A 144,179-nucleotide genomic window follows, 5' to 3' on the forward strand; every position below is an offset into this window, starting at 1 on the left:
TATCATGCATAACCTGAATTCAATTTATTGTGTGTCACTGAATATGCTCAATGCAAATATAAAGCCATCAGCTATTTAAATGATTGCTTTTATTTCAGTGTGGTCATAAAATAATGGCTTCACCAATTGTTTGATAATAAGCAAGTAAACATATAAACCTAAAAATTATGAGTCAGGATGAATGTTATAAGCTCGATGTGACTGAGAATAACAAATGGACTATGGTTACTTAGGGGATTGGGAGAGTTTAGTGATAAAATGGCATGTGAATTGCAACCTACCCTCAAGGAACACGTAGCTGGGTGTGGAACACAGACCAGGGATTAATGACATATGATTCAGTTTGATAAGTAGTACCACAAATCTATGAGTGCAGTGATGAGAGAACAAAGAGGAGGGAACAACTCTCTGCTCTGGAAAATCTGCACAGACCTCATAAATATCTGGGCTGGGACACAAAGTAGGAGCATGCTAGATACAAATAATGTGTTCTCTATAATTTGCTAATGCCAGAGGGCTCATGGGATAGATTCATAATATGCTTTTTAGTACATGCTGTACTCTGTCACCCAGACTATCAATACCACTCAAACGAATCACTGTTTTAGAAATTCCTTCCATAATGATTTCCCTGGTGGCTTAGATAGTAAAGAATCTGCCTGCAATGCAAGAGACCTGAGTTTGATCTCTGGGTCGGGAAGATCCGCTGGAGAAGGGCATGGCAAACCACTCCAGTATTCTTGCCTGGAGAATCCCAAGGACTGAGAAGCCTGGCGGGTTACAGTCCTTGGGGTTGCAAAGAATCTGACATGACTGAGCTAACACTTTCACTTTCCATAATGAGAGAGAGCCTGTATTCAATAACTGGTCAATCTGGGGCAAGGGAGGTGCCAAAGGGCCAGTTCTCTCACCCACATTTGAAGACTTCTCTAAGCTCTGAAGGTCTATCCAGGTGCAGAGCTACCTTAGAATCTATAGTTAGCTGAGGCCTTGGCTGTGACTTCATGGCAATTCAGCTTCTCCCTCCGCTCAGTCCCATGGCCTATACTCCCCTGCAAGTGTTGATCTTCAATAAACTCCTGCAGGCAATTATCCATCACAGTTTGCTTCCAGGGAAACTGACTTACAATGAATCCTCAATAAATACTTATTGATTGTCTGCTTGACTGAAATTTATTTAGGAACAAAAAGGGCATTAAAACATATATTAATTATTATTACTGACAGCTACAGATATGAGGGGTAACTTTTTCAAGACTGAGATCCATATGTTTCAGTAGCATTCATTTGTAAAGTGTGCTCAGTTTCACTTTTCTTTGTGCTTTGAATAAACTTCCTTGGTGTTTCAGATGGTAAAGAATCTGCCTGCAATGCAGGAGACCTGAGTTTGATCCCTAGGTCAGGAAGAACTCCTGGAAAAAGGGAGGGGTACCAACTCCAGCATTCCTGCTTGGAGCATTCCATGAACAGATAAGCCTGGTGGGCTACAGTTCATGGGGTCACAAAGAGTTGGACATGACTTTGTGATGATCACTTTCACTTTTTCTGCAGGCTCCTCTATTACTTGTAATGTTGATGTTTAAAGATAAAGTAAATGACTCTCATCCTGTATAGCTCCCACACTAAACTCTTGAGGAGAGTTTCAGAAATGACAAACTTTTCTTTGATGGGTAATTTGGTTTTATGCATTATGAATTGTGTCCATGATGCTGCAGAGGTGTAAATGGAATTTATACTAAAGACATCATCGGGACCTCCAGGTGAACTCTGAACTTTCAAAATTCAAGGAGGAAGAATCGAGATGCAGGTACAGAAAAACGTTAGTCATTGGTCACAATTCTAATGTCTATACTTTTCTGGAGTCTTTTTTGGTCATGGTTTGGTGCTGTCAAATGTTTGAGTCCATGATAAACTCCAGCTTTCAAATTATTATTACCCCATGTAACTTCTGATTTCAGAATACTTCCACAGCCTGGAAATGTTGGTACAGATAGTTTTGATTGTATAATTAGAGATGCCTCCCCAAAGCATTGTTATTTGACTTTCCTTTCCAGCTTTCTGTAGATTTTGAGAGAAGATGTCTAGCCTCCCCTAGGTGTGTCTATCAAATCCTGTTGATTATTATTCAGTGTAAGACTGAGATGGCTGATGAAATAAATGAGGAGAATAAACAGCAGAATTAGTTTTTAATTTTCTTTTTCCCTTGATTGCTCACAGTGTGTGTTTGCAAAGGCATGAAATTATGGCACCTCTTTTGTATGAGAAATGCCAAGAGCTTGTTCAGTTTGTAGTGCTGAAAATGATGATTTTTCAAAGACCCACTTCAATAAAGGTAAAACGAAAGAGAAGCATTTAAAAACAAAAAATGAAAACAAAATAGTTTCAGTTTTGCTTTCCTTAAGCTCTTTTCTGTACAGTTATCTTACATTTCTAATGAGCAGCTTTACAGTGATAGGTGGGATATGAATCTGACAAAGTCACGGCTGCTTTCTTTTTCCTCCTCTTGTTTTCTTCCCTTCCTCCTTATGTCTTCTCTTGCTTCTTATTTTCTCCTCTTTTTTCTTCTCCTCTTCCTCCTCCTCTTCCTTCTTGTTGGGTGATATTTTAGAATTATGAATTATTGGAGAAGGAAATGGCAATCCACTCCAGTATTCTTGCCTGGAGAATCCCAGGGACGGGGGAGCCTGATGGGCTGCCGTCTACGGGGTTGCACAGAGTCGGACACGACTGAAGTGACTTAGCAGCAGCAGCAGGGTTAATTATATTAATGATCAAAGGGACTGCGGGCACGCGTCTTACTGAAAAGATACCATTCATCTCCTATGCTTTTTCCTGACCCATACTCAACTCAATTTATCCCTAATATGTTAATGATGAGACGAGTCTAGACTCTTCTAGAACATCTTTTTGGGTTTTTACTCTGGACTTTTTTTTTGATCATACTAATAGCTTTGTTCAAGTCACTTGACTAATTAATTGCTTCAGTTCAGTTCAGTTTAGTTCAGTTCATTCGCCCAGTCTGTCCAACTCTTTGCAACCCCATGGACTGCAGAATGCCAGGCCTCCCTGTCCATCACCAACTCCCGGAGTTTACTCAAATGCACGTCCATTGAGTCGGTGATGCCATCCAACCAGCTCATCCTCTTCTTCTTCTTCTCTCACCTTCAATCTTTCCCAGCATCAGGGTCTTTTTAAATGAGTCAGCTCTTTGGATCAAGTGCGAAAGTATTGGAGTTTCAGCATCAGTCATTTCAATGAATATTGAGGACTGATTTCCTTTAGGATGGACAGGCTGGATCTCCTTGCCATCCAGGGGACTCTCAAGAGTCTTTTCCAACACCACAGTTCAAAAGCATCAGTTCTTCGGTGGTCAGCTTTCATTATAGTCTAACTCTCACATCCATACATGAGTATTGGAAAAACCATAGCTTTGACTAGATGGACCTTTGTTGGCAAAGTAATGTCTCTGCTTTTTAATATGCTGTCTATGTTGGTCATAGCTGTTCTTCCAAGGAGCAAGTGTCTTTTAATTTCATGGCCACAGTCACCATCTGCAGTGGTTTTGGAGTTTCCCCCCCCCCCCCCGACCCCCAAAAAAATGAAGTCTGTCACTGTTTCCATTGTTTCCCCATCTATTTGCCATGAAGTGATGGGACCAGATGCCATGAGGCTAGAAGGATAAGCAGTGACCTTATCTATGGTTCAGGATAGGTTCCAGAACTTTTCTTTATTCTAACAGGGTTATGAAAACATGGAAAGATTTTAAACATAAGAGTAACATGCTCAGATTTATTTTTTAAGTAAAGTTGGAGTCTGGGCTCGATAGAGAGCAATGAGGAGGCATATGACCTGTAAAGAGTTATAGCGAGAGAAGACATCAGTCTAGACAGGAGTTGGCAGCAGCAGTGGTGATTAAAGATGGAGGAGAAATAAATGGATTTTAGAGATTTGAGCTAACATACTTGTTGGAGGAGGAGGGAAATGAGAGAATAATTTATAGATTCCTGACTTAGGCACTGGGATGGTTAGATGGTCTTATCATTTGTGGAAATGGAAAATAACATTAATAGGTTTGAAGGGGAAGGTGGATTGAGTCCTCAGCATGTTGAAATGCTACTGAGGGGTGCAAGTGGAGATGGCAAGGAGTCAAGATGACATATAGATTTGGAACTCAAAAAAAGGTCTGAACTGGATATAAATTAGGCAGTCCATGATATATGAATAGTATCTGATGCTTTGGGCATAGATGCCTGGAAAATCCCATGGACAGAGCTGCCTGGTGGGCTGCAGTCCATGAGGTCGCTACGAATAGGACACGACTGAGCGACTTCACTTTCACGTTCCACTTTCGTGCATTGGAGAAGGAAATGGCAACCCACTCCAGTGTTCTTGCCTGGAGAATCCCAGGGATGGGGGAACCTGGTGGGCTGCCGTCTGTGGGGTCGCACAGAGTTGGACACGACTGAAGCGATTTATCTGCAGCAGCAGCAGAGGCCATCTTGGGAAAACCCACTGCGTGGTGTTTAGAATGAGGGAAATGTAGGGAAGGAAAATAAGGGCCAAAGCCTAAAGATTGTGAGCATTTCAAAAGATGTGTCTTTGTATATGTGTGTGTCTTTCTCTGTGCATATCTGTGTATGTGTGTGCATGTGTATATTCACACATGTGTGCCCTCACATAAGAGACTGAAATAGAGAGAGGAGCAATTATGTGATCTGAGAAATGGGGCTTGAATGAGTGGTTTGGGGGCACAGAGATTTGGATACTGGAAATGAACAACCATGCCTGTGTGAGCTGGTAGCTGAGTTAAGTGGAGGAGAAGGCTTTGAGTATGAACAGGTCAACAAACAGAGATGTGAGTGGATATTACAATCACCCAAGATAACTGCAGAAATTGGTTAGTGCAGACTCTGAGCCACATGCCAGGAACTATGAATAAGGGGGGAAAGCATAAAGGTAATACTTCTGTAGTAATAATAATTCAAGAATTATATGGAAAAGCAGTAATATTAATAATGAAGATCTACTGATCACTTTTCTCTGCCAGGAGTTAATTGCTTTACTTGAATTATCTCCATTAATATTTACAATAAAACTAAGGACATTATTATCCCAACTTTAGAGCAGAGGAAACTAAAATCATACCAAATGCTTGATTAAAACAAGGGGCTGTCTGACTAGGGAACTCATAATTTTATCCATTATTTTATACTACCTATTTTATAAACTATAGCAAGGGTTAATTATAACTTGTAAACATGAAGAATGTATGTGGCTGTTGAACTCTAGAGTGAATACAGATGTGAAAATGTGAGATGTTAAAATGATTGCATTTTTGCTTTTCTTTCCTCCATGTTCAAGTAATTAAACCCATGCTTAAGTGATAAAAATCATGGCCTATTAGTCTACAGACAGAACAGGGATTTTGGTCAAAATAAATAGAATGCCTGGATTCATAAAGAATCAATGAAGATGTCCATTGTACTCATCCCAGTGCTGAGCTCATAGGTTTAATTCATATGCTGGCCCTTTTCCTGTAATGTCATAGAAAGTGAAGTTGCTCAGTCGTGTCCAACTCTGTGACTCCATGGACTGTAGTCTACCAGCCTCCTCCATCCATGGAATTTTCCAGGCAGGAGTACTAAAGTGAGCTGCCATTTCCTTCTCCAGGGGATCTTCCTGACCCAGGGATCGAACCCAGGTCTCCTGCATTGCAGGCAGACGCTTTACCATCTGAGCGACCAGGGAAGCCAGAAATGTCAAAGAGAATGTGACAATGAAGACTGTGGATACCAGAGAATATTTTCTTCTTCTTGATTAAACTAGGCTGAAAGCAAAGGTAACCTCTAGGAAAAACTAAAAATAATTAAATAAATAAAGTATACACTATACTCAAAGTATATAAGCACAATTATAACGCAGAGATGGCAGATCAGGGTTAGAAGTCCTGAAAGACTTCATGGATAAGATAGATCTTAAGCTGGACCTGGAGAAGCAATGATTTGACAAATCCTGAGAATTGAATAGCATTTTTAAGGCCTTTTTAACAGTAGAATATTGCTGTGTTCTCTATCATTGAGAATTTTTAGTGTATTTTTACTGATTTACACCTGAAATGAATACTGAAACAATTCCTACAGAATATTCTGCATGCTTTCATGCTCAGTTGCATCCAATTCTTTGCAACTCTGTGGACTGTGGCTCCTCTGCCTGTGGGATTTTTTCAGGCAAGAACACCAGAGTAGATTGCCATTTCCTCCTCCAGGGTCTTCCTGATCCAGGGATCTAACTGGCATCTCCTGCATTGGCAAGGGGATTCTTTACTACTGAGACATCTGGGAAGCCCCTCACTAGGCTCTAGGATAGATTAAATAGATGAAAGACTGCATCTATATATGGTTATTAAAACTCAATAGACATTGTATCTACAGTGGTATCCTTAGCTTTTAAATAGCATATGATAATGTTATGTACAGTTTTAAAAGTAGAGAATAGACATGGATGAAGCAATAGGTAGACATGGATGTCTATTCAATCAATAGACATGGATTGGAATAATAGGCAGTTTTGTTTTGTTTGGTTTGGTCTTGAGACTCTCTGAAAACTATTGATTACATTTTTCTTTCAGACTATCACGTGTGAGAGGAGATGGAAAGGGAACAGAAAATGGTTGAGAAACATGGATGTGCATTCTTCCTCATGACTTGCTTATTTTTAGAAGAATTTGGGCAAGTACCATGACATCTGTAGTCTCAGGTTCTTCATCAGGCAAATGAAAAATTAAACTTGAACACACAATTCCATGGTTTTGAGTCTATGTGGAGCATCTATGAGCTCCTTTATAATGCCTCTACCTGGAGTGATGCTGGGAGGAGGCAACCCTGGTAATGGTCTCATATATTTTCCTGACTTCTGGGATATTATACAAGTCATTTCTAATAGAAATATCTATATCTATATCTATCTATCTGTCTGTATATATATTCCTTGGCTTCCCCAATGGCTCAGCGATAAAGAATCCACCTGCAATGCAGGAGACGCAAGAGATGCAGGTTCTATCCCTAGGTCAGCAAGATCCCCTGGAGGAGGCAATGGAAACGTGCTCCAGTATTCTTGCCTGGATTATTCTATGAACACAGGAACCTGGCAGGCTACGGTCCATGGGGTCGAAAAATTTGGACATGACTGAAGTGACTGAGCAAAAGCACATATCCATTCTCAATGAGTAATCACACTTATTTAAGTCAACAACTTGACTAGAGTGAATTTGCCACTTGTTTGACTTTTTGTACAGAAAAGATAGGTTCACTGTGAATCTATCCTTTTTTTGCTCATTATTGAAATATCTCATTCATGCATATAGAGGAAGATCATTGGTGATGTATATTTGCAACTCTATGGTGACAACTATGCAAATGTTTTCATTATGTAGCTTATTTTTCAGGGGATTAGACTTTTTCAGGGAGTGTCTACTCTTGGCAAATCATGAGTGAGCTCTCAAATAAGGATATTTAATTTTAGAATGTTGGCAGAAGACTGCATGGGACTCTTGCCTTCTCTCTCCATCTCTGACTCTGCCTCCTTTATGCTCTCTCTCTCACACACACTCCTAATGAAATGCAAAATAAAAACACGGAACCACTGAAGATGTAAGAGCTAGTATCTGTGTGCACTTCACCTTCACAAAGAATCTAAATTAAAATGAAATTTGCCAGGACCTTATTTCTGAACAATTTTAATGATGATGGACACATGCTTGAATATGACATTTGAAGGATTCAAGTTTAAACATTCAGAGACTTCATTCTCTGAGCTATTATTTCATTGGCATTTGAGGCATGAAAGCTAAAAGAAAGTATTTTTTCACCCTTGGAAGCAGGCGCATAACTCCCATTAACTCCAGAAGGAGGAATTATACATGAGAATGAGGACAGACAATACACAAATAAGTGTGCAAATTCAGTCTCCAGATTAACCCCACAGCCTATGATAGATCTTTGGAAGCCTTTATACTCTATGAAATCAATAATCCATTATAGCTCATAGTGGTGACTAAATGACTTCGGGGATTGGTAATGGCATCTGAAATCTTTTACCTTTAAGCCATGGCTTGTAGTAAATCCTACATTCTGAGGCATCACCAGTCAGTTGCAGTAAAGATTTTTGGATTCAACACCTTGAGGCAAATAATGGCAAATAATAGATACTCAATACATATTTATTGAATGAAAGGATCAACAAATAAAAAAAAATAGTCTTTAGTCCATACTCAGATCTCTTCTGATCCTCACCTCTTTAATAACTTGGCATAGTTGGGTTCTCTTTCTGCGTGCTAAGTCCCTTCAGTCATGTCTGACTCTTTGTGACCCTAAAGACCATAGCCCATTAGGCTCATCTGTCCCTGGGATTCTCCAGGCAAGAATACTGGAGAGGGTTGCCATGCCCTCCTCCAGGAGATCTTCTTGACCCAGAGATCGAACCCAGGTCTCCTGTGGCTCCTGCATTGCAGGCGGATTCTTTACCACAAGTGCCACCTGGGAAGCCCCAACCTGTGAGAGCCTTATCAATCTCCCTGCAAAAATTACCACTAAAGGAAAACAAAAGGTGAGTCCCCCAGAGCAGCAGGTCTTCACCACTGACCACACTGGCCACCTCCATCTGCTTTGTCCTCCTCTCAAGCCCAGAAAGGGGTCCCTTTATTGCTGAGAAGATACAAGTTACTTCTCTCATCTGATTGAACTTTCCCCCTATCTTTCCCTTAACTCTTACTTAGGAGACAATGGGAAGGGGATTGAGTATTTCAGTCAATGCCAAAATGTGTGAGTCACAAAGCAAACATTGGCAACAGAGTGGCTTGTGACAGACAGATGGTTTATAAGTTTTCTTACTCTCCTCATGAGCAATTTACTTTGGCAGACAATGGAAGAAAATGCTTCCCTTTATTTCAATGTTACCTTGGTGGAGAGGGAAGAACAAGAGTCTGAGAGTCATGCAAAGTTGTTTCAAATCCAGCCTTCAGGACATGAAAGTTGCCTCAGCTTTATATCTCAGTATTTTGGTCTGTAAAAAACCTCTTTAATAGCTTGGTATAGTTGGGTTCAAGCTATAGTTGGGTTCTGTGCCTGCATGCTAAGTCCCTTCAGTCATGTCTGACTCTTTGCCACCCTACGGACCATAGCTTGTTAGGCTCCTCTATCCATGGGATTCTCCAGGCAAGAATATTAGACTGGGTTACCATGCCCTCCTCCAGAGGATCTTCCTGACCCAAGGATCAAACCTGCATTCTTATGTCTGACCCTGTGCAACCCCATAGATGGTAGCCCACCAGGCTCCCCTGTCCCTGGGATTCTCCAGGCAAGAACACTGGAGTAGGTTCCCATTTCCTTCTCCAATGCATGAAAGTGAAAAGTGAAAGTGAAGTCGCTCAGTTGTATCCGACTCTTATCGACCCCAGGGACTGCAGCCCACCAGGCTCCTCCGTCCATGGGATTTTCCAGGCAAGAGTACTGGAGTGAATTGCCATTGCCTTCTCCCCAGGGAAGCCCTCTTTGGGTTCTAATACCTGCTAATTCCTTCTCATCTCTGACTCAATAGATGCTGGTTATACCTACTTCTATTTATTTCTTTACTTCAATCATGATGTTTCTTCTGCTAAATCACAGTAGACTTTATTTGTAATTGGACTTGCTAACCAATAGCTCTTTTTGAGAAAGAGAAAGTGTGAGGAGTTGAATCAACTTACTCTATGGAAGCAGACCATTGATAGTGGCTCTTAGCTTTTCAGAATTATCATTTCTAAAAATAACAGGCAGAGGAGAGAAAAGACCAGCATCCCTGATGTCTTGCATGAAATCTGGCAAACAGAGATATTAAAATAATGCTTGACAAATATAAAAATGAATAGAAGCAGGAGTAATAAAGTAACATGCTTCAAAAATCTATATGCAGAATGATATTAAAAAGTTTTATTTACATTTCTCAATTCTGTCAAGAATACTTAAAACCTTTGTCTAGTCTCCATTTTTAAAGATAATAAAACTTTGAAAGAAGGAACTTTCTCCAGAACACCTATCTTATATGTCACTGAACCAAAATTCTATTCCAGGTCAGTCTGACACAATTTTGGTTTTGCTGCTGTTATATTGTTCTGGACTGTATTTTTTTTTCCTACCACTATTTTTATATCCTGATCTTGGAGAGGGTTTATACTGGCAGTGAGAGGCAGTGTCTGAGCCTTAGTTGTACTTTCATGGTATTTATGATCTCAGGCCCAAGCTAGGCCAAGTCATAGTGACAATGACTAATGTGTTTAGAGATATCATACCCTTTAGCTTGCATGTGTGTACTTTTAACCCACAGCATACCATTGGATCACTATAACAAGCCTGTGAGGAGGAGTGTGTGCGCATATTGTCATCATGCTGTTTTGCACCTGAGAAGGCAAAACTGAGATCCCTAGCACTGGCAAACTATAACACCCCAAATCCATAATTTACATTAGGGTTTATTTTTGATGTTGTACATTCTATGGATTTGGACAAATGTACAGTGACATGTGTTCATTATAAAACTATACAGAATATTTTCACTGCCCTAAAAATCCTCTGTTCTCTGCCTATTCATCCCTTACTCCCCCTATCAACTCCTAGAACTTACTAATTTTTTTTCTTCACATCAAAAGAGAAAATACTTTTCCCAGAAAAGTACCTCTGAAAAAAGGGAGATATGAGTCTTGAGGTCACAGTGCTCAGTTGTGGCTGACTCTTCGTGACCCCGTGGACTGTAGCACCCCAGGCTACTCTGTTCATTGAATTTTTCAAGCAAGACTATTGAAGTGGGTTGCCATTTCCTTCTCCACATGAGGTCGATGGCAGACTTTAATTTTCTTTAACAGTAAGAAATGATTCTTGTTTATATGCTATGGGAAAATGATTTGAATATACAGAAGAAAATAGTTCGATTAATAGAGATGGAGTCCAGAAGAAGTGAGAAAGTGTTGAATTCACACCAGGGGTTTAAATTGACTTTTGCCAGCTGTTTACTGAAAAAAGAATTTCTATACTAGTCATTTTCCAGAATGTCCCTCTCCGCACCTACCTGTCTCTCTAACACACACGTACACACACACACTCACCTGGACCTTCTATCTTCTGAGTGTGACATTGTGTTTCCACATTGCCACACTTGCTAATGACATCACAAGGATTATTGACTTTTTGATTCCCACTCTTCTCGGAAAAATATAATAAAGTGTGATTGGAAACATATTTTCCAGTTTGTACTCCATTTGATTCCTCTGGTTTATAGAAATTAATACATAATTTAGAAAGTTTCACTAAAATTTCTTGGTAGATAAATATCTATTATCTATCATCTACCTACCTATATCTACTGATAGAGACATATTGATAGAGATATCTATTGATAAAGAACCCAGGTTTCCCACATTGCAGGTGGATTCTTTACCAGCTGAGCCATGAGGAAAGCCCAAGAATACTGGAGTGGGTAGCCTATCCCTTCTCCAGAGGATCTTCTGGACTTAGGAATTGAACCAGAGTCTCCTGCATTGCAGGCACATTCTTTACCAACTGAACTATCAGGGAAACCCATATTTATTGATAGATAAAGGAGTACTTCAAGGTTGTATATTGTCACCCTGCTTATTTAACTTATATGCAGAGTACATCATGAGAAACGCTGGACTGGAAGAAACACAAGCTGGAGTCAAGATTGCCAGGAGGAATATCAATAACCTCACATATGCAGATGACACCACCCTTATGGCAGAAAGTGAAGAGGAACTCAAAAGCCTCTTGATGAAAGTGAAAGTAGAGAGTAAAAAAGTTGGCTTAAAGCTCAACATTCAGAAAATGAAGATCATGGCATCTGGTCCCATCACTTCATGGGAAATAGATGGGGAAACAGTGGAAACAGTGTCAGACTTTATTTTTCTGGGCTCCAAAATCACTGCAGATGGTGACTGCAGCCATGAAATTAAAAGACACTTACTCCTTGTAAGGAAAGCTATGACCAACCTAGATAGCATATTGAAAGGCAGAGACATTACTTTGCCAACAAAGGTTCGTCTAGTCAAGGCTATGGTTTTTCCTGTGGTCATGTATGGATGTGAGAGTTGGACTGTGAAGAAGGCTGAGCGCCGAAGAATTGATGCTTTTGAACTGCGGTGTTGGAGAAGACTTGAGAGTCCCTTGGACTGCAAGGAGATCCAACCAGTCCATTCTGAAGAAGATCAGCCCTGGGATTCCTTTGGAGGGAATGATGCTGAAGCTGAAACTCCAGTACTCTGGCCACCTCATGCGAAGTGCTGACTCATTGGAAAAGACTCTGATGCTGGGAGGGATTGAGGGCAGGAGGAGAAGGGGACGACAGAGGATGAGATGGCTGGATGGCATCACTGACTCGATGGACATGAGTCTGAGTGAACTCCAGGAGTTGGTGATGGACAGGGAGGCCTGGCGTGCTGCGATTCATGGGGTGGCAAAGAGTCGGACACGACTGAGCGACTGAACTGAACTCAACTGATGCTGTTTTCTTTTTACAGAAAAGGAAACCATGATCAAAATGAAATTCAGCCTAGTGAATGGGAGAAAACATTTGCAAATCATAAATCTGATAAGGGAATAATATCCAAAATATATAAAGAACTCATACAACTCAATAGCACAAATATACTATTGATTAAAAATGGGCAAAAAACTAAATATACATATTTTCAAAGAAGGCATATAGATGGCCATGAAAAATAACATCGTTAATTATCAGGGAAATGCAAATCAAAATCACAGTGAGGTATCACATCATATCTATTAGAATGGCTATTATCTAAAAGATAAGAAATAATGGATATTGAAAGGAATGTGGAGAAAAAGGAACCCTTATTGGTGGGAATTTAAATTTATACAGCCAGTATGGAAAGCAGTATTATGGTTCCTTAACAATTAAAACTAGAACTACCATATTATCCAAAAATTCCATTTCTGGATATTTATCAAAAGAAAAAGAAACACTAACTTAAAAATATTCCCAGCCTCATTACTTACAGCATTTTTTATATTAGCCAAGATATGGAAAAACCTAAGGGTCTGTCAATGAATGAATGGATAAAAGGTATGGGTTTATATATACAATGGAATTTTGTGTGCATGTGCTAGTCACTCAGTCATGTCTGACTCTTTGTGACTCTGTGGATTGTAACCCACAAGGCTCCACTGTCCATGAAATTCTCCAGGCAAGAATACTGGAGTGGGTTGCCACTAAGTTCTCCAGGAGATCTTCCTGATCCAGGACAATGGAATATTATTCAGCTATAAAAAAGAATGAAATCTTGCTATTTGCAATAATATGGATTGACTTTGAAGGTATTATGCTAAGCAAAACAAATCAGACAAAAAAATTGTATGATATTTCTTTTATGTGGAATCTAGACAAAACAAAACAAAAACCAAGCTCACAGGTATAGAAAACAGATTGGTAGTTGCTAGAGGTGGAAGGTGAGGGGCAAGGAATGGGTGATTTTTTTTTTTTTTTTGTCTACTTAAATTGAATACAATTTTTAAAAAGATTAAAAAAGAATGCAAAATAGTACAGATACTTTGAAAAACAGGACCTTTCTTATAAATGTAAGATTTACCTCTTATGTGATTCAATAATCTCACTCTTAATAAAATTTATTCAAGAGTAATGATAGCATATGTCCATACAAAGACCTGTGTGTGAGCATGCTTAGCAACTTCATCATAGCAAAAGTGGGAAACAGCCCAAATTTCTACTGATATATGTTTAAACAAATTGTACAAAGTTTGTACAATAAATACTACTGTACAGTAAAAGACAAAGTAACTATGGATAAGCAAAACTAAAGAGTACATCTCAGAAATCATTATGCTAGGCTAAAGAAGCTAAACAAAAAATGCTGTATTCTGTAAAGTTTCTTTTATATGACATTCTACATAAAAGATAAGCTATAGAGACAGAACACAGATTAGTGACTGCCTGGGGTTGGGTTTGGGAATAGGAGTTGACTATAAAGGGCCGTCTATGGGGTCGCACAGAGTCGGACACGACTGAAGCGACTTAGCAGCAGCAGCAGCATAAAGGGGCAGTGTGGGGATAATGGAGCATTCTATACGGAACTGTGGCAGTGGTACACAGCTACTGCATTGATTAAACCTATAGAACTATGTGTCGTGATGCGTAAAGTTTACTGTATGAAAATTATAAATGTTTGATATATACCAGATTATAAAGAGGTACCTAAAATGAAATGCAGACTGTGATAAAGGAATCTAACTGAGTTACAAATGACTCACCTAACCACGCTGAAGAAAGCCAGAAAGAAAGGAACCAACTTACATAACTCTGGAAACAGTGATCTGACTGAAAAACTGAGGGTTAAAGACGGACTGCAGCCTACCAGGCTCCTCTGTCCATGGGATTTTCCAGGCAAGAGTACTGGAGTGGGGTGCCATCGCCTTCTCCGAAAGATGAAAAGAACTGTCCAGAAATGCTGTACGCTAGTTGGTAAATTCCTTTCTCAGAGTGGTACGGATTCAGCAATTCTGAAACTGCATTATATGTATACTAGGGTTGAACAAGTAAATATACTGTAGATAATGAGTCATACTGCTTACAAATTACAAATCAGGATAGAGTTGACTATAAGAATGAATCATATGGTGGACTGGGTTGGGGTTATTAATAAAGCTCAAAGGCATGTTTTTTAAAATGTGTATAAAGTAAAGAGTTAAGAAAGAATATATATATATACACACATATATGTGTATATATATATATATGTACACATGAGTTATTATCCATACACATGGTTCCTAGATCTGTCCACTGAGAGCCTAGAAGCAGTTACTCCCGGGTAGAAATGAGAACTTGCAAGACTCAGACTTTGGTTTGTAAACATCATTCTCTGTTACGAGAAATCAGGGATTGTTGGAGAATTGACTGATTCTCTGGAAGAGGCAGAATGAACCATCTTAAACACCTCTGCGCTAAGTAGACCCATCAGTCCAGGGCAGTTCTGAGACAGGTGCAGGTATGAGAAGCAACCACCACCACCCCGACTATGTTCTCTGCATCTGTGGCCTTTTTATTTCTCCATAATTTTGCCTTTTCCATAATGTCATACAGTTGGGATCATACAGCATGTAGTCATTTCAGATGGGCTTCTTTCACTTAATAATATGAATTTAAGGTGCTCCATGTTTTTTGTGGTTTGATAGCTCACTTTTTTAGTGCTTAAAAATATATTATTTTCTGGATGTACTATAGATTATTTAATCCATTCATCTCCTGAAGAGCATCTTGGTTGCTTCCAGGATTTGACAATCTGTTTTATTTATTTATAAAGCTGTTATAAATATCCGTGTGCAGGTTGTGGACATAAGTTTTTGCACCCTCCCCTGTCTTTAGTTTATACTTCAGGGTTTGAAATAATTTATTATTGCATTTCTGGGAAATGCAATAATAATCTGCTCAATTCATTTAAAGAAATGAAACCCTTCTGAGCCTTGGTTTCTTCAGTTGTTAAAATATAGTATTTGTTCCACTGAACAGGAAAGAAGTAAAGATAAAATGAGGTAAAACAAGCAAGCATGCTTTCAGGTATTAGAATCACCATGCCAATGTAAGATATTGTCATTATTTTCAAAGGGCAAGAACAAAGAACAATGAAATGTGTTAGTGGGATATCCAGTATCAGCTCTTTGTTACAATTTTGATTTCCTGTTTTTCCAGGCAAGGTCAGCTTGTCTCAGACCCAAGCTTCTGATGATTCCCAATGTCCAAGGTTTTTACATTCAGGAAATGTGTCTGGATCATGCTTGAGTCCTGCATTGCGTCTTATGCATAAAAAAAAAAAAAAAAAAAAAACAAGTAAATGTGTGTGGAATGGAAGGAATTTGATTCCCTGGAGGCTAGTTCTATTTCTGCTAAGATAAAACAAATGTTTCTCAGTCAGATTCTAAGCCAGGTAATGGGTGATGTAATAAAAAATGCAAAGTGGAGGGAAACTCTATGTAACAGAAATGGAGGAAAAATACAAAAGGAAATTCTTTTGTCCTCCATGTTGTTGTCTCTACATTCAAAATGATTCACTTGCGAAGGATTTATGGATCTAGTGCACGCTTTCTTCCTACCGCTGCTGCTGCTGCTGCATCGCGTCAGTCGTGTCTGACTCTGTGCAGCCCCATAGACGACAGCCCAACAGGCTCTGCTGTCCCTGGGATTCTCCAGGCAAGAATACTGGAGTATTGCCATTTCCTTCTCCAATGTATGAAAGTGAAAAGTGAAAGTGAAGTCTCTCAGTCGTAACCAACTCTTCATGACCCTTCCTACTAAGGGGACTCAAATCTTGAAATCAGTCTTTTCATCCTATAGAGTTTACAATTTTGTTACAGAGATAGGATATGATCACAGGAAACCATGAAAAATAAAAGTATGATTAAAACTAGTATTTATTATTTGTGTGTGTGTGTGTGTGTATGTTCAGTTGTTCAGTCATATCCGACCCTTTCCAGCCCCATGGACTGTAGCACACCAGGCTGCTCTGCCCATGGAGTTTTTCAAGCAAGAATTCTGGAGTGGGTTGCCATTTTCTACTCCAGGGGATCCTCCTAACGCAGTGATAGAACCTGCATTGTCTTTTGTGTATCCTGAATTGGCAGGCAGATTCTTTACCACTGCTCCACCTGGGAAGCCCTGTTTATGATAAATACTATATGATATATTTATGATAAATACTATATGAGATCATATAGTATGTCTATACTCAATATAGTATCTCAGTACTATATGAGACATGCACACATGTCTGTATTCATATGCACAATTTCTAAGGCAACTATCATAGTTACTCTAGTAGATATTATAGTTACCCTAACCATACAAATGGGAAAACAGGTAAAAAGGTTGATTTATTCATGGTCTCATAACTGTCACATAGAAGATCTGGGATTTAAATTCAGATCTGCATAAGACCAAATATCCAAGTTCTGTCGTGTGAATAAGCCCCAAATTTTGTGTTTCTGATGAAAATAGCAATGATAGCACATGGTCTGAGCCATCAGCGAATGCTTTCAGTTTAAGTGTGTCCCTAAAGGATTAATGTATTTGGACAGGCTGGTAAGAACATTCATATTGTGAGGAAAGATCCTAAGAACATCTTTCCAAAAAAGAGAAAATTGCCAGGTTGTCTAAACATTTTCATATTGAAGGCACTTTTTAAAATTTAAATTGTATCATTTGAGTTATGACTTTCTTTCTTATTTAATATGTGTCCATCCAATCCAATCATCACCAAGTATCACCGTGTACCAGCCAGGTAGATTCCTAGGGTCTAGAAATACAGCAGTGAATAAAACTTAAAAATCACTACCCTGAATACAAGAAAGAGGCCCCACTTTGGAGATGCCGATGTGTGAGAAGTTACCAGCTGAGACACGTAGGAAGTATCTTTAGAGATACGTAGGACATCTGCTTCCCTGACTCTTCACTCCAACGAAACAGTCTTAAGACCCTTGGGGAGGTGAAGGGGATGTCGAAGGACATCCTTCCATCCTCAAAACCTCTGGAGAAGGGCCAGAAGCAAACTCACATGCTTCTGGGGAGAGAGAGAAAATGTTTCATATTTTACTCACTATGTTATAGCATTCCAAAAAAGTTGATGGAAGAGATGAAAAGAGGTATTGGATCATGCCTACAGGAGTCACAGGGCTTGTGTACCCTGTTTCCCCAAAGCAACTGCTGAAGACACAGTCACAGCTCGGGGGGTGTGGCAAACACCCTGTAGGTACTGTTGTGTTATCTAATAAGCTGTTTATAGTCAGTGACCTATGTATGGAACCGTTTCTCCCACCTCCAAAATACGCAGCAATGGGAAATAAGAGAGAGTGACTGCTGCACTCTTCCCTAATTGATCCACTTGAAGCAGTATATTTCGGTCTTCAAGGTATTTAAAGTGGTATTAGGAGAAGCCATTATCTCCAGAGAAATTAGGCAGATTTGTGAGCAGCTGCATGAGTTTTTCAGCAGCGTGTTTGCTAAGATCCTGTGTATCATGGGTGTTGCACATCACTGGGACCCTTGGTGATTGCTTCTTGGAGACTCTTGACATTTTCAAAGCCTTGTGGGTTAGTTTTTAAGAATCGCCCACTTCAGGGCTGTGGGTATCTTTGGTAGCTACCCTTCTGGTCTTCGTTCTCAACTCTTCCAATGTTATAGGATAAGTTTTATACTTACAGAATAAGCCCCTAATTCTATATTAAGTCACTCCTCCTGGAATGCCTAGAATGGCTTCTGTTTTTCTCTATGAATTCTAGTTGATATAGTCTTTATGATTAGGGTGTGTTCTCAGTGAGTGATAACAAATTGCCAAAGTGGGTAGAGGTTAGGAGGCTGGGGTGAAATGGTGCATGCAATGAATTGGGAAAAAGCAAATATATGTATGTAACTATGAGAAGTCTAGCCCACTGGAAAGACACCTTAAGGATATCTTTATATGTGGATATAATAAAATATTTACTTATATGAAAGCTAACAGTAAATTCTGCCTATAGAGAATACTCAGCTTACAACACACTTTCATGTACACTAACCCTCTTAGATTTGAGAGAGGTCTCACAGTGGAGAGGTGATATATGGATCCTCTGTCCTCACCTGAGTCTACTCAATAGTCTTATCTCAACACCATAGCAACCCTGGAAGTTGCTATTTGCCCTTTATCTTGTTTATTCCTTTATCCCTTTGTAAGTCATGAAACTGAGACTTTGAACCATGAAGCTCATTTTGTTCACATATTCATTGAACAAACGCACATTTGTCACTTACTGTGTGTTAGGCGTTGTGCCGGGTACCATGGATGGGCTTCCCAGGTGAAAGGGCTTCCTTGGTGGCTCAGATGGTAAGGAACCTGTCTGCAATGTAGGAGACTTGGGTTCGATCCCTGGATTGGGAAAATCCCCTAGTGAAGGGAATGGCAATCCACTCCAGTATTCTTGCTTGGAGAATTCCATGGACAGAGCGCCTGGAGGCTGCAGTCCATGGAACCCCAAAGAGTCAGACACAACTGAGTGGCAAACAGCAACGACAACAACCAGGGATAAAGGAATAAACGAGAAAACCATCTCCTGGCCCTCATGCTTCTTTACTGAGAAACACTGACTTTAAATAAATGATTTTTAGTGCAAGAAACGCTTTTACCAAAGGGAAAGCAGAAGGTGATATGGAGACTTTAATTTTAGTGCTGCACAGAGAAGGCCTCCCTGGGGAGCTAATACCGAAACTGTTACTGAGACCTGAAGAATGGCAAAGCGATGGTGCCTAGCTCAAACTCACACAGACGGGAAATGGAAAAGCCTAGAATGCAATTTGGGTTCCCTTTCTTCATGACACAATGTTTGGGTTTGACTGATTTCCTAATTTGGAGGAGGGAGGCTTTTCCATATTTGTATCAATCTGTAAATTAATAAGTTATCAACCCCTCTTTAGTTCCTTGAACTGCAAAGCAATCAAACCAGTTGATTCTAAATGAAATCAAGCCTGAATATTCATTGGAAGGACTGATGCTGATGCTGAAGTTCCAATACTTTGGCCACCTGATATGATGAGCCAATTCATTAGAAAAGACCCTGATGTTGGCAAAGATTGTGGGCAGGAGAAGAAGGGCATGTTAGAGGATGAGATTTTTGGATGGCATTACTGACTCAATGGACATGAGATTGAGTAAACTCTTGGAGATAGTAGAGGACAGGGAAGCCTGGCATGCTGAAGTCCATGGGGTCACAAAGAGTCCAACTTAACCGAGTGACTAAACTATAAACCTGCTATGGTTAGGTTGGTTGGGCTATTGCTTCCTTACAAACAGTATAAATCTCAACAAAGCATTCAAAATCTACGTGGCAGGGCCTAGGCAATCCTAATACTTCATAAATACTCATTTCTTTTCTAAGGTGTATAAAGGGACATGAATTTATTAAATTGAATTATATGGATTTGCTGATGTTTAATCATTTTTACTTTAAAAAGGACAGTTTTATATACTAATATATATATTAGTATATATACTATATATAGTTAGTTCAGTATATATATATATATACTAATATATATACTAATACTGAATATTATATATATATATATATATATATATACTAATACTGAACTAGCAAACCCAGTGCAAGGTTGGAGTGTTCTATGCAATTCTTGCAAGTCCTTTGTCAAACATAAGATATACATCAATAAAACAAAAAGCACCATAGATAAAAAGTGTAAAACCTGAATAACCATGAAGTCTGGGAGAACTCACAACATTTCAAAAACTACCATGATAGTTATGGAGAGAAAGCACTTTTTAAAAGTTGTCTAATTACAAATTGACTTTACCAAGTCAATAATTCCAAAACTGAAGAAGAACTGCAGGATATAATTGACCTTCTGGTTGAATCAATAACAAATTGACTTAAAACAGTCTAAATTATAGTGAAGATCATGATGGCATTTAGAAGCACACTTTTTAAATGTAAATGGCTTGAAAGTTTTGAAATGAGCCATTGTCTCATAGTGGTTGGACAAAGTCTGCAATAAGTAAATATTTTCAATCCTAGCATTTTATGCTAAGGAATATTTTCAAGCAAATAAATAATTTTAAGATTTCCACTGATAAAATTTTATTTAGAAAAATTTATGTAATTATTTTATAAACCCTATGGTTGCTTGTGAAGTGGAGAAATTTATTTCCATTTTTGACAAATCTTGACATTGATAATTACTTGGAGGGGAAGAATTTGACAATGTGTGCTAAAAAATCCAATGTATGTTTTCCTCACATAATTTCAACAGGGATGGTATCACCTGCAAGGGGGAGATAAATTGGTCAGAAAAAGAGGGAGGAATCTTAGTCTTTTAACATATAAAGTATACTGATACCCAATTTCCCAATATAGAAGATGATTAAATAAATTGTGATATATTCCTAAAATGATATGATGTGCACTCTCTGCAAATGTGGAAGAAATTTGGTATGGAACATGTTCATATTTTCATAATTGGGAAAATATTGCATAGTATTATCACTTGGTCAAAATGCATATTAGCATGTATACATAGAAAAAAATTGACTAAAATAATTCATATCAAAATATCTTAGTGATTATCAATGAAAGGGAAATTACAAATAATCTTTTCCTCCCTTTTCTCTGCTGTTTCTTTTAATTATTTGTTTCTATCAATTCAATACCTGTGCATAACTTGAAATTTCAAACAATAATAAATGAATTAAAAATTAAATGAGAGATTTGCTATACCCATTCTTTTATTTCAGCTTCCATGAGGCAACAACTTTCAGCCATTTTTCCCCATGGTTACCTCTGTGTAATCTACTTAACTTACTATATCTTGATATCTTGACTTTTTGTTATTGCTGTTGCTTCCAGGTGTATTCTATTAACTTCTTATCATATTAAGGTTTATCTTATATCTTCTTCAACAATCAGAAATACCCTTCCTTCCACCATATATGAATATATTTATATCATAAATTTTGAATGCTCTGTGTAATATTTTTAATAGTGAAAATGTTTATTGTTAAACTGCATTATTGGCTATTATTGTATTTCCTTTCTTATTCATACATTTTTCTTGAAGCTAATAATTATTTTGTTTGTTTTATTAACTTTATGACTCTAATCTTTGAAATTCTCTAATACTAGTGAAAATCCTCTCTGTGTGAGAAAATGTTTCAGATTTATTTTTTTTCTTGCAAGCATTACTTCTGTAGTCTACTATCTTCCTCTCTTAATTGTTATTCACTGGTTAGGAATTATTCACGGCTGTTGTCTTGGAACTTTTCATTATTACTATCTTGGAAATTCTTTTTTCTCTTACTTCCCTTATTTTTTCCTGCTCCTTTATTTAGTTTGCTGTTTGTGTTACTGAAGTACAACCTTTAGTGATTTCATATAAAAGAACATATAGGAGATAAAAATGTTTAAATCTGACAATACTGTAATTCTACTCATTTACTTTATTAATAGCTTGGCTGGGTATAGACTTTCAAGGATTCTAAAATAATTTTTCCTTAGAAGTTTGAAGAGAATGCTAAGTGTCTTTCAACTTCCAATGCTGGTGAAAAACCAATGGTATTATAATTTCTTATACATTGCATATAACCTTTTTTTTTTTTTTTTTGGGGTCTCAGGGATCTTTAGCATATTCTCTTTGTCTTTTGCATTCTAAACTTTCACAATGGTATACGTGGTAGAAAATCTTTGTGTTGTTGTCATTTATTATGTTGGGTATTTTGTGGTCTTTTCATTTGGAAAAACACCTCCCAGTTACAGGAAATTTTCTACTCTCTTCTGGAATTCTTATATGACTTAGATGGTGGACATCTTGAACTGAGTCTAATTTTCTCAAATAACTTCTATATTTTTTAATATTTTTCTGATTTTTGGTAGTTTCCTTCAAGTTTATCTTTCAGTCCTCTATTCAAGAGCTTAATTCTTAATTCAAAAGCTCCCTTTTTATGCTATGTTCCTCTTATAAAAATCAATGTTTTCTTTTTACTTCATATATATGTATATACTTCATATATATGTATATTTGTGAAAATATACAGAATAATTTTTGAAATTATCTTCTACTGTGTATATTTTATGTTTCTTATTGCTTTCCTTTTTGCTACAGCCTTTTAGGTTAGAGACTTTCCTAAGATATTTAGGCAATATAAAGTGAGTGAAAGTGAAAGTTGCTCAGTCAAGTCCGACTCTGCAACCCCATGGACTATACAGTCCATGGAATTCTCCATACCAGAATACTGGATGGATAGCCATTCCCTTCTCCAGGGGATCTTCCCAACCAAGGAATCAAACTAGGGTCTCCTGCATTGCAGGCAGATTCATTACCAAATGAGCTACCAGAGAAGCTCTTAGGCAGTATATCTATTGGAAATGAGGAATGAGTTGTTTTTTTAAAAAACAGTTTATTGCAAGATCTCTATACTTTGACAGAGCTTCTTGATTCACAGGCCTCCCAGTGAATGAATGGGTAGAGAACTGGCATTTATACTACTAAATGTATTGGTGGGTAATTTTTCTCGATAGGGATTCTCCAGTTTCTTTCACAGGGGTAAGGAATAGTCAGAGATCTTGGAGGAGATAAATTCTCTTCTTCACTCATGTGCCAGAGGGGATCTGGTTTCTAACAACTCCTTATGCAAAATTTCAATCTATTCTCCTATTTATGATCTCATCACATCTCATCACATTGAGAAATAATTGGACCCTCTAGCTGCTAGGTTTTTCTAGTATTTGGGAGAAACAATTTGTTTCTTTCTGGCTTCCCCACTGTATTCATGCAGAAAACCCAAGAAATTTGGAAGCTAACTATGTACTGGTTCTACTTTTTTTTCTCTTTCAAAATTCTACCCATCTAGAAAAATGGTACTGATAAACCTATTTGCAGAGCAGGAATAGAGACATAGATGTAAAGAAAGGACTTGTGGACACAGCAGGGGAAGGAGAGGTAGGATAAATTGAGAGTAGCATGGAAATATATACATTACCATGGGTAATGTACAGCTGGAACTCAGCCTGTGACAACCCAGAGGGGTGGGATAGGGGAAGGGGAGGAGGCTCAAGAGGGAAGGGATATATGTATACTTAAAACTGAGTCATGTTGTCGTATAGCAAAAACGAACACAACATTGTAAAGCAATTATCCTCCAGTTAAAATTAAAGTTAAAGAAATGGAAAACAAAAACTAGTTCACCCATAACTGGAATGTAAAAAATAAACACTAAAAGAACAAACCGAACCAAACAAAAATAAACAGGTACAGAGTAGTGGTTACCAGAGAAAAGGGGTCGGGGAAAGGGTGAACAGCATCAGGCCGTTCTTTGTGATGGACGAAAATACTGCAGTGTATACAGAAATTGAAATTTAATGTATCCATGGAACTCATGTCATAAAACAATGTTATTTCAATTTTAAAAAGTAGAGAATCAACAGGAGGCATTTCAAGTTAAAAATTAGCTATTTAAAGTTGTTGGAAAGTCTAATAAGGAAAAGGAAAGCCACTAGTATATACTAGGAAATCAGAAAATTTCAAAAATCAAAAACATTCCAGCAATTATTTATATTGTACACAATGTCGAAGAGTATAATACACAGAAAGAGTGCCCTAAAGACTCTGGCAGGACTCCACATTCACATCCCTGGAAGGCTACAGGCCTGCTACTGTTGTCAAATGAGCAAGAGGCTTGTTTCCAGGTCCGTCTCAGCAATCTCTCAGTAGTGGAACCCTTACCTCCACAGTGTTCCTCATACTGCTGCAAGGGATTCCCTACTGCACAAGGTTTGGAACTTAGGTTTTCATATTCAAAACCTGCTCCTGTCACAGTGTTCCAGAGGTGGTCCCCCTGTGGGACAGTGGCTTTTGATAACAAAGCTCTCAGAAGACTGATGCATCAATCAGAATACCAGACTCGCAAATTACAAGGAAAGCTAAAACTGCTCAAGAGAATAGATAATAGCACCAGACTGAGCTTTACTTTTAATCCCCATGAGCAAGCCACTCAAAAAGCCAGATTATCAGAGGTTACTGGTTGAGCATTAAATCAGCAAGGGGAGTTAATTACAGGGTTTGAACGTTTACTCTCAGGAGGCTGAGATAGTCTGCTGAATCTATTGTAATGGTAAAGATATATGCCCTCCAGGAAAATCCAGTAATCAAATTTGCTCCTTTGAATGGTACCTGTAAGAGACCCTGACAACATTTGGTCTTAGAAGCAGATGAAAAGTCTCATCAAGCCTCCATCTGATTGACACATTTTTTAATGTTAATCCATTGAGGAGGGTTGATGTCAAGTAAGGTTGATGAGAATGTATTTGGCACAATTATTTTATTTATTCTTATTTCTTTTTTAATTAAAAGGAAGAATCTTTGCTATCATCGGCATCTACAAGAGATCCTAAAAATAAAGATTTGTATTTAATATCCCACATAATCTTTTATATGGCTTTTATTATGAAATTTAACTTTGAATTACTTAGTAATTAATTAAAATGTAACTTTTAATTACAAATTAGTTTTTAATTACTTAGCTTGACTGAATATTTGATGAGGGAAATGTCTTACTCATCTTCATTTAGTACAGATAGGTGTTAAAATTTTTTGATTAAATGAATGAGTAATATCCAACACAAATAGCTCCTGCCTGCTAGTAAGTACATTCACATCTTTGCCCTTGAAGTTTTCCTAAATAGATGTTGGATGAACACTTGTTAAAGATGTGTAAGGACAATCCTAATGCCAATGTGTGTGCTTAATTGCTTAGTCATATCCGACTCTTTGTGACCCCACGGACTGTAGCCCTGGTACCAGGCACCTCTGTCCATGGGGACTCTCCAGGCAAGAATACTGGAGTGGGTTGCCATGCCCTTCTCCAGGGGATTTTCCTGACCCATGGATCGAACCCAGGTCTCCTGCATTGCAGGCAGATTCTTTACCATCTGAGCCACCTAATGCCCATATTCATGTTTAAAGTTTGTAAATATTCCCTAAATCTTCATTCATCTTAGAAAGATGATTTAATAAGATTTAATTAATTTAATTTAAAATCTTCAATAAGATTTAACAGTGTGTGGCTGTCAAGGTACAGGCTGTCAAGATACAAGGTGACGTGGGGAACAGCTAGTAGGAGAGAAGGAGGTGGCTAATGCTCCCAAACGTTAAGCAACTATTTCTTTTATTGAACTTATTTCAAACTTTTTTGTGGTTTTGTTGATATATATTTGACATTTAACATTTTAGAAACTTAAGGTGTACCATGTGATGATTTGATTCAAGTATATATTATAGTGAAATGATTACCACAATAAGATTAGTTAATATATCCATCCTCTCATATCATTAAACAATTATCATTCTTTCATCCATGTGATAAGAACATTTAAAATCTACTCTCGTAGCTACTTTCATGTATACATTACAGTTTTGTTAGCTATAGTCACTATGCCCTACATTAGGTTCCCAGAACTTATTCACCTTATCACCAACAATTTGTTCTCTTTAATCCATGTCTCATTTCCCCCACTCTCCAACCCTTAGACTCACTCTTCCACTCTCTGTTCTAAAAGTTTCACTATTTGGAGTCCACATGTAAGTCAATTTCATAATTTTTGTCTTTCTCTTAGCATAAAGACTTATTTCACTTAGAATAATGCCCTAAAGTTTCATTCATGTTGTCACAAATGGCAGAATTTCCTTCTTTCTCATGGCTAAATAATATTGCATTGTATATTTGTATAACATTTTCTATGTCATCCCTGGAAGATAAAAAAGTTGTTTCCATGTCTTGGCTATTGTAAATGGAAAATGTGAAACTGAGTGTTAGTCACTCAGTCGTGTCTGACTCTTTACAACCCCATGGACTGTAGCCCCATAGGCTCCTCTGTGCATGGAATTCTCCAGGCAGGAATCCTGGAGTGGGTTGCCATCTCCTTCTCCAGGGGATCTTCCCGACCTAGGGATTAAACCTGGGTCTCCCACATTGTGGGCAGACTTTACTGACTGAGCAACCAGGGAATACCCTAAAAAAATATGGAGCCCTTCACGAATTTGTGTGTCAACTATCAGGGAAGTCCCAGTTGTAAATAAGGCTGCAACGAGCATAAAGGAGTCGATCTTCGTGTTTCAGATGGAGATTCTATTTCCTTTGGGTACATGCCCAGAAGTGGAATTGCTGAATATTCTGGTAGTTCTACTTTCAATTTTTTAAGAAAACTTATACTCTTTTTTGCAGTGGCTAACCCACTCCAGTACTCTTGCCTGGAAAATCCCATGGACGGAGGAGCCTGGTAGGCTGCAGTCCATGGGGTCGCTAAGAGTTAGACACGACTGAGCGACTTCACTTTCACTTTTCACTTTCATGCATTGGAGAAGGAAATGGCAACCCACTCCAGTGTTCTTGCCTGGAGAATCCCAGGGACAGGGGAGCCTGGTGGGCTGCTGTCTATGGGGTCGCACAGAGTCAGACACGACTGAAGCGACTTAGCAGTAGCAGTATATTCATTTACATGCCTATCAATAGTGTAAAGGATTCTCTTTTCTCTACTTCCTCACCAACACTGATACCTTATCCTTTTGATATAGCCATCCTAACAAGTGTGTAAGATCATCTTATTATTGTTTTGATTTGCATGTTTCTGATTATGTGATGTGGAGTATTTTTTAATGAACTTCTTGGCCATTTGTATGTTTCCTTTTGAAAAACGTCTATACAGGTGGGGTTTTTTGGTCTATTTTTAATCAGATTATGTGGCATTTGGGTTGGTTTGTTTGCTGTTGAGTTGGTCAAGATTCTTACGCATTTTGGATATTAACTGTTTGTAAGATTATTATATAGTTTAAAAATAATTTGTATCATTCTGTAGGTTGCCTTTATCTATCATGTTTTCTTTTCTTTTTTTGGTTCTGCAGAGCTTTTTAGCTCTAGGTAGTCCAGCTTATTGATTTTTTCTCTTTTTGCCTATGTGTTCATGTTCCATTGAAAAGACAAATGTCATCAATTTTCCCCCTATCTTTTTCCAGGAGTTTAATGGTTTCTAGTCTGACATTTAAGTTTTTAGTCTACTATAAGTTAATTTTTATAAGTGATGTAACTTAGACATTTAGTTTCATTCTAAAATATAGTTTTCTGAATATCATTTATTGAAGAGCCTATCTTGTCCACAAGGTGTGTTCTTGGCTCTCTTGTAAAGTATTAGTTGGCCATATTAGTAGTTAACCACTAGTATAGGCTTATTTCTGGCTTTTCCATTCTGTTACATTGATCTATGTGTCTGTTCTCATGACGGTGTTTTGATTACTATAGCTATACCTAATATAGTTTGAAATCAGGAAGTGTGACATCTCTAGCTTTGTTCTTTCTCAAGATTGCTTTGGACATTTAGGGTCTTTCCTGTCTTCATATGGATTATAAAATTGTTTTTTTCCTGTTTCTGTGAAAAATGCTGCTGAAATTTTGGTAAGGATTACATTCAATCTCTATATGGCTTTGGGTAATATAAGCATTTTAACAATATTAACTCTTCCAATCCATGAACGTGGGTTGTGTTTTTATTTATTTGTGTCTTCAACTTTTTTCATCAGTGTCTCATAGTTTTCAATGTGTACATTTGTCCTTGGTTCAATTTGTTCCTATTTCATTTCACTTTATTTTTTGATGTTATTGTAAATGAGATGGTTCTTTATTTCTTTTCAGACAATTCATTGTTTATGTATAGAAACACCACTGACTTTTGTATGTTGATTTTGTATCTTGAAATGTACTGAATTTTCTTATTAATTCAAAAGTTTTATAGTGAAGTGTTTATGATTTTCTATGAAGATTATGTCATCTTCAAATTGTGCATACATGCTTAGTCACTTCAGTTATATCTGACCCTTTGCAACCCCATGGACTGTAGCCCGCCAGGTTCCTCTATCCGTGGGATTATACTGGCAAAGACACTGGAGTTGGTTGCTGTTTTCTCCTTCAAGAGAACTTCCTGACTCAAGCATCAAACTGTGTCTTCTAGGCTCATGCATTGACAGGTGAATTCTTTACTACTGAGCCACCTGTGAGTAGAAATTCTTTACTAATGAGCCACCTTCTAACCGAGACTATATTATTTCTTTCTTTCTGATTTAGATGCCTTTTATTTCTTTTTCTTGTCTAGTTGCTCTGGCCAACATGTCCAATACTAAGTTCAATGGGAGTGTTAAGAGTTGGAATTCTTGTTCCTGACTGCAGAGGAAAAGTATTCAGCTGTTTTCACATTGTTAGCTGTGAGCTTATTATATATGACCTTTATTCTGTCAAAATATATTCTTTCTCTAGCTAATGTGTTGATATTTTTACCATAAAATGATGAATATTGTCAAAAGGTTTTTTGTCTATTGAGATGTCTGAGTGATTTTTATCTTTCATTATATTAATGTGACATATTGTTACTGAAAGTTGTGTGGATTCTGATTGCTTGCTACTTAAAAGGCAATAAACAGGTGAGATTTTTGAAAAGGAAAGTGTACTGTATTTCCAATGTCAGCGGCTTGGGGGTTGGGGGAGCGGGGTGACACCTGTCCAAAAGTTGACTTCCCTCCCCCCAAGTTGTTGGTATCTGAAATAAAGCAAACTTTCCTTTCCACCAAACTGTGCTTGTTGCCTTTTGAACAGTGAGCAGCTGCACCCCACACACGTTTTGGTAACAGATTTTGATGCCCAATGTGGGGCTGGCTACTGCTGGCAACTGTGCCTCCTTGGCACCTGGCTCTCCTGGGTTTTCCCCGGGAAAGCTGTGGTCATGATAGTGTCTAAGCCTACTGCTTGTGTCTAACACATGTAGGGGATTTGGGGATGTTCACCAGTTCAGTTCAGTCGCTCAGTCATGTCCTACTCTTTGTGACCCCATGGACTGCAATACGCCAGGCCTCCCTGTCCATCAGCAACTCTCAGAGCTTACTCAAATCCATGTCCATAGAGTCGGGGATGCCATCCAACCATCTCATCCTCTATCATCCCCTTCTCCTTCTGCCTTCAATCTTTCCCAGCATCAGGGTCTTTTCCAATGATTCAGTTCTTCCCATCAGGTGGCCAAAGTATTGGAGTTTCAGCTTCAGCATTAGTCCTTCCAATGAATATTCAGGGTTGATTTCCTTTAGGATGGACTGGTTGGATCTCCTTGCAGTTCAAGGGACTCTCAAGAGTCTTCTCCAACACCACTGTTCAAAAGCATCAATTCTTCAGCACTCAGCTTTCTTTATAGTTCAGGTCTCACATCCATTCATGACTACTGGAAAAACCATAGCTTTGACTAGGTGGACCTTTGTTGGCAAAGTAACGTCTCTGCTTTTTATTATGCTACAAACACCATTTGTTTCAAGAATCCTCCCTGTTTCTCTCATGCTCAGCACTGACTGTCAACTTACACTTTTCCTTGGTGGAATGGAAACTTGAATTTGGGATGAGCTGATGAGCTCTGAGACTGGATAAATCCAGGGGCATGCACACAGGCAGCCTTCCCATTTGTGAGCACTAGTACTATCTGAGCATTCCTGCCAGTTGATTCTGATGTATGTCTGATGTTGAGAACTGTTTGGGATATTTTGAACATTTTGAACATTTTGCCAATTTGTTTTGATCTGTGTCTGATGTTGAGGATCATCTGTGAGCCTTGACTGCAATTTAGTTATTTTTGCCAATTGATTCTGATGTCTGTCTGCCATTGAGGACCATTTGTGAGCAGGAAGTGCTATTTGGGCGTTCTTGCCAATTGACTCTGACATCTGTCTGCTGTTGAGTACTGAGTGCCAGTTGGGCATTTTGCCAATTGGTTGTGATGTCTGATTATCACTGAGGCCCATTGTGCTGAGAAAGTACTTGTTTGGGCCTCTGTACCTGTTACACTCGGGGCTTCCCAGGTGGCACAAGTGGTAAAGAACCCACCTGCCAATGCAGGATACATAAGAGATGTGGGTTTGATCCCTGAGTTGGGGAGATCACCTGGAAGATGGCATGGCAACCCACTCCAGCATTCTTGTTTAGAGAATACCGTGGACAGAGGAGTCTGGTGGGCTACAGTCCATAAGGTCACAAAGAGTTGGACACGACTAAAGTGATCCAGCACAGCCGAGCACAGCACCAGTCACCCTCAGAGAGGGTTTGTGACAAATCTGTTGCTTGGTTTGTGAATGTGTATTCCATTTGTGTGACTAGTATTCTTGTCACCTTATGCAAAATGAGAAATTTAGGTTCAATTCATTAAGAAAAATTTTAGCTATGAAATTATGACTAAAGTAAAAGAAAGATTATTTTTTTGAACAATGTATGGCAACAATATGGGGCTTCCCTGGTGGCTCAGAAGGTAAAGATTCTGCCTGCAATGCAGGAAACCCAGGTTCAATCCCTGGGTTGGGAAGATCCCCTGGAGAAGGAAATGGCAACTCACTCCAGTATTCTCACCTGGAGAATTCCATGGACAGAGGAGCCTAGCGGGCTACAATCCATGGAGTCCCAAAGAGTTGGACACGACTGAGCAACTAACATTTTCACATGGAGAAATTGGTTAAGATGAAGCTATCTTGAAATTCCAAAAACCAGTTCTTTTTGTATATGCAGCTAGAAAAAACTAACTTAATAAAACACTTTTTCAAACCCTGAGAAAGCAAAAATAAACCTAGGAGAAAGTTTGAAGTTAACCCTTATCATGTTCTTGAAATACATAGTCAACTTTCCCTGAAACTTCAGCCTTAGGATAATTAATAAAACTTCAACCCAAAGGGGAATAAAAGGAGAGAAGCCTTTTAAAATTGAGTGGGTACATTTGGCTATTCTATTATTCATAAACTGATAAATTTAATTGCAATGTCTAAATCATGAAATGTAAAAAGTTGAAATCTCTGTCTGGTTTTATGTCTCAGTATGTGTTTTTGTCTTTGGATAACATTACTGAGGTTAATTATAAAGGAGTTCTACTTAATTGCTGTAAAAAAATTTGTGCTTAAAATTTGAACATATCTAAATGTACCTAATTTGCCTTCTTGTAAGTTGACTCATTGGAAAAGACTGTGATGCTGGGAGGGATTGGGGGCAGGAGGAGAAGGGGACAACAGAGGATGAGATGGCTGGATGGCATCACCGACTCGATGGAATTGAGTTTGGGTGAACTCTGGGAGTTGGTGATGGACAGGGAGGCCTGGCATGCTGCAATTCATGGGGTCACAAAGAGTTGGATACGACTGAGTGACTGAACAGAACTGAAGACCAACTAAAGATGTTTGGATTTATTAAACATGCATGCTGTACCATTAAAGAAAAATTATGCTATGAACAAATGTATGTTTTTAGAGGTTATGGATTAAGTTTTCAAATAAGTTTGCAAATCAGAAAATGTTGGCTTAACGCTTCCATCATTTGTTCTTGGTTTTGTTAAGATTTGCAAGGGTTAAAAATTGTATTGCATAAAAATGCTAAGGGAAGCATTTCAGTTTGTAAAGCAAGTAGAATATGGGTTGTTGGTGAAGAGGTGGTAGAAAGAATGGAAACATTTTTGTTGAGGAAAAATGATGATAATAATTTTGTCCTACAGTTATTTGCTTCCGGATGGAGAAATACAGGACAAATTTGTTTGGATACAGAAAGTGATAAAGGGTTTGTGAAAAAGGAATTTTGAGAAAAGAATTTTGTCCATCATCAGGATTATGATTATGGAAAAATTGTCCAGTGACAATTTTACGCTCACAGAGTAAAAATTCTCATGATGGGTAGCACTGCTGGCTTTGAGTTTACTAGTTAAAGCGCATGTAAAATGTTTGTGTGACAATTGGGTATAAATGATAACATGTATGGTCTATAATGTGTTTCCCTATTAACAAACCTCTGTGCCTTTTCATGATGCATGATTAGTTTTCCCCAAACACTGATAACTAGGCAAAGAAACAAAAAGGAGACCTAGCACTGAAGTTCATGGATGGACCCAGAGCAGAACATCAAGTCACTCTGGCAACATTGGGAAAACATATTGATTGAACCTACATTTCTCATGTCTAACCTGAGACATGAATTAGACAGGAGGTTCTTGTCTAACCTCAAGGTAGGTGGATTCTTTACCACTAGTGCTATCTGGGAAGCCCCCAGTCATGATTACTAGGTACCATATATATACCAGGTACTATGACAAGGTAATATCCCCTTTATTGATACTCCACAATATTGAGAAGTATCAAAGAAAAGGGGCGATTGAAACAGAGCAGGACCATGTCCCTTGCTTGCCTTTTGTCTGTGGAGAACTTTAGTCAAAGAATAAGTTTAATCAGAGAAATGAGAACATGCAGAAACAAAGGAAAACAGTCAAAGGAGACCAAATAATAATAATGTACTCATTAAGTATAGTCAAGGACCTTTAGTTTCTCCTCAAGGGATACAGATACTATTCTGAGCCATATCCTGTGAATTGTCTTATAGAAACTGAACCCCTCACCAGACGAAGAAGTTACCTGATGACCAGACTGTAGCTGTGATGTAAGCTGCCACAGTTATGAGAACCGGCCTCAAAGAAATGCAAACAAGGCAACCCTGGAACTGAAGGTTAACTGTACCTAAAACAACCAAGATGATGCTGGTCAGACCACCAGCATGAAGATGACTGTCAGAGCTTGTCAGAGCTTGACCATACTGTCTCTGCAAGTAGCTCCCTCCCTCTGTCCATAAAAGCTCTTCCTCCTCTGGTTGCAGGTGAGGGGAATTCGCCTTTGAACAGATGTCCACCCTCCCCCCCAGTTTCTGGCATCTGAATTAAAGCAAACTTTCCTTTCTTTTTTTTTTTAAATTTTTTAAAAAGTTAAAAATTTCTTATTTTATTGAAGGATAATTGCTTTATAGAATTTTGTTGTTTTCTATCAAACCTCAACATGAATCAGGCATAGGTTTACATATGTCCCCTCCCTTTTGAACCTCCCTCCCATCTGTCTCCCCATCCCACACCTCTAGGTTGATACAGAGCCCCTGTTTGAGTTTCCTGAGACATACAGCAAATTCCCATTGGCTATCTATTTTATATATGGTAGTGTAAGTTTCCATGTTACTCTACACCCTCTCCTCCCCTCTCCCCATGTCCATAATTCTTTTCTCTATGTCTGTTTCTCCATTGCTGCCCTATAAATAAATTCTTCAGTACCATTTTCTAGATTTTGTGTATGTGCGTTAGAATATGATATTTATCTTTCTCTTTCTGATTCACTTCACTCTGTATAACAGGTTCTAGGTTCATCCACCTCATCAGAACTGACTCAAATGTGTTCCTTTTTATGGCTGAGTAATATTCCATTGTGTATATGTACTACAACTTCTTTATCCATTCATCTGTCAATGGACACCTAGGTTCCTTCCATGTTCTAGCTATTGTAAATAATGCTGCAATGAACAATTGGATACATGTGTCTTTTTCAACCCTGGTTCCCTCAGGGTTTAGTCCTAGAAGTGGGATTGCTGGGTCATATGGTGGTTTTATTCCCAGGTTTTTTAAGGAATCTCCATACTATCTTCCATAGTGACTATCAATTTACATTCCCACCAACAGTGAAGGAGCATTCCCTTTTCTCCACACCCTCTCCAGCATTTATTGTTCATAGACTTTTTGATGATGGCCATTCTGACCAGTGTGAGGTGATATCTCATTGTGGTTTTGATTTGCATCTCTCTAATAATGAGTGATGTTAAGCATCTTTTCATGTGTTTGTTAATCATCCGTATGTCTTCTTTGGAGCAATGTCTGTTTAGGTCTTTCCCCCACTTTTTGATTGAACTGTTTGTTTTTCTAGCATTGAGTTGTATGAACTGCTTGTATATTTTGGAAATTAATCCTTTGTCACCTGTTTCATTTGGTCTTATTTTCTCCCATTCTGAAGGATGTCTTTTCATCTCGCTTACAGTTTCTTTTGCTGTGCAAAAGATTTTAAGTTTAATCAGGTCCCACTTGTTTACTTTTGTTTTTATTTCCATTACTCTAGGAGGTGAGTCATAGAGGATCTTGCTTTGATTTATATCATTGAGTGTTCTGCCTATGTTTTCCTCTAAGAGTTTTATAGTTTCTGGTCTTACATTTAGATCTTTAAACCATTTTGAGTTTATCTTTGTGTATGGTGTTAGGAAGAGTTCTAATTTCATTCTTTTACATGTAGCTGTCCGGTTTTCCTGACACCATTTATTGAAGAGTCTGTCTTTGCCCCATTGTATATTCTTGCTTCCTTTGTAAAAAAAAATAAGGTACCCACAGGTGCATGGGCTTATTTCTGGGCTTTCTGTCTTGTTTCATTGGTCTATATTTCTGTTTTTGTGCTAGTACCATACTGTCTTGATGACTGTAGCTTTGTAGTATAATCTGAATTCAGGAAGGTTGATTCCTTCAGCTCCATTCTTCTTTCTCAAGACCACTTTGGCTATTCAGGGTCTTTTGTGTTTCCATATGAATTGTGAAATTTTTTGTTCTATTTCAGTGAAGGATGCCATTGGTAATTTGATAGGGATCACATTGAATCTGTAGATTGCATTTGGTAGTATAGTCATTTTCACAATATTGATTCTTCTTACCTAGGAACATGAAATATCTCTCCATCTGTTTATGCAATCTTTGATTTCTTTCATCAGTGTCTTATAATTTTCTGTGTACAGTTCTTTTGTTTCCTTAGGTAAATTTATTCATAGATATTTAATACTTTTTGTTGCAATGGTGAATGGGATCGATTCCTTAATTTTGCTTTCTGATTTTTATTGTTGGTATATAGAAATGCAAGTGATTTCTGTGTATTGATTTTGTATCCTGCAACCTTGCTAAGTTCACTGGTTAGCTCTAGTAATTTTCTGATACTATCTTTAGGGCTTTCTATGTACAGTATCATGTCATCATCATTTACTTCTTCTTTTCTGATCTGAATTCCTTTTATTTCTTTCTCCTATCTGGATGCTGTAGCCAGGACTTCCAGAGCTATGTTGAATAACAATGGTAAAAGTGGACACCCTTATCTTTTTCCTGATCTTAGAGAGAGTGCTTTCAGTTTTTCACCACTGAGAATAATGTTTGCTGTGGGCTTATCATATATGACCTTTACTATGTTGAGGTACGTTCCTTCTATGCCCATTTTTTGAAGAGTTTTAATCATAAATGGGTGCTGATTTTTGTCAAAGGCTTTTTCTGCATCTATTGAGATGGTCATATGGTTTTTATCTTTCAATTTGTTAATATGGTGTATCACATTGATTGATTTGCATATATTGAAGAATTCTTGCATTCCTGGAATAAACTCAACTTGATCATGTTTATCAGCTTTTTGATGTGTTGCTGAATTCTGTTTGCTAAAATTTTGTTGAGGATTTTTGCATCTATGTTCATAAAAATAAATTAGTAGAAGGAAAGAAATCATAAAGATCTGAGCAGAAATAAATGAAAAAGAAATGAAAGAAACAATAAGTAAAGATTATTAAAACTAAAAGCTGATTCTTTGAGGAGATAAACAAAATTGACAAGCCTTTAGCCAGACTCATCAAGAAAAAAAGAGAATGAAATCAACAAAATTAGAAATGGAAAATGAGAGGTTACCTCAGACAATGCAGAAATACAAAAAATTATAATGGCACCAAACTCCAGTATTCTTACCTGGAGAATTTCATGGACAGAGAAGCCTGGCAGGCTACAGTCCATGGGATCGCAGAGAGTTGGGCATGACTGAGTGACTTTCACTCACTCGCTATAAGAGACTATTATGAACAACTATATGGCAAAAAAAATGGATAACCTGGAAGAAATGGACAGATTCTTAGAAAAGCTCAATCTTCTAAGACTGAACCAGGAAGAAATATAAATTATGAACAACCCAATTACAAGCACTGAAATTGAAGCTGTGATCAAAACTCTCCCCAAAAAACAAAAGCCCAGGACCAGATGGCTTCACAGGAGTATTCTATCAAACATTTAGAGAAGAGCTAATGCCTATCCTTCTAAAACTCCTTAAAAAAAACTGCAGAGGAAGGAACACTTCCAAACTCATTCTATGAGGCCACCATCACCGTGATACCAAAACCAGACAGAGACAACACAAAAAAAGAAAACTACAGGCCAATATCTCTGATGAGCAAACTTTCCTTTCCATCAGTCTGGCCTGTTTGTTGGTTTCTGAGCAGCAGGCAGCTGGACCCTACACCTTTTGGTAAAAATACCATATTTACTGATTTGTATATGTTGAAATATATTTGCATTTCAGGTATAAACTTCACTTGATCAATGTGTATGATTCTTTTAATGTGCTATTGAATTCAGTTTTTTTAGTATTTTACTGAGAATTTTTGCAAGTATATTCTTCATGGATATTGACCTGTAGTTTTATTTTCTTGTAGTATCCTTACCTAACTTTGATATCAGGGTAACATTGGCCTGTAACTCCTGTGTGGGAGTATTTCTTTTTCAAGTTTTTGGAAGAGTTTGAGTAGAACTGGAATTAATGCTTCTTTAAATGTTTGGTAGAATTAACCACTAAAGCCATCTGGTTCTGGACTTTTCTTTCTTAGGAGGTTTTACATTACTGATTCAATTCTCTTACTCATTGTTGGTCAGTTCAGGTTTTCTATTTCTTTTTGATTCAGTGCTGGTAGGTTGTATATTTCTAGGAATTTATCCAGTTCTAGGTTCATCCTCTTTGTTGGCATATAATAGTTCATAGTAGTCTCTTATGATTCCTTATATTTGTATGGCGTCTCCTTTTTCATTTCTAATTTCATTCATTTGAATCCCCTCTCTCTCTCTCTCTTTTTTTTTTTTCCTGGTAAATCTAGCTTATGATTTGGATTTTTGTTTAACTTTAAAAAAATCAACTAGATTTTATCAAACATTTCTATTTTTTTCCTATTCTCTATTTCATTTGTTTCTGCCCTGATCTTTGTTTTGTTCTATCTGCCAACTATGGGCTTAATTTGGCCTTCTTCTTCTAGTTCCTTGAGTGTAGAGTTATGTTGTTTATTTTAGACATTTCTTTTTTTTTTTCTTAATGTAAGATTTTATTTCCGTAAACCTTGCTGTTAGAATTGCTTTACTGTCTCCCCAAAATTTAAGAATTTTGTGTTTTCAGTTTTATTTGCTTCAGGACTTTTTTTGCTTTTGATTATTTATTTGATCCATTAGTTGTTCAGTAATGTGTTGTTTAATTTTGAGGTGTTTGTAATTTTTTATTTTCCTTTTGTTAGGGTTTCCAGTGTTCTTGCCTGGAGAATCCCAGGGATGGGGGAGCCTGGTGGGCTGCCATCTCTGGGGTCACACAAAGTCAGACATGACTGAAGCGACTTAGCAGCAGCAGCAGCTAGTTTCATGGTCACAAAAGAAGATTGGCATGGTTTGAATCTTCTTCAATTTGCTAAGACTTGTTTTGTGATCTCATATATGATCTATCCTGCAGAATGTTCCATGTGCTCTTGAACATTACATTCTGCCACTGCTCTCTCTCTATATAAATATGTGATAATGTTCTACCTCTCTCTCTCTCTCTCTATATATATATATATAGTGTTAGGTCCCTTTGGTTTACAGTTTAGTTCAAGTCCAACATTTATGTATTGAATTTCTGTTTGGGGACAATCTATTTATTGCTAAAAATAAGGCATTGAAATACTCTTCTATTACCGTATTTTGGACTTCAATGTGCTCTTAAAACATCCATCCAGAAGTGACACACATTACATCTGCTCCCCTTCCCTAGGCCAAAGAAAGTTACATGGCTATACTTAAGTTTGGAGAATAGGTAGAGAAGTCAAATTCTATCTGGAAAAGAAGTCTTAAGATATTTGGTAAATATGTCAAAGAGCCCACTGATTATCAAATATTTGGCTAATTCTTTTTTAGGCAAGTGAAATTGATCAGAATTTTTACTGAAGGAAAAATACTACATCCAGTTTGAATGCAAGTTTAATCTACAAGCCTGAATTAAAGAAACGTGATATGTCCTAGGCACTACTAATACACAATGGTAGACCATTAGTACCAGAATTGTCATAACCTCCATTTGCAATTGATGAGGATGAAAGTTATCTGGTAGTCACCAGTAACTTTGAAATAGCCCTTGACTGACATTTTAAGGATCCTATTTGGTAATCTGACATAGTAGCTGCAGCCCATTGCTCATGCTGACCCACAGTTCAAAACTCTGAGAGACATTCCTTTTTCATAATTCTTCTTGTCCACATCTAAAGAGGGCATGAAAAATATTCCCTCCCTGGGGGCTAGGCAGATTTTTTCCCACATAAATGAATGAGGTTGTAAAGGTAATATTAAATCTTGCATAGATTTGCCATTTTTAAAATTTCACTATTCTGGTTTCTTTTCCTATAAAATGCTTTTAAATTATTTGAAGGCTTCACATCTATCTGATTTTCATCAGTCTTATATGTCAACAGCCCCAGCCATAGCTCTTTCTGAACATACTTTTTAGATATGCTGGACTTTCTTATCTGTCTGTCTTTCATTTCATGTCTGTCTGACTCTGTCTGTTGGTCTATTTGCAGGACTTGGCCTATCAATATTAATGGGGAAATATCACATTTAGTCCTTTTTGTCTAATTCCTCGTGTCTTATTGTAGTGAAAGTCACTCAGTTATGTCCAACTCTTTGAGACCCCATGGACTGTAGCCCCCCAGGTTCCTCTGTCCATGAAATTCTCCAGGCCAGAATACTGGAGTGGGTAGCCATTCCTGTCTCAAGGGGATCTTCCAAATCCAGGGATCAAACTCATGTCTCCCATATTGCAGGCAGATTCTTTACTGTCTGAGCCACCAGGGAAGCCCCTTTTTTCTACTCATGGAGCTTAGCATCTAGTTCAGTCAATGATATACTAAGTGTTGAAAATGAAAGTGTTAGTCACTCAGTTGTGTCCAACTCTTTGTGACCCCATGAACTGAAATTAACCCAGTTGATCTCAAAGTATAGTTTCAAGGTTGACACCATCAGCATTACATGGAAACTTGTTAGAAATACAAATGATCATACACTACCCTAGTCTACTGAATTAGAAACTCTGGTGGAGTCCAACGATTGGTGTTTTAACGAGTCTTCTAGGTAGTTCTGGAAAAGGCAATGGCACCCCACTCCAGTACTGTTGCCTGGAAAATCCCATGGATGGAGGAGCCTGGTAGGCTGCAGTCCATCGGGTTGCTAAGAGTCGGACATGACTGAGCAACTTCACTTTCACTTTCCACTTTCATGCATTGGAGAAGGAAATGGCAACCCACTCCAGTGTTCTTGCCTGGAGAATCCCAGGGACAGGGGAGCCTGGTAGGCTGCAGTCCATGGGGTCGCACAGAGTCAGACACGACTGAAGCGACTTAGCAGCAGCAGCAGCAGCCAGGTAGTTCTGGTCAAGCTGAAGTTTGAGCATAATAGTTTAATGCACTAACAGACTTTTTTTTTTAATCAGTGAATATAATGATCAAATTGTTAATCTATTTTCATCCTTGTCTCAAACGGTTTCACTTGAACTTCATTACTCAAAGAATTTCTCCTTTGTCTTCTTTAAAAACAAAACATTGTCCTCTTTCTATATTCCAAATTTCTGAATTTATGGATGCTATTCTCTATTGTTTCTATTTGCAAATGAATCCACTCTTCTCTGAGCTTATCCTTTCTTGTACTGTCTTACTAAATATAGCCAACCATGATCATGTTCAGTAACTTCCAATAATACTATTTAGAAAACCAATGAAATAGTCTATAAACAAAGGATTAAAGCAAGTTCACATGAAGATTTCTGATACAAATAGACCTCTGTCTCTATATAATCGTCAAAATTCTGGAGGCAAAACTGGGAAGAGTACAAACTTTTAGAGCATCTGATTACCTCTAGTGTTTGGTTCACTCTATTTAAATAATGAGCCTCTTCTAAAACTTTAATAAATAGAAATATATTTGTTGGTTATATGAAGATTACACAAGAAAATATATGTGAAGAAATCTAATATACACTTGGAACATAATAGGTGCTCAATAAAGGTTTGCTTGAGTATATTCATTCATATTCAACAAGCATTTACTGAGATCTGCTACAGGCTAGATATTGTTTTAGATGGTTGGGATTATCAGAGAATAAAACAAAAAATAATAATAAAAAAAGAAACAATATAATAAATGAGTAAATAAAACAGTATATTGTGTTTCTTCAGTGGCCAGTGATAAAGAATCCGCCTGCAATGCAGGAGATACAGGAGGCACGGGTTCCATTCCTAGGTCAGAAAGACCCCTGGAGGAAGGCTTGGCACCCCACTCCAGTATTCTTGCCTGAAGAATCTCATGGACAGAGAAGCCTGGCAAGCTACAACCCATGGGGTCACAAAGAGTCAGACACGAATGAAGTGAGTGAGCATGCAAAATGTGTGTGTACTAAATTGCTTCAATCATATTCGACTCTTTGTGACTCTATAGACTGTAGTTTGCCAGACTCTTCTGTCCATGGGATTCTTCAGGCAAGAATACTGGAGTAGGGTGCGATTTCCTCCTCCAGGGAATCTTGCCAACCCAGGGACTGAAAGAGTCTCTTATGTCTTCTGCTTGGGCAGGCAGATTATTTACCACTGAGCCACCAGGCAAGCCCTTAAGAAAAGGTATATTATATGTACTATAGGAAAATGTAACAGATATTTGGAAATCGTTGGGTGGTCAGTTTGCAATATTAAGTAAAAGTGGCCAGGAAAATCTTTCTTAAAAGGTGAATTTCAAGTAGAGAGTTGAAAGAAATGGAGGTGAAACCAGGAAGCTTTCTGGAGAAAGAACATTCCAGGAAATAGAAGCATGAAACAAAGGCACCGAGATGGAATGTGTCTAGCAGAGTAGTTGAACAGCAAGAAGGCAGTGTTCAGAGGGAGTGGAGAGTAAATAGTGAAGATTCAGTTAGAGAAGTACATAGATTTAGGGGTGGGGCTAGAAGGTGGAAGACCAAATCATGTTGGGGCTACTATTAGGCTATTATGAGAAGTGGGAAACATTAACGTGACTTGATATGCTTTATGCTTTATGATATTTATGATTTAGAAGTTGATGTTGGTGGTCTAGTCATTAAGTCATGTCTGACTCTTGTGACCCCATGGCAGTTTCCTCTGTCCATGGGATTCTCCAGGCAACAAGACTGGAGTGGGTTGCCATTTCCTTCTCCAGGGGCTCTTCTCAACCCAGGGATCAAACCCAGGTCTCCTGCGTTGCAGGTGAACTCTTTACTGAGCCACCAGAGAAACCCTTGAATTAGAAGTTATTAGAATTAAATCTTGTTTGATAAGACTATCCTAGTTACAGATAGGCATGCACTTATACATATTCATTATTCACTGTTGTCTCTGAAAATATGAACTTCCTGTTTTACCACATTGGCTTCTTCTTCTTTTTTTTTTTTTTTGGCCCCTGCCTCCTGAACAGCTATAACCAGCATACTCTGAATGCCACCATCCAGTTCCCTAGATTCAGTAGCATTGTTTATGTACTGTCAGTGGTTATTCTGACAAAAACAGCATTCAGTAGATACAACACAGAGTGTATAGACTACAAATCTGAAAGAATTTACTATCTAGTCCTCTATAGGAAAAGTGTATTAACTCCTGAACTAAATAAACCAAAGCACTGATTTCAGTTCTTGCCCTCAAGGCAAGATCAAGAGCAGGATAAATGGTTACAGAATCCAAGAGTGGCCTGAGTTAGTGATTGTATGCCTGAGTTGAGATGGAACTGGCTTCCTTAAGCAGATGAATGTCATGAAACAATTCTACAGAAAGCTATGCCTAGGAATATGGCGATATTCCAAACAGATGACAGGACACTGGGATAGTTTAGGATATTTTTTAGATGGAGTGTACAAACTCTGAGAGTGGTGGCTTAAGGGATTAGCTTAAGAAGAAAGGAAGTTGGGGAACAGCCTGAAGCCTGCCATTCAGAAGATATCTGGGAGTCTTTTGAAAACATATTTGCACATTTAAAATAGAGAAAGGTCCATCTATGGGAGAGGGAGAGGGTGGGAAGATTTGGGAGAATGGCATTGAAACATGTAAAATATCATGTATGAAACGAGATGCCAGTCCAGGTTCGATGCACGATACTGGATGCTTGGGGCTAGTGCACTGGGACAACCCAGAGGGATGGTATGGGGAGGGAGGAGGGAGGAGGGTTCAGGATGCGGAACACATGTATACCTGTGGCGGATTCATTTTGATATTTGGCAAAACTAATACAATTATGTAAAGTTTAAAAATAAAATAAAATTTAAAAAAAAAAGTAAAATAGAGAAAGGTCCAATCAGGAGAGGGTAAAAAGAAGCCAAATTAGATGATTAAAGGTGCATGGTCTTCAAGTTGAAATTATGGTGCTGAAACTTACTAACTGTGAGACCCTGGGCAAGTTATTTAACCTCCCTGTATGTCAATCTGCCCATCTGTAAAGTGAAATGATTGAAAAGCCTTCCTAAGGCTATGATGAGAGCTAAATGATATATAAAAGATCAATGATTTGTTCCTTTTCTCATGCTGCCTCCATCTGTCTCCATCCTCCTCTCTTGCATTGTTTTAGCATCTCTTTGCGGTCTGTACTTTTCCCCATCTTGGGAAGGGGGTGTTGACACCAAAGAGGAGCAGGATGCTTTATGAAATGGAGATACAGAGGAGAGAGCAAGAAAAAGAGGTGCTCATTGATCCAGGGTCATCATGGAAGGGAGGAGTGGCTGCAGAGCCCAACTTTGAGACCTCTTACTTCCTGGCATCTCGACTATTTCTCCTAATTGACTTTCTGCAGACTCTGCACTTATTGCTGTGTGTACATGCATGCATGCATGCTAAGTCACTTCAGTCATGTCTGACTCTTTGCGACCCCATGGGCTCTAGCCCTCCAAGCTCCTCTGTCCATGGGATTCTCCAGGCAAGAATACTGAAGTAGGGTCACCATGCCCTTTTCCAGGGGATCTTTCTGACCCAGGGATCAAACCTGAGTCTCTTAAGTTTCCTGCATTGGCAGGCGGGTTCTTTACAACTAGTGCAACCTGGGAAGCCCTTTTAATTGCTGCTGCTGCTGCTGCTGCTGCTGCTAAGTCGCGTCAGTTGTGTCCGACTCCGTGCGACCCCATAGATGGTAGCCCACCAGACTCCCCATCCCTGGGATTCTCCAGGCAAGAACACTGGAGTGGGTTGCCATTTCCTTCTCCAATGCATGAAAGTGAAAAGTGAAAGTGAAGTTGCTCAGTGGTGTCTAACTCTTAGCGACCCCATGGACTGCAGCCTACTAGGCTCCTCCGTCCATGGGATTCTCCAGGCAAGAGTACTGGAGTGGGGTGCCATTGCCTTATCAATTTGTTCCCTATCAGTAGCCCCGGATTTTATTCTCTGATATTGTTTGTAAGTTTCCTTATAGCAATTGACTAGCTCTGTTGTAGATTACTTCCCCCAACTAGGTACATCAACGCTCATTATTCTTCAAGTTGAATTTTGTTATTGTAAGGTCTGCTGAGGATAAAATGTACATTCTGTCCTCTCTGAGATAAATGGTTTTGTTTCTCTTGTGAGACACTATTTGGGCTCAAGACAATATTTCAAATAAACAATCTTTCTATTTCTTCTGAATTTGGACAGCATCCAAATTTACAACTTTGTCACGAAACTACAAAGAAACTGAAAGAATTTACCTGGATCCTTGCTTTATTCTCTAGTAGTTGCTGATGCATCTGTTGAGTGTAGTGGGTCTGGCATGGCTGCATTGGAATGCTGGCATTCCACTCAGGCTTTGATGAGAATGAAGACCTGAGGTTATTTTTAGAACCTAAAATTAATTTAGCAATCAAATGATTACTGCTTTTGAAAACAATATTTAGAATCATACTATGATACAAAAAGGGAAACATGTCCTCATTGTATATTTACACAAAGTTAGAAATATGTATACAGAAGCAGCATAATTTTTCAGTATGTTTATGGAAAAATTCAGCATTGGTCTCCTTTTTCAGTTATTTACTATGGGCCAACTTCAAAAACATTTTCTTTTCCCACAAAGGCCATGGGGGAATTTTTTTTTTTTTTTTAAGATTCATGAAAATAAAAGGATGGTGTTGGAAGAATTGGGAATTCTGACTTTTTTTCCTTAGCATCTTCTTTTACTTTATTCGTTACCACATTATATGGATGGCTCATTCACCCACTCAGTCAATCATTTTTTAATTTCTTACTATGTGTAGGACAAAGTAAATACAGACCTCACTTTTAAGGTGCTTGAGGTCTGGCAGAGTACAAAGCCATTATACATATAATTCATTCTAACTGTAGTCCAGATTTATAAACGTGCTCAGTCGGTTCAGTCGTGTCTGATACTTTACTACTCCATGGACTGTGGCCCACCAGGCTCTTCTGTCCACGAGATTCTCCAGGCAAGAATACTGGAGTGGGTTGTCATTCCCTCTTCCAGGGGATCTTCTCCACCCAGGGATTGGACCTGTGTCTCCTGTATTGCAGGTGGATTCTTTATCTTTGAGCCACCAGGGAAGCCCAATATAGTAAATATGAAAGTATATAACAGGGAGCTTATCTACCTCTTCCTGATTGAAAGAGTGTGAAGGATAAGCAATTAGTGATGAATATATTAGCTGGAAAGCAGCTTTCTAAGCATGGGGAAGAATAAAATGTCCACAGGGTTCAGTAGAAGCCTGATGTCTATCAAGGGCTGGTGAGAATGGCAAGAGAAAATCCAGAGAAGTGTGGACAGTTATGCAAAGCAATTTGGGTTATTTTTTGTTTTGTCATTACCTTTCACTCCTGTAGTGTTTTGCTACTCTCAAAGTACTTTCAAACAAAATACTACTTGGTTCATCTGTGCTATGCTAAGTTGCTTCAGTTGTTTCTGACTCTTAGCAATCTCATGGACTGTAGCCCACCAGGCTCCTCTGTCCATGGGATTCTCCAGGGAAGAATACTGGGGTGGGTTTCCATTTCCTACTCCAGGGGATCTTCCTGATGTAGGGGTAGAACCCGAGTCTCTCAAGTCTCCTGCATTGGCAAGAGGGTCCTTTACTACTAGCACCATCTGGGAAGCCCAATCTTGTGAATTCTGGAGGGAAGCTCAGAGGAGAGATTAGAGGGCTATCCATATTTGCAACCTAAATCTACTTACTTGAAAGGACTTCTTTGCTGTCAGTTTATTTTCAGTATTGAAAGCATGCTGCTCAAAAATATGTAGAACTTAGTTTAGGTCCTAAATCACTCCTCCATTCTCTGTAATAGCTAACACTTATGTCCAAGTACTTTACATGTATTAATGCATTGAATCATCTTGTCCTTGCAAAGAAGGTACTATTATTATCCAGCATTTTGAAAAACAAATAAAAGAGGCATGTGTCTGGCTGCAGAGACTTAATACTAAACAATAATGTGACAAAATTTTACCTAAGCTTTTGCTTTTTGCTCCTGTTTAAGCTTTAATTCTTTGTTTTTTGTTAGAAATCTTACCTGTATGCCTTTATAGAAACAAACAGGCTTCCCTGTAAAGTCTCGGATTTTCTTTTAGATACAGTTTTCAATTAACCCAAAGAAAAGAGCAATTGACGTATAGTGGATATATGTATATTAGTTCAGTTCAGTCACTCAGTCATGTGTGACTTTTTGTGACACCATGGACTGCAGCACGCCAGGCCTCCCTGTCCATCACCAACTCCTGGAGTTCACTCAAACTCATGTCTATTGAGTCAGTGATGCCATCCAATCATCTCATCTTCTGTTGTCCCCTTCTCTTCCCATCTTAAGTCTTTCCAAGCATCAGGGTCTTTTCAAATGAATCAGTTCTTTGCATCAGGTGGCCAAAGTATTGGAGTTTCAGCTTCAGTGTCAGTCCTTCCAATGAATATTCAAGACAGATTTCCTTTAGGATGGACTGGTTGGATCGCCTTGCTGTCCATTGTATGTATATACAATTCAGCAAATACTATATCAAAAATGTCATTATTATATTGGGCTTCTACAAAGGATGCAAGAAATATTTGAATATTAGAAAATCTGTTATTCAATTATTCTACTTTATCATCTCTAACCTTAATACACAGATAAAATACTAATCACTTCAACATTTGTTAATGATTAAATACTCTCAGACTATTAATAGGATAAGAAGGAAAAATCTTTACCTTGTTAGGAATCTATTATAGCTTGTAGCAAGAATCATATTCAATGATGAGATATAAGAAACATTCTCTTTGAAATTAGAAAGTAGCCTGCTGTTGTTACAACTTTTCATGGTAGTGGAGGATATAGGCATTGCAGTTAGGCGGAAAAAATTAAAATATAGAACTGAAAGGAAGAGACATAATGGAATGTATAGAGGAACTTTAGAAATAAAGAGTTCAGCATCATTCCTGACATAAGCTCATTATATAAAAATCAATGACAGTCCTACACATCAGAAATAATCAATTTATAGCAGGGAAAAATCTCTTTATATGAAATAATAAAGGATCCACAGTATCAAGGAATTCATCTAACAAGGGCACGCTATTTTGGAGAAAGTTACAGTATAGTGTTGAGTGTTAAAACAGAGCAAAGCGAAACGATTAATAATATCCATGATTGAGAATATTCAATATGTCAGAAGATGGCAATTCTCCCAAAATCGATGTATAAATTCAATGTAATACAATTAAAACATCAACTGGTTTTGTTTTTGTGGACTGATGTCAAAGTCAATACGCATGAGGAAAAGGTCAAGAGCGAGACTTATTCCAGAAAAACAAGGAGGGAATGTATCCTATCATACATTATGCTTATTAGACATTTAGAATTCAAGCCACGTGGTATTTTGTTCATATGTACTCACTGATACACAAGTTTATCAAAGAAGAGGCCAACGTATATATGTATACCAAGATAGGGAAAAAACAATGGGAACAGTCCATTCTGGTAGTTAGGAGTGTTTATAACTGACATTGCTTAGAATTTCTGGTACATGATACAGATGAAAAAGGATAATAAATTATAGGCAGTTTTACTATAATTTGAAATATATTCTATAGACAGTATTATCCTCACTGCCTTCTTCTAGGGAAGGCTACAGCCAAGTGTCTCCCTCTTGATACAAATTAAAAACACAGTACATATATATATATATATGTATGCAAGTTTGGTATAAAATCAACTTGGTAGATTTTTATCCTGAAAGGCAATTTGCAGAAAGAACTAGAAAGAGGATACATGTCAAGTTCTGAGAGAGATGAGGGGTCAAATAGCAAAGAAGTGAATGTCAGTTCTTAGAGGATGAGCAAGGTGTCAGAAATGGGAGACAAAGCCATCACAACTCGGAAGGGTAGGGCCATGGAGTTCAGAGTCAGAACATCGTCAGAAACGAAGGTACACTCCCTGAGGACAAGACTCTCCCTGCTAGCAGGACTCTCCCTGAGAACAGGGCTCAGCTACCCTGTGAGCTTGGTGGCTAGGCAGGCTTGGTTTAAAGATCCTGGGCCGGGGCAAGCAGAGACACCTAACAGAACCTTTTTATCCTGAGTCAAGTGGTTTCTGTCAGGGTTTCTCAGAAATACTTTGTTCAGCAACCCAGTTGCCATTCTTAGGGGAATAATTAAGATGCATGCTGAAAAATTCTCACATGATCAGACCTCTAATAAAAAGTGGCAGTGACATGATTTTCTGTCTAGATGAGACACAGGTCACTTGTTCCATCAGATAGAACAGGCAGTAGTGAGTGAGGGTAATCATGTTAGTTTGTCAGCTGGCTCTCAAGGACTCCGAGACTCCGCCAGTCTAGCTGTGGTCGCCTGTGCTTTCCTGACATGTTCAGTCTTCTTAATCCCAGGTAAGAGTGAGGCCATTTAGTAAACAGAATCTGAGTGAAGACCGGAGGCAGAAAGGAAGTTGTCCATCCTCTCTCTCTCTTTCTCAAGATATCTGAGGATTATGTTGATCCCAAGAGGTGTGCCCAAGGGAACATGAATTATTGGTGAATTACCAATCAAGGTGAAGAAAGGGAAAATGTCAGGTAAATGTTATCTGTGTATTGTTTACTTAGACTCTTCCCTGAAGGAAGAGGGCTAAGTCGTTGAAATGCAGTTAGTGTTTTTGCAGGTCTGTAATTCCTCTCTGCTGACAACTGTCATTGTAACCTTGTATTTGACATTTAAAAAGCAGAGTGCTGGAGAAACAGAGTGAAGGTTCGAGAATGACTAATGCTGCTTTGCCCTCTTGCCTGTCTCTTCTTGAATATATCATTAGTGCAAATGGTCTTTTTATTTTTCTTCTGTGATCCAAGATGTTTCCCAATTTTGGAACTTCCCCTGGGATTTCTCAGGAATATTTTTCTACTGTTACTTTATTATGGCATGAAGCCTCAAGCATGTTTGTGAAGCAAAGTCACTATTTCATCAATTCTTGGTAGCCTTTTGGTGGTAACTGGGAGAGGCAATTCCCTGAAGGCAGTACTCTTTTTCTTATGGGCTGGGGAAAATAAATGGCTTAAATATCTCTAAGAAAAAATGTTGTGACCTATTTGTGGGTTCATATATGCTAGTTCTAGTTCATTAATGTATTAATTCATGTAAATATTTATTTTAGATTTATTGAATAATTACAAGTGAGAATTTCATGATAGTACATATAAATAAACATTTGATTTATGGTAAAAAATACACATACATGAAAAAATGGAACTATTTTTTTCTCATGATATACCCGGAGGAAAAGTGCTTAATAACTCTAATGTCCAATCCCTTTCACAGGGTGGAGTTGTTTTCGTAAAGACAGCTGTCCAGGGAACTTCCCTAGCAGTCCAGTGGTTAAGACTTCACCTTCTAATGCAGGGAGTTTAGATTCCATTTCTGGTTGGGAAGCTAAGATCCCACATGCCTCAGGCCAAAAAACTAAAAATATAAAACCAAAGCAATATCGTAACAAACTCAATAAAGACTTTTAAAAATGGTCCACATTAAAAAAAAAAATATTTTCAACTATAATAGAATTATTAAAAAAAAAAAAAAAAGAACAAATACCCAGACTGAATGAAGCATAGGAGAGGTACGCCTGTCATCTCCAGGTCTATGATTTTTACCTTGGAAGTTATCTTTATGATTCCCTTTTTCTTCTTTTTTTAATTCAACTCAGGAAACTTCAGTTTCCAGGAAGATAAAGTAAATGCCTTTTTTTTTTTTCTCCTATCCCTCTAACTAAGTGCAACTAAAATTCTGAATATTGCATCCAAACCAAGAATCAGTAAACTCTGAAAGGTGGTGAAAAGAAGGCAGATATGCTAGGGACACAGGAACCCAAGGAAAACACGGTGGTGACTCTCTTGGCTTTCTTTTGGTCTCCTATGCCCCAGGCTTGGAGCTGAAGAAGCCAGCACCTCAGAAACACCTAGGAGTACAGACACAATGCTGCTGCTGCTGCTGTGTCTCTTCAGTCATGTCCGACTCTGTGCCACCCCATAGATGGCAGCCCACCAGGCTCCCCCATCCCTGGGATTCTCCAGGCAAGAACACTGGAGTGGGTTGCCAAATCCCCAACAAAAGCCTGCCCCTCTGGCCAAAGCAACATTAGCAAGACAGAAAGCTTGTGTATGTTACCTTCTATTGTAGCCAAACACCAAAGAATAAACTCTGTCCTCACCCCATCTGTGCCAGCAAAGAGGGAGTAGAAAACTGAAACTTCCATCCTTGCAAGACTGTAATGTTATGCTAAAAAATGGCTTGTGTCTTTCCCTTTGAGTCCAGATGTAAACTCAAACTCAACATAACATTGCTAGGCGATAATGAGCTCCAATCCCAAGAGTGTCAGTGGAGAGTGTATGGAGAGTCCAAATATTTACCCCCACTTGGTGGAAAGAAGCAAGAAGTTTCTCCCCTGCTGTGTGGTATCAGAAGAGACTTAGAGGGGAGTCAGGATTTCCCCAGAAATAATGGAGGTTACAGGGGCAGGGCAGGGAGTGGGGGACGGGGTGGGGGGTCCCTACCCCTCTAAACCAGGGAGATAGCAATGGAGGCACAGTAGGGTCCTGGAACTCCCAGTGCAGCCCAGCACATTGTACTGATGACAGCTTCCTGGTTTTGCTGTTACACTATGAAAGGGAAAGTGAAGGTCTTCCCTGGTGGCTCAGATGGTAAAGAATCGGTCTATAATGCAGGAGACCTGGGTTTGATCCCTGGATCAGGAAGATCCCCTGGAGAAGGAAATGGCTACCCACTCCAGTATTGTTGCCTCGAGAGTTCCATGGACAGCAGAGCCTGGAGGGCTACAGTCTAAAGTGTCAGAGCCAGACACAACTGAGCAATTGACACTTTCACTTTGTACCAACGCCAGTTTCCTGTTTTGCTATTACACTCGAGTTATACAAAATGTACTCACTGAGGAAAAGTGGGTAAGCAGTGCATGGGACCTCTCTGTACGATTTTCTAGTGTCTCACACCTTTGCCATTACTTCAAAAGAAAAATTTAAAGAAAGAGAGAAATACATGTATCACAAATTTAAACGTTTGCTTACAACTTGATTTCCAATAAATCATTTCCACTACATGAAATCAAGGTTGACTATATAATAAAGTTTCAAGACAAAAATATGTGCGCTTTGAGACAAAAATATGTGTGCTTGTATATCTCTTTTCCTCACTACTCTGAACTGCTATTAAAAGACGTCTAAAATACCACACACATATACACACAACTAGTTAGTAACCATTTCCCAGAAAAGGTTCTACAAGATGATTAACTATTGTTGCAGAGCCAGGCTAATCGTTTACTTGACTCAGATTTCCTTTCCTTTTGGATAATGTGTATCTAGATCACATTTCTCAGGCTTTCTTGTGGTTATGTGTGATCATGTGACTGAGGTCTTGGCAAATGGAATATTATTGGAAGTGATATATGTTTCTTACAGACCTGGCCCTAACTCACATGCTAGGTGATTCCTCACCTTCCTTCCACACGTGTAGCTGTGTGGAGGGCACTCCAGTTATCCTGGAGGAGACCTGAGCCTCAAAGAGAAGGGGCCTGCATACCAGAAGGACTGTAAGGAATGGAGCATCATTTTCTCCTGCAACCAATTTGACTTTCAGTGAATGACTAGTGAGTTATAGCTCTTAAAGTCATGTAGACCTTGAGACCTTAGGGTTTATCTGTTCCTGAACTTTTAGTGATGTAAGGAAGAGGTGATAGGTGTGTTGAGGATCTTCTCTAGAGACCAAAGAGGTTGAGATTCCAAATTATATTTCAAACCTGATACCTGATACCTCCCTTACAAGGGAGTGAAGGCTGGGGACCAGGTTCTAGCTTAATCTATGTTACTTCATCTTGAAAATGAGATAATTGTACAAGGTAATCTCCATGCTTCAACCCCAATAGTCAGGAATATATTAGCTTGTATGAGATACAGCAAACACTTTGTAACCTTGGCTTCCTTCTCCTTTACTCATGAAAGATGTTGGTAAAAAATTACCTGGGTGTTTCCCTCTGAGGTTAGATGTAGCCTCACACTACTCAGTACAGTGCTGCAGGCAGCTGCTATCAACCTATTTGTATTGACACAAGCAGTCAAATCTGTTGGTTAGTGTTAATCTATGCTAGTCATTTAGTTGCTAGGAAGTGTCTGACTCTTTTGTGACCCCATGTAGCCCACCAGACTCCTCTGTCCATACAATTTCCCAGGTAAGAATACTGGAGTGGGTTTTTATATCCTTCTCCAGGGGATCTTCCCAACCCAGAGATCCAACCCACCTCTCCTGCATTGGCAGGTGGATTCTTTACCACTGAGTGCCAGGGAAGCCCAGTATTCCTTTAGATAGTGACCTAAAACCAAGTGTTGATTTTAACCCCTACCCCTATCCTATCTAAGGAAGCTGATCATGTAGGTGGTAAGTTTTGTCTCTTCTAACACCTCTAGGGCACATGCCTCTCACCCTACTATCTTTGTCTCTCTCTCACACCTACCTATCCTCATTTGAAATGATGGTATTTGTGAGAATAGTTATGTTTCTCAGGGAAATGTCTAGATTTTAAGACATGTCTTGAGAATTCCTGTCTTAGAGGTACTGAAGGAGAAGCAATCTTTAGGAAACTTTATAAATAGGTAAATTTTTATTTTTGTTAATACAAAGAGATACCCTATATTTCATGTTTTGAATACAGACCTTAGAATCAGAGAAATATATTTGTAAATTTATTTTAAAAATGTTTTGAGGAAGGCTTATAATTCTGGATTATTCTAAGTCCTTTTGGAGGTATGAAATCTGCCCCCAGCTGTTTACTTTGTATGGAAACAGCAGTGGTGCTTATAAAATCTATTTATTCCTCCTCTTCCTTGTCCACAGAAATAAAATCTATTTGAGATGGTAATGAATGAGTCAAATGGAAACTCCCAATGGCTGAAACATGGAAGGAACCCCGGTGTCCACTGACAAAAGAATGAATAAGCAAAATGTGATATATGCATACAATGTCTGACTGATGGTTTTCAGGAGCTGGAGGGAAGGAGGTATGAAGAGTTATTCTATAGTAGATACAGAACTTCCGTTTTCCAAAATGAAATAAGTTACGGAGATTGATGGCAGTTCTGGATATACACACGATACATGTTAAATATGTAATGTCAATGAACTGTACACTTAAAAAGAGTGGCAATGACAAATTTTATGGTATGTGTATCTTACTACTATAAAAAAATTGAAAATGACATCCTAATGGCATACCTCAAAGGAACCCATGAGAACGCCTTCCTGGCATGCAGCTTACAGGATCGTTAGGAAATATGGTCAGCGCACGTGATATGTAAATAAGACAACACTGTGACTTTCTGAGAAATATAGCTCCTTCTGATGCGCACACTGCCCCCCTTTCTTTATCTTCTTCTTTGAATGCAGTCATGGTGGCTTCATCACAGCAGCCATTCAGAGATCATGATGGAAAGGACAACAGAATCACAGACATATTCGCCTTAACACTGAGGCACTGAGCCAATTCCAGCTCCCACATCTCTCTAGACTTTATGAGAAAAACAAACTCATGTTTTAAAGCCAAACTAGTTAGGTTTTTCTGTACCTTGCAGCCAGATAATACGCTGTGTTTACCATAAATACCCATAGGAGAATATTTTCTTTTCCAATAGAGAAAGGATATATCACCTTAGTAAGAATTAGGAAAAACCTTTAACAAAGGAAGTTTAAGAATACAATTATGAAACACAGAGAGTGATCTAAAATGACCCTGGGTAGGAAATTTATAGACAGACTCTAAAGGTTATGTAAACCACATCATGTATGTGAGTATATAACCTTTCTACCTTCCCCAGGAGATTGTCTAAAGCTTTACCAGATTGCAAAGAGTTCTGTGACTCAGTACATTTTAAAACCATTATAAGAGTTTTAGGTATACACCATTGGAAATGATAATTTATCCAACATTAAGTCCTATAAGATTAATATCTACTACTTTCTATAATATTAATATCTACTATATAATATCTACTACCTTCTGGCAAGGTGCTACGTGGCATCTACCTCTCTATTATCTCCTTCATTCCTCACAACAACCCTATTAGGAAACAATCCTTTTTTCTTTCATTTAGTAGATGAGGACATTGACATCTTAAGTGGTGCAGTAACTTGCCTATAATTTTCAAACACTATTTTGTCTCATTCATAAAAATCTAGAATAATACTTGGTAACTAATAGGTAGTAAATGAATATTTTAAATGAATACTAAGTGCAGAAGCAGTCTTCTGCTTGTGTTATCCTGCTTTATTGAACACCCATTATACCACAGCCTCATTCTGAGCTCTTAGAATGTAAAATATCCTTAAGAGATTTCTCTTGTCCTTAAGAAAATGACTCTTGAGTACATACTGTTTCATGTAAACAGGTAATTTCAATGCTATAGGTAATCTTTTTTTTTTTACTAAGATAATCAAGAATGAATTCAGAGTTGATAAACTTCGAGCTATGAGCATAGTAAACAAAGAACATAGCAACTGCAAAGGCTGCTGCTGCTAAGTCACTTTAGTCGTGTCCAACTCTGTGCGACCCCATAGGCGGCAGCCCTTCAGGCTCCCCCCTCCCTGGGATTCTCCAGGCAAGAACACTGGAGTGGGTTGCCACTTCCTTTTCCAATGCATGAAAGTGAAAAGTGAAAGTGAAGTCGCTCAGTCCTGTCCGACTCTTCGCAATCCCATGACTTGCCGCCCACCAGGCTCCTCTGCCCATGGGATTTTCCAGGCAAGAGTACTGGAGTGGGTTGCCATTGCCTTCTCCAAACTGCAAAGGCACAGGCCTATTAAAAAATGGGTAAATAAGAATGTGAGAATGATTAACAAATAAAATATAAGAAGAGTGGTGATGGAAGATGAGTCAAATTTAGATTAAAGGATGTTACATACCAATCTAGGAAGTTTGGATTTTAGGATTTTCTTCTAAGGTTAATGAGGAATTAACATGGATTGCTAGGTAGTGAAGCCAAAGCTCATATTTATTTTCAGCAAGATAACTCTGGAATCAGTGTGGAAGAAAAAGCAAGAAGTGCAGGATTGTGGTAGCTGTCTAGGCATAAAAGTTGAAGGCATTTGGTTTGAGTGGAGTAGATACATAGAGTCCTCATCAGGAATTTAATGAAAAACATAAAGTGAGATTACTGGACACAGAGATTTGTAATAACTTTATTTAAATAAAATTATGGTTGATACTTATTATTTGCAGATTCTGTCTTGCAAATTTGCTTACTTACTCGATTTGTTTGTAACCCCCCAAATCAAAACTTGTAGCATTTTGGGTCATTCACAGACAGATACTGAGTGGCAACAAATGTGAGTCGCCCAAAAGGATGGTCCCAGCTGATGCTCTGCCTTCCTGTTGCTGTTTTCTTCCCTGGCTCTGTCCTCATGCTGGAGCTGTGTCCTGTGCGCAGTCTAGTACCGTGCTTTGGCCATTTCGCCAAGAAGGCAAAGCAAGAGTGTTTGCTGCGTCAGAAGACGCGGTGAGGCAGCGGGCAGGAGACCGAAGGTGCGGGCGGCGCTCCCTGCCGTCCTCGCCCTCCCCGCCGCGCAGGGGAAGGACGGCGAGAGCCCGGACAGACAGAGGCGAGCGGACACGTGGGCCAGGACGCCGGTCCCTCATGCGGTGCGGCTCAGGCCCGCCGGGAGAGCAGGCGTCGCCACAGCCGTCAGTGGAGCCACGGGCGAGGGGGAGGCCCGGCAAGGACAGTCACCAGGGCTGCCTTCGGCCTCCCCAGCAGCCTCCCCCGCCGCGGGGCAGAGAGGGTACGAGCCCCGGGGCGGGGCAGGGAGGGACGCCCGACGCCGGAGCCTCGGGGTGGGGGTCGTCCGGGCCACTCCGGGCGCCCGCAGCAGGGGGCACATGGGGCAGAAGACCCAGGCCGCCCACCCCGCCGCCCTCGGGTTGGCCAGAGGCCAAACGTGGCACCGCAAGTCGGGTCAGCCAGACGCCCACAGGCCCAGGCGGGGGTTTCCAGAACCAGGGCCAAATCCGGCGCTAGGTGGCGGTCCAAAGGCCCGGAGTGCAATGCGCATCCAGAAGCCCAGAGCCCTCGGGGGCAGACACCGAAGGAGACCATGTTTTGACCATCTGGTGGGAATCCAGACCACCTGACCTGCCTCCTGAGAAATCTGTGTGCAGGTCAAGAAGCAACAGTTAGAACTGGACATGAAAGAACAGAATGGTTCCAAATAGGGAAAGGAGTACGTCAAGGCTGTATATTGTCACCCTGCTTATTCAACTTATATGCAGAGTACATCATGAGAAACGCTGGGCTGGATGAAGCACAAGCTGGAATCAAAACTGCTGGTAGAAATATCAATAACCTCAGATATGAAGATGACACCACCCTTATGGCAGAAAGTGAAGAAGAACTAAAGAGCCTCTTGATCAAAGTGAAAGAGGAAAGTGAAAAAGTTGGCTTAAAACTCAACATTCAGAAAACTAAGATCATGGCATCCGGTCCCAACACTTCATGGCAAATAGATGGGGAAATAGTGAAAACAGTGACAGACTTTATTTTTGGGGGCTCCAAAATCTCTGCAGATGGTGATTGCAGCCATGAAATTAAAAGACACTTGGAAGAAAATCCATGACAAACCTAGACAGCATATTAAAAAGCAGAGACATTACTTTGCCTACAAAGGTCCATTTAGTCAAAGCTCTGGTTTTTCCAGTAGTCATGTATGGATGTGAGAGTTGGACTGTAAAGAAAGCTGAGCACTGAAGAACTGATGCTTTTGAACTGTGGTGTTGGGGAAGACCTTTGAGAGTCCCTTGGACTGCAAGCAGATCCACCGAGTCCATTGTAAAGGAAATGAGTCCTGAATATTCATTGGAAGGACTAGCTGAAGCTGAAACTTCAATACTTTGGCCTCTTGATGCAAAGAACTGACTCATTTGAAAAGACCCTGATGCTGGGAAAGATTGAGGGCAGGAGGAGAAGGGGACAACAGAGGATGAGATGGTTGGATGGCATCACTGACTCAATGGACATGAGTTTGGGTAAACTCCGGGAGTTGCTGATGGACAGGGAGGCCTGGTGTGCTGCAGTCCATGGGGTCACATAGAGTCAGACATGACTGAGCGACTGAACTGAACTAACTTTGACCATTTGGTGCTTTATCTTGCTCATTTCTCGATTCAAAATGGTATCCAGGGATAATGAAGTGTTGTCTAGTGTTCGTACATTCCAGAAGGCTGTGCTATGCCTTAGGGAGAAAATGTATCTTAGGTAAACTCTGCTCAAACATGAGTTTTCATGCTTCTGGCTATCAATTTAATGCTAAAAAGTTAATACTATTTACTAAATACAGTATCTTTGAACAGAAATACACATAAAGCAAGTATTTGTATTGATAGGTTAAAAGAATATTTTGATCAGAGAGATGCTCTCAGGCTTCCCTGGTAGTGCTATTGGTAAAGAATCTACCTGCCAAGGCAGGAGATGCAAGAGACACGAGTTTGATCCCTGGGTTGGGAAGATCCCCTAGAGGAAGGCATGGCAACCCACTTTAGTATTCTTGCCTGGAGAATCCCATGGACAGAAGAGCTTGGTAGGCTACAGTCCATGGGGTCACAAAGAGTGGGACGTGGCTGCAGCGACTGAGCAGGAGCATGAGAGGCTCTCAGGAACCTAACTCTAGTTTTCGTCCTGGGATCAATGGCTTAGTATTTTCTAGTTCATTATCTGCAGCAATTGTACTAAAGATACTGAAAATGGACCGTATATAGAACAGAATATTTGAGTAGGAAGAGACAGTAAATAATCAAATTCAATGCTTTTATTATACAGAACAAGCTCAAGTTCAAAGGCCTAAAATTAAGTGCCCAAGATTGTATACTTATTTATCAGAGAGATTAGAACAGAATTAGAAGTCTTTATATATATATATATATATATATATATATATATAGTGCTTTTTCCACTGCACAAAACACTAACATTTAAATAGAGTACTGTCATGGACAGAAAATTTAAGCCAAAGTCTTAGATGATTAGATTAACTCCTTTTAATTGGAAGGAGTGCTTTCAATGGACATGCATGATGAATTGCCCATAGGACACATACGTACAATTGCTCTGTTGTGTGACTCCAGTCTAAACCTCCATAGGTTCAGAAACCAAGAGCCTTTCAAAGATGATTGGAAACATCTCTCATAAACACCCTTGTGCTGTTGGAAATACTACCTTTCTCACACCAACTATCAACTTTCCGAGGAGTCATAATCTAGTATGGGGTCAAGAAATTATGGCCTATGGGACAAGTCTGTTCCACTGCCTGCTTTTGTAAACAAAGTTTTACTGGAACTCATGTATGCTCGTTTGCTTAGGCGTTATCTATGGCTACTTTCATGCTACAACTGTGGAACTGAGTAGTTGCAACTGAGAGTATATGGGCCCTTTTTTATCATCTTGCCCTTTGTAGAAAATGTTTGCTGACCCCCTGGTCCAGCAGATAGCATGGAATTTGGTGCCAGTTTCCATGTAAATAGTCATGATAGTCTTTGAAAACATTTCATCAGTTGTCATGCCCTTAACTTACGGTTTAAGATACTATATTGAGGAATCTTATCAAAGTGTCTGGATCATGGGAAAGGATTATCTTTTCTAGTCTATGTCATCCAAAAATCGAATCAATTTAACAAAGTGATCCATAATTTATTTTAGTACTTACTGAATTACATGTCAGTCACCTCGGTTTCTCCATTCAAGGACTACCATGTTAAGATTCTGAATCAACAGTGAGTTGCTTGCTCTAGCCCATCCTCATCAGCTGTCAACACTACCTGAACCAATTTTTATTGCACTGTCAAAGCTAACTGACATTCGAAATCAACAGCAGGACAGAATTAACTTCCCAAGTGTCTTTTCTGTTGCATAGGCATATGTAAGAAATGCTTTTATTTAGCTTGGTGACATTTGCTGCCCAAGTACTGACAAAACGGTGTGTCTAAACAAATGTTGATTGCACAGATTCATCTTCCCATGATAATGAATGTTAAATGCAGAGAGGTAATTATACAATAATCTGAAAACCGCACACAGTGACTTTGGCTCAGTGGAATTGCTTGGGAAAGAGTGTTTTAATTTTATAATATGACACTTCAATGAAAATAATACTGTGGTAAACATTTTAGCAGAATTTCTGCTATATTCCTATTCTTGTTAAAATGTATGTATGGAAACTTCCTGAATTTTTAAAAATATTTTTCTTAATTAGTACATGAGTGATGAATTAAGACATCATTTCAGTTTCTTCTAGTCTCATAGACATCTTTAGTATGAACATTTAGTACCCCTAGATGGATATTTTATGAGTATTAAGAATTATGTTAAACCTTTGTCTCTGAATTTGCAAAGTGTGGGGTAGAGAGATTTAGCAGGACTTGGGGAATCAAATAAAGTACGAATAATTGTGATTTCCTTCCAGATATAGACCAGAGATTATTTTTTCATTGATTCTTTCTAAGGATTATAAGAATAGTAGAGTGGAAATGAAAAAAAAAATCATAATCATGAGTGAGGAATGTAGAAAGAAAAGATGTCTTGGGTTTAAATGCTCTATGGAAGAAAGAATGACAAGAACACCAGTTAAGAATGAGAGTGAAACTACACAAAAATCAAACCAAAGTGGATTAAAAATTTGGATATAAAACCTAAAACTAGAAAACTCCTAGAAGAAAACATAAAGGATAAATAAGCTCCTTGCCCTTGCAGTCTTGATTCCAGCTTGTGCTCAACATCCAGACAACTAAGATCTTGGCATCTGGTCTCATCACTTTATGCCAAATAGATGGGGAAACAGTGGAAACAGTGACAGACTTTAATTTGGGGGGCTCCAAAATCATTGCAGATGGTCATTGCAGCCATGAAATTAAAAGACACTTGCTCCTTGGAAGAAAAGCTATGACCTACCTAGACAGCATATTCAAAAGCAGAGACATACTCTGTCAACAGAGGTCCATCTTGTCAAAGCTATGGTTTTTCCAGTAGTCATGTATGGATGTATAAAGAAAGTTGAGCACCGAAGAATTGATGATTTTGAATTGTGGTGTTGGAGAAGACTCTTGAGAGTCCCTTGGACAGCAAGGATATCAAACCAGTCAATCCTAAAGGAAATCAGTCCTGAATGTTCATTGGATGGAGTGATGCTGAAGTTGAAACTCCAATATTTTCACCACCTGATGCAAAAAACTGACACCCTGAAAAAGACCCTGATGCTGGGAGAGATTGAAGGCAGAAGGGGACAACAGAGGATGAGATGGTTGGATGGCATCACCGAATTGATGGACATGAGTTTGAGCAAGCTCCAGGAGTTGGTGATGGACAGGGAAGCCTGGTGTGCTGCCGTCCATGGGGTCGCAAAGAGTCAGACACGACTGAGAGACCGAACAGAACTAAACTGAAGCTCCTTGACATTGGCAAAGTTTTTTCTAATTCAATACTGAAAATAAAGGCAACAAAGTAAAAACAAATAGATGAGTCCACAGCTAACTAAATTGCTTATGAGTTTGAGCAAGCTCCAGGAGTTGGTGATGGACAGGGAAGCCTGGTGTGCTGCAGTCCATGGGGTCGCAAAGAGTCAGACACGACTGAGAGACCGAACAGAACTAAACTGAAGCTCCTTGACATTGGCAAAGTTTTTTCTAATTCAATACTGAAAATAAAGGCAACAAAGTAAAAACAAATAGATGAGTCCACAGCTAACTAAATTGCTTCTACACAGGTAAGGAAACTATCAACAAAATGAAAAGACAACATAGAAAATAGGAGAAAATATTTGCAAGTAGCATATTTGATAATGTGGTCAAATCACATTTTGATACCTAAAATATGCAAGTAAACTCATACAACTCGATAGCATAAAACCACAAATAGCATACTTTTAAAATGGGCAAAAGATCTGACTAGACATTTTTACAAAGAAGACATACAAATGGCTAATAGGTACATGAGCAGTTGCTCAGCATCACTAATCATTAGGGAAGTCAAGTCAAAACGACAAAAAGCTATCTTCTCACACCTGTTGTGTCATCAAGAACATGAAAGCTAGTAAATGGCAAGAACGTAGAGAAAAGAAACCGTTTGTACACTGTTGGTATGAATAGAAGCTGATAAAACCACTGTGAAGAATAGTATGGAGATTTTAAAGGAAATTAAAAATAAAACTGCCATATGATCCAGCAATCTTTCTTCTAGGTAGATATCCCGAGAAATCTAAATTATTTGCTAAAACAGACATTTGTACTATCATGATCATTATAGTATGATTGACAATAGCCATGAGAGGAAGACAACCCAGTGTCAGTGATTGAATAAATGAACTAAGAAATGTAAAGTATACATATACACACAGACTTCTCCAGGGGTTCAGTGATAAAGAATCTGCCAATGCAGGAGATGGGGGGTTGATCCCTGGATTGGGAAGATCTCCTGGAGAAGGAAAAGGCAACCTATTCCTATATTCTTGTCTGGGAAATCCCATGGACAGAGGAGCCTGGTGGGCTCCAGTTCAAAAGGTCCAAAAGAATCTGACCCAATGGAGTGTGTACACATGGTGCACGGTGCTGTGTTTATGAAATAAGTTGTGATGTGCAAAAATGATCATTTCTAAACATATATATTTAAGAAATGTAAGTGATATTAAGTAAGGAGACTGAATGTGCTTTGGCTTTGGGAAGAGTGAGCTATTTGAGAAGAAACACAAAATGGGAAGATGGAAGTATTTAGACTGAGTTATACATCTAACTTCTGTAATTTTGTATTGAATCAATTGACCTATGCTTCTAGTTCTCAAACTCAAAAGTCACTATGAAATGCGCAAAGGCATGTGTGGTGGTGATCAGAAAGCACTGGCTACTTCAGAGTTGTTCTTCGGTTTGTAGTCTAAGCTGACCTTAGCTAAGCCTAAACTTTGCACCTATTCATAGGCCAACTGTGAAACCAGTGGCAATCCTGACAGTGATCTGTGATTTGGGGCTCATTAAAATGGCAACCCACTCCAGTGTTCTTGCCTGGAGAATCCCAGGGACTGGGGAGCCTGGTGGGCTGCAATCTGTGGGGTTGCACAGGGTCGGACACGACTAAGGCGACTTAGCAGCAGCAGCAGCATCACATATTTGACCATTCAAATCAATTAGCCTATAGTATAAAGGCCACAGAGTGCTGATCTTCTGAATAACTAGTACTCAGTCCCTAACAGCATGGACTTTAAAATAAAAAAGCTCAGCTTTGCCATTTATTTGGTGTGTGACTTTGGATACTTGAATTAACTCTTTCCAAACAGCAATGTCAAAAGCAACTCTTTCTGACTCAATAGACTTGAATTTGAACTAACTCCAGGAGAGAGTGAAGACAGGGGAACCTGCTGTGCTGAAGTCCATGGGCTCTCAAGGAGTCAGACATGACAGTACTTTAATTATATTAGATAGGAGTGATAATTCACAAGACTGGTATCTTTACTAAATGAAAAATAGTCAGCATCAAACAATGTTATTATATAAAAAAATTTCAATGTTTAAATGCGATCATGACCTAAATGAGAGCCTAAGTAATCTATATTCTATGAGCAATATGAGACAGGCAGAAATGAATAGAACAGGTAGGCTACCAAAATGCTATTTGCAGCCAGAAGAGAATAAACACTTATTTCTTAGAGTCTAATATGAATTTGATGTTCTCCTGACACTAACAAAGATGTATTGCTTACATACCTTCACATTTCACCAGATATAATATTAAAATCCATGGGAGGATCCACACGATGACATTGCATGTGCAGATTCCAAGGAATTCCTGTTTCTGCTCTCACTCTTTGCAAATAGAACCCAGGCAGCAGGGTCTGAAATGGTGTTTTGCTCAACTGAGCTTTAAAGCCAATGTTCATCACTCCTCAGATTAGCACTACCTGATACACAAACAGATAAATTTAATACTTCTCCATTTGAAAAATAAAATCTGTAAAGTTGAGCTAGAAGATTGTAACTCAATCTCATAAGTGTAATGTCTATGCAGTAGCTTCTCAAAAGGAAAGAAAGCAAAATGATTTTATAATCAAGCCACCACATTTCTAAGAGATTAGAATTAGATCCCCAAGACACTGTTCATATCTGTATCAAGTAAAAATTTCCACCTTGGGAGTCCTTTGTTTACTTTTAGAACTATTTGATAATGCCCCCTTCCCTCTGTTTTCTAAAGAAGAATCTTCTCCACACCTTCATGGTTTGGTGAAACAAAAACTTCATATAATTTTTCAAATAAAGAAATGGTATAGTCTGAGGAAGATATTATTTCAGGCCCTCTTTTAGGGCAGAGATTCACCTACATCAGGATTTTCAGAATTGATCTCTACAGAGCTCCAGCAGCTCCTTAAACATTCCCTATGAGAAAGAAGGTACCATTGTCAAGTCTAAGTTAGAGATTATGTTGGAGATTCCTACATGATTTCATTAAAAAATTGTGAGATGCTTCAGATAAAGCTACTTGTTTGCTATTGTTTAACCCAGAATTTCTCTATCATATTTATATAATGTAACCTTTTCTCCCCCAGTTTCAATATATTGTCATCTGTGGAGCTGCTTTGTCAAAAGTACTTTGGGAAACACTATCTCATCAATGACAAGTGGCCACAGGAATTTAGAAAGAATATTTAACTAATGACCCAATCACTTCCTGTGGGATAACACTGTTACTTGATGGTAATTGCATATTTACTTTTTATGTCGTTGAAATCCTTTTCTTTGCACTGTGTGCTGTATTTTCTATCGATGACCCTACAGAAAAGGAATTCTCCAGGTAAGAATACTGAGGTGGGTAGCCTTTCCCTTCTCCAGGGGATCTTCCCAACCCAGGGATTGAACCCAGGTCTCCCGTATTGCAGGAAGATTCCTTATCATCTGAGGCACCAGGGAAGCCCTACAGAAAAGGTCTAACTTGTGATAATTGTCCTTGCTAAAACCCTTCTTATGGGGCAGACAAAGGTGAGTACTTCCTTTAGGCTGTCTCTAGATAACTGTCCATAACTGTTTCATCTTTTTAAGATTTGCCTTTAGCTTTTTCTCCTCCCATGATTTTTCTGAAAATCCTTTTTAAGCAGGTACAGATACCAGAGGATGAGATGGTTGATGGCATTGCCGATTCAATGGACATGAGTTTGAGGGAGTTCCAGGAGTTGGTGATGGACAGGGAAGCCTGACATGCTGCAGTCCATGGGGTCGAAAGGAGTCGGACACAACTGAGCGACTGAACTGAACTGACTGAGAAGTACAAAACTCATGTTCTCTATTTTTTTAATGTGTAGGCCCATTCTAGGTTGTTTTGCATATTGTTTCCAATTCTATATTTAGACAGCTGTTTTTAATTTCCAGACTGTATCTTCTACTACCAGCTATTGACTATTTACATATTTGAATAGATAATTACTTGATCAAGCCTGCTTTGCATTTAGTTTCTCTCTTTTTGAGTTTAATTAGTTTTTAAAAAACTATTACTTTCTGCAAACTGAATGAAAGGATCCTTCTTTCATCTACGACACTGATAATATTTTTAGGCAACTCAGATTCCAGATTCTTCTCTCCACCTCCACTCACACTTCTAAAAGTTTTCCTCAACATAGACCCACTCACTTACAAACCAACTGTGAATATTACTCCTCTCTGCACCTTGGATCCATGAAGTGTCTGTATATGGATTCTTATCAACGAATGTGTCAGAAAACATCATCATTCAACAAGCTTTATCAGAATAATATTGTCTGCATCATACATTCTGAGTTTACTGAGGAAAATATCATTTGGTAAATAAATGCCTTATATGATCCACAAATTGTATCTGTTATTTCTTTCATATTTACAGAGTTTTCTCTCCTATGATAATAAGAAATTAAACTTGTCTGTCACATACCTCCACTTCTGAAGGTCATGTTATCTTCATGCTAAACAGGTACTAAGCCAGATGATTGCTACCTCACACTTTTATCAAATTTATTTATTTTTGCATATTTCAATGTTTCTGAAACTGGGATAAATCTTACAATTGATAGTATCCTAGCAATGTGCTAAGTTTAATAGGAGGAGGTTTTTCTTTCTTAATGATGTGTTTAATAATGATGAATCAGTTTCAAAAAAGATTTAAGGAAATATGTATTTTAATCCTTCCAGTATGTAGACTATAATGCTCTATGACTTGGTGAGATTCTTAGAGGAAAATTAAAATATGATTTTAATAATTCATCCATTTATGGGCATCCAGGTTGCTTCCATGTCTTGGCTATTGTAAACAGTGCTGCAATGAAGTTTGGGGTGTATGTATCTTTTCAAAGTATGGTTTTCTCTAAATATATGCCCAGGAGTGGGATCGCTGAATCATACAGCAGTTCTATTCTTAATTTTTAAAGGAACCTCTATACTGTTCTCCATTGAGGCTGCACCAGTTTGCATTCCCACCAACAGTTTAGGAGGATTCCTTTTCCTCCATATTCTCTCCAGTCATTTATTGTTTGTAGGCTTTTTGAAGATGGCCATTCTGACCGGTGGGTAGTGTGTTCTTTATCATACTCCAGGACATTAGATGGTAAAGCATCTGCCCACAATGCAGGAGACTCAGGTTTGATCCTTGGGTCAGGAAGATCACCAGGAGAAGGAAATGGCAACCCACTCCAGTACTCTTGCCTAGAAAATTCCATGGATGGAGGAGCCTGATGGGCTATAGTCCATGGGGTTGGACACGACTGAGCGAATTCACTTCACTTCAGGACATCTCAAAAAAAAAAAAAAAAAAAAAGTCACTCTACTATCAACCTGTAAGCATCAGTATTCTCTACTTCATGGTAAGATGGTTGTACAAAAGGTATCTGGGATCTTTGGTTACTCATACTTTAGGAAGTGACTAATATTTCTGTCTATGACTTTAAGGCAATGAGCTGTGTCTGATCATAAAGGTGGGGCTGTTACATCAAGAACCTTTGGATGTATCCAACTGACACTCCCTGGTAAGAGGAAGTGTGCTTAATTACATTGTGCTTGCTTTGAGTCTTCCTTGAGATTTCATCAAACAAGCGTTCCACCTGGCTGATCGTTTAGGGTTCACTGAACTGCTCCTGGGGCACTACCAGATGTTGCTTTTGGTGTTAAACTGTTCTAGAAGTTGGCTCCATCTGCCAGAATTCCTTCTGTGAAAACCTGCAGGTCAGATTATTTACATGAAAACATGCCAGAATTACAACTGGGATATTCAGTATGGAATAATAACTTGATGCTGCAGCATAGCATCGTCTGTGATAGCGATCCAGGCTGGGTGACCTCCTCTGGTCCTTCAGGACTGTACACCTGTCTCTCTCTTGTCTCAATTCATTAGATGTCTTCACACCTGCCTGGTTTTGCAGTCCATTCTTTCTTGACCATTTGTGTGTTTGTTCCTCTTTTTTTTTTTGTCCTTCTCTGGCTCTGGGTCTGTCTCTTTCCTGCTGTTCACAGAGGATCACTGTCAACAGAGTTTTGGTGCCATTTACGGTGTCACAGGTGAAATCTCATAGCTTGCATCCAGATTCAAGTCCTTTTATACATGCATATATAGGAATTGGGACCAAAATTGTAAAGTCACTAGACACTTGGGAAAACAGGTTATCCCAAAACATATTCTAAAACAGTAAATTTTCAAAATTAATATCTTTTGTAGTATGATACTATAGCATTTCATTTTTGCCCTTGATAACTTGTTAAGCTTTGCTTGAATTACAGAAACCAACATGGGAAGCTTCTGGGATCAGGCACTGGGCTCATGAATGTAAAAAGAAATTTTGCATTAATATTGGTAGATGACTGACTTTATGGAATACCACCAAACAACAGATTGCATCTTTCCCAACACTTCCTTTCAGCTTCTCAAAACCAAGCTCTTCTTGACATTATACACTGCTATGTTCTTGTCACTGATCTCTAAATTGGTAATTATTCACTTTCTTGACTGTGATCACCTCAGAGAAAATTTCCCTGACTTCTCTATCTGAACAAATTTCCCTTTATTATTTTCTATCTCAACTCTTTTTCTCTTTTCTTCATAAGCTCCACTGTAACATGCTGTTACTTCCCTGATGGCTCAATGGTAAAGAATCTGCCTGCTAATGCAGGAGACACAGGTTTGATCCCTGGGTTGGAAAGATTTCCTAGAGGAGGAAATGGCAACTGCTCCAGCATTCTCGCCAGGATAATGCCATGGACAGAGGAGCCTGGCGGGCTGCAGTTCATGGGATCACAAAGAGTTGAGCATGACTGAGGGACTGAGCACAACATGTGGTTGTTTTATTTGCCTGTGTTATTTGAGTTTTTGGTCTGTCACTGTAAATGGAATATAAACTTCATGTATCCTATTGAGAAAGGAACTGAAATAAGAAGATATATCTCTATCTATCTATGTCTTTGTCCCACTTCAGCTAATATTCAGTCTTCAAACTCATTCAGGAGGGGTGTCCGACACAGAGCTCCTAAGTCCCTGGGAATTTCCTGGGTGATAGCAGTATCTTTTGCCCTTAGGAGGCAACTCTTGGTGGGTTCTTAGACGGTAACTAGTCACTAGAAGTACCAGGCCATAAATAGAAGCTTGGAACTTTTATCCCCACCGCTTATTCTCTAGAAAGGGGAGAGGGACTGAACACTAAGTTAGCAATGGATCATGCCTATGGGATGAAGTTTTCATAAAACAGTCCCTGAAGTAACAAGGTTTGAGAACCTTCTGGGTTGGTCAACACATCCATGTACCATGAGAGTGGTGTGCTCCAATACCAGAGGGACAGAAGGTCCTAAACTCAGGACCCTTCTGAGATGTGTATCGCTTCATCTGGCTGTTCATCTGTATCTTCTATCAGATCCCTTATTAGAAAATAAATGGGTAGCTGTAAGTCAGTGTTTCACTGGGCTTGGGGAGCTGTTATAACAAATAATCAAGTTCTAGGAGGGAGCTGTGAGAACCCTGACTTATAGCTGCTAAGTCAGAGGCCCTTGTGGCAAGCTGGGACTTGAACTTTACAGCTGAAGTGGAGGCAGTTTTGTGAGAGTTGAGCCCTTCACCTGAAGAATCTGATGCTAACTCTGGGTAGACAGTGACTGAGCTGACTTGAATTGGATACCCAGCTGGTATCAGAATTGGTCATTATGAGAGTAAATCCCCAAATATTTAAAGTAGTATTAACAGTATAAAAAGAAAAAAGTGCATTTTCCCCTTTACAGGATCCAAATTTCCTTTTCATTGGCTCCTAGTACACAGCCTACAGAATAATCTCAATAAATAATAGTTAATGTGCTGTGTGTGTGCAAGCTAAGTCACTTCAGTTGTGTCTGACTCTTGGGACGCTATGGACTGTAGCCCCCCAGGCTCCTCTGTCCATGGGATTCTCCAGGCAGGAATACTGGAGTGGGTAGCCATACCCACCTCTAGGAGATCTTCCCAACCCAGGGATTAAACCTGCATCACTTATGCCTCCTGCATTGGCAGCAGGTTCTTTACCCCTAGTGCCAGCTGGGAAGCACTAATGTGCCATGCGTTATCCCAAATTCTTTACATCTGTTAACTCACTTATTCTTACAACAACCCTAATGGAGGATGTAATTATTATCTCTATGTTGCACCTATGGAAACAGAGACACAGAGATCAAATAACTTGTTCAGGGCCACACAGCTTGTTTGTGGATTAGTTGGAATGCAGATCTAGGAAATCCGACTCTGGAATTCATGCTTTTAATGAACATAGTCATTATTACATATAATACCTTCTTACCTATAGAAAGTTAATAAAGGAAAATGTTCTAAAGCAAAAGTAGGTGATGCACTGAAATAATGGTAGAATGTTCCCAAGTAACTTTGAAATGCAAGCAATAATGATTTCCCTGAATGTCCTCTGTCAAAGAATGATTTCCAGGCTAGTTGAACTATATTGTTGAAAGCGGTAAGGCATTGTTAAGATATTAACATATCTAAAGAAAGAATGTGTCAATCATCAGGGAGATTATTCTGCAATGGAAATAAACAACACAAAAAGGGGAATTAAAGGGGTGTTACTAGGCTAAGGAAACTATCCTCCTTCCCTGCTCTCTGTTCAGTCTGAGAAGGAAGATGGCAGCTTGATAAATACTTTACAGGTGTTCTTTTTGAATTGTGGTAAAATATACATAATGTCAGATCTACATTTGTACCATTTCTCAGTGTTCATTTTAAAAGCCTTAGCTGAGATTTTTGTGTAGCTAATGAGCAGCCATTAGGATGGATATGCACAAATCATATGCTTATTTCTTAATTTCTTGTTTTATTTCTGTGCTCCTGCTCAGTCGCTAAGTCATGTCTGACTCTTCATGACCCCATGGACAGTAGCATGCCAGGCTTCTCTGTCCATGGGACTTCCCAGGCAAGAATACTAGAGTGGGTTGCCATTCCTTTCTCCAGGGGATCTTCCCAACTCAGGGAACTCCTGAATTTCCTGCATTGGCAGGCGGATTCTTTACCACTGAGCCACCTGGGAAGCCCCCATATAGAGATTTTTAGCAAAGCATAATTTGAAAGATGGAGGTGGGAGCAATGATTTGAGTGTAGAGGTAGAAGAAAGAAACTGAAACTGCTCTGCATCACTTCGCATGGTAAGCCTACAAGCTAGCTCCAGTGCAAACAGAGGATTTTGCAAGTAACAGAAGAGGTGGCAAAATGCTTATCTTCCTGGGATGGATGACTGTTTTCCTCTGGGAGTGGTTACATATGTCCTAGCCAACAGTATCCGTTTGCAAGAATCTTAAAGCATTTTTGTAACCATACTAGTATAGAGATCTTGAAAGTAAACACCCAAACTGTATTGCTTGTGTGTCTTACAGCGACACTTCCTCACTGGACTAGTTTGCCTAGCGTGACTGAGGAAGAATAACAAACTTGAAGAGATACATTGCCAGAGAGGGGGAGTGTACAATGGATGCAGGAGTGTGAAATTTCCTAGAATCATCATGGGAGATCTATACAGCTTTTAAAAATTAAGTGTGGAGCCACGGACAACAAAGTGCTGTTAGGAAAAAATTGATATGCCATGCAACTTTAAATGGTATAATTTTGCAGAAGAAAGTGAGAAACAAACCATAAAACTAAATGAGACTTGTCTCATCACCACCCTCAAACCCCCAGGATCTTGAAGGATCACATTAAGAAATGTATTTCATTTCTTGAACTCCAGGGTAGGAGAAAGCAGCTGGGAAGTATATTTAATTCAAAAGCCAAGGGGTTGACTTGGAGGAGATGGATTAAAATCTGTATGTAAATATTAGGAAGACGGCTTTGAGGAGGCTATAATTAGCAATTGAGGCTCTGGTCTTCCATGCATGGTCCAAGGAAAGGCTGTACTTCCAAATATACTATCTGTCTGGTTCCAGGTTGAGTGGATCAGGCTACCCAAGCTTGAATCAATAAGCATTAAAACTTCAAACTGTATCATTTAAGACTACGATATACCAGCAAACATTTGATTACCAATTACTTTTCCATGTAGCTTGCTTATATGAAAGAAATGTACTGCCAAAGAATTTTTATGTTTGATCCACTTGACAATTAGAAATCTTTCAGTTCAGTTGCTCAGTTGTGTCCGACTCTTTGTGACCCCATGGACTGCAGCACGCCAGGCTTCCCTGTCCAACCAACTCCCAGAGCTTACTCAAACTGATGTTCATCGAGTTGGTGATGCCATCCAGCCATTTCATCCTCTGTCATCCCCTTCTCCTCCCACCTTCAATCTTCCCCGGCATCAGGGTCTTTTCAAATGAGTCAGTTCATTGCCAAAGGTGGCCAAAGAATTGAAGTTTCAGCTTCAGCATCAGTCCTTCCAATGAATACTCAGGACTGATCTCCTTTAGAATGGACTGGTTGAATCCCCTTGCAGTCCAAGGGACTCTCAAGAGTCTTCTCCAACACCACAGTTCAAAAGCATCAATTCTTTGGCACTCAGTTTTCTTTATAGTCCAACTCTCACATCCACACTTGACTACTAGTAAAACCATAGCCTCGACTAGATGGACCTTTGTTGGCAAAGTAATGTCTCTGCTTTTTAATATGCTATATACTGTCTAGGTTGCTCACAGCTTTTCTTCCAAGGAGCTAGCTAGTGTCTTTTAATTTCATGGCTGCAGTCACCATCTGCAATGATTTTGGAGCCCCAAAATAAAGTCTTTCACTGTTTCCATTGCTTCCCCATCTATTTGCTATGAAGTGATGGGACCGGATGCCATGATCATAGTTTTTTGAATGTTGAGTTTTAAGCCAACATTTTCACTCTCCTCTTTCACTTTCATCAAGAGGCTCTTTTGTTCTTCTTCATTTCTTGCCATAAGGGTGGTGTCATCTGCATATCTGAGGTTATTGATATTTCTCCCAGCAAACTTGATTCCACCTTGTGCTTCATCCAACCTGGTATTTCACATGATATACTCTGCATATGAGTTAAATAAGCAGGGTGACAATATGCAGCCTTGATGTGCTCCTTTCCTGATTTGGAACCAGTCTGTTGTTCCATTTCCAGTTCCAACTGTTGCTTCTTGATATGCATACAGATTTCTCAGGAGGCAGGTAAGGTGGTCTGGTGTTCCCATCTCTTTCAGAATTTTCCGTAGTTTGTTGTGATCCACAAAGTCAAAGGCTTTGGAATACTCAATAAAGCAGAAATAGATGCTTTTCTGGAACTCTATTCGATGATCCAACAGATGTTTGAAATTTGATCTCTAGTTCCTCTCCCTTTTCTAAATCCAGCTTGAACTTCTGAAAGTTCATGGTTCATGTATTGGTGAAGCCTGGCTTAGAGAATTTTGAGCATTACTTTGCTAGCCTGTGAGATTAGTGCAACTGTGTGGTAGTTTGAACATTCTTTGGCATTGCTTTTCTTTGGATTTGGAATGAAAACTGACCTTTTCCAGTCCTGTCATCACTGGGGAGTTTTCCAAATTTGCTGGCATATTGGATGCAGCACTTTCACAGCATCATTTTTAAGAATTTGAAATAGCTCAACTGGAATTCCATCACCTCCACTAGCTTTGTTCATAGTGATGCTCCCTAAGGCCCACCTGACTTCACATTCCAGGATGTCTGGCTCTAGGTGAGTGGTCATACCATTATGGAATTGTAGAATTCTCTAATTAATTACATCAAAGTATTCTCTAATTAATTACAATTTAATACACTGGCATTTTGAGTTATTTGACTTGTTATGTAACTTACCTTCTAAGAGAGGTTGCTGCTGCTTCTAAGTCACTTCAGTCGTGTCCGACTCTTAGCGACCCCATGGAATGCAGCCCACCAGGCTCCTCCATCCATGGGATTTTCCAGACAAGAGTACTGGAGTGGGTTGCCATTGCCTTCTCCGAAGAGAGATTAAACTGCTATAATCTATATGCGTTTGTTCTCTTTGGTTATTGTGGTTCTCATTCTATGCTAGTTAACTACTATTTTATACATCATTATATATATATATATATTTTTATACATTAACTACTATTTTATACAGTCCATACAGTCTGGTTAATATGCATTACTTCTCAAAGATGGTATCAACTTAAATATGCTGAAGAAATCTAGTGTTTGAAATAAAGGGTCAGGGCAGATATGGAATGTTATTAATTTATCATCACCTTTGCTTTGGTGTCTTTTTGCTGTTATTCAGTTGTTCTGTCGTGTTCAACTCTTTGTGACCCCATGGATTGCAGCACTCCAGGCTTCCCTGTCCTTCACTGTCTCCCAGAGCTTGTTGATTTCTTGGTTGCCAGTAAAACTGAGCTCACCAGCAGAATTTCCTTCTGCATTACCATGACTTGCCATTTCCAGTTAACCAACTACCTCTTGAATACTAGAAATTTTGAGTGTGAAGATGTGTATGTTGTACATTCACAAAGATTTCCTGAACTGTGCTGAACTTGATTGCTTATTTTCCGAAATTTTCAAACAAAACCATTGAGGACTATGCTGCTCCCTAACTAACCCCTTGTAACTTTTTAGTGTCCTAAACTGAATGGATTCAGTGTGGTTTCCTCCATGCCCATATGGTCTCCAGATCTTGCATATAAGCAGGTCTGTGTTCCCGACCTTATATATCAGCAGAACAACCTCACAGATGCTGAACAGAGGTGTTGTCATCTCACTGCTCACTCAAGCCATCAGTTTTGCTCTGCTCCTGAGAGCTACTGGGATCTCCAGACTGTGTGACTGACACCCAAGACTTCTCCTGCTGTGAAACCTACTCTCTAGTCCCCACCCTGCAGTAATGACCATTTAAAATAGAATCTGAACATCCAAATCTTACAGTATCACTTTTAGCTTTATACTCTTGAGTCAACTTTTGACTTAACTTTGAAGTTACTTTCATAACAGAATTTATATTTCACTATGAAGCATCTCTATGATAGGGATGTACATTTCATGTCTTTATAGTTTGCATTCAGAGGAGCAGTATATAAAAGAACCATTGTGTCAATACTGTTTGAACACATGCTGTTAAATTTGCCTGTGACATTTGTGGGACAGAATAATATAGCAATTCCCCTGGAGTTACTTGTATATCTTAGTCATTTTTATGCATTGATGCATTTAAGATAACTGCAATTTCAATATCTTGTGGGCAGGCAGAACAGAGTTATTTAATCATTAGAGTGAATTGCCAATTCAGATATCTTGAAAATTTAGGCTTTTTATTATTTTTTGCAAGAGATCCTTAATATAACTTTTAAATGTATGTGGAAGACACAGGTTGTGGAAGCATATTGCTCCATACTTGCACATGTATAAAAAACATTTTGGGTATACGTGTGTATATTATGCAGTCTTCTGATAAGGTAGAAAAAGAGGCATTAAAAGGAAATGTGTTTAGCATTAATTATGAGAACCTATTTTTTGGAAGGTATAGATCTACAACTCATGACACGAGTTCTTATTTTAAGTGAAAAAAAATTGAAATGAGGTAACATAAAATGATCTCTGGTAATTTTGAGCAATAAGGTATACACGAGGAGGTCATAGAAACACATTAGAGTAAGTTGGCTCCAATACAAAGGGATCTCAGAACAAGAACGTCCCGTCACATTCTAACTTGTGTTTCTGATATGTATGTACTTGCTTTCTCTCATTAGTAGTAGTTTTGAAGAAAACTGCTTCATATCTATATCTTCTATGGAGTCCTAGATAATGTCTTGCATAGAGTTGATTTGGAATGTGTGAATATATAATAAGAATTGTAAAGAACATCATTCGTATGTTGATGCCATCTGGCTCAGACATTAAAGAATCTGCCTGCAATGTTAGAGGTGCAAGTTTTATCCCTAGGTGGGGAAGATCCCTGGGAGAAGGAAATGGCTACACGCTCTGCAATTCTTGACTGGAGAATCCTGTGGACAGAGGTGTCTGGTGGGTTACAGTCCATGGGGGCGTAAAGAGTCAGCTGACTGAGCTGCTAACAAAAGGCAGCTGTCAGGGTGTTTCCTGGTCTAGGGCGGGTGCAGGCTCTGCTTTGCAATTGGGCGGCATCGCTGGCTGGTCTTCCTGCCTGAGCAAAGCCTCAAGCCTTGCTCAGCAGCTAGGCAGGGGTGCAGACTGGGCTTTTTCTGCTGGGGTGGGCTGTAGGCTAGACTCTGGGGCTGGGTTGGCTGCAGGCTGGACTCCACCTCTCAGGGCTACAGCAGGCTGGGCTCTGGGATGCCTGGTGTGCTCTGCAGGATCTTTGGTTATGTGGCGCCAGAGCCTACACAGAGCTGCTGGCTTGCTTCATGCCCTGGAGGGGCTATACTAGGGGCTCCGGAGCGGCCAAGGTTCTCTGGTTAGGTGGGACTGGTGGCTACACTCAGCGGTTGGCCAGGACTGTGAAATGGCCTCCCTTCCCCAGTGAGGTGGTTAAAGGCTCCAGGACCAGTACAACCTTTTGCCTGGGGCCCGGATTAGGTAGCACTGAGTGCCCTGGCTCTACAAGGTCACCCTCAGCTGTGCAGATGGACAGAGCCTCCCGGATGGCTGGGATCTCTGTGTGGGTGCTGCTGCAAGCAGGACCGCAGCCGCCGAGATCTCAGCCTTGGTTGCTTTGGGCCCTGTTCCCTGTCACCATCAAATCCCCAGACGTCAAGTCCCACAGGTTCCCCAGTGATCCCCATGAGACTAGACCCGAATGAGCCTCCCAGGAAGCCTCCTACAGTTCTGGGGAACTGAATGCCCTTGTTGTGTTCTCTTTTCCCTTCCCAGAACCTAGGCACCCCAGGGTCCTTCCCCATGTGGGGAGTGACTTTGCTGACCGGAGGAGGGGCAGTGCCCCAGAGTGACGTTGCTCCCCTTTCTCTTCCAATGTGCTTCTCCATCTCTGAGGTCCAGGGCATACTTCAGCCTCACCTCCTGTTCTGGAATTTTCACAATGGTGTCTTGTTTATGGACATTGCTCATTGGTCTTTTGGAGAGGAATGGAGTCAGGAAAACCTATGTCACAAGTTTGATAATATTTATCTTAAGCCACATTCCCTGGGTCTTCTCTTATTTAATCTGCAGAAATCACATCTCTTACTTCCATAAAATAATTCTGGATCTGCCCAGGCAGCATTTATAAATGCTTATGGACTAAATTTCTCAATTGTCTACCATGTCTTTTCTCTGCCTGAAAAAGAAAGGGAAGGTGTTCAGTTATGTCTCTTTGCAACCATAGACTGTAGCCTACAGGCTTCTCCATCCATGGGATTTTCCAGGCCAGAATACTGGAGTGGATTGCCATTTCCTTCTCCAGGGGATCTTCCCAACCCAGGGATTGAACCTGGATCTCCCTCATTGCAGGCAGGCACTTTACCCTCTGAGCCACCAGGGAAGCCCATAACACATAAACAAATGGGTGCGACTATGTCTCAATAAAACTTTATTTGTAAAAGCAAGCAGTATTTTGCTGATCCCAATGCTATTTTAAAAATATTAGGTGTCAAATTTTGTCTTCTGTTTAACTTACCTTCTACTTGGTGCTCTGTATATAACTGATGTTCAATTCAATATTTCTGAATAAGGGACTTATATTACCAGATCACTTTAAGTATAATCAAACTAATTGCAATGCAAAGAGGACAAATATTATTTTAGACTAAATTGTTAACTACTAGATTTCAAGGTTTTTCCATGTTTTTTTCTTCACTGTAGTGAATATTTTTTAAGTCTAAGTCTAAAAGCACAAACATCTGATAGTCTTATTTGGAGTGAATAGAAACTCTTGGGCCTTCTAATCTCTACCATAAATTGCAGATGTAGTTATTTTCAAGTATGTGGAAAATATGAAAAGAGTGAACCAACTTTTGAGACTTATCTTACTTCATCTGGAAGCAAATGATTTCATTTTTCTCCAGAGGAAGATGGGTTCTTAGTTAACCAGAAGTAGAAAGTTCTACTTTTCTGGAATAAGCTAGCAGAAATGTAATCACTCTATTTAAATTATTATATGACTGATTCATGCACTGATATACTGGTGTTTTATTTTGTGTGTGTGTCTGAGTGGGAAGCGGTAGAGGTTGTTCATGATGCAAGCCTGGACTGAGTATCCAATAGAGATTTACTCAATCAGTAGATTGATTACCTTATAGGTTAAAAGAAAGAAAGAAAGAAAAACACCCTCTCTTATTTGAGATTTTTCACCAGTTAACTTGAACTGTACAATTTAATACTTTTAGAGGTGCTCTGGCTTAAGTGTTCTGCGTGCTTTACGTGTGCATTTTTGTGTGCTTAGTTGCTTCTGTCGTGTCTGACTCTTTGCTACCCTGTGGACTGTAGCCCACCAGCGTCCTCTGTCCATGGGATTCTCCAGGCAAGAATAGAGGAGTGGGTTGCCATGCCCTCCTCCAGGGGAATCTTCATCTTCTGGACACAGGGATCATTTAAATCTGCATTGGCAGGTTGGTTCTATACCACTAGTGCCACCTGGGAAGCCCTGTTTTATATGTAATGTTTGTTTATTCAATATCTTTTCCTGAAAGATTTTTTAGTTTTTGCCTCTAATTCACCTTGCTGTTACTCAAAATATGCCAATCTGATTGCTAGCTTTGCTTTCCTATTAGAATTTCTCATGCACATTTACACAAAAATACAATGATAGGTAAGTCTCAAACTACACTGGCTAAGAACATATTAAGAGATGAAGAGAGCCTGCAGTAAGACTCTAGAGCTCAGAAGGCTGTTAGGGAGGTTGGGTTTCTAACAGGGATTGGTAATGAAGAAATGATTCAAGTTTGAGTTCAGGGAGATTGGGGAAAGGAGACAAATGGAATGACTATTTAAAACACTGATGTTAAATATCTCCTTCTCTCCTTTATGAGCTATCTCTTAGATAAAATTGAATTAGCTCATTGTTTTTAGAGGTATGGGCTTTTTCATCATAACTGAAACAGAAATGAACCTTACTTTAAGACTGACTTAAAAGCAAGGGAGGAAGGACAGAACACAGCCGATATTGCTTGTGTCTGAGTTAGACAAACAAAATAGGATTATCCAGCCAAGTGGGCATATCTTAAACCCTGATTAAATTTTAAATCTGATCACAGGGACCACAGCCTTGTCTAATTCAATGAAACTATGAGTCATGCCATGCAGGGCCACCCAAGACAGATGGCACATGGTGGAATGTTCTGACAAAACGTGGTCCACTGGAGAAGGGAATGGCAAACTGCTTCAGTATTCATGCCCTCAGAATCCCAGGAACAGTATGAAAAGGCAAAAAAGATAGGACACTGAAAGATGAACTCTCCAGGTCAGTAGGGTGCCCAATATGCTACTGGAGATCAGTGGAGAAATAACTCCAGAAAGAATGAAGAGATGAAGCCAAACAAAAACAACAACCAGCTGTGGATGTGACTGCTGATGGAAGCAAGGTCTAATGCTGTAAAGAGCAATATTGCATAGGAATCTGGAATGTTAGGTCCATGAATCAAGGCAAATTGGAAGTGGTCAAACAGGAGGTGGCAAGAGTGAACATCAACATTTTAGGAATCAGTGAACTCAAATGGACTGGAATGGGTGAATTTAACTGAGATGACCATTATATCTACTACTGTGGGCAAGAATCCCTTAGAAGAAATGGAGTAGCCATCATAGTGAACAAAAGAGTCTGAAATGCAGCACTTGGGTGCAATGTCAAAAATGACAGAATGATCTCTGTTCATTTCCAAGGCAAACCATTCAATATCACGATAATCCAGGTTTATGCCCTGACCAATAATCCTGAAGAAGCTGAAGTTGAACGGTACTATGAAGACCTACAAGACTTTTTAGAACTAACACCTCAAAAGCTGTCCTTTTCATTATAAGGGACTGGAATGCAAAAGTAGGAAGTCAAGAGATACCTGGGGTAACAGACAAATTTGGCCTTGGAGTACAGAATGAAGCAGGGTAAAAGCTAGCAGAGCTTTGCCAAGAGAACGCATTGGTCATAGCAAACAACCTCTTCCAACAACACAAGAGAAGACTCTACACATGGACATCACCAGATGGTCAATACCAAAATCAGATTGATTATATTATTTGCAGCCAAAGATGGAGAAGCTCTATACAGTCAGCAAAAACAAGACCAGTAGCTGACTGTGGCTCAGATCATGAATGCCTTACTGCCAAATTCAGACTTAAATTGAAGAAACTAGGGAAAACCACTAGACCATTCAGGTATGACTGAAATCAAATCCCTTATGATTACACAGTGGAAGTGACAAATAGATTCAAGGGATTAGATCTGATAGACACAGTGTCTGAAGAACTATGAATGGAGGTTCTTAACATTGTGCAGGAGATAGGGATCAAGACTATCCCCAAGAAAAAGAAATGCAGAAAGGCAAAATGCCTGTCCGAGGAGGCCTTACAAATAGCTGAGAAAAGAAAAGACGTGAAAGGCAAAGGAGAAAAGGAAAGATATACCCATCTGAATGCAAGGCTCCAAAGAATAGCAAGCAGAAATAAGAAAACGTTCCTCAGTGATCAGTGCAAAGAAACAGAGAAAACCAATAGAATGGGAAAGACTAGAGATTGCTTCAAGAAAGTTAGAGATACCAAGGGAATGTTTCATGCAAACACGGGCACAATAAAGGCTAGAAATAGTATGGACCTAACAGAAGCAGAAGATATAAGAAAAGGTGACAAGAATACACAGAAGAATTATACAAAAAGACCTACATGACTGAGATAACCACAATGGTGAGATCACTCACCTAGAGTCAGACATACTGGAATGAGAAGTCAAGTGGGCATTAGAAAGCATCACTACGAACAAAGGTAGTGGAGGTGATGGAATTCCAGTTGAGCTACTTCAAATCCTAAAAGATGATGCTGTGAAAGTGCTGCACTCAATATGCCAGCAAATCTGGAAAACTCAGCAGTGGACACAGGACTGGAAAAATTCAGTTTTCATTCCAATCCCAAAGAAAGGCAATGCCAAAGAATGCTCAAACTATTGTACAGTTGCACTCATCTCACATGCTAGCAAAGTAATGCTAAATCTCCAAGCCAGTCTTCAACAGTATGTGAACTGTGAACTTCCAGATGTTCAAGCTGTATTTAGAAAAGGAAAAGGAATCAGAAATCAAATTGCTAACATCCTTTAGATCAACGAAAAAGAAAAAGAGTTCCAGAAAAACATCTACTTCTGTTTTATTGAGTACACTAAAGCCTTTGACTATATGGATCACAACAAACTGTGGAAAATTCTCTAGAGATGGGAATACGAGACCACCTTACCTTCCTCCCTAGAAATCTGTATGCAGGTCAAGAAGCAACAGTTAGAATTGGACATGGAACGGCAGACTGGTTCCAAGTCAGGAAAGGAGCATGTCAAGACTGTATATTGTCACCCTGCTTACTTAACTTTAAATCATGAGAAATGCTGGGCTAGATGAAGCACAAGCCGGAATCAAGATTGCCAGGAGACCTATCAATAACCTCAGATATGCAGATGACACCAACCTTAAGGCAGAGCATGAAGAGGAACTAAAGAGCCTCTTGATGAAATTGAAAGAAGAGAGTGAAAAGGTTGGCTTAAAACTCAACATTCATAAAACAAATATCATGGCGTCTGGTCCCATCACTTCATGAAAAATAGATAGGGACACAGTGGGAACAGTGATAGGCTTTTTTTTGGGGGCGGGGCTTCAAAATCACTGCAGATGGTGACTGCACCCATGAAATTAAAAGCAACTTGCTCCTTGGGAGAAAAGGTATGACCATCCTAGACAGCATATTAAAAAGCAGAGATATTGCTTTGCCAACAAAGGTCCATCTAGTCAAAGCTAAGATTTTTCCAGTAGTCATGTATGGATGTGAGAGTTGGACTATAAAGAAAGCTGAGTGCCAAAGAATTGATGCTTTTGAACTGTGATGTTGGAGAAGACTCTTGAGAGTCCCTTGGACTGCAAGGAGAACCAACCAGTCCATCCTAAAGGAAATCAGTCCTAAATATTCATTGGAAGGACTGATGCTGAAGCTGAAACTCCAATACTTTGGCTATCTGATGTGAAGAACTGAGTCATTTGAAAAGACCCTGATGCTGAGAAAGATTGAAAGTGGGAGGAAAAGGGGACAACAGAGAATGAGATGATTGGATGGCCTTAGCGACTCGTTGGACATGAGTTTGAGTAAGCTCCGGGAGTTGGTGATGAACAGGGAAGCCTGGTATGCTGCAGTCATGAGGTTGCAAAGAGTAGGACATGACTGAGTGACTGAACTGATTTGACATTTAAAAGATCCACTTACCTTATTGATACATTTTTTCATATAATATTCACAGTATTAGGATGTAACTTACAAGCCTACATTCTGGACAGAACATTTTTGGCCAGAGAATTTTTTAAAATTTGTTTAAAATCACTGTTACACTTTGTGGTACAATCAGAACCATACTTACGTTGAAAACAGTAAGTTTGTTCCTACTATCAAAAAATTATGAATTTATATGCAGTAAAATTTACTCTTTTTGGTGCATGGCGGTAGAAATTTTGACAAGTAAATATAGTCATATAGCTCTCATCATCAGCATCATCACTCTCTAAATCTTTCTTGCTCTCCCCCTGGCAACCACTGAGCTCTTCTCTGACCTTTGGCTTCTTCCAGAATGCTATCAGTTCAGTTGCTCAGTTGTGTCCAGCTCTTTGAGACCCCGTGGACTGCAGCACACCAGGCTTGCTTGTCCATCACCAAATGCTATACGTGTATGAAATTGCATAGTATATTGCCTTTTGACTCTGATTTTCTCCTTTAACATATTTCATTTGTGATTCATCCATGTTTTGCATGTATCAATAATTGATTAAATCCTCTTTATTGCTGAGTAGAGTTCTACTAATGATTGTATCATGATTTTTTTTTTTTTAAGTCTATTCACCAGTTGAAAGACCTCTTGGTTGCTTCTAGTTTCTGGAGATAAATAAAGATGCCTTAAACACTTGCATTCAGTTTTGTGTGAACATAAACTGTCAATCCTCTTGGGTCAATGGCTCAGCTGGGAATTTCTGGGTAAGTGTTTACTTTATTTTAGAGGAATCTGCTCAACTTTTTTCCCAAAATAGTTGCATCGTATTGCAGCTCTGTCAGCAATGTGTAATTGTTCTAGTTTCTCAACTTCATCAGCATTAGATATTAATAGGTTTTACTTCTTTTATAATCCTAGTATCTTTGTGGTGGTATTCACTGTAATTTTAATTTGCATTTCCCAAATGATAATGATGAGTTTTCATTTAAGCATTCACCATCTGTAGTAGTTTTGATATATATCTATACACTGTTGCTAAAAAAATTTAGTGGCTTATGAAACAACACAGATTTATTATCCAATAATTCAGTATGTCAGGAGTTTAAAATCAGTTTCACCAAAAGCAGCACCTGAAATCAAGGTGCGGGTGGATCTGTGTTCCTTCTGAGAATCTAAGAAAGAATCTGCTTCCTTGCCTTTTCCAGCTTCTAGAAACTGCTTGCATTCCTTGGCTTGTGACAACTTCCTCCATCATCAAGGCAAGGTGTATAACTCGATCTTTGCTCTATGACCTCTGCTTCCCAACTTATATCTACTGTCTCTGATTGTCTTGCTTCCCTCTTTTAAGGACCATTGTGATTATATAAAACCTACCTGGGTAATGGAAACTAGCCTCCTCACCTCAAAATCTTTAATACAAGCACAATTTCAAAGTTCTTTTTATCTAAAGTAAGATAATACATTCAGAGGTTTGGATGGTAAGATGTAGACATCTCTGGGGACCATTGGGCAGCTTCCCAAACTATGCATGTATCTTCTTTTGGTGAAGTTAACATTCAAATCTTTTGATCACTTTTTACATTGGGTTATTTATTTTTTATTGTTGAGTTTTGAGAATTCTTAACGTGGTCTAGATGCTAGTACTTTGTCAAGTATATGATTTCCAAGTATTTACCCCCAGTCTGTGACTTCTGTTTCCATTCTTAAACCAGTGTCTTTCACAAAGTAAACAAATTTGACTATTTTTACTTCAAGTTCTGTTAAAAGTTTGCTTCATTTATTTAGAAACTTGATTTGTAGCATATGCATTTAAAATTGTATTTCTTGATGGAAAGTCCTGTTTAAAATCATTAAGTAATATATCTGGCAATTTTCCTTGATATTAAATCTAATTTGTCATATATATATATATATATATATATATATATATATTTATTTTTATTTTTTTTCATACATGATATTTTACATGTTTCAATGCCATTCTCCCAAATCTTCCCACCCTCTCCCTCTCCCACAGAGTCCGTAAGACTGTTCTATACATCAGTGTCTCTTTTGCTGTCTCGTATACAGGGTTATTGTTACCATCTTTCTAAATTCCATATATATGTGTTAGTATACTGTATTGGTGTTTTTCTTTCTGGCTTACTTCATTCTGTATAATAGGCTCCAGTTTCATCCACCTCATTAGAACTGATTCATATATTAATATAGCTACTGTGGCTTTCTTTAGACTGATATTTGCATAGTATCTCTTTTCATTGTTGTACTATTTAGATAATTATATTTAAAACATGTTTCTTGTAAACAACATAAAATTGGGTATTAATTTGTTTCTGTCCAATATGACAATGACTTTTGTTTAATTTGTGTCTTCATGACATTAGTAGATGAATTTATTGGATCAATAAATGACACAGTATGGTAGGTTTTTGGTCAACTATTTGATTTCTTTCTGTTTGTTTCTATGATTTTGTTTCTCTGCCTCCTTTTTTCCTACCTTCTTTTGAATACTTTTGCTATTTTAATATTTCTTTCCAGCTTATCTACTGACTTTCTCATACTGTTCATGGCGTTCTTGTGGCAAGGATACCGGAGTGGTCTGCCATTCCTCCTTCCAGTGGACCATGTTTTGTCAGGAGAAGGAAGCAGCAGAAGATGAGATTGTTGGATGGCATCTTTGGCTCAATGGACATGAATTTGAGCAAATTCCTGGAGACAGTGAAGGGCAGGGAAGCCTTTAATGCCACAGTCCATGGAGTCACAAAGAATTGGACACAACTTAGCGACCGAACACCAACAGCTATTGACTTTTTAGCTATCTCTCATAGTCTCCTGCATTGCAGGTGGATTCTTTACTATCTGAACCACAGGGAGTTCTAGTATCTCATGGTGTTACTTTTTAAAGGTTATTTTAGGAAATAAAGCATGCATGTCTCACTTTCACTGTATACTTGGAATTCATATTTTATCACCTTGAAGAAAATATATAAGCCTTTAACCCTACTCCTTTAACTCCCTTGTTTTACGTTATAATTGTCATATGTAATGTATCTATGTTCTTTGAACTAATCACCAGAGGACAGTATTATTTTTGCTTCTAATAGTCATTCATGTTAAATTAATCAAGATGGAAAACACTCACTTTGCATTCACCTACATCTTTATCATTTTTTGTTGTTCTTGTTCTTCCTTTATTCCTGAAGTTTCAAGTTTCCCTCTGGTGTCATTTCTTTTGTGCCTGAAAATATACTTTAACATGTCATTTGTAATAAGTTTAACAGCAACATATACTCTTTGTTTTCCTTCATTTGGAAAAGATTTTGTCTTTATTCAAAGGAAGACATTTTTATTCAACATTGAATTCTAGTTGATAATTTTCTTTTATAATGTAATATTTACATATATATATATAAATGATCATATATATATTTAGTAGTTTTATTATGATGTAGTTTATCATGCATTTGAGTATATAATAACCTTTAAAAATCTATAGATTTGTATTTTTCAACAAAATTGGGAAGCCATTATTTCTGCATATATATGTATATATTCTTTATATATTTATGTTATGTGTATATTTCTGCACACACACACACACACACACATATATTAAATATATATATAGGTGCTTAGTTGCTCAGTCATGTCTGACTCTTTGCAACCCTTTAGACTGTAGTCCACCAGGCTCCTCTGTTCATGGGATTTTTCAGGCAAGAATATTGGAAAGGGTTGGCATTTTCCTCCTCTGGGGAATCTTTCTGACCAGGAATTGAACTCACATCTCCTGTGTGTCCTGCATTGCAGGTGTATTCTTTACCCACTGAGCCATCAGCGAAGCCCATATATATGTGTGTGTGTGTATATATATATCTCAATGGACTTCAGTGATATGAATATCAGTGCTTTTGATAGTTCTCACAAGTTCCTGAGGCTGTGTTCTCATTTCATTTATACATTTTTCTCATTAAATTTTAGATTGAATTATTTTCATTGCTCTGTCTTCAAGTGCATTGATTCTTTTCTAACCTCTTCATTTTTCTATTTATCTCATTGAGTGGATTTTTAAAGTTTCAGATATTTTATTTTTTAGTTCTAAATTTGTTTCCTTTTTTTACTTTCTATTTTTGTAGTGAGAATGCCTGTCTTTCAAAAGTACTTATTTTTATATCATAGACTATGCTTATAATAGATGATTTAAAGTTACATCTAAACCATCTCAAGGTTGGCATCTGTTAATTATCTGTTTTAATTGGCCATATATTCCTGATTCTTTGTATACCAATTCATCTTGAATTATATCCTAGGCATTTTGAACATTGCCTGCCAAGTTCTGAGCCCTGTTAAAATCCTCTGAAAACTTATTTTTTGTTTGTTTTAGCAGTCAATCATTAAAGTCAGATTCAAACAGCAAGTTTTAGCTAAACTCCAAGATTAGCTTAGTTTTCAAATCCTCTGCTATGCTGTTTTAGGTCTGCTCTTGTTGTGTGCTCGTCAGGTCTTAGTTTGGGAGTTGGTGGTGGTTTATATTGTTGTTTAATTCTCATAGCCTTCAATATGTTTCTTTCTGCTTGCTCCATGCACACACGGCTTGGGGCTGAGTCTGGGACACATGTTAGTTTATTTACAGAATTAAGAGATCTTTTATCCAGATTTTATTTTGCAGAATCTACCTCCAGCATGTAGAGCACCTCATTCCCAGTTTTACTGGTCAGAAAAGCAGTGTTTACCCAAGGTGTTAGCCTGCTGCCCAGTCACATAGCTCTACATGGCTGTAGCAGTTCTGAGGGAGAAACTGCAAAAGAAAAAAGAAAGAAAAATAACAGATTGTACTCAGACTTCTAGATACAGGACCCATTTTATGAGTTTCTCTGGACATTTTTCCATTTTTTTTAAATTAATTTATTTTAACTGGAGGCTAATTACTTTACAATATTGTAGTTGTTTTTGCCATACATGGACATGAATCAGCCATGGGTGTACATGTGTCCCCCATCTTGAACCCCCTCCCACCTCCCTTCCCCAGCCATCCCTCTGGGTTGTCCCAATGTACCAGCTTTGAGTGCCCTGCTTCATGCATTGAACTAGCACTGGTGATCTGTCTCACATATGGTGATATACATGTTTCAGGGCTGTTCTCTCAAATCACATAATCCAAAACTCTGTCCTTTACATGTGTGTCTCTTTTGCTGTCTTGTGTATAGGGTCATCATTACCATCTTTCTAAATTACATATATATGCATTAATATATTTAATTTCTGACTTACTTCACTCCGTATAATAGGCTCCAGTTTCATCCACCTCAACAGAACTGACTCAAATGCATTCCTTTTCATAGCTGAGTAATATTCCATTGTGTATATGTACCACAGACTTCCTTATCCATTCATCTGCTGATGGGCATCTAGGCTGCTTCCATATCCTGGCTATTGTAAACAGTACTCCGATGAACATTGGGGGTGCACATGTCTCTTTCAGTTCTGGTTTCCTTTGTGTGTATGCCCAGCAGTGTGTATGCCCATCATATGGCAGTTCTATTTCCAGTTTTTAAAGGAATCTCCTCACTGTTTTCCATAGTAGCTGTACTAGTTTGCATTCCCACCAACAGTGTAAGAGGGTTCCCTTTTCTCCACATCCTCTCCAGCATTTATTGTATGTAAACTTTTTGGTGACAACCATTCTGACTGGTGTGAGATGGTACCTCATTGTGGTTTTGATTTGCATTTCTCTCATAATGAGTGATGTTGAGTATCTTTTCACACGTATGCTAGCCATCTGTATGTCTTCTTTACAGAAATGTCTGTTTAGTTCTTTGGTGCATCTTTTGATTGGGTCATTTATTTTTCTGGTATTGAGCTGCATGAGCTGCTTGCATAATTTAGGGATTAATTCTTTGTCAGTTGTTTCATTTTCTCCCATTCTGAAGGCTGCCTTTTCATTTTGCTTATAGTTTCCTTCGTTGTGCAAAAGCTTTTAAGTTTAATTAGGTCCCATTTGTTTATTTTTGCTTTTATTTCCATTACTCTGGGAGGTGGGTCATACAGGATCTTGCTGTGATTTATGTCAGAGAGTGTTCTGCCTATGTTTTCCTCTAAGAGTTTTATAGTGTCTGATTTTACATTTAGATCTTTAATCCTTTTGATTTTACTTTTGTGTATGGTGTTAGAGCTGCAATCCATGGGGTTGCTGAGGGTTGGACATGACTGAGTGACTTCACTTTCACTTTTCACTTTCATGCATTGGAGAAGGAAATGGCAACCCACTCCAGTGTCCTTGCCTGGAGAATCCCAGGGACGGGGGAGCCTGGTGGGCTGCCGTCTATGCGGTCGCACAGAGTCGGACACAACTGAAGTGACTCAGCAGCAGCAGCGCAGCATGGTGTTAGAAAGTGTTCTAGTTTCATTCTTTTACAGGTGGTTGACCAGTTTTCCCAGCACCATTTGTTAAACAGATTGTCTTTTCTCTATTGTGTATTTTTGCCTCCTTTGTCAAAGACAAGGTGTCCATAGGTGCACGAATTTATCTCTGGGCTTTCTATTTCATTGCCACTGATCTATATTTCTGTCTGTGTGCCAGTACCAGAGGTCTGAAGTCTGAACTTCTAAGTCTGAAGTCAGGCAGGACATTTCCTTTCTTTCTTTCTTCCTCCTTCCTTTCTTATATTTTCTGTCTTTTTTTTCTTTCCTTTCCCTTTTTTCCCTTTCTTTCCTCATTCCCTTCCTCCCTTCCTCCTTGCTTCCTTCATTTCTTCCTTCCTTCCTTCCTTCCCTCGTTCCACTCTTTCTCTCTCTCTTTCCCCTTTGGAGCCTTAAATGCCCACACTGATGTTGCAGTGCCAGATCTTAATGACTGGGTCTGTCCCTGGGCAGGACATGGAAAGAAAAATTCAAGAAACAAAATGTGGCTGCTTCCCACATTCTTCAGCTCACAGGGTCCTTTCCTGGTCAGTAAGGAGGGGCTTCTTCTTGGTGTCTTGATGCCACTGCAATGTTCCACAACTCATTCTGTTCAGCTGACAGACACAGGAGGGAAACAAACTGGAAAAATCACTTCCTTCATGAGTCCTTTTTCACATTTTGATTTTCTTCCCCATTCCTCTCACTATTGTTTATTTCATAGTGTTCTCTGATAGTTAAGCTTTAAATTATGTTAGGTTTTAAATTCTAACTAGTTGGGAAAATAGGCTCAGTCTATCTTGAAATGCATTGTTAAGTTTAGTTACTACTATTTTTGATTCTGTTTTCCTTGTATTTTTCTTCTTCCTAGCAAAGAAGCAGAGTGTGGTGGTTATAGGTAGATTTTAGGACCAGAACGCCTTGCTCTGAATTATGCTTTCATTCCTTACTGTGTAAAGTAAGACTTGGCCTTCTTTTTTTAAAACAAAAACAAAAATTTTTTGAAACGGAGACATGATAGTTGCTTTTCCATAATTGTTTGAAAATTAAGTGAGTTAACATATAAACAGTGATTAGAGGGACTTCTCTGATGGTGTAGTAGTTAAGCATCTCTCTGCCAATGCAGGGGACATGGGTTTGATTTCTGATCTGGGAAGATCTCACATACTAATCCAGGTGCCACAGAGCCCGTGTGAGCACTACTGAGCCCATGCGCCTAGAGCCTATGGATTGCAACAAAAATAGCCCCGGCTCCCTGCAACTAAAGGAACGCCAGTGTGCAGCAAGAAAGACCCAGTACAGCCAAATAAACAAATAATAAAAAAATATTAAAAAGTGATTAGATCTGTTAACTACCAGTGGAATCATGATGTTCCATAGTTCTAAAAGGCAACATTTGTAGTGTAGATGGTCACAGTGGTCACTGAGCTTGGACTTGTGCAATGTGACAGTGGTTCCAGAGTCAGCTATTATATTTTATTGATATTATTAATTATTATGTCTTCTTTTAATTCCTGTGATATTTTATACTTCTAATTGCAAACCAAACCTATACTTTTTATATTTTTAAACAGCTATCCTCTGACGTAGAAGATAGAGATGAAAAAGACCTGGTTGAAAAGATCATCTTCAATATGCTGTTTACTTTTATCTTGAACAGCAAAAAAAATACAAAAATATTCTTCAGAAAGATTAGCACTTAGTAAACACTTATGGTGTTAGTGGTCAAGAACCCGCCTGCCAATTTCAGAAGACATAAGAGACATGGGTTTGATCCCTGGGTCAGAAAGATCCCCTGGAGAAGGGCAGGGCAACTCACTCCAGTACTCTTGTCTGGAGAATCCCAGGGACAGAGGAGCCTGGCGGGGTAAAGTGCATAGGTTCACACAGTCAGACAAAACTGAAGCACCTGAACGCACTTATGCTCAGCTGATGCAGTCACCAGCAAAAGAGAAAGAAATGCTGAATCTCCTTTTGACTCGAGGCTCCCTGCCCTGTTGGCTGAGGCAGGGCATTTTTGGAAGTATGCCTCCACAGTGTGCTGCCTCTCATCACTAATTCCTTTCTCTTCCTAATGTGACCTATCACCAATCATCCATAAGCCAAAGCTGAGTCTCTCAGGACGATTTGAATGCAGTTTTCCCTCAGAGAATTGTGTACCCAAAGCATAATTACACATTGATCTGGTCGCAAATTCTTATGTCAGCACTCATTTCCATCTCAAATTCTTTCTAAACCCAAGAGAATACTACAGAGTTGTGAAATTCAATGTTGATTTCTGGTGAGAATCCCCCCCGCCTCCTCCCAGATTCCAGACTGAAGAAATTTGAAATGCCTAATTCTAGAGTTGTTTTAAACTCTTTGATCCTCTGGAAACATTTGTGTACACTTTATAGACCATGGTCTTTTGCTGATGTCCTTGTTTATACTCCAAAATATAGCATTGTGACTAAGAAGGCAAGTTTGAGAATCCTGTATTTGAATTCTGGGTGTGTCTCTGAATAAGTGTGATATTTCTTTTTTTGTATCTTAGTTGCCTCCTCTGTAAAATGGAGAAGATAATATTGTCCTCAGTGGGGTAGCTATGCAAATAAAATAATTTATTTGTTAGGGCTCATGATAGATTCTGATGTATAGATGCATGCCACTTTACTTTTGTTTTAGAGATAAGGAAGCTGAAGTGTGGAAAATTAAGAAACAACCTCTTGGTTGTTTGGTCTTTCCCATTTAGCTATTCACAGATCTTAACTATAATGTTAAATTTTTTTTAAATTCTCTTGTCTTGTAGATTGCATTGTGAGACAATTGGTCTTTCAGGAAAACGAGGCATCCATCATAGTAATTTTTGGTAGTTCAGAAAATGTGACAAAATATCACAGCATTAAGTATTCACTGAGGTGACGTAGCAGCAGCAGCAGCAGCAACCGGGCTATTAGCCTATTGAATTCTGAGATCTCTATGATGAGAAAGGCAGTGCTATACAACTGCAAGACCCTTGACACCTTACAGCATTTCTGGGAGATATCTGTGCTATAATTCAAACTGAATGCTGTACTTTTGTACCTGATAAATCCTTTAATGTAACACATTTGAACCACATGAAAAATCAGATTTCTGCTCTAAGTGACCCATTCCCTAGACTTGACAATCTTTAAAAAAAAAAACTGGTGTGGGAGGTTCATGGCTAAAACATTTACTTTTAATTCCACTAATGTTACTAACTATACCATTTTATTTTGCTTGTTTCACAAGATTATTATTTCTTGTATTACCAAGTATATGACTGAACCTTCAACAGAAATGACGACTAGACTTGAAGCAGTTGATCGAATGTATAGTTCGATATATGATCAATGATTGTAATGGTGTAACTCTAGAAGGCAATGGCACCCCACTCCAGTACTCTTGCCTGGGAAATCCCATGGACAGAAGAGCCAGGTAGGCTGTAGTCCATGGTGTCACTAGGAGTCGGACACGACTGAGCGACTTCACTTTCACTTTTCACTTTCATGCATTGGAGAAGGAAATGGCAACCCACTCCAGTGTTCTTGCCTGGAGAATCCCAGGGACAGGGGAGCCTCGTGGGCTTCCATCTATGGGGTCGCACAGAGTGAGACACGACTGAAGCGACTTAGCAGCAGCAGTAGCAGCAAGTATTAACTTACTGATTGCCTCTATTCTGTGTATACTTAAAAAAATACTGTGTAATGAAAAAGTGAAGGGGAAACCAAAATATTTGAACAAAACAATATTTGCAGCTGTAATACTTTTTAAAATGCTCTCTTTAGAGAAACTGGACCTGAGTATCGTGAAGGATTGTTTTATTAATTGTAAAGTCACTAAATTTTTTTGACTTTTGTTAGCAAAAATGAAGTGATATTTTTAAACAAAAATTATGTTTTTTTAAAAAATTATTACTGTAATATTTCAGTTCTAGTTAGCATGCTTAGATAATCAGAGGATTCTAGGAAAAGCAAGTATTGCTTATTGAATAGGTAATGTTCATCATTTCCTTTCTGGACCATATTATTTAGGATCTTATTTTCATCTCTTAAAGGCAGGCTATAGGTAAGTTCTCCATTTCTCCATTCCTTCCTCGGGCTGTGTTTTTGCTGTGAATGCAGTCAAGTGACTGAAAAGTCCCTGTAACAGCAGAAGCATCTGAACTTCTGCACCTGAGTTCCTGCCCTTCCCCTGCTTCCATGCCAAGCCTGTAATCAGATCGAAGTGAGGCCCAGAAGTGAGTTACTCTATTACTTTGTCCACTGAAAAGAAAAGGCACAACGTGAGAACTGTGAGTTAAGTTTTATTTGGGGTTAAATGAGAACTATAGTTTGGGAGATAGCCGCTTAGATAGCTCCAGGTAACCGCTGCAAAGAAGAGGTCTGTGTACATGTGGTATTGGTGAGGTGGGTACCGGCAGTCAAGCGAACATTTTGGCAGAGGCGTGCTGCTAGTTCTGAGGAGCAGCTGTGTCCATTAATGATTTAGTGTTTTTCTAGGTATGAGAAAATGCAAGAAATTTGGCTCATAAAATTTTGTCCTGAAAATGTATATTTGGAGGCCTATTCTGACACTTTTTCCCGGGGCATTGAGTAGCTCATTCCTGGTCTCTAGCCTGAAATCTTTTCGGTTTTGTTGAAGATCAAAAGCTGCAGTGGCTAGTTTCTTTGTTTCCGCTTGTAGAACCAGATAGTAAGGGACAATTTTTAGTCGACAACTTACATTGCGATGTTTCTATGCTTCTGAGCCTTTCAAAAGACATTCCCGTTACCATCTGGATGGGATGGGGAGGGAGGTGAGAGGGGGGTTCAGGATGGGGAACACATGTACACCCGTGGCGGATTCATGTCAATGTATGGCAAAACCAATACAATATTGTAAAGTAATTAGCCTCCAGTTAGAATAAATAAATTTATATTAAAAAAATAAAGACAATCCCGATATTCTTAGCCTTTACTAGTCTTAATTTTCACCTTCTTGCCTTTTGTGTTAAGCTGCCTAATCTCTTTACAAGACTGTACCTGAAAATAAATGCATGCCACTTTTCAGATTGGTAAAACATTTCCATTGTTGTCAGGTGTTATGGTTTATCACTTGAGTCACATGAACTTAAAATTTTAGTCAACTAAATAGCATTATTTAGTATTTAGTGTGACCCATGAACTAGGCTAAGTGGTTTGTGGGATCATTTAATTCTCACAATGAATCAATGAGTTAGATATTGTCATTGCTATTATTGCTATCATCATCATCGCTCCCATTTATAGATGAGGAAGTGGCAGCAAGACGGATTGTGTCACTGAAGGCCCTCAGGTAATGAGGGCAGTGTTAGGAGCTGAGCTCTGGTATCAGACTCAAAAGCCTGTCCTCTTACCAATTCAGCTGCAATCTCCAGCTCAGCATCGCTCCCACCTTGTCTGAATTTACTTTGTTAACTCAGAAGACATTCTATATCACAAGGCAATTTTTGGAGCCCTTGTATCTGATTTGAGAAACTTGTGATAGAATGAACAGCTGTGTGAATACGGCTTTAAGTTTTTCCTCCTATGAATTTTTCCTATTTATGTCTATAAATAACCTTGGAACAAACACTTTATGCATAAACCATTTCATGAATAATTGATATAATATGTGCGTAAACCCCAATGCTACCTACAGGGTCAGCATATTTTAGTCATTTTTGAGTGTTTGAAGATCCGTTTTTCAATGAACATTCCTTGATGCAGGCCTCATGTATCCCTATGTGATCTTAGAGGCACATGCCTCTGTCTGGCAATTGACCTGGCTTGGTGGTACTATTATACTCTGCCTGATCTGAAGATTAAGCAACTGGTACAATACACATGACTATAATTCTACTGAGTACAATTCAACATTCCTTTACATCTGAAAGTCGAAATGAGATTGTCAATCAATGCTCACTTAAGAGCTCAGCAATTTTTTTCACTCTCTGGCATCCTCTGCAGGCAATATTTAGGGCTAGTAGGACTGAACTAAGAGTTTGGGAAAGGCAGGCACTGAGAGCATGATAGATTGTGTGTTCATGTGTCTGTGTGTGCTGGCCTGCACGCATATGTAAATTTTATCATATTGTTCAAGGGCTTTGGAAATTATGTCTCATTTAAATTATAGAGGTTTTTAGAAAATCCATTCAGGATTATGACTTATCAGGAACTCATTGTATCTAGCCTTATACTTGCTGAATAAAATCAAAGGGAAAGTAAAAAGCTTTCTACCTGATGAGGCGTTGGATTTCAAAAGGGATTTTTCGAGCACAGGATTTGCATGGTATTGATTAATTGTCTTCTGTTGCACCATTCTATGTCACAGAACACATAAAGTAGCAGACATAGGTACTGTTCAGGGAGAAAACTTCCTAATGACACACACACATTTATGTGCTTACTTACTCATTTACTCATTTCACACTTCAACAATATGTTGGACTCAAATTAGGTAATAGCGTTCTAGTTACTTGTAATAAAAAAATAAGATGAGATACGAGACTTTGAAGAGATTATGATTTTATAAGAGATCAGACATGTAAGGAAACAATTGCAGTGGGGTGTGATAAGTTACAATGCCTGTCTGTACAAGATACATATGGGAACATTTTCCCCTATTGGTATGAATATTTCATAAACATCATTTTCAATGGTGGCATAATAAATTTTAAGTTAAATATTTCATTATATTCCAGACCATTTATAAACTTTTGGAAAGTACTCTTTTTACCCTAATGTTTAACTACTATAAATGGCATTTTGGTGAACATTTTGTTTTTTAATTCCTACATTTCCCCTTTGCATAAAGAATTAGGATAGTTATTGTTGAATCTCAAAGGATATCAAAATTTTAAGACTCATGATACATGTTGGGAATTGCTTGTCTTAAGTAGTATGAATTTATATTCTCCTATAATTATATGAATCTGTGCATTTCACTGAATCCTTGAGTTACATAGTATCATGATTTTATAGACTATATATTATAGTATGGCTTGGAAAAATCCTTGATAATTAGATAAATGAAAATGGTATTTGTTCTTATTTTCTATTTTTTGGGCTATTGAAAATTTTCACATTGTTATTGAGTTACATTTCCTTTCTCCGTTTGCCTTTTGCTATATATGGTTTCTATTAAAGTTTTAGTAATTTACTTATTGATTTCATGCATTTTTTAAGCATTAACAAAATTAACCATTGACCATCATATGTGCTTCAAATGTGTTTTTATTATCTATTAACCTCCACAAACAGAACCACACAAGGTAACATTTATTTCATTCCTAAAATGTTCCAAGAAATACAAAGACTAAGCCTACTCTTGCTGGGGGAGGGCAGACTTCATCACTAATCACATTAAAATGTGTGTATATTCAGAAGATTGAGATGTAGTGTTCTGAGGGAGAAAAAGAAGGAACTTTCTGCGATGTGTTGAAAATACTCTTTTGTGCTCAACACTCATTTCAATTTGACTCAAACAGTTCACCATATCTGAAGAGTGTCCTTTGTGTGGCATGGTCAGGTCACATGTCATAAAGGGGGGGTTCTTCATCTTTGAATCTCTGCTCACTGTTTAAACTCATTTTTGTGTTTGGAGAATCCCGTATCATTTTTGGGGGGTGGGTCTAGTTGGAGGTAATGGAATTCCAGTAGAGCTATTTCAAATCCTGAAAGATGATGCTGTGAAAGTGCTGCACTCAGCATGTCAGCAAATTTGGAAAACTCAGCAGTGGCCACAGGACTGGAAAAGGTCAGTTTTCATTCCAATCCCAAAGAAAGGCAATGTCAAAGAATGCTCAAACTACCACACAATTGCACTCATCTCACATGCTAGTAAAGTAATGCTCAAAATTCTCCAAGCCAGGCTTCAGCAATATGTGAACCGTGAACTTCCGGATGTTCAAGCTGGTTTTAGAAAAGGCAGAGGAACCAGAGATCCAATTGCCAACATCCACTGGATCATGGAAAAAGCAAAAGAGTTCCATGAAAACATCTATTTCTTTTTTATTGACTATGCCAAAGCCTTTGACTGTGTGGATCACAATAAACTGTGGAAAACTCTGAAAGAGATAGGAATACCAGACCACCTGATCTGCCTCTTGAGAAACCTATATGCAGATCAGGAAGCAATAGTCAGAACTCGACATGGAACAGATTGGTTCCAAATCAGGAAAGGAGTACGTCAAAGCTGTATATTGTCACCCTGCTTATTTAACTTATATGCAGAGTACATCATGAGAAATGCTGGACTGGAAGAAGCACATGCTGGAATCAAGATTGCTGGGAGAAATATCAATAACCTAAGATATGCAGATGACACCACGCTTATGGCAGAAAGTGAAGAGGAACTAAAAAGCCTCTTGATGAAAGTGAAAGAGGAGAGTGAAAAAGTTGGCTTAAAGCTCAACATTCAGAAAACGAAGATCATGGCATCTGGTCCCATCACTTCATGGGAAATAGATGGGGAAACAGTGGAAACAGTGTCTGACTTTTTTTGGGCTCCAAAATCACTGCAGATGGTGACTGCAGCTGTGAAATTAAAAGACCCTTACTCCTTGGAAAGAAAGTTATGACCAACCTAGATAGCATATTCAAAAGCAGAGATATTACTTTGCCAACAAAGGTCCATCTAGTCAAGGCTATGGTTTTTCCAGTGGTCATGTATGGATGTTAGAGTTGGACTGTGAAGAAAGCTGAGCGCCAAAGAATTGATGCTTTTGAACTGTGGTGCTAGAGATGACTCTTGAAAGTCCCTTGGACTGCAAGGAGATCCAACCAGGCAATCCTAAAGGAGACCAGTCCTGGGTGTTCATTGGAAGGACTAATGCTGAGGCTGAAACTCCAATACTTTGGCCACTTCATGTGAAGAGTTGACTCATTGGAAAAGACTCTGATGCTGGGAGGGATTGGGGGCAGAAGGAGAAGGGGACGACAGAGGATGAGACGGTGGGATGGCATCACCGACTCGATGGACATGAGTTTGGGAACTCTGGGAGTTGGTGATGGACAGGGAGGCCTGGCATGCTGCGATTCATGGGGTCGCAAACAGTCGGACATGAATGAGTGACTGAACGGACTGACTGGTAGTTGCTTTACAATGCTGTGCTAGTTTCTGCTGCAAAACAAGGTGAATCAGCTGTATGTATACATGCACCCCCTTCTTCTTGAGCCTCCTTCCCATCCCACCCCCATGCCACCCTCTAGGTCCTCACAGAGCACTGAGCTAAGCTCCTGGGCTATACAGAAGCCTCCCACTAGCTACAGTGTGTTAGTCGCTCAGTCGTGTCTGACTCTTTGCGACCCCATGGACTATAGCCCGACAGGCTCCTCTGTCCACGAGATTCTCTGCGCAAGAAACCTGCAGTGGTTTGCCATTCCCTTCTTCAGGGGATCTTCCTGATCCAGGGATCAAACCCGGGCATTGTAGGCAGATTCTTTATTGTCTGAGCCACCAGGGAGGTAGGTATGGCCCAGAAAGACTTGCCCCATGTAGAGGCTTACTGGTTTGCTCAGATCTGTTTTCCAGAATTGGAAAGAAAGGATTAGAGAAAATGAGCTTGTTCTCCTGCAGCTACATGGTGGCAGAGCGGGGGCAGGAACTCTGTCTCTTAGAGGCCAACGTTCTCCTCCTGGCACTTTTCCTCAGTCCTGGCACGCTGATTTGTGTGTTTCTGTGACTGGTTCTTGTTTGCTTAGGTCTCATCCATCAGATCCTGGGCCTCTTAGGGACAGATCCTTGGTCCTCTCTTAATCCCTGTAGTTTTTTTCTTTTTCCCACAATGCCATCTTGCACAGAGTCAGAAAGACAGTTTGCTTGACTAGGCACCTTGTGGGACTGGAGTGAAGTTCAGCGGAGTATGTGAACAATAGATATGGTCAAAATAAAATCAATGCAATTCAGTTAATCAAATATATATTATACTAGATGTGTCCTAAGTAGCTTCAAGTCCTGTCTGACTCTTTGAGACTCTATGGACTGTAACCCATCAGGCTCTTCTGTCCTTGGGATTCTCCAGGCAAGAATATTGGAGTGGGTTGCCGTTTCCTTCTCCATCATTTCTACTATTCATAGTTTATGTATTTTCTAGCTATCTATCTATTTATATGACAGCAATAAGGAAGACTTACATATTTAAAGCAGATAATGAATGAAACCATTTAACATTTTTTTCTGATTTAATACACTTCATATGAGTAAGTCTATTAGAAGGTAGTGAATTTGGCAGTCCCTTTACACTCCTCTTTGTAAAAATTATTAAAAAATCATTTGTGATGCCTTTAAGAAAAATAAAGTTTTTAATGATTCTATAGGATTGATATATTAATTAAATATGAATATATATGCTAAAAGTAACATTAGCTCAATCCAACTAACCATTTGGGTAATAACAAACTGAGACAAAGTATACTAAGGTTAATTATATACTTTTTCTATAGCTCTATAATTGCTTCATTTATTTTAATTTTGCATCAATAGGTAAACTTCTGGCAGTTTGAATCTCGTGGCTTCCTACTGTGCATCAGGAGTAGCTCACGCTCTTCTGATCTCCTGTAGAGAAGCTAGCCTAGGATTCAAGCCCAGTAGCCACACCAGGATAGTATGAGTAATTACTTGAATAATACTAAAGCGAAAAGCACTTAGGGATGCTTTTTTTTTTTTTTTTTTTTAACCTGTCTGGGCATGTATCCTTCAATGGGTATGAAAACGCTTGAACTATTTTTATTACAAATTTCAGTATTCTTACTATAGGAAAATATCAAACATGATTTGATGATTGGTTTGGGGTATATACAAATTACCTTATTCAGAAATTTAATTTTTTTAACTTTTATAACTTTAATATATGGAGTATATTTACTCCATATATTAGAATTCTAATACTATGCACCCTACAATCTTCTCTGTGTTCACATTGAGATTCACACTCTAAATATTAATTAGTCTAAGTTCTGGATCACACGTGAATTAATTTGAATGAGCTAAGTGTTGCTTCTTGGTTTGAAATTTCAATATACAGAAGAAATACAAGAGAGTATTACTTATTAAAGACTGTTAATGGCCTCTAACTGCACAGTATTTAGAGGAGTAATTACAGCCTTGTTTTGAAGTATAAACAGAAGATTATCCTTTCATATGTAAATTGGTATTTTCTGCTTGGACACAGGTAGCCTTCAATTTGTGACATTCTACAGTTCTCATTCTTCCCAGGTCATCTCATTAGGGCTCAGTAAGGCCAGTAAGCAGAGTGCAAATGGACGGAATTCAGGCTGGTTGTTTTCTGGCCAGATATGTGAGGGGTCTTCTAGCCTGCTCAGTTGATGAGCAGCAACTAAAAGCCAAGGGCAACAGCTGAGTAACTCCATGGTTCTTTCACTTTTGTCTGTTAGGTCATAGGGAAGACCTACTGTGATATGAGCTGTGGCAGAAAGAAAAAAAAAAGAGAAAGGCACCCAAAGTTATCAGTCCTAGAAGAAGTGCCTGTATATAACCAGGAGACACTCTGAAGCTATTAAAATGCCCAAATTTACATTAAAAATAGCAGCTTAGTGAGGCAAACACCTGGCTTGCAAAGATGGCCATTATGAAAGAACTATAGTTAGGAGGGCAGGCTTTGGAGTTAGGGTACGTGGGACTGACTCCTCAGCTTCACCGCTCACTTTCTAAGGGAACTTGGATAAGTTATTTAAATATTTGCCACAGTTTGTTCATTATGTGACTCTCAATTACTCTTGTTCATCATGTAACTCATTGGCTGGTTGTAAATATTAGATAAGGTAATCCATGTCAAAACTTTAAAAAGAACCTGGTTCAATAAACTCTTGTAATTCTTCTCTTTATTACCTATAACATAAAATATAATCACTAAAAGTAATCGCATAAACTCCTTAATAGTTTTTTACATTAGTTGGATATTTAAAATAAATAAATCTTGAGATGGAAGCAGGAAAAAGTTATGATTAGGTTTACTTTGGTTCATAACATTTCTTCTCTGTGTGGTGCATTTGGAAAGAAAATGGAACTTGGGTTTGAATCCTGGTTTTAGCTACTACTTGGTAGCTGTGTAAACTCGACTAAGTGACTTGACCTCTCTTAGCAGCAATTTGTTTATTTTAACTACAAGTGTGATTCTACTTTTCTCAGTCCATTGATGTGAAGTCCAGCTGAGATAGCATGTTAAATGTTTATAGACCAAAACGACAACTGAACAGGTATTTGCTCTTTTCCCTCTGGATCAAAATCAATACAATTTTACTTTAGTTTGGCACAATGAATATCAACCTGGAAAAGGAAATTGCAACCCACCTGGGAAAATTTACTTATGCCTGAGAATCCCAGGGACAGAGGAGCCTGGTGGGCTGCCGTCTATGGGGTCGCACAGTCGGACATGACTGAAGCGACTTAGCAGCAGCAACAGCAGGGAAAATTTTGTTGGAGGAGCCTGGAAGGCTACAGTCCATGGAGTTGCAAAGAGTTGGATACAACTCAGCAAGTTCCCCACCAACACCAATGAATATTGGAGTTCTGCATCTGATAAAGTAGTTTTACATTTACTTAATAAAAATGTCAATGTACATATTTAATGTAAAAAATAAGAAAATCATGTAAAGACAAAAATTACCTAAAGTCATAATATTCAAAGAGAATAATTTTTGAGGTTTGGAAAATAATATTTCTTTCAGATACATCTCTGTTCATATATATATATATATATATATTTATACCTATGTGTAGACTGTTGTAGAAATAGTTTCAAAAAAGACCTGTTGCTCTGTGGCTTGATTATTTTCTCCTCATGGATGCATTTGTGGATAGCTTTCTGATTGAATATGTACAGATATACAATGCTCTTTTTAGTGACTGTATAGGATTGCACTATAAATTTCTAACAAAATTTGCTTAATCAGCACCCAATTGATATTAACTTCATTTTCAATTTGTCTCTATAAAGCAGTGTTTCCATGTTACATGTATATGTAACACACATGTACATGTATCTTCTTGTGTTCCAACAATTTACTCTGTGTAAATTATGCCCATCATGGTGGACACGGTTTATATTCTGATGCACTTTTAAGTGCTTATGCTTCTTGGCTAATTTGAGCAAATTAATATCATATTTTAAAATCATATTTTAAGAAAGTTTTTCATTCTGTAACATGGGGGGAGTCAGAGATCGGTGAGGAGTTGAAGGACTGGACCAGCAGGGCCATGTCTCCTGCTTGGCATCCATCGCCCACAGGGGAGAATTAAAGGTGCTTTTGTACTAAGGTAGCTTCATGAAAGCAGGCTCCAAGGCGACCAAAAGACAGACACTGTAGCTTCTTTCTAGTGTAGATACTGACTCTAAGGGATTATGCAAAAAGAAAAGAAGACAACATTTTCTCAGAATGCTTTTCTAAATTTTTTTTTTCAAAACGTGTCCTGATTTCTCTTAGTACATTCAATCCTTTTGAAAGACAACTTGAAAAAAATCTCCAGAGAATTTCTTTTAGATGTCAATATTTTTCTTAAGGTGCTTCTTAACATTCTGATTTATTTCAGAAAAGTGTTATGGATTATGAATAATACACAGCTTATATACACTGGAACTGTTTATCAGTTCAGTTCAGTAGCTCAGTTGTGAAATGAAATGAAAATAAATGGAGGAGATGTACTGCCGAAGAATTTTTCTATTTGACCCATTTGACAATTAGAATTCTCTCAGTTCAATTCAGTTCAGTTGCTCAGTTGTGTCCAATTCTTTGCAACCCCATGGACTGCAGCAAGCCAGGCTTCCCTGTCCATCACCAACTCCCAGAGTTTACTCAAACTCATGTCCATCATGTCAGTGATACCATCCAACCATCTCATCCTCTGTTGTCCCCTTCTCCTCCTATCTTCAATCTTTCCCAGCATCAGGGTCTTTTCCAATGTTTATACACATTAAATAATTAAAGCAATTATTTATTAAGTCTTTATAATGTGGCATCAGCATAATTAATTTAATTATCTCAATGATCTTACAACAAGTTTAGATTCATACTTAACTATGGAAAAAAAAAAAAAAAAAGAAAAACCTAAGCTCCAGAGAGTGAGTAATTTCACCAAACTCATAGCAAGTGTGGTAGAGCCACTTTTTCATAGCATACAATAAATTCCAGGATATTTGATATTACATCGTGATCGTGTTTATTTTTGTATTTGTCTGTTTATTAAAGCTTTGTATTATACAAGTAGCAGAGTTGATTAAATGTGATTTTTGTAGAATCTTTTATTTAAAAATATGCTATAGGGAATGTAACTACTTCTATGCCACGTTTTGAGGCAAAAGCAGATTCACCTGAAATCATTAGGACTTATTTATCTTTTTCTAGATGTAGCCCAGCATATATAAAAAGATAAAGGGAATTACATCTCTGTGTTTGTTAATGTGTATATATTTTACGTATATGCGTGTGTGTATATAGGGCTTCCCAGATGGTGCTAGTGGTAAAGAACCTGCTTACCACTGCAGGAAATTTAAGATGCTGGTTTAATCCCTAGATCAGCAAGATCCCCTGGAGGAGAGCATGGCAAACTACTCCAGTATTCTTGCCTGGAAAATCCCATGGACAGAGGAGCCTGGAGGGCTATGGTCCACAGGGTCACAAAGAGTCAACCACAAGTGAAGTGACTTTGCGTGCACACATGCATGTATATACATAGACACATGCATACACATAAACATAAAGCATATTATCTAAAAATGTAGCTTTATCTTATGATTTTATTTGACAGACTGCAATTCACTTTATAGATTATATGTTTGGTAAGGGTTTAGTTCAGTTCAGCTGCTCAGTCATGTCCGACTCTTTGAGACCCCATGAATTGCAGCACGCCAGGCCTCCCTGTCCATCACCAACTCCCGGAGTTCACTCAGACTCACGTCCATCGAGTCAGTGATGCCATCCAGCCATCTCATCCTCTGTTGTCCCCTTCTCCTCCTGCCCCGAATCCTTCCCATCATCAGAGGTTTTTCCAGTGAGTCAACTTTGTGCATGAGGTGGCCAAAGTACTGGAGTTTCAGCTTTAGCATCATTCCTTCCAAAGAACACCCGGGGGTGATCTCCTTCAGAATGGACTGGTTGGATCTGTTTGTAGTCCAAGGGACTCGCAAGTCTTCTCCAACACCACAGTTCAAAAGCGTCAATTCTTCGGCACTCAGCCTTCTTCACAGTCCAACTCTCATGTCCATACATGACCACAGGAAAAACCATAGCCTTGACTAGATGGACATTTGTTGACAAAGTAATGTCTCTGCTTTTGAATATGCTATCTAGGTTGGTCATAACTTTCCTTCCAAGGATTAAGCGTCTTTTAATTTCATGGCTGCAGTCACCATCTACAGTGATTTTGGTAAGGGTAGGAACACAAAATTGTTGCTGAATAAATATATTGAACTTAACTGTACTGCACTGCCAGTAAATGAGTTGTCAGAGATGTCTTCTCTATTTAACTAAAGTTTAACCTTTAACTATAACATATTAACTTTTATAATTGTCTTTGTTCTGTTAAAACATGGCAAATTGATAGCATGTACATTGATAGTGAGAGCATCTCAAATGAATTAATTATTTTGAAAAATAAATTTATATAAGCCATCTATAAGTGATCTAAGCAAATACCAGACTGGGATCTAATTCACCATATTCATTTATTTCTTGCCACTGATACTCATTAAACTTACTGTGTCACGTGTGTACAGTCCATATGAGATCAAATATAGGATTGTGGATAGTCTTATAGGTGTCTGTATAGGGTATAAAGTGTCTGCTCTGAAGCTGGACTACCTGGGTACATATCTTAATCCTACGAAAAGGTTATATGGGTGAATTGCTTCTGCTCTCCATGCTAGCTTTACAAATGGTAAAAATAATAGCAATCACTTGATAGGGTTACTGTGAGGATAAATAAGTTAATATAGTAATATGCTAAGCACAGTGCTTGGCTCAAAGGATCCATAAAAATTAGTCTCCTAAAAGACCATCTTTTATTTTTCTTTCTTCCTCATTCTGCAAACTAAAAACGATGGTCTGTGAAACACTTGCACAATTTTCTACTTTTCCTACTTCCGCATACTAGCAGCAATGTCTTTGAATCTTATTATTACAATTAAATCATTGCAGAGGCAATATAATGTGGAACAAAGTGCAGAAGCTTTAGACTCAGAAAGAGTTATATTCAAAATCTGGATGACAATTTACTTTTTCTATGACTTGGGAAAGTTACTAAGCACAGTGTCTAACAAAACAAAGAAAAGTTAGGTCTTACTTTGTACCTAACCAGTATCTAGGTACAAGAACTAAGCCATGATAGATGCTCACAAATAAAACTGTTTCCTTTTAAACAGCTGTGAAATTCTTAATGGCAGGAGCATATCTTATTTGCCTGTGAGTTCAACTGGATTTTAGTTTAGGACCACACAAGTATCTAATTTTGCTTAGTTTTATTACGGTTTAAATCAAATTGACACATTCACCTAGGTTATCTGGCATAAAGCTGGATCCTGGGGATCAAGTGATATCCTTGGTACCATGCCCTACTTTGTTTCTCTCAATTAACTCTAGTTTTAGGAAAGTACACCTTTCTTTGTGGTCAGACAATACAGACTCTTATATTTTCCTGTCAACAACTGCAATGGAAAGAGAACACCCTTTTCCCCCAAAATCGTAACCAATGTCCAGACTTGAATACCATTGGCCTTTATTTCTTAGGCTTTTGTGTTTCCCTAGAACCAGAAATTTGAGATCCACAGTCAGGAAGTGTTTTCTCTCTAGGAAAATGGTTCTCCAATCAGGAAAAAAGAAAAATGAGAGGATGCTGTTGCACTGCTCTACAGATACTAAATTGAGACCTATCCTGTAACTGACTGTTTATTCTGCTGGTACTTCTATACAATCTCATATTCTATCTTAATGTCATCAGAGAAAATCTCCTTCATCCACTCCCAGCCACTGACCATTACTCTAAGATGACCAGATTAAACAGCTGAAATTCCATTTATGTGGCAGAGAGACCATGGACAGCAGGTCTGGAAAGGCATTGGAGGAATGGCTGCCGTGGCTGGTACTGGGATAAAGTTCAGACAACACTCTGGGTGTCCACTTTCACGTAGGTTGATAATAATCGAAGAGCAATAGGGTTAAAGGAAATTGAAAGAAAAAGGTCTTCATTCTACAGGCTATTGTAGCTGTGGGTATAGAGAGGATTTCATTCATTCAACACAGATCTGAATGCCTACCATCTGTTAGATCTGTTTCTTTTTTGTTGATCTGATGGACATCTAGTTCTAATGTTATAATATGTTTTAGTACTTCTTTTAGTCAAAGCACTTTTGACAATATTTTGTCATACATTAATTTACATGTTTGTTTAAGGCCATGTTAAATAAATTACATTAAAGTCAAACAGATTATCGGCTTGTTCTTCAGTCTATACGAAAGTTTCTTAACTTGGCCATTATTAACATTTTGGGCAGAATAGTTCTTGCCTGTGAAGGCTTGTCCTGGGCACAGTAGGATGTTTAGCAGAACCCTGGCTTTACTCACCAGATAACCAGGAGCATCCCACCTTCCTCACCTTTCCCAGTTTTCACAAGCAAAAATGTCTCCAGATGTTGACAAATGTCTCCTGAGAGGCAAAGTTGCTCCTGGTTGAGAACCACTGATCTGCACTCAGCACACAGCACAGAGCATGACCTGGGATAAATATCAACTATTATTTATTTTTTATTGGCATATAGTTGCTGTGCAATGATGTGTTAGCTTCTGCTGTACAGCAAAATGAATTGGTTGTGCATTTACATATATCCACTCTTTCATGGATTTCTTTTCTGTTTAGGTCATTACAGAGCGCTGAATGGAGTTCCCTGTGCATACAGTAGGTTTAGTTATCTATTTTATACATGGTAGTATGCCAATCCTTATCTCCTAATCCATCCCATCCCCTCTTCCCACCTTGGTTTCTGCAACTTGTTCTCTATATCTGTGTCTCTATTTCTGCTTTGCAAGCAAGTTCATCTACACCATTTCTCTCTCTCTCTCAAAGTCGCTTAGTCATGCCCAACTCTTTGTGACCTCATGGACTGTAGCCTACCTGGCTCCTCTGTCCATGGAATTCTCCTGGCAAAAATACTGGAGTGGGTTGCCATTCCCTTCTCCAGGCTTCCTAGTCGCACTAGTGGTAAAGAATCCGCCTGCCAATGCAGGAGGCCTGTGTTAATCCTTGGGTCAGGAAGATCCCTTGGAGAAGACAGTGGCAACCCACTCCAGTATTCTTTCTTGGAAATTTCCCATGGACAGAGAAGTCTGGTGGGCTATCATCCCTGAGATCACAAAGAGTCAGACACGACTAAGCACACATTATTATATATTGTTATACCATTTTTCTGGATTCCGCATGCATGAATTAATGACCAGTATTTGGTTTTCTCTTTGTGACTTACTTCACCGTGTGTGATAGTCTATGTCTATCCATGTCTCTGCAGTTACTTATTTTAAAAATGAATCTTCTCTCCCAACTCAGACACTGTAATATTTTGTAGTCTACTTCCAGCTCTTCAAACCCAACAAAGGTAAACACCCAACAGTGAAATACAAACCGTGATGGAATGAAACTTCTGGCAAGTTGTTCTTTTTGGCATTTTATTTTTTGTTGGTTGTGCTTGCTTGTTTCTCTTTTCATCATGATGGATTATGTTGATTTTAGACTATATTAGATATTTTATTCCGGTCACTCTATTGTTTGGCTTTTGTATATTGTTTCCCAATCTTTAATTTTCTCTAAAAGAGTGCTTCAAACCTTCTTTGAAAATTGAACAGGGAAGTTTTATAGCTATAACTTAGCAGGAATTCATTTTTATACTTTATTTTTGATGAGCCTGGCATGGACACACATATAGACAGAAAATAAAATGGTATTATTTTAATTGACCGTAGCTCTTTTCTATTTCATATTTAATGGGCAGCAGCAGTCAGCAGAATTCTTGTGCTGAGCTAGTTGCTTCAAAACCTTGGGAAGCATTTAACAATGCAGATACCTGGCTCCTAGTTTCAGAGTTTCTTATTTAATTTTTTTGGACTGGAATTTGGAAATTGTTGATTCCTTAAAAAAAAAAAAAAAGCAGGGGATTCAGCTATGTATAGCTTACATTAGGAAACATTTGTAATGGATTCTCCAGATAAAATGTTCTTTCTCATCTGAAGTCTTTCATTAAGAGGGTATTTTCATTCCTTCTGTGATCTTCAACCAGTTTGTGACCAAAGTTGTGCTGTCAATTTGTTGCCTGCTAGGAACAAAGTAAGTGCTAAAACATGTTAGTGGCCTATTGAAAAATCAGTTTGTTTCTCCCTATTTGCAGTCACAATGCACGTTTAATTATGTTTTTATGACAATGGCAGTTCATGTCCCTTGCTGCCTTTAATGACTGCAGGAAGTGAATTGTGGTTCTTTGTGTCCCTAATTGGATCATGGACAGAACAATTACCTGCTTGCTGACTTAATTTTCCACTGACCTCCTGGGCTGCTTTCAGAACTCCTTCTGGCACCATGGTCACTAATGTTTGCAAGTGCAAATCTTTAGTGCATAGAAGGACAAGTTCCTTTCAAAATCTGACTTCCCATACAGCCCTGTTATGGACTTCCGAGGTGGCACAGTGGTCAAGAATCTGCTTGCCAATGTAGGAACATAGTTCCGATTCCTGGATTGGGAAGGTCCCCTGGAGTAGGAAATGGCAACCTATTTCAGTATTCTTGCTTGGAAAATTCCATGGACAGAGGAGTCTGGTGAGCTACAGTCCATGGGGTTGCTAAGAGTCAGACATGACTGCTGCTGCTGCTGCTAAATCGTGTCAGTTGTGTCCGACTCTGTGTGACCCCATAGACAGCAGCCCACCAGGCTCCCCCGTCCCTGGGATTCTCCAGGCAAGAACACTGGAGTGGGTTGCCATTTCCTTCTCCAATGCATGAAAGTGAAAAGTGAAAGTGAAGTCACTCAATCATGTCCGACTCCTATCGACCCCATGGACTGCAGCGCACCAGGCTGCTCTGTCCATGGGATTTTCCAGGCAAGAGTACTGGAGTGGGGTGCCATTGCCTTCTCCCCAGACATGACTAAGCATAACCATTTTGAGGAGACCAGCCTGAATTACGGATGTAACATTTACCCTCATTTCTTCTAGGATCTCTTCTAAAACACAACTGTAAAGCTGTTGCCTTCCTTGTGTATTAGTCTAGCTTCACTCAGATGCTGGCCTCCAGATACAGATATCTGACAGTCTACTGATTTGCACATTCGCATGAGTCATTATAATTCCTAGTGGGTGCTTTGGGCTCCCAGTTCATCTAAATGAGGCTGGCTTTTTCCTTGAATGCCATGACTCACTTCTCATTACTTTTCTCATCAACTGCAAGTTTATATTAGAACAACTTTTATAAGTAATCTGCCTGTGGTGTTTATTTTTCTTTTCCAGAAAACCTTATGGGGGAAAGATGATCATCCTCTATATTCTTACCATGAACCTGCTTTTTCTCCTTCTCAGTTTGATGAAATGTAATATCCAGTTACTTTGAAGTCAACCCACCTGGCAATGTCCATCTAGGAACGTTCTAGGAATAACAGCTGATGTAACCTCTCATTTTGGGCTCACATGTGTTAGTGTAATATACCAGGGGACCCATCTGTCTGAGGAAGGCTAATGACTTCTCCCTGTTTTCTATGCCTGTCCAGTTTATCCTCATGGTCTGTCGCTTTGGATCATCTAGATCATTTTACAATAACTATAATTGACTTTTTGGCTCCAGTGTCCCAAACTCTCTCTCCTCTAAATGTATCTAATACATATTGTCTAATCGTGGAAAATTTGGCATTTGCTTAGAATTGTTCCATGTTGCCTAAATGTTTATATACTTTACCAATCCCATGTGATAGAATTGCATTTTCTTCACATAGCAAGGTACTTTTAACCAGTGTTAATTATACCACATTTGTAATATTAATCAAGAAACTAAGACCCAGGGAAGTGAAATAAACTGCCCAGGCCACATTAGCAGAGAGTAGCAGACTCAGGTCTCTGTTATTTCCTGGTCCAAACATCTTTGGCTGATACTTAAAATCTAACCAACATTTATTCAAGGTAGGCTACATACCACCAGGGGCTGTTCTGAAACCCAATGAGCATGCTTCTTATTTTCTTCAAATGTAGTAAAAGCTTTACTGTAGATTCTGTGAAATGGAGTTGTGATCTCTGAGATTCTGACTTAAGGATGGACGAATCCAAGCTAGGCTTTTAGCTAAATTCTTGGAATGTTGAAGTTCATGACAACATTTTACACACTTAAAAGTGTCATGTAGTGAAAAACATAGATATGTAAAGGCCTATTTATACTACATCGGAGAAGGCAATGGCACCCCACTCCAGTACTCTTGCTTGGAAAATCCCATGGACAGAGGAGCCTGGTAGGCTGCAGTCCCTGGGGTCTCGAAGAGTCAGGACACTACTGAGAGACTTCACTTTCACTTTTCATTTTCATGCATTGGAGAAGGAAATGGCAACCCACTCCAGTGTTCTTGCCTGGAGAATCCCAGGGATGGCGGAGCCTGGTGGGCTGCTGTCTGTGGGGTCGCACAGAGTCGGACACGACTGAAGTGACTTAGTAGTAGTAATTTATACTACATAGTTATTATTCAAATTGCCAGTGGTATGTATAAACTGGGTTTTTCCAATGGCTCAAGAGGTAGAGTCCATCTGCCAAGCAGGAGACATAGGTTTGATCCCTGGGTTGGGAAGATTTCTTGGAGGAGGAAATGGCAACACACTCCAATATTCTTGCCTGGAAAATCCCATGGACAGAGGAGCTTGGTGGGCTATGGTCCATGGGGTCGCAAAGAGTCAGAACGACTGAGCATGAACACATGAGAACACAGTTGTTTCCTCCATAGCACTTAAGTCAGTTCAGTTTAGTCACTCAGTCGTGTCCGACTCTTTGCAACCCCATGAATCGCAGCACACCAGGCCTCCCTATCCATCACCAACTCCCAGAGTTCACTCAGACTCATGTCCATCGAGTCAGTGATGCCATCCAGCCATCTCATCCTCTGTCGTCCCCTTCTCCTCCTGCCCCCAATCCCTCCCAGCATCAGAGTCTTTTCCATAGAGTCAACTCTTTGCATGAGGTGGCCAAAGTACTGGAGTTTCAGCTTCAGCATCATTCCTTCCAAAGACACCGAGGACTGATCTCCTTTAGAATGGACTGGTTGGATCTGCTTGCAGTCCAAGGGACTCTCAAGAGTCTTCTCCAACACCACAGTTCAAAACATCAATTCTTCGGCGCTCAGCTTTCTTCACAGTCCAACTCTCACATCCATACACGTCCACTGGAAAAACCATAGCCTTGACTAGACGGACCTTTGTTGGCAAAGTAATGTCTCTGCTTTTCAATAGCAGAATGCTAAAAACTAGCTAACCACTCAATAATGCTTATTAGATGAAGGAAGTGCTGTTTCTACTTAATATCCAAATTTAAAGAGGCAAAGATGCCATTTTTCCCAAATTGGCTTTTAAATAAAGATGAAGATCTACAATTAGGAAGCTAAATATGAGCATTTATTAGGAAATGAGTAAATCCATTGATTATAGGGAAGCAATTACTAACCCAGGATGCCAAGGCAAGGAAACACAAGGTTGTGCCAAATTAACAGATTTACTACCTAATAAAGCTAAAAGAAAGTTAACTCAGTGCATTTAGTGAAAGCCAGTAAACTAACACATAATTAGACTCAACAGTTAACAAAGGATAGTAGGCATTTTACCATGGTTAAGAAACTATAAACTACGACTGATGGGGCTCAAGCGTGTTTCTGTGCCACTTTGAGAGTGGGGTCAGGCAAAGGTGATGGTTTCCACATCCAGAAGAGGTTAATAGGAAGAATGCAATTAAGAGAAGGGGGTGACAATAAAGGAATAAAAGAAAATAGCAGAAGGACACTTTAAAGAATGTTCCAGCAACCATGAACCCAGGTAGCAGCAATGACAGCAGAGTGTTAGGGATTTCCTAATGGGGTTTCTATTGCCTCCTTGAGAAAGGTGATCCTGCCTTTAAAGTTGAAGAATACAGCCCAGTGGATGGTCTTTTTTGGACACTTCAAGAGAATCAGGGCAAGAAATCTAACTACTGTCAAGAACTTACCTTTGCATAAATATTTTCTCTTAAGGTTTCTGGGAATGGAGTTTATATAAAAGTAGTGTTAAATAGACATAATTTTCATGGACATAAACAAAGATTTTGGACATAAGGAAGAATAGACCAATATTAATCTGAAATTCCTGGTAGTTTGTTACTAAACAAGCAGCACTTAGCTTTCTTTAGCTTAAACATAAATTAAAAAAAGAAAGACAGAAAATAGAGATTCTAAAGAAATATTCCAGATTTCACTCACCATGCTATTTTGGTCAACTGTATAATTTTTTCTACATTACAAACTATAGCTCTGGTAGCACAAAAAAAAGGGGTTTGTGGGCTCACTTCTAGATTATATTTAACAAAGCTAGTAAGAAGATCTTCATGGATAACTACACATAACCAAAGAATGTTTTCTCAAGGGACCGTGGGCATTTATTCAAAGTTTGCTTATTCTGTTTTTTTTTTTTAGCCTAATGCCCTCTTGAGTCAGACTGACTTAACTAGTAGGTTCCAGAGGGATCTCTCTCACTTGTTTAACAGAAGGCATCTTATGACTCATAGCCCAACAGAGTTAAGGTGACAGTTTAACATTATGTTTAAATTATGGATCCCAGTGACTGTGATGTGCTGTGTTAAAACCACATAGGCACACCAAAGCAAGCAAACATAAAACACAGTTTTAATTTTGAGTCTATGTGAGTTATAAAGTTACTTTGAAAACTTTTCAGAATTGTTTTAGCGCTGAGCTGAGTGACCTAAGTCTTTCGACTCCTCAAAAATGTCTATGGCTACACTGTTCCCTCAGGTTCCTGGGACCTGGGACTTCACCATTAGGCTGGCCAGTTTAGCCTCACATGGTCTTGAGAGGGAAGAGTTTCAATACAAAATTCCTCCTTTCAAATATAAAAGGCTGTTTTGGATTTCAGAACCAGATGGGTTGTGTAAAAATGGCTGTAAGAGGTCTCGAGCTGACGGTGAAATCAGCGTGGTCATATACGTTCACTGTGAGACCGCTGGCCGACAAAACTGCATCGAGATTAGTAGGCCATTCTTGGTATGGCCACAAATAAGAGCTTAGAGAATGGTCCCTTGATTCAGAAAAAACTTTCCTGTGCTTTATTAATGTGATTCTGAATTATAATACCTGTTCAGTTCAGTTCAGTCACTCAGTCATGTCTGACTCTTTGCAACCTCATCGACTGCAGCACGCCAGGCCTCCCTGTCCATCACCAACCACTGGAACTTGCTCAAACTCATGTCCATCAAGTTGGTGATGCCATCCAACCATCTCATCCTATGTTGCCCCCTTCTCCTCCTGCCTTCAATCTTTCCCAGCATCAGGGTCTTTTCCAATGCATCAGTTCTTTGCATTAGGTAGCCAAAGTTTTAGAGCTTCATTATATCTGTTATGAATTAAAAAATCTGTTTATAATATCTGTTATGAAGTATTGGAGCATTCATAACACCTATTAAGAATTTCTAATTTCTTTTAACTGGAGTTTTGTGAGAAAATTGAATCAACTTGGAATTAAAAACAAAACAAAACTGTGGAATGACTCTTGCACAGCTAGAGAAGGTCTTAGAATGTTTGCATTTTCATAAGAGAGCATTAAGAACAAGACCATTAATACACTAACACTTAACTAGAGATGTTTATTTTAAATCAAGTCTAGTATCTACTTTAACAGGAGAATGCTAAGTATGAAGCTATTATCATATAAATGTTTAACAAGGAACAGAAAAAGCCAGCACTACCTTTAAAATGCATCACAGCAGAACTATCTTCTCACAAATTGTAGTTTCATGGTTTATGGTGTATGTAATGGAAAAAAATCTGAAAAAGTCAACTTGACCACTGGAGGGCTCTAACTTTAGTTAAGAACAAAATAGAAATCTATTATATGGCCCAGGGATTTTTAGTTATAAATCAATGTCCTTAGAATACAATGTTGAGGATTAATTTATTAACTAATCTATTCATTCAAAGATATTGATTAATTGTCTTCTGTGTATCAGGCCCTGGCTAAAGTAGGTATATACCTACAAATAGAAAGATAGGACATATTTAAGCTGAAAGCAAGGGCATGTGTTTGTAAAGTACTCCTAGAGTGAAAAATTCTCCCCAAGTGTAAAGAATGGTATTCTTAATCATATGGAGAAGAAACATTGTATTGCTAACATCAGTCATTTGACAAAAGTGCTTAAACATTGTTATGAACCAAGCAAAATGCCTAATCCCTAGAATACAATAAAACAGATAAACCCCATGTTTTTACAGTGAATATAGTCTTATTGGGAGGACCAAAAATAAACCTGTAATTAAAGTAATGTATGAGTGGGAGGTCACTCAGTATTGTGTGAGTGTCTACCTAGTCCAGGGAATGTCAGCAAAGACTTTCCAGGGGAAATATGGCATCACTTTCCAAACTAAGGAATTCCATATCAGATAATTTTACATCACGTTATATAGCCTGCAGGGCCCGCATTGATCTTTGTTGGCCTGTGCTATTAAATAGTACATAGAAGAAAGAAATTAGCAGCTATCTTGCCTCTTTAGAGTGAATCACAGATTCACAGGGTTAATACTGACAAGCAGAATCTGATGTCAGTGAGGCAGGATCTACATCAGTCACAAGGTCTCTGAGAACCTGGTGGTCTATAGCCTGCTCCACAGACTGAGAAATGATAAAATAGATTGTGAAGTTATGATTCTTAGGTTTTGCTTGCTAAGAAGTGATAACCTAAGCATGCTATAGTGATATGAAATAGAGAGATGGCTAATACGTGGCACTGTGCCCTGAACATGTAATGACCAGTTGATGATGGGGAAGACAGGATAATGGTGGTAAGGGTGCGTATCGTGAGGAATAAGCTAATGGCGTCTGTTTGTGTCTTTTAGGTACTCTACCCCAAAAGTAATTTCTAAGGTTTTTCTTCAAGCTCTCTTTGACTGCCAGGGAAACGTTTACAAAGCAAATCTCAATCTTCATTGATTCAGTCTCTATTCAGACTCTTTGCCTTTACTACTTCTTCGAGAACATTCTAACTTGGAAAGAAGGCTAGTTGCTTGTTTTGGAGTATCTGGAATGTCAAACTAAAACCATATCAAACATTAATACAAACTCAAGTTTGCAGTGGTTCTCAGTGTCCTTTAAAAACTCAAGCCTGTCTCCTCAACTTGTGAAGGTTGACCATCCTTGCTTCATTCTCAAGAGGGAAAAGGAAATAACACTTCTGAGCATGTGCTAAATGCCAGCAATATTGACTTGTTAGCAAAAACATCCCATAAGGCAAGTTGTCCTCATTTTACACAGGAGTTAATTGAGATCCAGAGAAGCTAAATCATAAGCTCAAGTTCATATGCTCATTTTGATAATACATGGAGGAGTCTGGAAGAGAAGCCAAGAAAACCTGAGTTCAATATTCATTATTTTGTCTAAGTTTGTGCTAAAAGCTCATTTTATATAGTTATTGTGAAAAAGCTTGTCAGTCATGCTGGCATTACACAGTTTAGCACAACTGAAGACTTTTTATTTTATAATGGGGTTAAATGTATTTATATGCTGACTGGATACTATAAGGCTCAAAATACTCCTCTTTTGCGTATTAGATATGATTGGAGATTCCAGTTCATTCATGTCCTTAGTGTGTTTTTAGGTCATCAAATCAACTTAAAATATGCACCCATCAGTATATGTAAAATAAATCACGAGTTTTAATGATAAGTTGTTAGATGATGTATATTATTGAAAATTCATTTTGCTGCATAATATAAAGCATGGTTGGATGTATATGAATATGCCTTCAAGTTTACCAACATAACTCAGCATTTTCTAATTATATTCTGACAGTTATCAGTTCTTTCCATTCAGTGGATAATGGGCGGCCTTGAAAGTAGTCCTTTAGTTATGGACAAATAATTAATAGATATATTGATGTATGAATTATTCTTATTGTGCCATTTATAATGTCTATAATTTGATTATAAACTTACACCATTGAAAATGTTTCAAGCCAATGATTACAGCATTATCTAACTGGATAGTCTTGACTGAATTTCCTAGGCAACTATGACTATCTTCCAAAGACATTATGCTATAATTTGAAAGGAGTGTATGGGAAGAATCCAGTCCTCACATATTCAGCTAATAAAGAACAGCACTTCTGTGTCATTTTCTAATGGCTGCTTTGAAGTTTAGTCTGTAATTTCTTTCTCCTTCCATTGTATGATTACACTTCAATGTCTGATTATGGAACTTCAGAAACAAGTAAATGGTTGATTAGTTGAGGCCAGATCTCTCTTCGACTTTCTTATTTTTCTCTTAGGTAAATTTGTTTAGTAAAGAATAACCTTTGGTATTTACAGTATAATTGGCAGTGGCTAGTCAAATGAAAGCCATATTTATGTTAAGCTCAATAATATTCCTGGGATGATCCAGTTGTAGAAAACAGTGGACTTAAAAAGGAATGAAGGAATCCTTTTGAATAATTTTTTTCAGAGTGAGTTATAAATACATGTTTTAAAAGGACACTATTTGCATGCCTAAAAAACATGCATTTGGCAGAGTACCCAAAGCTTGATTTCAGTTACAATAGCATCATGTTTATGACACTACATCTAATGTTAAAAACATGCATTTTGAACATAAAGTTGATATACTGTTCCTCATCCCCACAACTTTATTTTTAATTCAATTGAAAATGAACAAACCTCTTTATATTCTGATCTGAGAGAAAGAAAATAGTTTGGAGTGATTTTAAAATTTTTTCTTCTCTCTCCATTCTGGGAAGGAAAGATTGATTTTCAAGACCTAAATTTCTCTAACAATTAACATCATATAATGGATTTTTTTTTTCCTTCCTTCTCTGTACTGTCGGAAAATTACACTTAAATCAATAACTTTGTATCTGCAAAAGCAATTTGTTTAACATTGAAATTATACAAAAACATCTGGATTCTGGGGTTCATCCATTTTGAACAGAATTAAGAATGTAGAATGTATTTAAAATATCCTTGGATTTGCTTAATATGTCTCTCCGATTTTATTCAGAAACACGTAGGGTTTCTCTCTCAGATATTTGCTCATCTAAGACTCTCTACATCAGAAAGGCCATCCTGACAGTTCCCCCATGAGATAATAGGAATCAGATGCCCACATAGTGGCAGCTCTAGAATGTTTGGCTGTCCATACGGTAATATCATTTGGTCAACAACCACTCTCCCCTTTTTTTAACTTGCTTTTTATTTATTAATTTTTTTTTTCTGGCCCTATCAAGTTCATTCTGATAAGTGAATTAGACAATGAAACTAGAAGAGGTGGAAAATAGAACAATTATTTTTTCTTTTTTTCTTGCATCCCCCTGGAAGGCCCTGAGAATATTAAATTTCAGGCAGATAGGGCAAATAGTTCTTTACTATTTGTGTTACTCTTTGTTTTTGACTTGTTCCTTGTTTACCCTAGTTTACTGAGGGAAATAGTTCTGTAGCTTTTTTCCACATTTGCTCACTTTTAAATCACCCTTTATTAAGCATTATTATTATTTTTTTAAGTAAAACTTCTCAGATGGGAACTTGAATGTGTTATGAATCTGGAGAGTGTCTAAAGAATCAATGGTAAATAGGCTTGCTCATAGAATATAAACAGCAATAGTGATGGTAATATCTAACATTTATTCAATATTTTTATCTATTGGGTATGAAAAACTTTTCTCTTTTAATTTTTATTGTAGCCTTATGGGGCAGGTACCACTATTATTCCAAATTTAACAATGAAGATATAATGCTTTTAAAACTTTAAAAATTAGATGACCTGTTCACAAGTTACCCAAACTATAAGAACTGGGATTTTAAACCCTGGCAATCAGACTCAGTCTTTATTTTAAACTCTATCCTATCACTGAGGCCAGACATTAAATTGAAATCTATTGGAGCTGAATTTCCTTTTTCCTTTCTACATCCATTCAATAAATATTCAACTTATCCTATATGAGACAGACAAGTGTCTACCTTCATAGAAGAAAATTATGTAGAAAATTATTTAATAAAACTATAAATAAGAAAAACAGTGGTTTTTCCAGTATTCATGTATGGATGTGAGAGGTGGACCATAAAGAAAGCTGAGCAAAAAGAAAGACCATGAGAAAATACTTGAGGAGATAATAGTTGAAAACTTCCCTAAAATGGGGAAGGAAATTAATCACCCAAGTCCAAGAAACCCAGAGAGTCCAAAACAGGATAAACCCAAGGAGAAACACCCAAAGACACATATTAATCAAATTAACAAAGATCAAAAATAAATAACAAATATTAAAAGCAGCAATGGAAAAACAACAACACACAAGGGAATTCCCATAAGGATAACAGCTGATCTTTCATTAGAAACTCTTCAGGCCAGGAGGGAATGGCAAGACATACTTAAAGTGATGAAAGAAAATAACCTACAGCCCAGATTACTGTACCCAGCAAGGATCTCATTCAAATATGAAGGAGAAATCAAAAGCTTTACAGACAAGCAACAGCTGAGAGAATTCAGCACCACCAAACCAGCTCTTCAACAAATGTTAAAGGATATTCTCTAGACAGGAAACACAAAAAGGTGTATAAACTCGAACCCAAAACAATAAAGTAAAGGGCAACAGGATCATACTTATCAATAATTACCTTAAACATAAATGGGTTGAATGCCCCAACCAAAAGACAAAGACTGGCTGAATGGATACAACCCCTATATATGTTGTCTACAAAAGACCCACCTCAAAATAGGGGACACATACAGACTGAAAGTGAAGGGCTGGAAAAAGATATTCCATGCAAATAGAGACCAAAAGAAAGCAGGAGTAGCAATACTCATATCAGATAAAATAGACTTTAAAACAAAGGATGTGAAAAGAGACAAAGAAGGACACTACATAAAGATCAAAGGCTCAATCCAAGAAGAAGATATAACAATTATAAATATATATGCACCCAACATAGGAGCACCACAATATGTAAGACAAATGCTGAAAAGTATGAAAGGGGAAATTAACAATAACACAATAATAGTGGGAGACTTTAGTACCCCACTCACACCTATGGATGCTCAACTAAACAGAAAATTAACAAGGAAACATAAAATTTAAATGATACAGTAGACCAGTTAGACCTAATTGATATCTATAGGACATTTCACCCCAAAACAATGAATTTCATCTTTTTCTCAAGGACACATAGAACCTTCTCCAGGATAGATCATATCCTGGGCCATAAATCTAGCCTTGGTAAATTCAAAAAAATTGAAATCATTCCAGGCATGTTTTCTGACCACAATGCAGTAAGATTAGATCTCAATTACAGGAGAAAAACTATTAAAAATTCCAACACATGGAGGCTGAACAACACACTGCTGAATAACCAACAAATCACAGAAGAAATCAAAAAAGAAATCAAAATATGCATAGAAATGAATGAAAATGAGAACACAACAACCCAGAACCTGTGGGACACTGTAAAATCAGTGCTAAGGGGAAAATTCATAGCAATACAGGCATACCTCAAGAAATAAGAAAAAAGTCAAATAAATAACCTAACTCTACACATAAAGCAACTAGAGAAGGAAGAAATGAAGAACCCCAGGGTTAGTAGAAGGAAAGAAATCTTAAAAATTAGGGCAGAAATAAATGCAAAAGAAACAAAACAGACCATAGCAAAAATCAACAAAGCCAAAAGCTGGTTCTTTGAAAGGATAAATAAAATTGACAAACCATTAGCCAGACTCATCAAGAAACAAAGGAAGAAAAATCAAATCAATAAAATTAGAAATGAAAATGGAGAGATCACAACAGACAACACACAAATACAAAGGATCATAAGAGATTACTATCAGCAATTATATGCCAATAAAATAGACAACTTGGAAGAAATGGACAAATTCTTAGAAAAGTACAACTTTCCAAAACGGAACCAGGAAGAAACAGAAAATCTTAACAGACTCATCACAAGCACAGAAATTGAAACTGTAATCAGAAATCTTCTAGCAAACAAAAGCCCAGGTCCAGACGGCTTCACAGCTGAATTCTACCAAAAATTTAGAGAAGAGCTAACACCTATCCTACTCAAACTCTTCCAGAAAATTGCAGAGGAAGGTAAACTTCCAAACTCATTCTATGAGGCCACCATCACCCTAATAACAAAACCTGACAAAGATACCACAGAAAAAGAAAACTACAGGCCAATATCACTGATGAACATAGATGCAAAAATCCTTAACAAAATTCTAGCAATCAGAATCCAACAACACATTAAAAAGATCATACACCATGACCAAGTGGGCTTTATCTGAGGGATGCAAGAATTCTTCAATATCCGCAAATCAATGTAATACACCATATTAACAAATTGAAAAAAAAAAAGCCATATGATTATCTCAATAGATGCAGAGAAAGCCTTTGACAAAATTCAACATCCATTTATGATAAAAACTCTCCAGAAAGCAGGAATAGAAGGAACATACCTCAACATAATAAAAGCTATATATGACAAACCCACAGCAAACATTATCCTCAATGGTGAAAAATTGAAAGCATTTCCTCTAAAGTCAATAACAAGACAAGGGAGCCCACTTTCACCGCTACTATTGAACATAGCTTTCAAAGTTTTGGCCACAGCAATCAGAGCAGAAAAAGAAATAAAAGGAATCCAAATTGGAAAAGAAGTAAAACTCTCACTGTTTGCAGATGATATGATCCTCTACATAGAAAACCCTAAAGACTCCACCAGAAAATTACTAGAGCTAATCAGTGAATATAGTAAATTTGCAGGATATAAAATCAACACACAGAAATCCCTTGCATTCCTATACACTAATAATGAGAAAATAGAAAGAGAAAATAAGGAAACAATTCCATTCACCATTGCAATGAAAAGAATAAAATACTTAGGAATATATCTATCTAAAGAAACTAAAGATCTATATATAGAAAATTATAAAACACTGGTGAAAGAAATCAAAGAGGACTCTAATAGATGGAGAAATATACCATGTTCATGGATCAGAAGAATCAATATAGTGAAAATGAGTATACTATCCAAAGCAATCTATAGATTCAATGCAATCCCTATCAAGCTACCAATGGCATTTTTCACAGAGCTAGAACAAATAATTTCACAATTTGTATGGAAATACAAAAAACCTCGAATAGCCAAAGCAATCTTGAGAAAGAAGAATGGAACTGGAGGAATCAACCTGCCTGACTTCAGGCTCTACTACAAAGCCACAGTTATCAAGACAGTATGGTACTGGCACAAAGACAGAAACGTAGATCAATGGAACAAAATAGAAAGCCCAGAGATAAATCCACGCACATATGGACACCTTATCTTTGACAAAGGAGGCAAGAATATACAATGGATTAAAGACAATCTCTTCAACAAGTGGTGCTGGGAAAACTGGTCACCCACTTGTAAAAGAATGAAACTGGAACACTTTATAACACCATACACAAAAATAAACTCAAAATGGATTAAAGATCTAAATGTAAGACCAGAAACTATAAAACTCCTAGAGGAGAACATAGGCAAAACACTCTCCAACATACATCACAGCAGGATCTTCTATGACCCACCTCCCAGAATATTGGAAATAAAAGCAAAAATAAACAAATGGGGCCTAATTAAAAGCTTCAGCACAACAAAGGAAACTATTAGCAAGGTGAAAAGACAGCCTTCAGAATGGGAGAAAATAATAGCAAATGAAGCAACTGACAAACAACTAATCTCAAAAATATGCAAGCAACTCCTGCAGCTCAATTCCAGAAAAATAAATGACCCAATCAAAAAAATGGGCCAAAGAACTAAATAGACATTTCTCCAAAGAAGACATACAGATGGCTAACAAACACATGAAAAGATGCTCAACATCCCTCATTATCAGAGAAATGCAAATCAAAACCACAATGAGGTGTCATTTCACGCCAGTCAAAATGGCTTGCGATCCAAAGCAATAAATGCTGGAGAGGGTGTGGAGAAAAGGTAACCCTCTTACACTGTTGGTGGGAATGCAAACTAGTACAGCCACTATGGAGAACAGTGTGGAGATTCCTTAAAAAAATGGAAATAGAACTGCCATACGACCCAGCAATCCCTCTGCTGGGCATACACACCGAGGAAACCAGAATTGAAAGAGACACGTGTACCCCAATGTTCATCTCAGCACTGTTTATAATAGCCAGGACATGGAAGCAACCTAGATGTCCATCAGCAGACAAATGGATAAGAAAGCTGTGATACATATACACAATGGAGTATTACTCAGCCATTAAAAAGAATACATTTGAATCAATTCTACTGAGGTGGATGAAACTGGAGCCTATTATACAGAGTGAAGTAAGCCAGAAAGAAAAACACCAATACAGTATACTACCATATATATATGGAGTTAGAAAGATGGTAATGATAACCCTGTATGCGAGATACCAAAAGAGACACAGATGTATAGAACAGTCTTTTGAACTCTGTGGGAGAGGGAGAGGATGATTTGGGAGAATGGCATTGAAACATGTACAATATCATATAAGAAACTAATCGCCAGTCCAGGTTCGATGCAGGATACAGGATGCTTGGGGCTGGTGCACTGGAATGATCCAGAGGGATGGTATGGGGAGGGAGGCGGGAGGGGGGTTCAGGATGGGGAACACGTGTACACCCATGGCAAATTCATGCTGATGTATGGCAAAATCAGTACAATATTGTAAAGTAATTAGCCTCCAATTAAAATAAATAGATTTAAATTTAAGAAAAATAAAAAAGAATAAAAATTTAAAAAAAGAAAAAGAGAAAGAAATCTGAGCACCTAAGAATTGATGCTTTTGAACTGTGGTATTGGAGAAGACTCTTGAGAGTCCCTTGGAATGCAAGGAGATCCAACCAGTCCATCCTAAAGGAGATCAATCCTGAGTGTTCAGTGGAAGGTCTGATGTTGAAGCTGGACCTTTAATACTTTGGACACCTGATGCAAACTGCTGACTCATTCGAAAAGACCCTGATGCTGGGAAAGATTGAAGGCTGGAGGAGAAGGGGATGACAGAGGATGAGATGCTTGGATGGCATCATTGACTCGATGGACATGAGTTTGAGCAAGCTCCAGGAGTGGTGATGGACAGGGAATCCTGGCATGCTGCAGTCCATGGGGTTGCAAAGAGTCATACACGACTGAGCTACTAACTGAACTGAACTGAATGAACAAAAAAGAGATAAATAAGCAAACAAAAAGGATTTACTGAACTGTCATAAGTACTGTGAACAAAATAAACTCAGCACTGGGATCAGTTCAGGTTGTCAGTTCAGTTCAGTCACTCAGTTGTGTCTGACCCTTTGTGATCCCATGGTCTGCAGCATGCCCAGCCTCCTTGTCCATCACCAACTCCTGGAGTTTACTCAAACTCATGTCCATCAAGTTGGTGATGCCATCCAACCATCTCATCCTCTGTTGTCCCCTTCTCCTCCTGCTTTCAATCTTTCCCAGCATCAGGGTCTTTTCAAATGAGTCAGTTCTTTGCATCAGGTGGCCAAAGTATTGGAGTTTCAGCTTCAGCATCAGTCCTTCCAATGAGTAATCAGGACTGATTTCCTTTAGGATAGACTGGTTGGATCTCCTTGCAGTCCAAAGGACTTTCAAGAGTCTTCTCTAATACCATAGTTCAAAAGCATCAATTCTTTGGTGCTCAGCTTTCTTTACAGTCCAACTCTCACATCCATACATGACTACAGGAAAAATCATAGCCTTGAGTAGACGGATCTTTGTTGACAAAGTAATTCTCTGCTTTTTAATATGCTGTTTAGGTTGGTCATAACTTTTCTCCCAAGGGGTAAGCATCTTTTAATTTCATGGCTGCAATCACCATCTGCAGTGATTTTGGAGCCCCCCATAATAAAGTCTGACACTGTTTCCACCGTTTCCCCATCTATTTCCCAAGAAGTGATGGGATTGGAGGATGCCATGATCTTAGTTTTCTGAATGTCGAGCTTTAAGCCAACTTTTTCACTCTCCTCTTTCACTTTCATCAAGAAGCTCTTTAGTTCTTCACTTTCTGCCATAAGGGTGGTATAATCTGCATATCTGAGGTTATTGATATTTCTCCCAGCAATCTTTATTCCAGCTTGTGCTTCATCCAGTCCAGTGTTTCTCATGATGTACTCTGCATGGAAGTTAAATAAGCAGGGTGACAACATACAGTCTTGATGTACTCCTTTTCTTATTTGGAACCAGTCTGTTGTTCCATGTCCAGTTCTAACTGTTGCTTCTGACCTGCATATAGGTTAATCAAGAGGCAAGTAGGGTGGTCTGGTATTCCCATCTCTTTCAGAATTTTCCACAGTTTATTGTGATCCACACAGTCAAAGGCTTTGGCATAGTCAATAAAGCAGAAATAGATGGTCAGAGAGGGCTTCTTTGAGGGACAGCATTCAAGTTGATAGTTGAATGATCAGAAGGAATTAGGCATAAAAAAGACTGGGGAAATGCTGTAGGTAGAGGGACAAAAAAATGCAGAACCACTGTCATGGGAATAAACTTAGCATATTCTAGGAACTGTCAGCACATTAGTAAGAGCTGTGCATAGTAAGTGAGAGGCAATGGGCTCCCCAGGTGGCCCAAATGATAAAGAACCCACCTGCCAATGCAGGAGACACAAGAGTCATGGATTCAGTCACTGGATTGGGAAAATTCCCTGAAGAAGGACATGGCAACCCACTCCAGTACTCTTGCCTGGAAAATTCCTTGGACAGAGGATCCTGAAAGCCAATAGTCCATGGGATTGCAAAGTTTGACACAACTGAACACACAGGCACAATACCAAATAAAGTTAGAAAGTCAAACAATAGCCTGATTTTACTGAGTCTTAAAACTAGAATTGCAAGATAATTCTATTTAAGATGCCCAGTTATATTTGAATTTCACATGACTAATGTCTTTGTATCTATATCTCAAAAATTGCACAAGACATACTTGTACTAAAATAATTCATTGTTTATCTGAAAGTCAAATTTAGATGAGTGTCCTCTATTATTATTTGCTAATTCTAGCAGCCCTACTTATAATTCATGATAACCAGGTGGAATTTCAACATAAGTAGTACAAGAAGCTACTATTTTAAGTAAAACATTTTAAAAAGGAGATGGCATTATCTTATTTGCACTTTAAAAGATGCTTCTGTTACTTAAGGAGGATAGACTAGAAGGAGAAAACAATAAAATAGGGTCACTTAGGAGGCTATGGCTGTAGTTCAGAAAAACGTTGATAGCAGTTTAGCATAATATACATAGCTATGGGCTCAAAATTTACTTTCAGTGTTGAAACCAACTTAATTTGCTAAAAGTTTGGATGTTGGGTTGAAGAAAAGAAAAAGAAATCCCTATATTTCTATGGAGTGTGATATTACTTATTGAAATGCAAAAGACCAGTTTACACAGGGAAGGTGAATATAAAGACCATAGTTTTCTGAATAATCTCTCAAGCAGAGATTTCAAACAGACAGTTGCATGAATAAATATAAACACCTCACTCAAGAATATTTTTGCCTTAATGAGATAAACAGAATGGATGACAAAACTGTGAATTACTTGCCCCTGCCAGGACTTACTTAAGATACTATAGATACAGCAATGTTTAGAAGAATTTAATTTGGAGAAGAGCTCATGATTAGGGGACATTTGGCTTTGTCCAAAATGTCCTCTGAGACACTTGAAAAAAGTGAAAGTGAAGGTCACTCAGTCGTGTTCAACTCTCTGTGACCCCATGGAATTCTCCAGACCAGAATATTGGAATGGATAGTCTTTCCCTTCTCCAGGGAATCTTCCCAACCCAGGGTTTGAACCCAGGTCTCCCACATTGCAGGTAGATTCTTTACCAGCTGAGCCACAAGGGAAGCCCAAGAATACTGGCGTGGGTAGCCTATCCCTTCTCCAGGGGATCTTCCTGACCCAGGAATCGAACTGGGATCTCCTGCATTGCAGGTGGATTCTTTACCAACTGAACTCCCAGGGAAGACACTTGGTCCATGCCAAAAGGTCCTGTCACAAATGTCCACACTTAGAAAACATCCTTGGGTTCAAATAGCCCATAAAGTTTACTTATACCTTTGGTTTACAGGATCAATACATAAAATACTATCATGTTTTATTTGTTCAATAATTGTATTGTGGCTGTATGGTCAATAATAACCATTCTTAGTCTAGCTGTTAATTGCACCGAGGGTTAAAGGAGATGGATTGGGGTTCGGATGCTGCAAGAGAGTAGGATTTATATTAACCATGTATATGGAGGAAGAGAGTCCTACAGTTAAAGACAGATCCAGCCAGTCAATCCTAAATAAAATCATCCCTGAATATTCATTGGAAGAGCTGATGCTGAAGCTGAAGCTCCAATACTTTGGTCACCTGATGTGAAGAGCCGACTCATTGGAAAAGACCCTGATGCTGGGAAAGATTGAGGGCAGGAGGAGAAGGGGACGACAGAGGATGAGATGATTGGATGGCATCACCGACTCAGTGGGCATGAGTTTGAGCAAACTCTGGGAGATGGTGAAGGGCAGGGAAGCCTGGCGTGCTGCAGTTTATCAGGTCGCAAAAAGTCAGACACGACTGATCAACTGAACAACAATGGAGGAAGAGAGTCCTACAGTTAGAGAAATGTACAGAGGATAATCTGAAGATGGAATTTCTCTATGCAAGTTGCCTTAATATGTCACTGAGCATTTGCCTGAATGTGGCTGGATTGTTGAATAAGAAAGGAGTTTGATAGGAGGAACTTGATCAAGCCACTGTGTCAAACAACCTGGAATGCACTGAGCAAACATTTTACAGAGCATCTTGCTTGTTAGGGAGGAATGAAAATGGGTGTGGCTCTCCACCACATAGTGATCAGGTATAATAGTAAGCGTCCGTAAGGGGGATTCTGGGCACCTAATTAACCCCCAAAACTATTGCCCAGGGTTAATGAATGGTGTTTCCCTTGAACTGACATCCTATAGAGGCATGATCCAATAGACTGAAGGAGATGTCTGTTGTTATTTGAAAGGGTTTTAGTGGGTGTGACTTCCATGTTAACCTGCCAATCAGCATGGAACAGCATGCCCTCAGCTGGTACCTGCCTACTGGCTGAGGTGTTGAATCCATAAAATGTTAGTAAGGTTTCTTTACCAGTAAACCAGAAGCCATTGGTTAAATGACTTAAAAAGAAGAAGAAAAAAATTCTTTCATAGTTAGCTATATGAGATTTTTGTTTGAAAATTCTCAGTGGAGTATGGCAGAAAAAGTATCCCCACCAAAATAAGAGTAAATGCCTCCTTGATATAGTTTTACATTCCTTTAACAGGGATCTGTGAAGAGAGGAGAATCTTCAGTGCCTCATATACAACCAGTCAAGATAATGCTGGAAGACATTACAGTCATTAAAAATGGGACAAGATAATATCAGCAGGACCTGAGTGTTGAAGGGGAAGTAAGGAAAACCATAAACAGGGTAAAACATCTAGCAGAAGAAGAACCAAAAGCAGCATCATCACAGGTACCTCAAAGAATTCTCATGATATTTGTGTTAAAGAGGTGTTATTGATGTTACCAGAAACCCACTAAGGAGACAAGTAAACAGAATTCAAAACAGAGATTAACTGCCAAACCCAATTTCCTTGTACAGATATGAAATTCCAGTGGAGCATAAAGTGATCAGATGGGGAGAACCTTTTTCTTTTGTGTTCAATTCCAGTGCTCAAGATAACAGAACAGATCTTATTTATAAAACTTATGACAAGATTAGATATTTAAGAATCAGAACCACATTGTTAACTGATGACATCTTCAAGACATTACCAAGATCGTTCACTAAATTCATTTACCTTGTGATATAATATTGAGTTGTATGATACCATTGATTGATGCACTAACAGTGAAAGTGTGAGAAGACCTTTACAAATATACATATAAAAAATACTTGCATTTTCATGGAAAAGAAATCTTGACACTAACACTTCATTGGGCATGATGGATTTTGAGATTGCTAATATAGATATGATTCAAATACTCATATCAAATGTATAAATAAAAGGGTGATTGTTGCACTTTTCTCAATCACTGTGGCAAAAACAAACAAACAAATATATCTTCTTTGGATCTAACATGAAAGTATTGGGTTGGCCAAAAAGTTCATTCAAGTTTTTCTATAACATCTTATGAAATAAACTTTCTGGCTAATCCAATATATGAAAATGTAAAGTAACACACATAAGTGTGCATCCAGATTGTTCGAACTTCCATTTATTCCTTTGAGGTATATGAAACCTTTGAATACTTTTTGGAGAATGCAGAAAGAAGTATGAATGACCTAATGGATTCTGTTGAGAGCATATATATCCATGGAAGGCTGGGCAGAGGCAAAATAAGACCATGGGAAACTTGATTTCCCTAGAAAACTTGGGATTTTTATACATCAGCCTGGAAAGACAATCACAGGACAAACAGTGCAGTGGAAGGCTGGCATGGCAAATTTCAGAAGCTGATGCTGTGCATTATCCTTCAAAGTGGAGATTTATTGAAGTGTGAAAAGATGAATAACAAAGCCATGAACAAGTTATGACCCAGATTCTTGGTGATCACAGTCAGATATGACAAGCAACTTCATGATGATATCAACAAAATTAAATTTGTGTAACAAAAGTTGTTAGCAGATATAGCTAATAAAAGAGCCAATAATCAAGTAAATATATGCTTGAAAGCAACTGCTCATTGACTTAAGAGTAACCCTGCTGAACTTTATGACAAGGCAGAACAAAGATAAATGTGAAATCCAAATTCATCATGAATGACAATAAGAATAATGTAAATAATATTTTAATAAAGTCAAATGTTTGTATTACTTGATGAATCATGAGATGGGAATACCAGACCACCTGACCTGCCTCTTGAGAAATCTGTATGCAGGTCAGGAAGCAATAGTTAGAACTGGACATGGAACAATAGATTGGTTCCAAATAGGAAAAGGAGTATGTCAAGGCTGTATATTGTTACCCTGCTTATTTAACTTCTATGCAGAGTACATCATGAGAAACGCTGGACTGGAAGAAGCAGAAGCTGGAATCAAGACTGCCAGGAGAAATATCAATCATCTCAGATATGCAGATGACACCACGCTTATGGCAGAAAGTGAAGAGGAACTAAAAAGCCTCTTGATGAAAGTGAAAGAGGAGAGTGAAAACTTTGGCTTAAAGCTCAACATTCAGAAAACGAAGATCATGGCATCCGGTCCCATCACTTCATGGGAAATAGATGGGGAAACAGTGGAAACTGTGTCAGAATTTATTTTTTGGGGCTCCAAAATCACTGCAGATGGTGGTTGCAGCCATGAAATTAGAGACGCTTACTCCTTGGAAGGAAAGTTATGACCAACCTAGATAGCATATTCAAAAGCAGAGACATTACTTTGCCAACAGAAGTCCGTCTAGCCAAGGCTATGGTTTTTCCTGTGGTCATGTATGGATGTGAGAGTTGGACTGTGAAGAAGGCTGAGCGCCAAAGAATTGATGCTTTTGAACTGTGGTGATGGAGAAGACTCTTGAGAGTCCCTTGGACTGCAAGGAGATCCAACCAATCCATTCTGAAGCAGATCAGCCTTAGGATTTCTTTGGAAGGAATGATGCTAAAGCTGAAACTCCAGTACTTTGGCCACCTCATTCGAAGAGTTGACTCACTGGAAAAGACTCTAATGCTGGGAGGGATTGGGGGCAGGAGGAGAAGGGGACGACAAAGGATGAGATGGCTGGATGGCATCACTGACTCGATGGACGTGAGTCTGAGTGAACTCCAGGAGTTGGTGATGGACAGGGAGGCCTGGCGTGCTGCGATTCATGAGGTCGCAAAGAGTCGGACACGACTGAGTGACTGAACTGAACTGAACTGGACAAAATGACTCAATGGATGTTTTGGGTAGGGAAAAATATTGAGGACATTTTGGCATGTATCAAATGTCTCAATAGACATTTTGGATAGGACCACATATGGTTCTTTTACTATGCACCAAATTTCTTGAAGGACAATTTGGACAAGACCAAATGTCCTGCAAGGGAGATGATGCTTTAGTGTGAGATAAGTAAAGAAGGACTGTATAAATAGCAAATTGCTATAAAACAGGTGTCTGCAAGTTTCTGTGTAGGTATAGGGGGAGTGGAAGCACAGAAGGGATGGTACATGCGTGCATGCTAAGTCACTTCAGTAGTGTCTAACTCTTTGCAAACCCTTGGACTGTAGCCAGCCAGGCTCCTCTGTCCATGGGATTCTTCAGGCAAGGATATTGGAGTAGGTTTCCATGACCTCCTCCAGGGGATCTTCCTGACCCAGGGATCGAACCTGTGTCTCTTATATCTTCTGCATTGGCAGGTGGGTTCTTTACCACTAGCACCACCTGGGAAGCCCAGAGAGGGGGTTAATTTTGATTTATTAAGTGTTGTATCTGGATTGAGTTATTAGGGAAAGTAAAAACTTGTACAAAAAGCAGTGTGGGGAAAGAATGTAGTAAAGAGAAGAAAAAGCAAGGAGACAAAAAGGGATCAGGAGGCGTGACTTTTAAGAGGACCATGGAGAAAGACTCATGTAAGTGAAACTCAGAGGTGCTGGGAAGAGATAGTATAGAGGGCTAAAAAGGTGGGTGAGGACTATATTGGATCAGGCATGTTTGACTGTATATAAACCAAGCAGGCTATTCATTTAGAATTCTAAGTTTTGTCCAGTCTAAACTTGTGTACTAATAAAATTAACTGTTAAAATAACACATGCATATCTCTACTCTTTATAATTCTTTCTTATATCATAAAAAGGTTGAATTTTCATCATGAACTTTTATTAATTTTGTGTACCTTTCCTTCTCTTCTAAAAATGGTGGTGTCAGATTGGCCTTTTTCATAGTTGATTCTGTGGAAAATATAGGAAGATAATAATTAGATGAAGTAGTGGGAGTTGTAATGCTTACTAGTTTGTGATACACACACACACACATACATATATATAAAACTGATCATTAAACATGCTATATGGTTATGCCAAATTTCTCTTAAGACTAAGTTGCATATGTGGGAATAGAGTACTGTTTTTACCTTTGGAAATTGGGTTGTTCTTCCTGTAGATATTTTTGTTTTATAAAATTATTCTGAGTTACAGATTCTAAGAGGGTGCAGAGATACTTTTAACACTAACAATACAGGAAGAACTAAGGACGTGTTTCGTAAATGAGTCCAAGTTCTGAGTTTCCTTGTAGGCAGTGTTTTGTTTCTGTTTATGGGGCCACAAAAAAAGTTGTGCTATGAAATTAAGTTACTGTGTGTTTTGAATGATCTTTACTAGCTATTAGATGTTATTTATTAAAATGCTACTAAGACATTAATTTTTTAAAATTAAACATTGAATTCTAGCAAATTAAGTATAAATAATTAATCTGACATGAATGTAAATGGATTAAAGTGGGCAAAATATGTTCCAGGATCTTTTTTTTTTTTCACCTTCACTAAGGAAATTCAGCAAAATAATATGAATGAATGCTTATGGTTTGGGACTCAGTGACTTCCTGTGTTTAATTCATCTTCCCTATAGAATCACTGGCTGCTGTTTGGTGCCTTTGTGAATTCCCTCCTGACTCAAGGATCGGTTCCTTGGAGCAATGCCTTCCTCTCTAATCATCCCCTGACCTCACTGTTTACCTGTTATTGTCCAAATCTGAGTACCTGAGTAATATTCTGAACATCTTCTTCACTTTGGCCTATTCATAAAGCAGAGAACAGATTATGTGTGATTGTCTCATGTATGACTCGTGTGACCTGTCTTCAGATAAGTTTGGGGTCCAATCAGCCATTCATTTCTTTCTTAGAAGTAGTTCAGAACGTTGCCTATCTCTCCTTAAACCTTGACCCCACTCAGCCTAAACTCAATGGACTTGAAGTAGTGAATTTACACAATCAGAGATTATATTTCTAAAAGAAACACTAAGAGATCATGCATTGCACCGGCAGCCCTAGTTCTGTGCAGGACCATGTGCAAACCATCACAGATAGAGATCTATCTTAATTACCGAACAAGTTAAACACACTTCTTAAACTGTTTTCAATGTTTATTTATCCAGCTGGACAGTGAAAACTTAAGTCTAGAGTCCCTTTTCCTCCAGGAAAATTTGGTTCAGTGAAGGTGACTTAGGGAAGAACCACAGCACGTACAGCCTTGTCTTAGGGCCCTTCCTACTCCAGTGCTCAGTGAGCCTCTTTTCCGACCTCTTGGTCTTTACATACCAATGAATTATAGACAAAGAAAGTGAAACCCTGCTCCTAATGATAACAGGAAAAATATTTTTGCAGTGCAAAGAAATGAGTTTGGGAGTCAGATAGACCCAGGTTCAAATCTTGTCTTTGCCTCTTTCTATTTCTAAGAATTTGTTTTAAGGTTTTAAATATCTCCTAGCTTTAGTTTCTCCATATATGCAATGGAGGTAATAAAACTTTCCTTCTTACATCTTGAATGGTTGCAAGGATGGGAAATGATTGCTGGGGAGATTGTAGGGTTGTGACATGGTTATCAAATTTCTCCCACATTTCCTATACATAAGGTATGCAACCCCCACACATATCAAATTTTAAAAAATGAAGGCCTAGGGAACCACTCACAGCAATGAAAACCAACAGGTTATCAATGGCTGTGTGTGTAGCGACAGATGAAAGGTAAAGGGATTTTGACCAACAAAGGCGCAGAACACCCAGGTTTGCCATAGATTCTCAAGGGAACATGTCTGGCCAGTCTGCAAATAGGAGTCAGACCTGGGGGGAGAAACTTGGTAGCTCAAACTCACTTGTAAGAGCAAGAGTTGGGTAGCACTAGAGCAGTCTAGATCCAGGAACAAGCCAAAGCAATTTCCCAGGACAAAATGGAGAACAGAGAAATTGCTAGAAGTAGAACCTAAATTGGATAGAACAAGGGTAAGAGGGAGGAGGAAAAGAGAAGGACCAGATAGAAGAGGGAACGAGCAGATAAAAAGGGGAGGAGAAGCACACAGAGATTTTAAAAAGGGAAAGGCTACAATTTGAGCACTGAAAGAAGATTGTAGGAAAAATTGTAGAAGATTGTAGGTTCTAGAAAACTGTGAAAAAAAATACAGTGGGGTTCACAGGCTCCTATGAAGAGCACCAGAAAAACTACCTCATAGCACCATCAGAACCGGAATACCATGCCATTAAATTCCCACATCTGAGGTTTTTATTCAAAGAGAATGTATGACCATGGGAACAAGAGTGAGGGAAGCAGAGTAACTCTTCACAGACAAAGAAGGCATTTCAGCAAACACGTCCACAAAAGCAGGTGAACACTATCACACACTGTGACCTAAAATTCTCAAGCAAACTGATGAACAAGTAGTAGAAACTGTCAACAAGCACATAAAATAATAAAGAGAATCACTCAGAGATGAGACGATTGGAGGGAGAATTTTGGAACTTAGGAAAGAGTTAGGAATAAGAGAATAGACACTTGTAAGAGAAAGTCTAAACTAACAGAAGAGCAAATAAACACTTCTTAAAAGTTTTGAAAAGAACTAAAAATAGGAAGAATAAAAATATCTTAAAATCCTAAAGAAAGTAAGAAAGACATAAAGTATCAAGAAAAGTGACAGAGAAGATAAACAAAGAAGACCATTCAATGCGTGGTAACAGAACAGTGAAGGAAGGGGAGCCAGGTAACAGAACAAAAGCCGGGTATTACCATCAAGAATACTTTCTAGAAATAAATATATGAAAGTACGTATTAAAATGATGAGCCACACACCTGGGAAAAATCCAACTGGAGTAGGTAATACCAAGATGTAGGCTAGTAAAACTGTGACTTAAAATATAATGGAAAATAAAAAGAAATTCCTTTGCATCCAGGGTAAAAACAAAGTATCTTAAAAAGGAAAGAAACTGAATTGTCATCAGACTTTTTAACATCAGTAGTTTATGCCAAAAGACAAATGGAATCAAAGAAAGAAAATATGAGCTTAGAATTTTATATCTGTTTAAACTAGCCTTTACATTTAAGTGAAAGTGAAAGTTGCTCAGTCGTGTCCGATTCTTTGCAACTATATAGTCCATGGAATTCTCCAGGCCGGAATACTGGAGTGAGTAGCCTTTTCCTTCTCCAGGGTGTCTTCCCAACCCAGGGATCAACCGAGGTCTCCTGCATTGCAGGCAGATTTAAATTTAAAGGCATCAGAAAATTTATCATGATTATTTTAATATCTCAGAAAGTAATATTATGGCAAGATCCTGAATATTCATTGGAAGGACTGATTCTGAAGCTCCAATACTTTGGTCACCTGATGTGAAGGGTTGACTCATTAGAAAAGATCCTGATGCTGGGAAAGATTGAAGGAGGGAGAAGAAGGGGATGATGGAAGATGAGATGGATGGCATCGCCGAAGTGATGGACGTAAGTTTGAACAAGCTCTTGGAGCTGGTGATGGACAGGGAGGCCTGGCGTGCTGCAGTCCATGGGGTCACAAAGAGTCAGACATGACTGAGTGAATGAAGTGTATTGAAGATTTCCTTAGAAATTCTACTAGAGAGTACATAGAGCATTGTTTAGTTGGTAAGTCATGTCCAACTCTTTTGCAACCCCTGAACTGTTGCCTGCAAGGCTCCTTTGTGCATGGAATTCTCCAGACAAGAATACTGAGGTGGGTTGCCATTTCTTTCTTCAGGCAGTCTTCCCCACCCAGGGATCTAACCAGCATCTCTTGCACTGAAGGTGGATTCTTTACTGCTGAGCTGCCATGGAATTCCATGATTATTTTGATATTAATATCTCAAGAAATAATATTACCAAAATATTTCCTGGAAGAATCTGCTAGAGAGTGAATAAAACAGATACTATCATGTAAAATCATAAAGGTCTTTTGAGTGTGTCTGGCATGCATCTTCTGACCGAAATATAAGCCTCCTCTGTAGAGAGATTGGAGGCAGAACTAATGAGAATATGCAGGTTAAATATAGATTAAATACTGATAAGAAAATGTAGATAAAATATATACATTAAAGTACTGATATACAGGGAAACATGGGACAGAGAAACATGCTATATAGCATTATGGGATGCAATAGCAAAATCCAGATAGAAGGATATTCTAAGGGAGTACCCTTTTTTCTTCACCAAGTACAGAGGAAAGGTAGACATCATTAGTTGAACTAAATAATAAATTAGACAATATAGAATTTTGAAACACCAGCTTGATATTTGACAACAGTAAGGCGTTATCAGTATTTCAAAGTGTGATGAAGGTATTATGTCAGTGTTTTAAAAGGTTTCTTATGTTTTTGAAGTGAAGTGAAAGTATAAGTCACTCAGTGGTGTTTGACTCTTTGCAACCCCATGGACTATACAGCCCTTGGAATTCTCCAGGCCAGAATACTGGAGTGGGTAGCCTTTCCCTTCTCCAGGGGATCTTCCCAACCCAGGGATAAAACCCAGGTCTCTCCCATTGCTGGTGGATTCTTTACCAGCTGAGCCACAAGGGAAGCCCAAGAGTATTGGAGTGGATAGCCTATCCCTTCTCCAGGGGATCTTCATGACCCAGGAATCAAACCAGGGTCTCCTGCATTGCAGGTGGATTCTTTACCAACTGAGCTATGAGGGAAGCCCATATTTATATGAATGATCTGTTACTATATTTAAGTATCACTTATCACATAATTACATATCCATTAAAGTTACTCTGGTCCAAAGACCATCATTTTTCACTTGCAATAATAAAAGGGATTTCTCATTGGTTTTCCATGTCTATTCTTTGTCCTCTAAAGTTTATTCTCAGCACATCAGCCAGATAATATTTCAAACCTATAATTTAGATAATAATCTTAGCAAACATTTATGAAATACCTGCTTTACTTCAGACACAGTTCTAAGTGCTTCACATGTATTGCTCATATTTAGTAATAGCAATCCCTCCAAGAACTAACCCCATAATTATATGCCTATCTTAGAGATAGGGAGGGCTTCCCAGGTCACACATGTGGTAAAGAACCTACACGCTAATGTTGGAGACACAGTAGATGCAGAAGACGCTGGAGAAGTGGGTTTGGTCTCTAGGTTGGGAAGATCCCCTGGAAGAGGGCATGCAACCCATTCCAATATTCTTGCCTGGAGTATCCTATGTACAAAGGAGCAAGGCAGTCTATAGGCCATAGGGCCACAGAAAGTTGGACGTGATTGAAGCGACTTAGCATGCAGTTATGGATAGATAGGGAAATGAAGAAACACCGAAGTTTATCACCTAGCCCAAGCAAAGGAGTCAACAGTGAAACTCAAGTACCATGGTGTCCTAAACTGTATCCTCTGCTGTTTTCATCACTTTCTCACTCTTTAGCCACTCTCTCCGTCACTTAAAATACAATCCCACTTGTTTTCATGTGGTTGGTTGTGCTGCCTGTCTTTCTTCCTCCAGCTTGCTGCTACCAAAGTTCTGTTCCACAGCTTAGGGTTATATCTACAGAAAGGATGGAGCACCTTTGTCTAATTTTCCTTCCCAAGGAGAACATTTTTTTCTAATGAATCTGCTCTGGGGAAGCATGTTTTTCAAATTTGTGCAGAGATGCCAAATGTGCTAGCAGCCTTGAGAGGGCCTTACACAGTCTGGCCCTCCCTTGCTCTCACCCCATCAGGTGCCCATCATTCTCTTACTCGTTTTGTTCCAATCATACTGGCTTCTGTCAGTTTTTAGAATTTACCAAGCCCTTTCCTACCAGAGCATCTTTGCTCTCTGCCAGAAATACTATTCCTTGACCTTTTTCTTGCTGGTTTCCTCTCATGAGCCTGTTAAATTACAGCTCTTTAGAAAGGATGTTTCTCACCAACTTCTCCCTGTCCTTCTCCGACACTGCATTCTGTTCATATAAAACACAGATTTGATCAGATCATTCTCATGCCTCACTCCATGTTGCTCTTATGATAATGTTGAGCTGTAAGGGTAAAAAAAAATGGCACCCATTAATCTCCCCACTGGGTTTAGAACTGAGAAGACCACGTAAGGGTCAGAGAGACCTGTCACCCTTAGCGGTAATGATAATTGGAGAACACGTCCTAGTTGTGAGACCACAGTGGACCTGTGACTTCTCTTCCCTGAACTTTTGCAGCCTCCCCTCTACCCAGGGAAGGCCATCTTCAACTATTCTCTTGCACATGTGATCAGGTTAGCGTGTGGTCTCCTTATGTTCACATTGGTCTGAACAAGAGAATGTCTGCAAGAGACACTACCTGACATGTCCACTTTGTTTTCAGAAATCCACTAATCAGGTAAGTCACTCCTGCTGCCTCTGATGGGAACAGAGGAAATATGGAGTTGTTGCTGTATATTTTATCTGCCTATAAAATAGGATGGATAGTCTCCCTTCAATGGAAACCAGTGTGGTGAAACCTGAGAAAAATCCTGCTTGGCTTTCCTCCCAACAGATGCAATCCAGTGTCCTTACTTACTGGATGACTCACAGTGGATTGTTAAATCTGCAGGAATTCTGTGAGCTAGCCTTGAAACTTTTGAGAGTGTAAAATTATTTATGGGGGGAGTATTCACATCTTGAAACTTGAAACTTGGTAAGCACTGCAGATCAGTGAGGTCTTCCCAGGTGGCTCAGTGATAAATAATCCACCTGCCAAGGCAGGAGATGTTGGTTGGATCCCTGGGTCAGGAAGATCCCCTGGAGGAGGAAATGGCAACCTGCTCCAGTATTCTTGCTTCAAAAATCCCATGTACAGAGAAGCCTGGCAGGGTACAGTCCATGGGGTTGCAAAGATTCAGATACAACTGGGCAACTGAGAATGAGCACAAGCACAGATCAGTGAGCAGGTTGTGAAAATGTCCCAACACACCCACGGAGGCACCCGCCTGCCCACTTCCCTGACATCTTCACCTACTGCTTTCAGCTTCCGCAGAGTCTAGGAATAGGTCTTTCTAGTTCCCAAATGCTAAACTGGTTTCTGCATTTAGTACTTCACACTCATTGTTCTTCTCTGGAATGATCGTCTGCTACACCTCTACTTGGCTTATTCCTCTTCATTCAGATTCCCAGTCAAACACTGCACCCTTGGAGAAGACTTCCCTTAGCATCCAAATTAAAAATGTTCCCAGTCACTCTATCATGTCGGCTGTTTCTTCATAGTTCTTCACCGTCTAAACTTTTCTCAACCACTCTTTTTCCATAGGATGTAATTCTGTAAGAGCAGGATCTTTATCTATCTTGCTCACTGCTCTATATCCAATCCCTAGAACTCTAGCTGTGCTGTGCTGTGCTGAGTCACTCAGTCCTGTCTGACTTTTTGCAACTCCACGGGTTGTAGCCCACCAGGCTCCTCTGTCCATGGGGATTCTCCAGGCAAGAATACTGGAGTAGGTTACCATGCCCTCCTCCAGGGAGAACTGTGTCTAGCACACAGTTAATTGAATGTGTTTAATAACCATAGGGCTTCCCAGGTGGCACAGTGGTAAAGAATCTGCCAGTTAATGCAGGAGATGCAGGTTCTATCCCTGGGTAAGGAAGATACCCTGGAGGAGGAAATGGCAACTCACTCCAGTATTCTTGCCTGGAAAAGTCACAAAGAGTCATATGCAACTGAACACACACACACACACACACACACACGTAATACCACAGTTCAATTCTAACTATAGGTTCTTGTAGGTGAAAAATAAAGATAGTTCCAACTCTAAATTTGAATAAATATACATTTTTTTTGATTCCATATATGATACATTCCTTATTTTTGAAAAATAGAATACTGCCACACAAAATGAAGTTTTATTCACAGTATTTACATTATATGGCATACTTTGTACTTGAGACCGCGCCCCCAACCCCAGAAAAAATTGCTGCTACAGTTTTTTTCTTGAATGTTTCTTTAGGTCTTAGGTAGAGATTTCAAGGACCAAACCCAGTGATTTCCTTTCAAGTAACTTCCAGGACATTTTCTTATAATAGGAGAGCTGAAAATATATCTTCTCTTTATAGAAATTTTTTTATTTTAAATCACGCTTTGCTTTCAGTGAATTTTTTGACACTGTTTTTCTAGAAAGCTTTTTGTTAAATATTTTATAATGGGGGAAGTGTGAAATAAACAGGTTAGTTGGAATGAAAAAGTCTCATTATCGAGCATGATATTTATTGCGAAATTTGTCTTTTGTGTGTGTGCTTTTATTTTATTTATTTTTTATTGAGCTAAAACTGACATATAGTGTAAGCTTAAGGTGTAAAATGTGTTGATTTGATACATTTGATACAATGTGCTGATATGGTTTATTGCAATATAATCACCATCTTAGTATTAGCTAACACCTTTGTCACAGCACATAATTATTATTTCTTTTTTGTGTTGAGAACAATTAAGATCTAGTTTCTTGGCTACTTGGAAGCCTATTACAGAGTTTATTGCCTGTAATCACTATGTCATTCATTAGATATCCAGGAATTTTTTATCTACTTATTGCAAATTTGTGTTCTTAAACATCAAGTTGCCTCTTTAATTGGACATGGAACAACAGACTGGTTCCAAATAGGAAAAGGAGTACATCAAGGTTGTATATTGTCACCCTGCTTATTTAACTTCTATGCAGAGTACATCATGAGAAACGCTGGACTGGAAGAAGCACAAGCTGGAATCAAGATTGCCGGGAGAAATATCAATAACCTCAGATATGCAGATGACACCACCCTTATGGCAGAAAGTGAAGAGCAACTCAAAAGCCTCTTGATGAAAGTGAAAGTGGAGAGTGAAAAAGTTGGCTTAAAGCTCAACATTCAGAAAACGAAGATCATGGCATCCCGTCCCATCACTTCATGGGAAATAGATGGGGAAACAGTGGAAACAGTGTCAAACTTTATTTTTCTGGGCTCCCAAATCACTGCAGATGGTGACTGCAGCCATGAAATTAAAAGACGCTTACTCCTTGGAAGGAAAGTTATGACCAACCTAGATAGCATATTCAAAAGCAGAGACATTACTTTGCCAACAAAGGTCCGTCTAGTCAAGGCTATGGTTTTTCCTGTGGTCATGTATGGATGTGAGAGTTGGACTGTGAAAAAGGCTGAGTGCCAAAGAATTGATGCTTTTGAACTGTGGTGTTGGAGAAGACTCTTGAGAGTCCCTTGGACTGCAAGGAGATCCAACCAGTCCATTCTGAAGGAGATCAGCCCTGGGATTTCTTTGGAGGGAATGATGCTGAAGCTGAAACTCCAATACTTTGGCCACCTCATGCGAAGAGTTGACTCATTGGAAAAGACTCTGATGCTGGGAGGGATTAGGGGCAGGAGGAGAAGGGGACGACAGAGGATGAGATGCCTGGATGGCATCACTAACTCGATGGAGCTGAGTCTGAGTGAACTCCAGCCGTTTGTGATGGACAGGGAGGCCTGGCGTGCTGCGATTCATGGGGTCACAAAGAGTCGAACACGACTGAGTAACTGAACTGAACTGAACTGAACTGAAGAGCTTATTTCAAATTCAGAAGAAATGTCAAACTCAGAATCACTCAGTTTTCTTGAAAGCTGAGTGTTCTTAGAAGAACATCTTAACTTTACAGAAGGACAGATTGTTATTTTACAGGAATAAGCAAGCAGCTAATAACTTTATCAAGCTCACTAAAAATTTTAGGAGCTTTTCAAAAAAGTCTTTTGTTTTGAGCCAGAGAGAAACACAAGTCAAAAAAAGAAGTCAAGATACAACAGCATGCTTGAGTATCCTATTGAGAGATTCAATACACAAATCTCCTTCATTCACACTAAAAACATCTACTTCTACTTCACTGACTACACAAAAGCATTTGACTGTGTGGATCACAGCAAACTGTGGGAAATTCTTCAAGAGACGGGAATATTGAACCACCTTACCCGCTTCTTGAAAAACCTGTAAACAGGTCAAAAAACAACAGTTAGAACTGGACATGGAACAACAGACCAGTTCAAAATTGGGAAAGTACATCAAGGCTGTATATTGTCATCCTGCTCATTTAACTTATATGCAGAGTGCATCATGAGAAATGCTGGGCTGGATGAAGCACAACTGGAATCAAGATCACTAGGAGAAATATCAATAACCTCAGATATGCAGATGATACCACCCTTATGGCACAAAGTGAAGAAGAACTAAAGAGCCTCTTGATGAAAGTGAAAGAGGAGAGTGAAAAGTTGGCTTAAAGCTCAACATTCAGAAAACTAAGATCATGGTATCCGGTCCCATCACTTCATGGCAAATAGATGGAGAAGCAGTGGAAACAGCGGCTGACTTTATTCTCTTGGGCTCCAAAACCACTGCAGATGGTGACTGCCACCATGAAATTAAAAGATACTTGCTCCTTTGAAGAAAAGCTATGATCAACCTAGACAGCATATTAAAAAGCAGAGACACTTTTCTGACAAAGGCTGTATAGTTAAAGCTATGGTTTTTTCAGTGATCATGTATGGATGCGAGAGCTGGACCATAATGAAGGCTGATCACCAAAAAATTGGTGCTTTTGAACTGTGGTGTTGGAGAAGACTCTTGAGAGTCCCTTGGACAGGAAAGAGATCAAAGCAGCCAATCTTAAAGAAAATCAATCCTGAATATTCATTAGAAGTACTGATTCTGAAGCTGAAACTCCAATACTTTGGCTACCTGATGGAAAGAGCCAACTCATTGGAAAACACCCTGATGCTGGGAATGAGTGAAAGCAGGAAGATAAAGGGAGAGCAGAGGATGATGGTCGGATGGCATCACTGACTCAATTGACATGAGTTTGAATAAGCTCCAGGAGACGAAGGACAGGGAAGCTTGGTGTGCTGCAGTCCATGGGGTCGCAAAGAGTTGGACACGACTGAGCAGCTAAACAACAGTGTCTGCCCCTTTACTAACATTTCATTGGTGGCTCTGACGTGAGCCGTTCTATGAACTGATAAAGTGCTTCTCTCTGCCTGAGATGTTTTTCCCTGTTGATAGACCTGAGGCTGCTGGACTGAGATCCTTTTCTATGATTCTGTGACCTCTGTCTCCTATCAAGAAAGCCATGACATCTTATTTTATTGAGGTTAGAAACACGATGTTTATCAAAACTTAAGGCCAGACATGGATTTTCACATGGGAGATTTATAATAATGAGAAAGAACCTTGTGACAGTGAGAAGTGTGATGGGGTCATGGGCTGCTGTCCTTGAAGCTCTTCAATGGTTTGGGTGACACACAAGTGACCTGAGGCAAATTTGTCTTTTTGTTGACAGCTTTCTTTGCTCTCCGTTAGCATCTCTGGATTCCCACTGAAGCTCAGTGATAACTGGCAGTAACATTCTCTTCTGGGTTGCTAGCCTCCCTTCTCCCTAACCTGTCTCCATCCCTCTCTGAAATGCAATATGACTCCCTCAGGTTCTCTGCTCCAAACTACCTATAGACTACATCCATTAAGGTGAGTTGCATTCATTATTAATGACAGAATAAAATCCGTTAGCTATGCATGATTTTACTTTGCATGCAAATTGTATTTTGAACAGCAACACATGCATGACAAGTTACTTCCTGTTATGAATTTCCATTTATGAAATGTCTAGGTTATTAAAGTGGCACTCTATATACAGTGTCTTTATAATGCCCCTCAAAGCCCCTTGGCTTATGCTAGCATCCAGGATTGAAAGGAAAGGAGACAGTTATGTACTGAAAGCCTGTAATGGAATGTTTCTATGTATTCCATTCCACTTTTGTTAAGATTTTCCATGAAAATGAAATCCATTGGAAACAAAGTAGATGGAATGAATGCTTAATGCCTCTCTGACTACTTCTTAAAAATCCTGATTAAGAACATTCCAACCTCAATTCTATAGCACCATGGGAAACAACAAGGACAGCAATAACACTTTATTTCTTCAGTCATTGGCAGATTTGAAAGGATAAACATGCTGCAACCTACCATCCAGTTGAAAAATATAAGTATGAGGTGAATGGGTGCATGGAATCCTTTGTCATATAAATCCCAAGATAATGGGGCCTGTGAGAATTCAATATTATTTGGATAAGAGCTTTTGGCACAATATCTTCAAATGTTACACTAAAATATATCCATGGATTCAATTCTCAAACAGATGAAAACTTAAAATTTTGCCTAGACAAGTTATGTCAAAATCTGAAACAGAACTTCTCTGGAGGTCCAGTGGTTAAGAACTTGCCTGCCAAAGCAGGGGATGAGTGTTTAATCCCTGGTCGGGGAAGATCCCACATGTCGTGGGACTAGCTAAGCCCATGTGCCACAACTAGTGAAGCCAGCAGGCTCTAGAGCCCAGACTCAGCAACAAGAGAAGTCACTGTAGTGAAGAGAAGTCCCCAGTCATCGCAACTAGAGAAAGCCTCCAGGCAGTAATGAAGATTCAGTGCAGCCAAAAATAAACTAAATAAATTTGAATGTTTAAAAAAAACCTGGAAGAAATGTCTACTCACTAGAAGAACTATAGGACCAAATTAAAAATGGTAATTCATAAGCATAAAGTGTGTCTACCTGCCTCAAAGTATGTAGTAAGACCTTTTGTGCTTTTGAGTTGTTGGTTTCACTGATCAAATGCATGTTCTAAGATAAATAACAAATGTATGGATTGGCAGTTTCTCTTTGAGGTTAAACAGACTTCTGCTTCCTTTCCTCAACAAAAGTGTTTCTTTTTACGTTTATTGTCTGGATTGGGAGAATACAGTGCGGTGGTTCCCATGGTTGCACATTGATTCCTGCAACTGAAATATCAACAGACAGCATCAGAAAATAGCCCATTAGCCCAGCATCATGGAGATTTTATTTTTCCAAATATTTATTATGTTCTGAGAATGAGAGGGCTGGGCTATTTTAGTGCCACAGTCACAGAGTCAGTGAAAACTCATGAGTCTTTTGTAATCTCACCAATGAATATACAAGTCAATTCACCAGACAGATTCATAGTTTGAATCAAAAAGAACTGGTATGTTTGTTGATGAGACGAATGGATAAGAAGCTGTGGTACACATATGCAATTGAACATTACTATCCATAAAAAGGAATGAATTTGAGTCAGTGGAGCTGAGGTGGATGAACCTAGAACCTGTTATACGGAATGAAGTAAGTCAGACAAAGAGAAACAATATATACCAATGCATATATATGGAATCTAGAAAAGTGGTACTGATGACCCTATCTGCAGCTCAGGAATAGAGGTGCAGACATAGAGAACAGACTTACAGACACAGCGAGGGGAAGGAGAGACTGGGCCAATTGAGACAGTAGCGTTGAAACACATACAGTATAGAAACAGCTAGTGGGAAGTTGCCGTAGGTGCTCAGATGGTAAAGAATCCGCCTGCAATGTAGGAGACCCAAGTTCAATCCCTGGGTTGGGAAGATCTCCTGGAGAAGGGAATGGCAACCACTCCAGTATTCTTGCCTGGAGAATCCCATGGATGGAAGAGCCTGATGGGCTGTGGTTAGTCCTTGGGGTCTCAGAGTTGAACACAACTGAGGTGCTAACAGTTTCAGGAACGTTGCACTATCCAATTTATAATAAACTCATCCTGTCCACTCCCTATAAGGAAAGAGTCTATGAAAAAGCAAGGGAAAAAAATTATCATTATGGATGTGCAGAAGAAAAGGAGATCTTTGCAACTTATTTGAAGAAAGAAAAATTTCAAGAAGTGTTTAGTGTTCTCAATAAAGTATCATAATGTATGACTGCTTTGAAACAAATTCAGAAAACCATAAAAAAAAGAAACACTGAGATTAGAAAACAGGAAAATGTGTAAGATAATGAGATTTTATGTGGGAACCAAAAATGTAATAATAGAAATAAAATTTTCAGTGAAAGTAGTGAAGAAGGGTTAATAACCTTGGAAAATCAAGTCAGTCATGTGGAAGATGAACTTGAGAAACTTGCACAGAATGCAGAGATGAAAAAAAAAGGTGAGAAGACGTTTAAAATCCCCTCAGAATTCAGCTTAAGAATTCTGTATTTTCCTGAGGGTATAATCCAAATAACCAGAAATAAAATGATTATCAAAGGGGCATCAAAGTCAATCTTTCAGAATTTGAAAGAGGTGTGTATATGGAAATCTAAAATCATACTTTCTGAAAAAGTCAATATAAAGGAAACCATAACTAGATTTGTCTTGTAAAGAGCTTTGAAACACACTTATAAGCAGTAGTGGTGAATTGGATAAAGATAGTCAAAAGGTACAAAATCCCAGTTATAAATAAATGGTAGAATTGTAATGTACAACATGCTAAATTAGCACTGTTCTATCTTGGACTTTCCTGGTGACTCAGATAGTAAAGAATCTGCCTGCAGTGCAGAAGAACTGGGTTTGATCCCTGGGTTGGGAATATTCCCTGGAAAAGGGCCTGGCAACCCACCGCAGTCTTCTTGCCTGGTTAATCCCCATGGAGATGAATCCCCAGAGGAGACTGGCGGGCTACACTTCATGGGGTCGCAAAGAGTCAGACATAACTGAGTGACTAAGCACTTTATATATGAAATTTATTGAAAATAAACCATGAGTTCTCAAGACAAGGGATTTTTTTTCTATTGTCTTAATTTTATATGTATATGAGATGATAGATATTCATTAAACTTATTGGGGTAATTACATCATGGTGCATGTAAATCAAATCATTATCTTACACACTGTAAACTTTTATAGTGCTGTGTGACACATGTCTCAATAAAACAGAAAGAAAAAAGAAATACACTGACAAGGAAAAAAATTATAGACTTACAAAGGCAA

Source organism: Bos indicus, chromosome 29 (genome assembly GCF_029378745.1).
Source record: "Bos indicus isolate NIAB-ARS_2022 breed Sahiwal x Tharparkar chromosome 29, NIAB-ARS_B.indTharparkar_mat_pri_1.0, whole genome shotgun sequence".
NCBI classification, from domain to species: Eukaryota; Metazoa; Chordata; class Mammalia; order Artiodactyla; family Bovidae; genus Bos; species Bos indicus.